This window comes from Nilaparvata lugens, chromosome 3 (assembly GCF_014356525.2).
Source record: "Nilaparvata lugens isolate BPH chromosome 3, ASM1435652v1, whole genome shotgun sequence".
NCBI lineage: Eukaryota > Metazoa > Arthropoda > Insecta > Hemiptera > Delphacidae > Nilaparvata > Nilaparvata lugens.
Window position 1 is genome coordinate 59800880 of NC_052506.1, and position 144179 is coordinate 59945058.

Consider the following 144179-nt stretch of genomic DNA (forward strand, 5'->3'; position numbering starts at 1 on the left):
AGGTTTATTAAGTTATAAACAATTATTAAGTTATCTTGCTATTAATTTATTATTCTAATCTAACGCCCGTAATCAATTAATTGCTTGTTATGGCTGTAATTTTTGGAGAGACCCTCTCGGGTGTTGCTTCTCGCCTTCTAACACAGGTTTCCCAATCATGAATCAATCACTCACTTGGTTGTACAGGCTTTACACTCACTTTTCAAAATGTTCATATTCTCATCTAAAACGGGGTTCTATCTTCTTTGGCTTTAAAGCATACCGGTACCTTCATTTGGCTTGAAAAATGGTGTTCTCCTCTCAATCGTCTTCATCTTTAATCAGGTACCGCGATACTTAGCAATTGGGTGAACTAGTATGATCTATTATTATTCATAAGATTGTTTAATAAAACCCTGTTAACGTCAATTAAAAAAAACATCTTATAGAATGAGGCATTGCACCAACTCTCAACTTGCGTAGCCTACAATAGAATATAAATATTTGATATAATATTTAATCTAAGACTTGATAAATATTCTTATTCTCAGGTGTTTATTGAACTGTGGTGCATTAGAGTTGGTTCAATTACGGTATTAACAATTTGACAAGAGCTTCCATTAAAAATTGAATCTTGAATTTATAACTCCATTCCTTTTGTCCAGTACACCTACGGTATTTCGTTGCATATTGATTCAGGATTCTATCATTCCATTAGTACTGTGTGATAAGTAAGACATATCTGTTATAAGTAAGATAATTATGTTAATTGTGATTAATCTAAAATGTTCATAGTATTCATGAAATACGAGTATTACTATCATTATAAGAGATCAAAATCAAGAACATCTGTATCAATGGAAATATTTATTCTGAAACGTTCAAAAAAGTTCATGTTTTCCATCTTACCGTTTTCTCGAAACCATAACGTAGTTTTAGGGCCGGTTTCCGAACTCGGGATTTGGCTAAGTTCTAGAATTTGAACAGCTAGAGTCAGAAAAATGGCTTTCCGAAATGGGGCGTAGGCGCAGTCATTGTCATAGTCAAATTTTTAATTAAATTTCAAAAAACTAGAAAATTAAACACAAGATAAAATAGTGTAAAGTCTCAGCTATTTTGAATTATTTAGGAATGTTTAATTTGGTTGAGGAAAAACGTTTCCAATTATAGAAATGAGAAAATAAAAACTGCGACTACTGTTATAAAAACAGCGACTACGCCGCGTTTTGGAAAGCTAATTTTCTGACTCCAGCTGTTTAAAGTCTAGAACTTAGCTAAATCCCGAGCTTGGAAACCGGCCCTTAGAGTTTCCCAATCACATAGGCCTACTGTAATTTAATTGCTGGTTGTAACGAACGTTTATGTTGAATTGATGATGGTTGATTAATGATACTTTCACGCTTTTCATTCTATTTCCTTTTAATTTCAACGTTCTCATGTTGAAATTCACTCGTCCCATCATCGATTTTTTTGTGGCGTCCTCATTTATTTATAGTACCGTACATTGTTCGATGCATATGTAATGCTCCTTTCCTCTATCCTCTCGTGCGTATTCCCTCTCTTATTATTGTTATTGTTCTTCTGCTTTCATGTATCTGTTCTTTGCTTATGTATTGTCCCTATTTTAATCTATGTTTCGTATTGTGAGCTTCATTCTTATTTTGAGATAGGCTACTATTTGAATTGAATTGAATTTTTGTTAAACCCTTTTGTCGTTTGTCTTCTCCAATTTGCAACTTGCAAAAGTTAATGCGTGTGATGAATTATTATCCTGCATCGTTTTTCTTTCTGTGAAAATCATCTTTATGCCTTGTGAATTTCGACAGTGAGATCGTTGGTCTTTCATTTTTACTGAACATTTTAGTTTTTGTAAATTTACAGAATTTATGAGATTCACAACATCAAATTTGAAAAAAACACATTATACATTCTTTTGGTCTGGTTAAATGTGTTGTGGTATTTTTTCATTGGATATTTCAAATCATTCTATTTAAATCTGTACCTATGCAATTACAGGTTGTAACTGTTGAAATTGAATAGTAGGCCTACCCTACATATTTCTATAGACCTAGTGGTACTTGATATAAGAGAGATTCTAGGTTGAGAAGTATTGGCCGGCTTTAATGGTAGTAGAGGAGGCATATATGCCTCTTGCCTTTGGAGTTCAATAAAATATGTCCTGAGTGCCTTGTAAACTTTCCCATAGAATTTAGTTTTAGTCCGATTTCGGATTTGTTGTAGTGGATGTGAAGTTGAATGTTGGTGTTTTGGTGTGATGTACTACTCTGACATTTGTGTGTTTGCAGGTGAGGAAAGAGCGCTGGTGGGGCCAGCCGCAGCCGCAGCCGATCCAATGTCGCAGACGTTCCTGAGCCGACTCGGCTACTGCAATGGCTGCGACTTGACACCCACCACCATTTACTTCTAGTTCGACCACAACAACCGGCAGACACCCTTCTATTCTATCCACAAAAATATCCTACTTTATATCTATTTCTCTAAATCTCATTAAGTGCCACATTTTTGAACAAAAAAAAACCAAGTTATAGAAATTTGTCAACAAAAAACTTGCAACGCAAAGGTTCCTCCTGTACAGCTAATTTTCTTTACTTTCGACACCGGCGGCAACATGATGTGCGCATGTGCAAAAGTGTGTGGGTCTTCTCAAACTGTTGTGAAAACTGTGCTCTTGTAAATACGAAGCAGAACATGACTACACATATATATATATATATATTGACTTACCAGGTTTGTTGTAAACATGAAAAAATGAATGTGATACAATTATCATCTCCTCTATTTTTTCTGCATAAAGTTTATTTTATATTTATTTTTTACTTGTTTTTTATTTTAAGATTGTATTGTACTATTGAAAAATCGTAGTAACAATTCCTTGTAGATGAAACACACGCATAATATTTTATTATTGTTATTTTCTATTATCATTAGTCATATTATCTGTTGAGTTGTATTTTTTGTTGTACGTCAGAGTAATGTTGGTAAAAAGATTTGGTGTGTTGTTATTGATGGAAAGAGGTAAACTAATAAGACAGAGAAACGCTGTTTCGAATTGTTATATTCAAAGACTAAGACTATAGTAATGATGTGATGCAATCTGCAGTCTGCGATGTGATGTGTCTATCACTAGCAGCAGAAGCAGCAGCAGCAGCAGCAGCAGCCAGCGCCAAGAGTGAGTCATTGCAATTGCAAATGCGATGCAACGCTTTGCCATTAGCTATTGCTTCTATAATCTCATGACATTATGTTACGTATTGTTCGTATAGATAAGGCCTAATCAGATAACTAGTTATTCTTATTACTACCCAGTAATGTAAAAACGTCTTGTAATCAGTGTTGTCTGAAATTTGTTTTCCATACCTTTCATGATAACATATAGTGGCACGATTTACTTGTAGGTAATATTATTAGTCTCCCAATGAATTATTAATTACTTACATAATAAATCCTCTTCACGATTGATTATCATCACTATATCATTATGATTATCGATACTAAATAATAATTATTATCTATTAATTTATTTGTATTTCCGTTTGATTTTCGACTTTGTTTGTGATTCTACTGATTTGCAAGCTTGATGTTAGCATTAGCCGAAACTGTGTATGTAGCCAGCCCTAGCCCTAGCCCTGCATTGATTTGCCTCCCCACCGGCCCGCCCAAAATTGGGTCCCGACTCCACTCTTGTTATGCTGGGACACGGAGTCTTCTACTGACACAGCGGCTCAGTATTTTATTATTGTAAAAAAAATTTTATTTTATCGATTTTTGTGATATTTTTAGTGAACAAGAAAATATGTATTATTGTTATTTAAGTCTCACTATTAATACTTATATTAAATATAACCATAATGTACTTGTACCTTGTTATATTGTTAGGATTGAGGTTAAAAATAAAAAAATGAATTGTACCAGATTCATCTACAAGGAGAATATTATCGAATAATAGATGTAATGAATATAATTATTGATGAATATATATTATTGTCGAACAAATTGGAATATTACTACACTATTACAATGGTAAAATGAAACTATTACTATTATTTTTGTATTTTAAGAATATTAGATATGACGGTGAGCCCGAGTGGAATATTACATTATGATGTTTTCTCCTTGTACATGAATATTTAATAACGGATGTAATGATAGAAACTTTAACTCTGGTTATGCCAGATGTGATCTGATCTGAAAGTAAAGTACTGTAGTTAATAAAAGAAATCATGTGAATTATTAATTTATTTGTGTATTTGATGTTTTTCCTATTTTCCTCTTGAACCATGCACAATCACTCTGGATTCTGAGACGCTCTTACAAGAGTAATAATATAATATCTTCTCACTCCTCACTGTTCAGTTGGCAGATAAATGTTGAAAAAATATTCTATAACTGTTCAGAACTTTTCAACTTTCTGAACTCATGAATTATGAAACAGTAATTCAATGATGGCAGAAAAAAATATGCTGAGATTTGATACTGACATCCTGAACATCAAGGAATTAACATACCAATTGTTTTTCTTATTAATTGATCTTCTTACAGAAACCAGCTTGAATCATATACTGAATCATCTTTTGATGATAGTTGAAAGACCGTCTGTGTGTAGACCTACGTAGGTCAGTCGCTTTTGTCTTTTATGTGACAATTCCAATCTGTACCGAGCAAAACCGACAGTTCGCTCTTTTGGATAGCCCACATATCATAAAATTATAAAAAAGGATCATCTCAGTTTCTATCTCATTGAAAAAGGTTGGTGTGACTCTGAATGGTAAGGTCATTCATAGAGACGTTCATTGGTGCTGATCAAAGACGAGAGTTTTGTACCCAACAATTTCAAATTTCCTATTTTGAAACTCCATTATTCCCAATAACAGAGCAACTATGTAACCATGTATTAAAAAAATTGTGATTATATTCAAAAAGGCATTCAAGTCATTCTCATTTTTTGTAAGATAATAATTATAGTTGGAAAAATCAAAATGAGGAGAGGTTGTGGAAAAATGTATCCTCTCAGATTCCCTCTAAACTATTACATTTATAAAATCGCTATTTGAAAGTTATACCCAATTGAAACATCCATTTTTCCCCCATAATAATTTAAGGTAATCAACAGCCTTTGAATAAAGATTGTTGCAAGATAAAAATATGTCTTAGAATTTAAATTTTGGACTATTTAATCTTAATTAAGCTTAGTTGTTGTATCTCATTCATCTTTCATCTTCAACTTTTTCCCAATTATGAATTCAACAGTATTCAATCAGATTAGTTTAGATTATTTTAGATTGATCAGATCAGTCAAGTATCTGCTACATCAAATTCATTTGTTCAACACTAATTGAACATTCAATAATCAGGCCTAATCAAATGATTCAGATTTCAAAAAATGAACCCTATAATGGGCTAGAACTCAGTTTGTCTCAAGCTGAGATAAATATATTCAAGCAATAGTTAAATAAATGTTATTTCTCATATCATGTGAATATCAATGTATCAGACAAAGTGTTGATAAAAACGGTAGAGGGAGGGTGGAGGTTATCTCGTCTAGAGCTTCCATCTAAATTCAAAAAAGGGTCATATTATCACAGCTCTATCCAGTAAAAGAAAAAGAAGAGCACGATGAACTACAATATTCACAGTTTGTGTCTATGGTGAGGTCCACGTTATAATGGCAGTAATGAAAGATACCCTAGGAGAACAATGTCTCTTAAATTGACTCAATTTTGCCACTGAGTGTACATAGATGTTACTTAATTGATCCCATTAAATTTGATCTAATATTGGTTTTAATTTTTTGATAAAATAATCAATTCCATGTCAAATTAATTAAATGCATCAATAAAATATATTTTTCATAATTTGATTCAAAACTTTGCGTTCATAAATGAGATTAAATTTTGGTTTTAATACAAACCTGAAATGGAGGCTAATTTAAAAAGCTGTGATACACCAATCTGAACCAGGGGCGTATACAGGCACGGATCCAGGACCCTGACCTGGGGGTGGGGCGATGGGGGTAGACCCCCCCATTCGTCTCTCCCCACCATCAAAATTGTTGAAATTTGTAATCGAAAACAGAATTTGAGAGCTTTATTTGTTACTATTAGTCTTTTTTATTTTCCTTGCCCCATTACCATAGGTAAGGAAAGTATTGCTTTCCGGAAAAAATTAAGGTACTCCAATTTCTCAATTTCTATACGTTTCAAGGTCCCCTGAGTCCAAAAAAGTGGTTTTTGGGTATTGGTCTGTGTGTGTGTGTATGAGTGTATGTGCGTCTGTGTACACGATGTCTCATCTTCCAATTAACGGAATGACTTGAAATTTGGAACTTAAGGTCCTTACACTACAATTTCGATCAAATGCGATTCAAGATGGCGGCGAAAATGTTGTCAAAAACAGGGGTTTTCGCGATTTTCTCGAAAACGGCTCCAACGATTTTGATTAAAGTTATATCTAGAATAGTCATCGATAAGCTCTATCAACTGCCATATCTGTAAAAATTTCAGGAGCTCCGCCCCATCTATGCAAAGTTTTATTTTAGATTCTCAATTATCAGGCTTCAGATACAATTTAAACAACAAATTTCGAGTGGAAAAGATTGAGGATGAGAATCTCTACAATTAATGTTCAGTAACATTTTCACCTAAAATTAAAAATAAGCTCGAAATTCGAGAAAATGTGATTATCCAATTATTGCAAACTGTTGGCAACTGTTGATTCTATTAATGATCCACTATGAAGAGATAGCAGACCTCGTGTGTCTCCAGCGTTATTGCCCTGTCACCAGCTGGCTCAAATCTTTGAATAGTAGACTTGAGATGCGCGGGAACACTCAGGTGATCAATTTTCATTACTTTCACTTTTTACGGCAAGGAAAGTTGTGTTAGTGCGTCACACCAGATTTTTTGAATTTGTTCATTAAAATGCCAAATTCATGATACTTGTTTCTGCAGTAGTAGTTCAGTCACTTTAAACATTGGTTCTTGAATCGTAATATTGTAGGTAGTTCTGATTTTTTAACATATTGATCGGGTACATAAGAGAAGTCCAGAATCAAGTTTTTCATGCAAAATTTCCTTTTGCTAGATACAGAATGGCCCAAAAACTTCGTATTTTCGGTTCATTTTCCAGTTTTCATTATTTCCGCCAAATCCTGTTATCGAAATTTTTGCTTCAATCATCAGCAACTCCATTGCGTCATCACATTGGATGAGATTTCGTACCATGATAAGTTCATAAGATCATGTTCTATGAGAATAATCCGTTACATCCACATAATTTAGTGGAGAGGCGCGCATATAAGGACCCCTCAAGGATCAAAATTTCAAACACTCATAACTTTTGACACAATGATCAGATCTGATTGTTTCACAGCTCATTCTTCACGGCTCGTCAAGACATCCTTACTAGATTTTGAAATTTTATCCCAAGTATTTTTTACAAAATACGCAGCTTTGAATATGGAAATTGAACATTTTTTTGTGAATTATTGAAATACTGGTTAAAGTACACTCAAGGGTGAATTTTCTATTTTTCGATGGAATTTCACTTATGATGCATGATTTTCAACCGCCTTGAGCCGAGAAGATTGAGCTGTGGAACAATGAGATCTGATCATTGTGTCAAAAGTTATGAGTGTTTGAAATTTTGATCCTTGAGGTATCCTTGTGCGCGCCTCTCCACTAAATTAAGTGAATAGGTGATTCTCATAGAACATGATCTTATGAACTTACATAATGGTGCGAAATCTCGATGAGATGGCAATTGACTTGCTAATGATGGTTGAAGCTGAAACTAGGGTGTTTTACAAAATACAAAAAGAAGCATTGTTGTGAGGTGTATCTGGAAATCTATAAAAGTTAGAGCGCTCTGCCTGGTCTCAAATTGTAGAACACAAAATTACGCCCAGTGGGATTTTGAATATTATACTTGAATGGTAACAATCGGAAGAAATTGTTGATCAAAAACTAAAATTCAACAAAATTTATTTTTCTTAAAATTTCACTTGTTTTTGAAAAAAATTATCTCTGTACTCATTGAAGATAGGAAGATCCGAATGATCTCATTTCATTAGGAATTTGATGATCTAAAAAAAAGGTGGAAACGAATTTTTCTGTCCCATTACAGGATTTGGCGGAAATAACTGGAAAATGAACCGACTTTTCTTATGTATCTAAATAATTTATTGAAAAATCAGAGCTACAGTATAAAATGTAAGCACACCCCCATTTTCGACCGAGCGAAGTGAGGTCTAAGGCCGGTTACAGAACTCGACCGACCGTCAGTGCGTATGTACCATCCTAACTATACGCATCCATACATCAGTTTTACACATTCAGAGCTCTCCTGAAGAACGAACTGATCTAACTCATAAAATGGACGCGATTACAAGTGAGTTGTTTAATTGCAACTTATTATGCTAGTAACTTAAACGGAGGAGCAAAAGAAGTAGATATCAAGTTCACCCAATGGTCGCCCAAAGAGCTTTTCAAAGGGAATTTAGCGTAGGGTCCCAATTGACAGAATCCCAAACGACCGAAACGCTGTATTTTCCCAAACGGCCGAAAACTAGTTTTTTCCCAATTAGCAGAACGCTTTCTGACATTTGCGTCAAACTAGAGAAACTTTCTGTCGTTTGGGAAACCTATCACTTTCGGTCGTTTGGGACTCTCAACACTTTCTGTCGTTTGGGACTGTCACCACTTTCGGCTCAATGCAACAAACAACGTTTTCTGTCGATTGGGAAAATTCGTAAAGTTTTCTATCATTTGGGATTCGGCTGGATGAGAAAGTTCCAGTTTCAATATTTCATTAATTCGATCGAATGAGAAAAAATAGAATACTTCTAAATCTGCAACTTAATGTACAAGCTTGTAGTGCGTGTTGCCTATCTCTAAATGAATAGGCGAACTTGATTTTGAGACCTCAACTACTCTGTGGTTTCTCGACCGATTTTGTTAGTTCAAGTCTCATTCTGAAAGAACTCATCGAGTCTTACATTTTGAAAAACATCATCGTGGACAAGATGGATGAACGAGGAAAGTTTCAATTTTTGACTGCTATGATAGAGGATATGATAAAGAGGAAGATTAGATTAGATTAGATTTCTTTATTTATGTATGTTACATTAAGACACTAATTTACATTAAATGATGGTAATGCTAATTATTCAACAAATTTTACAAAGTATAAACAATTAATCAATGAGAATAAAGATTGAATGCAATTAGAATAACTAATTATGTTCTTCTATATTTCAGAATAACTAAGAAAAAAACCTTCTCAGTTCTATGTATCAACTTCATCCGGGGGGGTGGTTGTGTATTGAAGGATGAAATTCATTGCCGTCCTGGTACATCCCACGGCTGGGACACACGGTGTTCGAACATCTCAAATATTTCACTCCATTTTTTGTTTTATTACATTTGTATAAATAATTTTCTTTGGTATACAATACTCCTGTTCCGCACGGGATTTCCTTCTTAAGGAAATTTCCTTCTTAACGCACGGGGTTTCTGGAAATCATTTCTTAGTGGATGTTCTGAGGCTACCATAAACAATTGTGCAAAATTTCTAGTTTTCAGGCTCAGTAGTTGGGGCTGTGGTGTGATTTCAGTCTGTCGGGGCTTATCTTGCTTATAGCCTTTATAGATAGCTTATCTTGCTTATAGCCTTTTATAGATATAGAGATAACTTTACAATTGAAAATAAAAATAAGAGAGAATAATATCGCACTTCATTAAATATTCACAACGATTCAGTATAACTAATAAGATTAGAAGAGAACGATATTTGAGTTAGATGCAGGAAAGTTAGTGAAGGGGTATAAAAAAGGGGTATGAAAAATCATGTATACGGTATACAAAGAAAGAAGAAACAATAATTGAAAACATAAAGAGTTAGTAAAGCTCAAAAATAATAATTTAATCATCAATTGATCAATTAATCAATTTGATCATCAATTAATCATCAAACGTGGTAATAGATTTTCATGAAATTCGACAGGTGTGTTCTTTTTTAAATTGCGCATCGAAGTATATACAAGGTTTTTGGAAATTTTGCTTTTCGAGGGTAATATAAAAGGAAAAGAAGCCTCCTTCATACGCCAATATTTAGTGCTTGGATGTGTTCTCGAAACCTAAATGGAAATTTCTACCCGTTTGTCCAATATAGAATTTATTGCAATCACTACATTTAAGTTTATAGATTCAAGATTTTTTTAAACTTATCTTGCTGTACATTTAAATTTGATTTATCTTTTACCAGTTCAAATGCATTATTTGTTGTCCTATAACCTAAAATGAATTTGTTTTTGTAAAGGTCTTTCTTATAGGGGAACAGACTTATGCAGTCTCTGGTGGTCAAAATATGAAATACACCTAGGATTCTCTATCCTTGTTTACAATGGCAGAGATAGAACAGTAGTGAATAGAACTAATTTTAATCACATAAAATGTGATTATTGAATGTGAGACTCTAATTTCAGAAAAATGAAAACCTTTTAGAATGTGGTAATGTATTCAATATTGTTGAGAGGAAGGAGGTGAAAGGTTATAGGATAGTGATTAGACAAACGTTGTCTGCGTCGTCTGCATAATTTACTGTAAGGTACAGATCAAAACAAAATCTATACTTATAAAATTCTTATCTCACTGACTCACTGATCACGATTTCTGGAAAACTACTGGATGGATTGCAAAAAAAAACTTATAATATAGCTTCCTCATACGTCCTAGGTGCTCACTAAGAAATCTTTTGGCGATATTTGAACTCTAAAGGTGGTTCTTAAGGGTTTAAAGTTCGTCTTTTAGCATGTATATTCTTCTTCTCCCAATCTCTTAATATAATTGAAATGTCAATATCATATGTTACTATAGAACTATAATCTAGAGAGAGTACCTATTCGAAACAGTTGATAACTGGCGACCAATTAAAAATTTTGTCAGGTTGGCATTAAGTTGAGATTATTTCATTAGGTTGGCACCAAGTTGAAGAATTAATTAAAATGCATTTATCGAGAACAAATTGATTGGGCACTGCTGCTTCAACCAGAGCTATTCCTGGGAGTATAGATAATTTCTATTTTTCATAAAACAAACTTTTATGACGGGAGTTGCTTCTATCAATATTGATCCTATTCTTTCAAGACTAATTTTGTTTGTATATCCGACAGATCGCGAACACTGCTTAAAGGGGTAATTGAAAACTTCAGGAGTGTCCATTGTGGAATCTGTTTGTAAGTAAAGAGGAAATTCGGCCAAAATTTAACTTGGGCGAAAGAAAGGGGTTATTTATTAAAACGGCCAAATAGCTGTTGTTGCTTTTCCTAATGTGAAAAAATATCTTGCATAGAAGTAAGGCGCTTTTCCCATGAATCAATTATTCCCAAACATTGATTGTTTTACCAAAGAAAATATAAGGTAGCTTTTGATAAAAATATTGGAGAATATGTATAACAGTTCGTTGACTGTCAGTATTCCTCATTAATAGCATCAATTCTCCCCTTTCAAACAATGCTGACACATTGATGTGAATCTTACCATAATCTGGTTACTTTAGATCAGATGAAGAAAATAATGTTGATGATCGCTACTGTTTCAATTTCAATCATATTTGACATTCCTGCTTTTGATGCCAGCTGTTATTATGTGAAATAAGCTCCCATTGTATGAAATCATAATCATTGAAGTCAATAATTATACTGAGAAAGCAATTTGTTTGAATATGTGTGTTTGTGGATATATGTATCTATGTCGGACGGATCTTGAAAACGGCTCTAACAATTTTGATTAAATCAGGAATATATTGTGCTTGCGACAAAATACATTATTTTGGAACAGGTCTTAACTCTGGTAAAATTTGTTGAACTACCAAGAGAAAGGATTATTGGTTCCTCAAGTAACAGCTGATCATTTTCATGTTTAAAAATCAGCTAAAAACTAAATAAAAAAAAACAACATAATATTCCATCAGCTGCTCCTATTTCCTTTCATGATGTTATTACGACACAAGACAAACCTATTGATAATGATAGATCATAAGTAAATTCTAAAGTTGTCAATTCAGATAGAAATTGAATTGAGTTACATGTTAGTTTACATTCAAATCTTCATCCCCAAGCTTTCGGTTTCAAGCTAAGATCAAAGAAAGAAATCATATAATGGTAGTCAATAATCAAAGTGATCGAATAAACTCTATTCAGATTTATGCAAATTCACATTAAAATTATCCCACTTTAATATTTATGATTGTAGTGTTTAGAATATGTGAAATCAGCCACAATAAATGTTATACTAGCTATTATGAATGGACTCTTATGTATGAATGGACTTCCATGGAGGAAAGAATCAGTGGATTGGCTGCTTTTACACTTTTGGATAAGTGAAACAAAAAGTAAGTGTCAGGCTATGCCAAAAATTCCAGAATAAGCGAGAGATCCATGGATACCAGTGTCATCAAATTCCGAATCAACTTATTTTAGAATTTATTCTTCAATTGCATCAAGCAAAATCAAAAATAACATGATCACTGCTAATTTGATAACTGTCAACGGGAAATATTATTTGCCAAAGAATAAAGTCTAGGTTGACTTTTAAGCCCCGCCCAATATTCTACAAAATCAGACAATCAGATCGCTGCAATCAGACTAATATTCTACAGAACACTTTCAACACATCAATCAATTATTTAAATGATTTGACTCAATAATTTTCATGCCAAGCTGTGGCCTAATCTCAAAAACTATTATAACAATTTTGATAGAATTTAGATTATGAATGTTTCACAAAAATAATCTTATCTTTAAATTCCCGTAGCGAAGCACGGGTGCCCTGCTAGTCTATATAATAAGAGAGAGTAGGGTTTTGTTTGTTCGTGTGTTCATTTGTTTGCATCAAAACATGTCAACTTGTGGATTGCATACCGGAAAAACGGGAATGATTTAGATCTCCAAATTTTGAACATAGATTCTAAAAATATCAATCTCGTGCACCTGGAAGCCCAAATTTCAATTTTCCTTCTAGATTTTTCAGAGTTAATGTTCAAATTCATCTATGCTACCGTACATGAAGTTCCATTAGGCTACATTGTTGCAGCCCAAAGTGTGTTTTTTATGAGGAGGTTCCTTATAATGCTGTTACAAGACTATCATTTTTGAACACCTGTGTAGCGCAACGGTAAAACGCTAGCTTAGATGGTTCCTCGGTTCGAATCCTGATGCTTCCCAATTTTTTTGTTCTTGATTTTTCCCCTCGAAACGTATTATTATCAATTATTTTTTGTAGGAATTTGTTTTCATTACAATTGAACTTGGATTTTATAAAACAATTATTTTTAATGTAAAATTTTGCCACCAGTACAAATGAATTGGACATAGTCTTCATGCTGTAGGCCTATCATTGAATTTCATAAGAAACACATGAATAGATAACAATAAAATAAGTAATAATTTATATTCTTCAGTTATAATGTACTATTAGACACGAATTCGCAGTGGAACGAGTATTTTAGGTATTTTGTTTGGAATTGGGAAAACAAAAGGCTGCCTGATTCAAATTGAGGAGGATCTAATCAATACTAAAATTTATTTATGTATTGGAAAAATCAATATGATTCTGTGAGGTTTTCAAGTATTATGTCTTCTTCAGTTTCCTATACTATAATAAAGGAAAGAACTGGCTTATACACGTAAGGAATAGGGAATTATGTTTGACGCATCATCACGTCTGAAATATACTCAACTGATTAATTTGAAATTTTGCATATAGATTCTTAATTAACCGAGGATGGTTATTTATGCCTATTTTCAGTTCTTCAAGATTTCATTACGGTACGTCAAGTTTTCAATTTGTCATGCTTCCAGTTGTTGTATAGAAGCAGCTGAATATTTCTTTTAAAAGGGACACTAGATGATAGGTATGATTGGGGATCCTATTCGAATAAAAATAACTGATTTTCTGTCGCATCAAAACCGCACCGATTTCTCAAACCGTTCAAAAGTTATTCTCAGTCAAAGATACTGATAAATCATCCATCTATCCATCATCTTTACTATAATAATGGAAAGAGCTGGCTCATACACGTACGTGATGTAGGAAAATTATGTTTGACACATCATCACGTTTGAACTACTGGACTGATTGATTTGAAATTTTGCAAAAAGATTCTTCATTAACCGAGGATGGTTATTGGCCTATTTTCAAATTTCGAATTTTTTATTATGTCAAGTTTTCATTTTTCAGTTTTAAAATAGACCCTTGCGAAGCACGGGTTACCTACTAGTAATAAATAATATTAATTTATGTCTCCTGGACATAATGCAAAAATGCAATGAGATTGCATTTTACAGCACAATATTTTCCCCAGTGCAAAGCACGGGTTGCCTGCTAGTTAATAATGATAAATAGACATGATCGTTCATGATGTTTTATAATAATGAAATACCTACTCTATACCCAATTTACATACTCTCTGATAGAATTAAAATAAGCTCCTCGTCTTGTTTTGTGGGGTAAGTAATTATTATAAGTTTTATGAATCAGGTTTGATTTCATGTGAGATAGCTCACTAATAAGTATTACGGTATTTCTCTATAGAATTCCAATTGCCTGTTAAATAGAAAGTGACAAGTCCATACATGTTTTATGATTATTCAAATGAAATATTATAAATAATTCAATCCTAACATACAAGGTGTAGTATATATAGCCTATCACAAAGACAATAATTCTATGAACTGATCTTGGACCTACTGCTATGAAATGTTGTGGCTAGTTCATTTTGCCTATAGTTTATATGATAAACTGCTTTAATATGGTATATCATCATTGCCTTATAATTCATTCTAAGCTACATGTGGATCAATAAATACGGTCCAACGAAAAACATTAAAACAGGATAACCTGTTTTAGGTTATGAATTTGTCTGAAACAATGTATGGTAATACATTATAAAACATCTTTCCAACATAGAAAAATATGTAATTCAATGTATAACACTCCATAAAAAATCTTGGCAATATTGCTATGTCAATCAACAAGTATCTAAGTAATAAAGATAACAGAGTTATTCACTCAATCCTTTCAACACTGAAGCCTAATAAAGAAGTCCACTTCATCCAGGAAATCAATGAATATTATGATTTATTAAATGCAGTATTAAAATATTCTTCATTGCAACTAGTATTATTACTTAATCTTCTTTGAAGTTCAAGGTATTTTTCATTTCCTTCCCAATCAAATAATGTTCAAAATAAGTGCATTGCAAGTGAGGTATTTTTACGTTCAAATAATAGCCGCTAAGCCTTTGTTTCCTATGACGATTACACATCATCACCACGAGTGCGCTGTCGGCGTTTCTCCTATTCCCCTATAGCTCATTAGATATTGTGTAATATGGAACACAAAAATATATTCTATATCTCCTACATTTTCTCAATTATTTTGAGTTCTATTCTGTATTACTTTTTATTTTTGTTCGTAAATCATTCTATCAATAATTTTGGTATTATATCCATTTGTTACTGCCATATATTTTATTACCTATTTTCTTCTATTCTCTGTAATTATATTTTGACATGGGAATATTTATTATCCTGTATATCATTGAATTGAAAGTTGAAAATCTTTGTTGCCAGGGATGATTTGAATATCTAGGAATTATGCAATCTGTGTGTGTAGTTTTTCTATAAATGCTAAAATTACGTTTTTGACCGAGCGAAGTGAGGTCTAAGATTCAAGTCGACGGTTTGGCATTTCTCTTAATGTTTAAATGTTTTGATGTTTGAATGTTTAAATGTTTAAATGTTTAAATGTTAAATGTTAAATGTTTAAATTTTAAATGTTAAATGTTAAATGTTTAAATGTTTGAATGTTTAAATGTTAAATGTTAAATGTTTAAATGTTTGAATGTTCAAATGTTAAATGTTTAAATGTTTAAATGTTTAAATGTTTAAATGTTTAAATGTTTAAATGTTTAAATGTTAATGTTTAAATGTTAAATGTTTAAATGTTTAAATGTTTAAATGTTTAAATGTTTAAATGTTTAAATGTTTAAATGTTTAAATGTTTAAATGTTTAAATGTTAAATGTTTAAATGTTAAATGTTTAAATGTTTAAATGTTTAAATGTTTAAATGTTTAAATGTTTAAATGTTTAAATGTTTAAATGTTTAAATGTTTAAATGTTTAAATGTTTAAATGTTTAAATGTTTAAATTTTAAATGTTTAAATGTTAATGTTTAAATGTTAAATGTTTAATGTTTAAATGTTTAAATGTTTAAATGTTTAAATGTTAAATGTTTAAATGTTTAAATGTTTAAATGTTTAAAGTTTAAATGTTTAAATGTTTAAATGTTTAAATGTTTAAATGTTTAAATGTTTAAATGTTTAAATGTTTATGTTTAAATGTTTAAATGTTTAAATGTTTAAATGTTTAAATGTTTAAATGTTTAAATGTTTAAATGTTTAAATGTTTAATGTTTAATGTTTAAATGTTTAAATGTTTAAATGTTTAAATGTTTAAATGTTTAAATGTTTAAATGTTTAAATGTTTAAATGTTTAATGTTAATGTTTAAATGTTTTTATGTTGCTCATTTACTGCTATATGCGGTAATAGATTTTCATTGACAGGTATGCTCCTTTTTAAATTGCGCATCGACGTATACAAAAGGATTTTGGAAATTTTGCATTTCAAGGATAATATAAAAGGAAGAATGAGCCTCCTTCATACGTCAATATTAGAGTAAAAATCAGACTATAGAATTATTCATCATAAATCAGCTGTCGAGTTGACTATAAATTGCATGCTATGACGCATGCAATTCAATATCTCAATGTAACTTGGTAAAAATTAACAGCTGTATAGACTATAAATTGCATGACTCATTGAATACAATTTTTATGCACTATTAAATGGGATGCAAAGAACTTTTAACAGCTCGTCTGGGCGCCAAGATGTCTTCTGGTTTTCTCGTGTTAAATTCCGGAAAGTGTTATATGATAATATTAATCTTGTGTAAGCATGATCTGATCAAATAAATAGTTAGTGTATCAGTGTGGATGTGCTTATGGTTTGGGACGTCGTTATAACTGTGCGAGGTCTACTGTTCACAGAACTACTAGTTATCATACTAATCGGTATGCCCGGTCTACACGATAACGATATTAACGCAAACCTGGCCGGTTTGCGCTAAGTTTGCATTGTGTAGATGGGAGATTGTTGAAAATTTCTGAGGTTTGAAGGTTTGTGCATTCTTCGATCAATCTCAGCCAGGTTTGCATCAATTTTTCTAGGAAACGATTATGTCTATCTATCCATCAAAACCTAAATCGCTTCAAAATGAAGATAGAGATTTCGAAATTTCAGATTCGGATTCAGCACCCTCAAATTAAATATGTGCGAGGTCAATTCTCAAAAATACTCAAAAACAAGGAAAATGGAGGAGGAGGCTTGAGTTACTATTCATCTCAAATTTATAAGCACTTCAAAGACTTTGTATAGAATTTATATATGGTTTAGTTTATAATACAGGTTTGTGTTAAAGTTGGTGTAATGTGAACAGAGGTTTGAGCAAACTTGGCTTAAAGCCAGATTTGCGTATACCTGGCTTTGAGCCAAGTTTGCGCAAATATCACTGTCATGTAGACCTGGCATTAAATCAAGAAAATTTATTTCATGTTCTTGAGCTTCCATCGTAAATTTTACAGAAGGTGATATTGAATTTAAATATAATTCAAAATCTTCATGTGTTTTATCTTCATTATTATACAGACATATTATATCATCAACATATTACCTGTGCCAATAAATAATATTTTTCTTTAGAGGATTATTATCATTCATTATTTTAGATTTTTCCAAATTGTTCATGTATATGTGAGATAACCTGACAAAGGAGAGCCCATTGCCAATCCTTCCTTTGGTTTGTAATTTTTCTCACTGAATTTGAAATAATTTTGATCTACACATACTGTTGTCAATGCTATTAGATCTTCTATTTCATCATTATTTATATTATTATCTTTCAAATTTTGTTTCAAAATTCTAATTGTTTCATCTGTTGGAATACTAGTGTACATGTTGGTTACATCAAAAGATAGGAAAATAGCATTGGAATTTTTATATCTTCAATTTTTTGAACTAAATGATAGGCCATGTATTTTTTATGCTATGGTTTTCTCCCATTAGTTTCTTTTGAGGTAGTATTTTATTCAAATATTTGCAAACTTCAAATGAGCTCAGTGCACCCCCACCACGGGATGATGAATATAAAGAAAAATCGGGTGGCTACCAACAGACCCAATTTATTTTTTACCTAATCTACAATTTCACCCAATATTTCAGGATTGTGAAAAAGACATTGATATAGAGAATAAGATTAAGAAGAGCGAAGTCCGCTATGATGCCACTGCACTAGTGTAGCTACCAGAAATTTTGGGCAAGAAGTCGGGTATTTGTATTCGCTGTGTAGAAAAAGAGCCTTTTTCAAATGATAATATTTTTTTATTGAAGCAATAAAAAATATTCAAAGTATGGTAGTTTCATGCAGTGCTTATAGATGTACGAATCGGTATGTGCCAAATAAAAATATTTCTTTTCATACGTAAGTATTTTTATATTTTCATCGGTCATGTTTCATGCAGGCTAAGCCTAGTGATCGTTTCAAGGAATATTGTGCTTAGGTTGATTCATTATCATTATTTGCCAAGTAATAAAATATAAGTTTCGGTAATATTATAATAAATATTTTATTTCCATAGATCCAATATGGGTATCCATATTCCATTCCATTAATTTGTCTTATATTGTAATATTTTGTGAACTATGAAAATATTGTATGCTAAATTTGTATTATAAAAAATATTATTTGCTAAAATTGTCTATAAATTCTTCATCATTGCTATTGTTTTATTTTTCCCGTTCTTATGATATGTAGTTATTTATTATCTTATATCAAATATAGGAGTATAGAGTATAGTTAGGTACCTATACTTAAGTTGCAAAACGAATGAGAAACGGTTTCACAAAATATTGTGATAACGGTTAATTTATTATTATTTGCCATCTAATAAAATATACGGTAATATTAGCGATCTATAATTTTTGTTTTATTTTTCCCGTTCTTATAATATGTAGTTACTTATTATCTTATATTAAATAGAGGAGTATAGAGTATAGTTAGGTACCTATACTTAAGTTGCAAAACGAATGGAAACAGTTTCACAAAATATTGTGATAACGGTTAATTTATTATTATTTGCCATCTAATAAAATATACGGTAATATTAGCAATCTATAATAAATGTTTTATTTTCCATATCCTAAATATGTGGTAATAGGAAAATATTTTAAAAATGAGATTCATTTGCTAATAGTAGGTAATAATCAAAATCTGTAGTGAGGTAGGTTCACTAAATTAGATGTTTGGTCGAGTTAAAAATAATGTTCAATGAACAAATCATTGTATCATATGGTAATGGAAATGACGAGAAGTTGAAAAAAATTGCATAGTTGCCTGTAAAGTTGGTATACGGGCGAAAGTTTTACGTGACGATGACTTTGAGTGGTAAAATAATTTTAATGTGAATATTCATTCCTATAGTAGGAAGAAGGATGAAATAATAGTAACAATTTAAAACATTTATTTATACAAAGAATTATATTTAAAACATTAATTTATACAAAGAATCTTGCACTGAATTTCATATTAACAAAATTTTATTTTTACCTTCACACATCCTCAACAAAATCACTCTGTCTCTCTCGCTCTTAGGCGGGCTAACTGTGCTCGATTCAATTTTTTACATAGCAAGTCACGCTCATTTTTTCAAGTTAAACAAATTATTATTGGCTGAGAAACGATTTATACTACTTTTGTGATTGAAAACTACCACAACATTGTGATTACTACAACATAACCTATTCACTTACACCTATTATACTTACACCTATTATACTTACACTTATACCTATTCACTTCTTATTCACATAACCTATTCACTAAGTAGTGGCACAGTCGCAGGAGATTGCTCCGTTTCACTCTCTCTCCAGGTGAATGCCTTCGGGTTGCTGGCTTGCTGCTGCGTTGCTCGCCACTGCTCCTACTCGTGCTCTTTCCAGACGACCGTGAACCGAAACGAACGCTCTCACTCGCTCTCATTGTGAGCGCATAACGTGGGAATGTAACACAGTTTCTTGAAGTGTCACCCGGCAAACCAATTTATAAGATGTTGTCACATCAAAAAATTATATTGAAATCCATCAAGTATGTCGAAAGATATAATGCAATGAAAGTTGATGTTTTCCCATATAAGTCTGTCTGGGCACCTGACTTCTTGCCCGATATTCAATGGCGACGAGAAATGAAGGAGGCATCATGCTTCCAAACGCTTGAAGGTATAGCTTATAGTCCAGGTGCTGGCTTACATTGAGCATACATGAGAGAGGCAGAGAATTCGACTTCGGATTATTGTTAGGGGGTCCTTAGTGTATATGAAACTCGATGTCGTCACGTCCCAGGGTGGTCGACAGCTTGGGGGGGAGGGGGGTAAGTTGTAAAAAACGCGCGTTTATAAAATCGCCTGTCCTGCAGTTACTATTCATAGTACAGCTTTTAATTTTTTCTCAATATTATGTTCACATTACTGGCTTTCAATGTGGTCTCATACATTTTTGCGATAAACCGCATAGTTTTTCCGTAAAAAAATAAAATATCTTGAAAATGTATTTTTTTATTATGGACTTTTTGTTATTTATCGAATATTCAAGTAATTAGCCGACTTAGAGGAAAAGGCTCTCAATAAACGTTGTAGGCCGTTTCTTGCTGAATCCAATGATATATATAGTTTGGGTGTTACGATCATAGATGCGGCGGTGGGAGGGGGATAAGTAGCACTGTTACGCTGCGGCATGGTCCTCCCCCATGATTAATGCGCGTAATGGCCTGTCTATCGCATCGCTCCTACTAGTCTATGCATTCAAATTATGTATTTCAGGAACGCTATCTTATGTATTTTCGGTCGCTGAACACGATTTTTCAACTCTCAAGCCTTAAAAATTGATAATTCTCATCATAATATACTAATTATGGTCAAAATTACAAACTTCATCTCATTCTGCAAGGAAACTAAGAAATGACTGTTTGAAATAAACGAAACTTGGGTTTCAAGAAATATATTAGGATAGAATAAAGATAATATTTATATATGTTTATGTTCTATTGTTTTTATCTCAAATCAATTTATTGTGATGCGCTGCAGGCTAAATTATATTATTAATCGCACACTGGCCACGCTTACTTGGTATAGTGGTCAGTTAATTTCCAAGAAATATTTGTGGAATTTCTTAGTTCTTCATGGTGGAAATGAATTCATCATTTATTCATTATCATAATGATTTTGTTTAGTATGAAAATGTTAATCTTTCATGAATCTTCAGTTTGTCGTGAACTTTTGAGAAATTATATCCAATATAATAATAGATATGTGTCAAATCAAAATGAAATGAAAATTTAAATATTCATTCATATTATTTCTAACAGTATTATTATGATGATATTTCACTAACTTTTGATTGATTCATCCATTATGGTATTCCCGTTCAGACTGTTTTGAAATGGTAATAAGTTATTCAGTATCAAAATTTGGGATTCGAATAGTTTTGGGTCATGCCTGTTATTCTTTCCCAAACATATTTATATGATTTTTAATTTTATTCACAAATGAATGAATGAATGTATGTATTCCTGCACGTAGCTAACGGATGGATTATTCCTTTATAGATTCTTGCATGTCACATTAATAAATCTCTGCCACAGATTTAGAAATCAAGTCTCAATGGTTTGGAGAGCATATTATTGGAGTGATTCTTTTACTCTGCTGCTTCTAATATGTTCACTACCTTTGTTTAATTTTAGACCATAGACATGAAAAGCTATGTCCACCTGTATCACTCCATCTTTATTGAGAATTTTCATAACTCTTCTCATCACAAAGTTTCCATAATCTTGCAGCGTATTGGAGTTTTGAAAAGTGAAGTAGGAGTTGAATTCAGGAGAGTCATGTCATCATTATGCGAATTTGTCAACGATATTTAGGGATTTAGTCAAATCCACAACTAGTTTCACTTACAATTCCATGGGCCGAGTGAGATTAAGAGTTTTTTTTTTTCAAATATCCATCAGATGTTGACAGAGATTGCGGTTATTGTAGAAATGCATGCTGCACTAAAACTTCAATGCTGAATTATCTTTAAACAGCTACCTAGTAAAAATACAGAGATCAGATCTTTTTGCTCTAGAATTAACTAAGACTAGGATTTTTGTTTGATTGCCTCGTGGAGAATGAAAGAACTCTGTTTCTTTTTATAGGTGAGAATACACTTTTACAATTTGCCACAACTATGTTCAGATAAAAATCGTTGGAGACCGAATAACCATTTCTTTCTATACGTTCAAAGGAGAATCACACACTTCTTCACTTGCTTCCAGACCATTGATAACATTATGCAGATTCTGTTGTCCATCAGAGTCATGAAGAAAAATGTTATGTTCTCTTGAGAAGATAATGCTTCTGAAAATCATTCTCATCTCTCATTATTCTTGTTTTACTTCATTAGATGACTTTCTTCACAATCTCCAGTGATTTCCATAATGATGTCAACATACTTGAACAGAATATCTTTCATGGAAGATTTATTTATATAGTAGCAGCCATTTTAGGAAAGCCTTTGGAGAACTAGCTATTCCAATCACTCAGTTTTGGATGATCGAATGAGGGTTTGCTCCAAAGCATGATCGGTTGTCACATTTATAAAATTTTCAAGGTTTCATTTGACAGAGAGTCAATGTATTGACTGTATAGATTTATGTTTCCCTATTAGAAATCATTTTCTACTTCTATGGTATTTTTTTATATTTTCTAGATATAACACAGACTTTATAACATAGTTTGTGTGATTGAATGAAAAAAGTATGGGATCTTTTCTCGTACAGTTTCTATGTGCAATACCAGAGTCCTTCCTTATGAGCATGAATACAATTTAAGATAATTTAAACTATGTTACAATAATCAGTCATAAATTTCAAGTAGTCATTGATTTTGATTCTAAAAAACTCCACAAATAGCTCCTGACTTCTTTCAAATATACTTTGACAATCTCTCATATTTGAACCGTTCATGAGTCCTTGTAGTTGTTTCATAGAATTGATTGCTTGCTCTCACACCTTAATTATACTGATCTCCTCTCAATAGATTTCCAACAGTATTCTCTCCAAATATTTCAAATTCAACAAAGATATCTCCCATTCCACTTTCACTCAAATACCACCCCAAGACAATCAGTCTATCACGTACACCCTGAGTAGCTTCAGAGGTGGGTGATTGATACCCAGGTGTTGCTCCTAAATGACTTCGCTCAGTCGTAATGTGGGCGGGGAAAGGAGGCAAGTCAAAGTTCCTCTTCCTTCTTCTTTGTGCCTCAGCTGGCGTGAACAGCACCTCCTGGTGCTTCTGACGGCGTGAAGGTCGCTCTCTTCTCTGATGACACCACTTTGATGTAATTTTGTATCGGCCTTACGGCCTCGGTTCCGCTCCAGTGAAGTAGGAAAAAGAAGGACAGACAGGATAGGGACGGCAGACAACGGTCCGCTGTGCCCTGAGGAGAAGGAAGAATAGGGACGGCAGACAACAGTCCGCTGTGCCCTGGGGAGACGGAAGAATAGGGACGGCAGACAACGGTCCGCCGTGCCCTGGGGAGAAGGAAGAATAGGGACGGCAGACAACGGTCCGCTGTGCCCTCGGGAAATGGGTGGACAGGGACGGCAGACAACGGTCCGCTGTTGCCCTAGGGAGATGGGAGGACAGGGACGGCAGACAACGGTCCGCTGTGCCCTAGGGAGATGGAAGGACAGGGACGGCAGACACCGGTCCGCTGTGCCCTGGGGAAAAGGAAGAATAGGGACGGCAGACAACGGTCCGCTGTGCCCTGGGGAGAAGGAAGAATAGGGACGGCAGACAACGGTCCGCTGTGCCCGCGGGAAAATGTTTAAATGTTCAAATGTTCAAATGTTCAAATGTTTATATGTTTTTATGTTGTGCATTTACTGCTATATGCGGTAATAGTTTTTCATTGACAGGTATGCTCCTTTTTAAATTGCGCATGGACGTATACAAAAGGATTTTGGAAATTTTGCATTTCAAGGATAATATAAAAGGAAGAATGAGCCTCCTTCATACGTCACTATTAGAGTAAAAATCAGACTATAGAATTATTCATCATAAATCAGCTGTCGAGTTGACTATAAATTGCATGCTATGACGCATGCAATTCAATATCTCAATGTAACTTGGTAAAAATTAACAGCTGTATATAAATTGCATGACTCATTGAATACAATTTTTATGCACTATTAAATAGGATGCAAAGAACTTTTAACAGCTCGTCTGGGCGCCAAGATGTCTTCTGGTTTTCTCGTGTTAAATTCCGGAAAGTGTTATATGATAATATTAATCTTGTGTAAGCATGATCTGATCAAATAAATAGTTAGTGTATCAGTGTGGATGTGCTTATGGTTGGGACGTCGTTATAACTGTGCGAGGTCTACTGTTCACAGAACTACTAGTTATCATACTAATCGGTATGCCCGGTCTACACGATAACGATATTAACGCAAACCTGGCCGGTTTGCGCTAAGTTTGCATTGTGTAGATGGGAGATTGTTGAAAATTTCTGAGGTTTGAAGGTTTGTGCATTCTTCGATCAATCTCAGCCAGGTTTGCATCAATTTTTCTAGGAAACGATTATGTCTATCTATCCATCAAAACCTAAATCGCTTCAAAATGAAGATAGAGATTTCGAAATTTCAGATTCGGATTCAGCACCCTCAAATTAAATATGTGCGAGGTCAATTCTCAAAATACTCAAAAACAAGGAAAATGTAGGAGGAGGCTTGAGTTACTATTCATCTCAAATTTATAAGCACTTCAAAGACTTTGTATAGAATTTATATATGGTTTAGTTTATAATACAGGCTTGTGTTAAAGTTGGTGTAATGTGAACAGAGGTTTGAGCAAACTTGGCTTAAAGCCAGATTTGCGTAAACCTGGCTTTGAGCCAAGTTTGCGCAAATATCACTGTCATGTAGACCTGGCATTAAATCAAGAAAATTATTTCATGTTCTTGAGCTTCCATCGTAAATTTTACAGAAGGTGATATTGAATTTAAATATAATTCAAAATCTTCATGTGTTTTATCTTCATTATTATACAGACATATTATATCATCAACATATTACCTGTGCCAATAAATAATATTTTTCTTTAGAGGATTATTATCATTCATTTTTAGATTTTTCCAAATTGTTCATGTATATGTGAGATAACCTGACAAAGGAGAGCCCATTGCCAATCCTTCCTTTGGTTTGTAATTTTTCTCACTGAATTTGAAATAATTTTGATCTACACATACTGTTGTCAATGCTATTAGATCTTCTATTTCATCATTATTTAATATTATCTTTCAAATTTTGTTTCAAAATTCTAATTGTTTCATCTGTTGGAATACTAGTGTACATGTTGGTTACATCAAAAGATAGGAAAATAGCATTGGAATTTTTATATCTTCAATTTTTTGAACTAAATGATAGGCCATGTATTTTTTATGCTATGGTTTTTCCCATTAGTTTCTTTTGAGGTAGTATTTTATTCAAATATTTGCAAACTTCAAATGAGCTCAGTGCACCCCCACCACGGGATGATGAATATAAAGAAAAATCGGGTGGCTACCAACAGACCCAATTTATTTTTTACCTAATCTACAATTTCACCCAATATTTCGGGATTGTGAAAAAGACATTGATATAGAGAATAAGATTAAGAAGAGCGAAGTCCAAGTCCGAAGTCCGCTATGATGCCACTGCACTAGTGTAGCTACCAGAAATTTCGGGCAAGAAGTCGGGTATTTGTATTCGCTGTGTAGAAAAAGAGCCTTTTTCAAATGATAATATTTTTTTATTGAAGCAATAAAAAATATTCAAAGTATGGTAGTTTCATGCAGTGCTTATAGATGTACGAATCGGTATGTGCCAAATAAAAATATTTCTTTTCATACGTAAGTATTTTTATATTTTCATCGGTCATGTTTCATGCAGGCTAAGCCTAGTGATCGTTTCAAGGAATATTGTGCTTAGGTTGATTCATTATCATTATTTGCCAAGTAATAAAATATAAGTTTCGGTAATATTATAATAAATATTTATTTCCATAGATCCAATATGGGTATCCATATTCCATTCCATTAATTTGTCTTATATTGTAATATTTTGTGAACTATGAAAATATTGTATGCTAAATTTGTATTATAAAAAATATTATTTGCTAAAATTGTCTATAAATTCTTCATCATTGCTATTGTTTTATTTTCCCGTTCTTATGATATGTAGTTATTTATTATCTTATATCAAATATAGGAGTATAGAGTATAGTTAGGTACCTATACTTAAGTTGCAAAACGAATGAGAAACGGTTTCACAAAATATTGTGATAACGGTTAATTTATTATTATTTGCCATCTAATAAAATATACGGTAATATTAGCGATCTATAATTTTTGTTTTATTTTCCCGTTCTTATAATATGTAGTTATTTATTATCTTATATTAAATAGAGGAGTATAGAGTATAGTTAGGTACCTATACTTAAGTTGCAAAACGAATGGAAACAGTTTCACAAAATATTGTGATAACGGTTAATTTATTATTATTTGCCATCTAATAAAATATACGGTAATATTAGCAATCTATAATAAATGTTTTATTTTCCATATCCTAAATATGTGGTAATAGGAAAATATTTTAAAAATGAGATTCATTTGCTAATAGTAATAATCAAAATCTGTAGTGAGGTAGGTTCACTAAATTAGATGTTTGGTCGAGTTAAAAATAATGTTCAATGAACAAATCATTGTATCATATGGTAATGGAAATGACGAGAAGTTGAAAAAAATTGCATAGTTGCCTGTAAAGTTGGTATACGGGCGAAAGTTTTACGTGACGATGACTTTGAGTGGTAAAATAATTTTAATGTGAATATTCATTCCTATAGTAGGAAGAAGGATGAAATAATAGTAGCAATTTAAAACATTTATTTATACAAAGAATTATATTCAAAACATTAATTTATACAAAGAATCTTGCACTGAATTTCATATTAACAAAATTTTATTGTTACCTTCACACATCCTCAACAAAATCACTCTGTCTCTCTCGCTCTTAGGCGGGCTAACTGTGCTCGATTCAATTTTTTACATTGCAAGTCACGCTCATTTTTTCAAGTTAAACAAATTATTATTGGCTGAGAAACGATTTATACTACTTTTGTGATTGAAAACTACCACAACATTGTGATTACTACAACATAACCTATTCACTTACACCTATTATACTTACACCTATTATACTTACACCTATTATACTTACACATTTTTCTCGATTTTTTTTCCAGGGTACGAAATAATTTTTATAGCGCAAAAACTTCCTTTTCTAATTATCTTTCGAATGAGACCAAATACAGGTGTCTAGCTCAAATCCTCGAATCAGAATTTCAGTTTAAATTCAATTTTTTAATTAAAAACGAGATTTATCTTGTTTGAGTGTGAATAATATTGTCTACAATTTGATAGCTTTGTGTCGAGTGATTGAGGGCATAAAAATACTTTTTCTATAGGAAATTTGGCTGAGAAATTCAATGAAACTGGTTAGAAGTTCGTATCTACAATTGTTATTGAGATACAAGTTGAAAAAAGTTCAAAGTCGAGTTAAAATCTAAACTTTTCAAACAGTTTTTTCTTGATTTTTTTTCACGGTAACAATATTTTTACAATAATGAAAAAACTTTGCCATTTTATAAACTATCGAATGAGTATAAATTTTCCAGAAAAATTTCAAAACTAGAGTGTTAAAAAATGAAAATTTTCAAGAAGAGCACCTCAGAAACAGCTTTCTTGGTGATTCCTAGGTAAAACATGTGTTAAGTCTGTGACAAAGTTCATCCTCTAATGAATATTTTCTATCCACTATAATGCATCAAATCAAATCCATTTATTTTTCCATAAAAAATACCTGAGTATAATAATTATCATGTCATGTAGTATTCTCTGTGGCCTAATGATAGGCCTACCTGTTTTGTGTTAATTGATTAACATCAATTGGAAGTATTGTGAATATAGTCCATATGAATAATCATTGTCCATTGATTAAATAAAATTGATATACTTTATTCAACGAAATTCAAAATATCCTCCATTATTCTCTCTGCACCTTCTACTACGTTGCAAGATACTCCCACTTGCCCGTCTGACTTCGTTGGGCCTCGTTCTGACGTCATCGAATGCTAATTGGGAAACTGGACTATTGACTGGAAAGACATCATTATCGACCGACTGTAAGCACGTTACTTTTCATACAATGACTGCGAGAATTGTCTCTATTGTTGGGTGAGCATTAGAAAAACGTTTTATTGTATCAGAGCAGCTGATTAATGATCAGATTGATTTTTTCTTCTCACTCAATTGAATCTCAATGGTATGAATTTAAAACAACGAAAAGATGTCTTTAGGGTGCTCTTCTTGAAAATTTTCATTTTTTAACACTCTAGTTTTGAAATTTTTCTGGAAAATTTATACTCATTCGATAGTTTATAAAATGGCAAAGTTTTTTCATTATTGTAAAAATATTGTTACAGTGAAAAAAAATCAAGAAAAAACTGTTTGAAAAGTTTAGATTTTAACTCGACTTTGAACTTTCTTCAACTTGTATCTCAATAACAATTGTAGATACGAACTTCTAACCAGTTTCATTGAATTTCTCAGCCAAATTTCCTATAGAAAAAGTATTTTTATGCCCTCAATCACTCGACACAAAGCTATCAAATTGTAGACAATATTAATCACACTCAAACAAGATAAATCTCGTTTTTAATCAAAAAATTGAATTTAAACTGAAATTCTGATTCGAGGATTTGAGCTAGACACCTGTATTTGGTCTCATTCGAAAGATAATTAGAAAAGGAAGTTTTTGCGCTATAAAAATTATTTCGTACTCTGGAAAAAAAATCGAGAAAAATGTGTCTGAAGTTTTCAAAAAAACTTCGAAAATCACTCTTTTTCAACTTTGACCGCTAAAAAATACTCCTCTATAATCGACTTTGGCATGTTTTATACATCAAATCAATGTGAAATTTTGTCTTCTTTTCAACGATGTCCTCAAAATTCACTTAAGACCAATGGTTCTTGAGATATTGACGATTTAATGACTAGAAGTACGCCTACTTGAAAAATATTGAAAAATCTATATATCTCGAAAACGAAGGTCGATAGGAGAAAATTTTACTGAACATTGTTTGTTGCAAATTGCATGTAGAATCTATGGTAGCCGGGGTTTACACCTTATCTGGGACACCTGTATATCAATGGAAAAAGACGTGAAACCACTTCACCCAACCGACACTTCATCTAATAGCCTTTATACCCAAACACCAACTCACCCTATACGACCAATTCATCCAGCAGCTTCTCTTTGTCTCAGAAACAGAGTAACGGCCAGCAACAGTCACAGTTATAGCATAGTTATTCAAAAGTATTCTTTGAGTATCTATAGTGAGGTCCACGTTATAATGGTAGTGTATGATTTGCAATGGTGTTGCTATCCTTGTCTATCGTTCAACAAATGTGAAAGAGGTAGGGGTTAGTTTTTATTTAGGTTATATTTAATAATGTTTTATTAGGATAGGTAAGGTGCTTTAAAATTGCAATATGCTAGAAGGGGCTAGGGTCTAGGTAGTGTTATGTTTTTTGATGTTTCAAAGGTAAAAGGATAGGTTGGGGGTTTAGGATTTTGCTTTGAACCACATGTTCATGAAATGAACCACATGTTTATGTTTTGTTCTGAAGATGACGAATAAATCTAAAGTATTAAATGTGAAAGGGTTGGAGGTTAGGTTTTATTTAGGTTATATAATATTTAATAATATGTTATTAGGATAGGTTAGGTTTTTGCTTTGAAATTGCAATATGCTAGAAGGGGCTAGGGTGCAGTTAGAGTTATGTTTTTTGATGTTTCAAATGTGAAAGGATAGGTTAGGGGGTTAGGATTTTGCTTTGAAATCTAAATTAATAAATGTGAAGGGGTTAGGGGTTAGTGGTTAGGTTTTTTTGGATTATATTTAATAATGTTCCATAAGCTTAGGTTAGGTTTTTGCTTCAAAATTGCAATATGCTAGAAAGGGCCAGGGTCCAGGTAGAATTATTATTTTGCTTTGAAATCTAAATTATTAAATATGAAGGGGTTAGGGGTTAGGTTTTTTTGGATTATATTTAATAATGTTTCATAAGGTTAGGTTAGGTTTTTGCTCTAAAATTGCAATATGCTGGAAAGGGCTAGGGTCCAGGTAGAATTATGCTTTTTGATATTTCAAAGGTGGAAAGATAGGTTAGGATTTTGCTTTGAAATTGCAATTTATGCTGGAAGGGATTAGAGGTTTTTCAAATAGTTATGTTTATTGATGTTTTATATGTAAAAGGGGAGGTTGAGGGTTCGGTTTTTGTTTTGAAATGACAATATGCTGACTTAGTTATAGTGTTATTTAACATCAGTTAAATAACAACTGTTATATTTTATTAATTATATTTTTCAAAAGTACTCTTCCTTTCATTAAATAGAATGATAATATATTGATTATTATATTGAATTTAATGATAAATCATCATTGGATAATAATATCTTCATCAAATTAGAATGACGATTGGCTCCAGTTACAGTGCTCGGTAACCATCATCACAAAGAACGTTACATTCAAAGATCTGACTGAATGGAACGGGAAAAACCCGTTGCTAACGCATGCGCGTTACGGTGCTGTCTGAGACAGAGAGTGGTTTGTATTCATCCAAGGTCTATAAATATACAGGTTATGACACTCGTGTTCCTTATGGAGCAGCCATTATGTGGGGTCTTCTTGGAGGTGCATTTGAAATATTCCAATCTGCTCATAACAAAATCATGCATTTTGCTTTCTAAAAACAATATTCTGGTTCAGATAATATGTAAATTCAGGTTTTCTTATTATTCAAATTTGTTCTTATTCTTGTAACTTGTTATGATTCATAAGGTATTGGGACAAAAGGCTAACCTCAAAAAGAGTTTGAAGTTCTCAATCTAAAAATCAACAATTCGGTTCCTAGTTGGAATCTGAATATTATTATTCTGTGGGAAGAATTTATTTTACAATTCAAAGTCAAGCAATATTCCTTGAACAATATAACAAAATAACACATCATGCTGTTCAATCTATAATAGCAGCTGATAAATTTGAAAATTGGTTAACTTGAACCCCATAAAATGGTGATTTTGCACGGGATAGTGTCATGACCTGTATATTTTATAGACTTTGATTCATCGACCAAACTGTGCTGCACTATAGTGGCTTAGTTCATGGAGTAACAGACTGAAATCAACCATTTTGAAAATGACATATTTTGGTGACGTCAGTGTTCCATAAAAGGATGTTTACAATCAGTCACACCTTAATTCAATTTCTTTGTTAACGTTTTGAGTTTCATAGTTATTCTCATTAACTCTGTAGATTTCCATACATAACTGATTGTATATTTCCTGTTGCTTCCACTGCAAACGTAATGATAATACTGCTGTTCGAATTGTAATGAATACTTTTACTTTCCTTGCCCTATTACCATAGGTAAGGAAAGTATTGCTTTCCGAAAAAATTAAGGTACCCCAATCTCCAAATTTCTATAAGTTTCAAGGTCCCCTGAGTCCAAAAAAGTGGGTTTTTTGGGTATTGGTGTGTGTGTGTGTGTGTGTGTGTGTGTGTGTGTGTGTGTGTGTGTGTGTGTGTGTGTGTGTGTGTGTGTGTGTGTGTGTGTGTGTGTGTGTGTGTGTGTGTGTGTGTGTGTGTGTGTGTGTGGGTGTGGGTGTGTGTGTAAAGGTGCATACAAATATACACGCTGCGAACATGAGCAATTCACTTTTAATCAGCTGACTATATCTGTATTTTTACATGAACGGTAAGATACAGATATAAAAAGCTTGGCATCAGCTGATTAAAAGTGAATTGCTCATGTTCATGGCGCGTATATCTATAAGATGCGTACAGACTTTCGCTCTGCTCAGCAACCAAACATCACTCCAGCAGAGCGATTGATGATCGACCAGGGAGCAAGAGTGGTTTGACCAGGGAACGCGAGAAGATCTAACATCTTTATAACGTTCATTATGGGTGCGTGGGCAGAGCAACTGTGGTTCGATGGAGGAACGAGGGCGGTACGAGGGCGGAGCATGCTCGGTGCGGGTTGGAAGCACGTATATGTGTACGCAGCTTATCTGTACGCACCTTATGAGTGTATGTGCATCTGTGTTCACGATATCTCATCTCATCTCCCAATTGACGGAATGACTTGAAATTTGGAAGTTAAGGTCCTTACACTATAAGTATCCGACACGAACAATTTCCATCAAATGCAACTCAAGATGGCGGCTGAAATGGTGTAAATGTTGTCAAAAATAGTTTTTTTTGTGATATTCTCGAGAACGGCTCCAACGATTTTGATAAAATTTATACCTAAAATAGTCATTGATAAGCTCTATTAACTACCACAAGTCCCATACCTGTAACAATTTCAGGAGCTTCGCCCCATCTATGCAAAGTTTGATTTTATCAGTCTTCTATCTATGCAAAGATTCCCAATTATCAGTCTTCAGATACAATTTAAACAAAAAATTTCAAGTGGAAAGGATTGAGCATGAAAATCTCTACAATTAATGTTCAATAACATTTTCACTTGAAAATGGAAATAATCTCAAAATTCGAGTAAATGTGATTATTCAATTACAAACTGTTGGCAACTGTTGATTCTATTAAATCATTCACTATGAAGAGATAGCAGACCTCGTGTGTCTCCAGCGTATTGTCCTGTCACCAGCTGGCTCAAATCTTAGAATAGTAGACTTGAGATGCGCGTGAACACTAGCGTCAGGTGATTAATTTTCATAACGGCAAGGAAAGTTGTGTGAGTGCGCCACACATGATTTTTTCTTTTCCGATCATTGTATTGTTTGTGGTAACCTAATAAATAAATATTTTTATGCTTTACTAATAACGATTTCATTCAATTGATCTTTGTGTTTTCGATTACATTTTATATTATTCGGAATTTTTAATATCAACAGTTTTGGAAGAAATTATGCTCTTCCATGAAAATGATTGTATTTATCAAGCTGACTTAATGAAAACAAATTAATACTGTTATTTTCATAATAATTATTCATATTTCATTCTCAAAAGTATATTGATGATATTTAATAAAACTAAAGCTGGGTTTACACCAAAGTTATTAACAAAATGTTAATAACTCAATCCTTATAGATTCTATTAGATTGAACATTACTTATCATACATTATGATGAACATAATGTGTTTGTCAAGTTCCGTTCAATCTTATAGAATCTATAAGGATTGAGTTATTAACATTTTCTTAATAACTTTGGTGTAAGCCCAGCTTTTAACTAAATTTATTCAATGCAATATCTGAAATGCATATGTTTACTACTGAAACTCAATTACTCATGAAATAATCTGAAATTTATGCGATGATGAAGTTGTTGATCAATAAGTAGAAAAATAAATTGTTTTACATTTGAAAACCTTAAAATAGAATACAAGGCCCAAATCTCGATCTAATCTTTACCAATATATCAGTGTTGACAATTACGATCAAGTAGTTCATTCCCTATCTAGATATTGTAGATACCGTAATGCATTCATAACTTTCCTCTGCTCAAATACTGTAATATCAATTTGTTTGTTAATATTCTCTCTCTATTTCTCGCACTCACTCTTACACTATAATCTGAGTCTCTCTTTTTGTTCTGTTTCAGGCATCCACGGTCATTGCGCTCTCTCCTCGTATAATGCATTGTTGACGACTACAGCAAGAACTAAGTGACAATGTATGTCGGCTGAATGGTATTCGATCTCTATTTACAAGTGAACATTGAACGATCATCGACGCAAATAAATGCAAGTCCAGAATTTGATTTTCATGTTTGCAGCAGCAGTCAAACAGACCGACAGACAGACCGACTCACGGAAATGAGGACTGACGATGCCAATGTATCGTTATGCTATTGACAATGATACCACTGAAATACATAGCGATGCGTCAAGGTAATACAGCACACACCGCACAGCACACATTCAACGTACACCTCACTCACACACATTATATACATTCAAAATCATCGACGAATGACTAATTCAAATTGCAAATTGAAACACACAGTCGAAATTAGGCTATTATCCACAGTCGGTAGCCAATTCTGTCTAACGGCCCATACAAAATTTTTCTCCGTTTTTCGATTCATACTTACAGACATTTCAATGCGTACCTGGCAAATCCGAAATGCACTACAATGTTCGTCAAAAGCAAATATGAGAAGAAAGCTTGTTGGTATCGTTTATTTGTTCCGTAGAACCTTCATCTCTTCAATTATAGCTATATATGAATCAAATATTCATCATCTAAGCTATTATCAGGGGTCGAAATATTTGTAACATTACATAGTTGTAAAACTGAAACGTCAAGTTTTTAGGAATGTTTCGAACAACAGTTATTTATTTGATTAATCCTAGACCTACTGCTTCTGAGTATATGTGAGTGCACAGTTTAGATGTACAATCTATTCAGAGCATGGATTCACTGTAATGGAGAAAGGTCCCTACTACATGGGATCAAATTTTCAATTTGGCCAATTCAAAAAAGCTTCAAGTCAACTATTCTCTTCTAGAAATTTGATGAAGTTTTTCAAAAATATTCTACTGTAATATAGTGACATCAACTTCCTTCCTGAGGGAAGCGTTTAATTGCTTCCACTGCAAACGTAATGATAATACTGCTGTTCGAATTGTAATGAACACTTTTACTTTCCTTGCCCTATTACCATAGGTAAGGAAAGTATTGCTTTCCGAAAAAATTAAGGTACCCAAATTTCCAAATTTCTATAAGTTTCAAGGTCCCCTGAGTCCAAAAAAGTGGTTTTTGGGTATTGGTCCGTATGTGTGTGTGTGTGTGTGTGTGTGGTGTGTGTGTGTGTGTGTGTGTGTGTGTGTGTGTGTGTGTATGAGTGTATGTGCATCTGTGTAAACGATATCTCATCTCCCAATCAACAGAATGACTTGAACTTTGGAACTTAAGGTCCTTACACTATAAGGATCCGACACGATTTTTGATCAAATGCAATTCAAGATGGCGTGTGTGTGTGTGTGTGTGTGCACACAAAGTAGAAGGAATCTTTCTTCTCTGTGGTTCTAGTGAATTATGAGTTGAATAAAAAATGAGTTTTCAATTATATTATTAATGAAGATGACCCTGAGAAGATTGTAAAAGTTATAAATATTAAATGAATAACCTGGGATAGTGAAGGATAATATGTTTTAAACATTTTGCTTGAGTAAAGCAAGCAAACAGCCAATTCAGTATTGGATCAAATAATGAGAATTGATAAAAAAATAAGATATTTTGAACAGGTACTCTATCTTCCAGCAGTAGACATGTTTTTAATAACACTCTGGGATATTTTTCTTCTAAAAGTTTTATAGGTCTAATAAACGTGGGAGACTAAAATAGTAGGTAGCCTAGCCTACAACATCACTTTTCTTAAATTCGAAAATATATTCTTTCATAGGCCATCAAGTTGTAGGCCTACTATTTCTTATTTATACTTTTTTATTAATCGCACAGTAACTGAATTTAAAAGTAATTGAATATCATCATTAAATTTGAGAAATTTCTCAATCGCTTTTTCTCTTCTGTTACTGGATAGGCCTACCTATCTCAATGTAGGCTACAGCTCTAATCACAAAAGACGAATGATTTATGAAATAATCAATGTACTGCTGGTTTATTGTAAACAAGAAAAAAATAATTCACTGAAGAATTCCGTTAGGAACCGATTCAAGTTTCAATTCTATTCACTAAACTCAATCAACTCAAACTATCTTAGTTTAGCTAGCTTATTTATGCCTACAATGCAAACGGCTCTTTATATAAAATACTGAAACAATAATGACTAGGAAACTCTTACTTTACTGTCAACAATTTTCATAAAATTATGTTATTGTTGATAATATGTTATCTTAAAACGGCATTATTAACATAGTCTCAAGTCCACTTTGTTCATTCTTTTAATTTGAATCAAATTATTGTAAAATAAAGTTCAGCATCATGAACAAAAATTTAAGATAAAAATTCAAATTACGAGGCACAAGTCAGTTTATACAACCGATTTTCTGCCTAGTCAAAGGCTATACGATATCAATAAAATACAATGTATCAATAACAGTATCTCGATATAATATATTGCCACATTCCTGAGCAGACCCAGTTTGTCGTGTCATGAGGGGACAAATGCGGTCGATTTCCATTTCTGCACCTCCCGACAAATGCGGTCAGCGACAGAGTGGATCACATTCCTGAGGTGACCGCATTTGTTCGCATTTGTCATATCATGAGGCGACAAATGCGGTCGAAAAATGACCCACTTTGTCGTCGACCCAGTTTTCACCTATACTGTTGAACCATTGATTTAAGCCTTGTACACACGTCCGTACAGATTCGCGCGAACAATCGTATGTACATATGCCTCAACATTCACTGTACGTCCTTGTGGACGCGATCCACGTATGCCTCAGCATTCAAAAAGCTATCTGATTTGCAGACGACACGAAGACATGGTAGATGTAGATTTTCCACAACATGACAACAATGGCGTCATTCCATCATTAAATATAGTTATCACAAATTGCAGCAATATCATTTTATTTCAATGACTTATATAATAAAACTTGACAAACGATGTTGGTGGGTTGAACGATTGTAGGTTGAAGTAAGGAAATAAATTGCTACATGACATAATATTGACAAATCAATCTTTCTTAGGATGTCAAAACATTATGTTGTTAATATACTGAATCTAATTCAACTAGTTATCTGAACAAAAAATGATATCATCATGAGGGAAGCAATAACTCCACAAGAACGATTGGCTCTAACTTTGAGATTCTTGGCATTAGGCGATTCATTTGTTGGTTTCCAATATCTATTCAGAATCTCAAAAAAAGAAAAATTCTACAATAATTCCAGAAGTCTTGATGACCTAATCAAAGCACTTAACACTGTCTTACAAAATTGACAGTCTTCTTTAAGGAAATTAGCCATAAATTGAATCGAATACTAAATTGCTGCCCATTTTAAACTAACTCTGCTCATACACATGACAAAACAAGATTCTCCAAAAGATTAGCTTCAAGATTTACCTTCAAGGAAATACTAGTTCAAAGTTTGAATAAATCTCTCTATAGATAGCCTAGCTATCTAAAACGTATAATATCATATTGAAGATTACAATTTTAATTAACAACTCTGATTGATAACATGAAACAAACACAACATGATTTGATAGCCACAGTAAAATAATATTTGAGCTATACTTTCTTGTAGGAACCCAGTAGAGAAGCTTTTTTCACTTAAATTATGCAGTTCTAAATTTGTTAATCATGATACAAATTATATACTCCATGCATGTTTCTATTTAAATATTTGACAATCCACATATCCTACAAAATTACAAAAATCATACAATTTACAATTAGTTATTGGATCACAATTTGATTTGTCATTCATTAACCTAATTCATTGGAATTAGGTTATGACGCCTTCAATGTTTACGTTTTGCCTCACCCGTATGGCAAAATCGCGTCCACACGTACATTCAATGCTCGCCCGAGGCGCCTTTGAGCACGCCAAAATACCGACAGGGTTCCGGTTCGCCCACATGCCTCAGCGAACAGTGTCCACACGTGCGAATGCAAGCCCATACACGTATGCTCACCCGAGGCAAACGTACGTGTGTACACCGTTATTTATTCCGCGCTGTGGTGCTGCTGCCACACTGCTGCAATCGAATGCATACAAAGTTTTGTACTACAGTGAGGTCCACGTTATAATGGAAGTGTGTGATTTGCAAAGGTGTTGCTATCCTTGTCTATCGTTCAACAAAGCAGATGGCGCTATCTCTTTCACGCATTGCAATGCTGCCACATCGTTTATCAACAATGTAGAAATTCAACTAATTGACAAAATATTTAATCTCAATCATGAAAATTTATTATCACAACTTTAAAAAATATATTTTCTTGACAAATAAAATATGATTTACTATTTTCAACAATAATGAACAGTTGAATTCATTAGATATACCAGTATCAGCTGTTTGGGTGGCAAAGCTAAGATCTGGCAACCCTTTTTTCCTATCTTCCTACACTGCCATTATAACGTGGACATCACTATAATAATTATATAATAATAGTAGTTCTGTGAACAGTAGACCTCGCGCTCAATAACTTACATTGACCTGTTGTTATGTTTTCTCAGAATTTAATAAATAATTCATCAATTAAAAATGTCTAGAAAAATCCTAATTAGACATAGCTTTTCTGTCCTATCGTACCGTGACGTGTCATCCCGGAATGTGAGAGTGAGCGCTGTTATCAGGTCTGGCTGCAACTGTCTTCAATGTTGATGGAAAGATACATTTTCGATGTTCGATCTTTTTGAATGGGTAGTATTATAGTGCACTAGACAGCTGAATTATGATGAATAATTCTAAATTTTGTTTTTAATAGTAATATTGGCGTTCAAAGAGTCTACTTTTTTGTATTATCTTTTAAATGCAAAATTTTAAAAAACCGTATGTATATGTCAATGCGAAATTCAAAAAGGAACATACCTGTCAAATTTCATGTTGGCTTATTGGATTTCTGCAAGTATAAAATTTTATGAATAATACAATAATAGGACTGCAAGAAATGTATAGGTTAGTTTCAAAGTATGTAGTAGAAACTTTAGTGTTTCTTTGAAGGAAATCCTACACAGGACGCGTAATATCTTGGATGAGTTTAGGCTTAGAGTTTAAATTAGAGCTTAGACATTAAAATTAGCCTTAGAGTTTTAGGGAAAATTTGAAATTTTGTTTTTAAATTTAATAGCATAGTCAGTTTGGGAAAAAGTTAGGTTTTTTGTTCAAATTGCAATGTTATAGAATGATTGGAAGAGGGGGGTATTATTTTTATATGAAATCCAATGAAAATAGCTCTTTTATTCATGCATTTCTTGTAAATACAATTGTTTTATTTCAGGAATTGCTATCTCTAGCAAAGAAAAAGAAAGCCAAGCAAGGCGATGATTCTCCTGAACAGCCAGCTAAAAAGCCATCGAATGTGAGTAAGGCATATTCAGATTCAGAAACCTCTTCTGGCTCGGACGATGACTGGGACGCACGGGGTAATAAGGCTTCTGTTAAAAAGAAGAAAAAGACAAAACCGGTTGTGAAAAGGACAGTTACAAAATCTTCTGAATCCGATAGTGATAAGGATGATGATAAAAATGATGACTCAGAACCAGAAGAAGGTAATAAATTATCTATCAACTCTCTAAATTCATGTGAGCCAATTATTCATTTTTCTCTGCAAAATGACTCAATCCACGAATGAATATTTTAAATTTGTCAGTGCTTAATGGACTGCTGAATTTGTGCCTAGGTACTAGGTACTGAGCCTGATGCCTAGATACTAGGTACCTGGAGTGCTCCTTATCCATCTAAATTAATTGTACTGCTATCTTAATATATTGTAAAATTGTGAATAAATAAACCCTAAATAAATTCATGTTAAATTCAATATCTGAGGTTTGTAAATTTTTAGAATGAAATTCACTTAAGTAACAGTAAAGTAAAATTAATTGAAATCCCATGCTTTTACTGTAAAATATAACATTCACATAATAATTTCGTAAACTTATAAGAATGATTAAATAGTGATTGCAATTGACAAATGTGTTATTATTTATGAATGAAATAATTAAATAAAATGTTGTCAACCGCAATCATGACACAACTTTATTGTTGGATAGTACTATTCTTGGTAATCAGGACTTTCTTAGTAAACCTAAAAACTGTAAAAAATCGTAGCCACTTGCTCTTCCTTATATAAAAAATAATATCTTGTCAATGTTCGCATTCCAGTTTTATGAATGAGTTAAATGAAACTCGATAGCTGTTTGATCACTTAATCCAAGAATTCTTATTAATACTAGTTCTCAGATTTTGATGTTGTTGAGAATTCTGATTGTAGTGACCAGTGGATTCTTGATAGATTATTGAAGAATTTTCTCCATAATGGGTGCCTGGATTACTCGCTGGTAAGATGTTATTCAGCTGAAAATTGTAAAAGTGACGTGACAATTTTATTGTTTGCTTTGCCACATCTACGATTTAATAGTAAGTTTTAAAGTAGGTTTTGTTTTTAGTTAGTAAGCTGCTAATGATAATGTTGATGGTGGCAGGTGAAGTGTCAGACTCTGATGACTCAGGCGACTCGGACTCGTCGTCGGACGTCAGCAGCCAGGAGGAGTTCAACGACGGCTACGACGAGAACCTCATGGGAGACGAGGACGATCAGAGGCGGCTGGCACAGATGACCGAAAAGGAACGCGAGCAGGAGATATTCAAGAGGATAGAACAACGAGAAGTCATGAAAACAAGGTTTGAATTGATGATCTAGTACCGGGCTATAGTCACCAAACACATAAGCTCTTAGCTTGTGCGAGGGTAATGAGTGTGAGGGATGATGATGAGAGATGACTACTTATTAGGTGGTCTGAACCGACGGCTTATCGTCTCCTCCGAAAGACGGGATCTATGTGATTGTGCTGTGGTCAAAAACTTTTTGTCCCGGTCGAGATTCGAACTCGGGTTATCTTGATTTCACAGTAGGCCTACCTGATTCAGTGTGAATGAAAGCATTGTGAGTCAATATGAGCTGTGACAGTTGTTATACTATGTTAGAGTGACGTTATCACTTACTCCAACGAGCCACCCATATCTATGACAAATATGTTTGGATTGTTACTGTGAATCGGTATTCCTGCTCCAAGATCCACTCTTACATGCACATAATTAGCACGTTCGCTGCAGCTCCAGTATATTGATCTGCAAATATACCTACAACCATAGAGAAACAATAGCATAAGTAGATATCCCATGGTATAGGGTGTTTATGTCGTAACTTTTTCTGTTATCTCAAGCCGATATTCCACGTAGTTCTTTCCCATAAAGCTATGTGACGCTGGCACTCTCTCATATTGTGCCGTTCATACAATCTCACCCGGCCAAAACAGCAAAAATCTACAATAATCGACTGTAATCGGTTTGAGATAACAGTAAAAGTTGCGACATAAACACTCTATACCATGAGATATCTACTTACGCTATTATTCCTCTATGCTACAACCTAAGAGCTAAACCTCCATTAATTTATTTATTTTCTCCACAATAAAATTAAATTTGGCTGTTATATGATGATCATAGAAGACAGTATGAGTTTCTACTCGAAAAATAATAGTGAAAACCCATTTTGTGGTCAGCAGCACAAAGGCTTGTTTTGTGAATGTGCTTCACTTTTCTATTTAATTAGGTATGAGACTGTTCACAGACTAATGCTAAGTCCACAATATGCTAAAAAATCGTGTTCTTATCCAATTATATAGTAGATGCTCATTTTGGCATTTACCTTAAACGAATAACTGATCATTCAAGACACATAATATAGCTTCAAGTTCATGTCGGTTGAGAAGTAAAAAATAAAAAGTAAATATATCTCATTTAATGATGGATATAATAATACTCTCATCTTCGGAAGTTTGAAGAGTTGAAAATTTTTCCCATCATATTTGGTAATTTATTTGTGTTCCTAGCACCTAGTCTCGGTCTAATAAGCTATTTTATTTAAACCTAAAATGCAAAAGAACTTGAATAAACGCCTTTTTGTGACGTCGAAAATATTAGAAAATTAAAAAAACAACTTTAAAGTCTCAATAAAAGCACAATTCTAATAGAATTGTATTGATTTGTATTCGATATGATATCGAAAACGATCGAACTATAATAATAATTTCTCTGAATATTTCAATGATTTGCATTCAGAGGAGTTCATTTACAAATTCATATGCATGAATAATACACAGATACTATGTAATTAAATTACATAGTTACATCCTATCGCTATGCATATTCTCGTGGACTTCAATAATTGACATAAATTCAGTTACATTTCTCTTGAGATACTCAAAACTCTTGAGACTTCAAAAGAAGTTCAACGATTTTTGATGGGTGATGCCTACACAAGGTTCCACACGTGCAAGGCAATGATGCTATGATGCTATGATGCAGTCTGAAAGCCAATGGTGGCAACTCACTCTAGACTGCAGACGTCATCATAGGGAGATATTGCCGTCATGTGCGATCAAGTGTCCTTTACGAGAAAAAACACAAACAAATGTTGGTATTGCGCTGCTGACAGTTTCTAGAAAATCAGCTCTCATTAAAGGATGTAAAGATCATATTTGAACATTATTTAAAAAGTTCTATTTATACCATGTTTACTGTAAATTAATTAGGTTAGTTATTTTTAACATTTTTGTTTTTAATATGCTGACGTTATGCTCATGCAGAAGTTATAATGTATGCATACAGTTCTTGAGACATTTTTCAACAGCTTGTAAGTTTTGAATATGTTGAGATAGAATATTTTTGATTAAAGATCAGATCGAATTTTTCATTTGCTTTAGCTGTGTAGTAAACACTTAATTTCTCGTATATTAAATCTAAACCTGTTGATCTAGACGTTTTGATTTCATTAGTAATTTTTCAATTTATATACTAGTAATTTTTAAAAATGAGCGAACAGATACTAACTTGGTCCAAATATTTATTGTTATTTTAATTAATTTTCAGGTTTGAAATTGAGAAAAAGCTAAGACTAGCCAAGAAGCAAGAAATGAAGAAAAAGAAAGGAACTGTTAAAAAGAGAGAAGAAAGGCTAGATCCCAAAGAACGAAGTAAAGAAAGAAAGAAAACCGTGGAAGAGAATAGAGGGAAGATGGACAAGAAAGCTCAAGCAATGAACCTTCTGAAAGCAAGGAGAGAGGAACGAAGGGAAAGAGGTAAGCTCATACAATTATCGTCGCCATTGGTTCTACCTATATTATTTATTTAATCCAAAAATTAATTGTTAGGCCTATATTTTATTGTTTAATTTAACTAAATTTTGTGAAGCCTCACACACTATTTGTAAATGATGATTCTAATGTCTATTATCAATTTCAAAATTAACACTTATTCGATGTTTTGTACATGTTATTCATGATGTTGATTGCCTTTTTAATCTGAAAATAATGAACTTTTTACTGGATAAGCGTTGTCATTCGAGGAAGTGAAGAAACGCCTCAAGACCCCTCTATAATGTCTTGTTAGTCTGGCGATTGTAAAATTATAAAACAAGGTCTAAAAATACAGGTAAAACTACTGATAGATTTTTTGTCCAAGCATACGGGTTTTAACGTGTAGAGCGTACAATAATAATAGGCTACAAATCAGGGAGGCCTTTGCAAATCAAAGCGCACTGCTATTTCCCCTCTTATAATATCACTTTTTACATTCCTTGCTCTATTAACATAGGTAAGGAAAGTATTGCCTCCCGAAAAAAAATCAAGGTACCCCAATTTCTAAATTTCTATACGTTTCAAGGTCCCCTGAGTCCAAAAAAGAGGTCTTTGGGTATTGGTCTGTTTGAGTGGATGTATGTCTGTGTACACGATATCTCATCTCCCAATTAAACGGAATGACTCGAAATTTGGAACTTGAGGTCCTTACACTATAAGGATCCGACACGAACAATTTCGATCAAATGCAATTCAAGATGGCGTCTAAAATGACGAAAATGGTGTCAAAAACAGGGGTTTTCTCGATTTTCTCAAAAATCGTACCAAATATCGTGTACCAACGATTTTGATTACATTTATACCTAAATCGGTCATTGATAAGCTCTATCAACTGCCACAAGTCCCATATCTGTAAAAATTTCAGGAGCTCCACCCCATCAGTGCATAGTTTGATTTTAGATTTCCTATTGTCAGGCTTCAAATACAATTTTAACGGAATTTTTCAAGTGGAATGGATTGAGCATGAAAATCTCTACTAGTCCAGGCAATCAATGCTCAAAAGAGGGTATAGAGGGAAAAATGGGAAGACAATTTTTGACCTCGCAGTTCTGTTTAGGGTAGTAGGGAGGTAAACATATCAAAAGTCCCCACCCCTACACCATGTGCTAAGGGGGTGGGGGTGGTTTGAAGGTACCATTTTTTGGTTTCTCGCATAAAACTCAAAAACTATGTATCCTAAGGACTTGACTGTCATATAACAAATCAAAGCTAACATAATTTCCTACAATATTCAATCTACAACTTTTTTTATATCCCTCTAGTTTTCGAGATATCCGCTCTTGAAGGTGGGACATTTAAAAAAAAAACACGTTTGCCACCAATTGTTTTCTATTTTTGCTCTATAACTTTCTAAAAATCGACGGGAAAAATCCATGTTGATAATGAGCTCATAGAGCATTGAATTCTCTTCAATTTCATGTATAATATCACACTTTTACGAATTTCCCTACACCTTTTGCAGCAGCTTTAGTGTTGAGTGTGAAATCTCCATTTTTGCAACAATAGACCAATTGACAAAGGAATTTGGAAGGAATGTTTTAAACAACATTCTTGACTTTGCAGCTTTGTTGAGACTAGTTAGGAGAAGAACATATCAAAAGTCCCCATTCCTAACTCATGTGATAAGGGGATGAGGGTGGATTAAAAGTTGCATTTTTCAGCGTTTTGCTTCCACGCTCATATCTTGAGAATAATGAGTTCAACCGACATAACTAACTAATGAAAAATGAAGCTTGATAAATTCTCTACACTTTTTGTTTAGTGGAATTTTGTGATATTTTCAACAGTTCCCGAGATAATCGCTCTTGAAGGTGTGTAATTGTTAAAATAACAGGTTTTTATCCAATGTTTTGATCTTTCAGGGCCTATAACTCTCCAACAATGCACTATAAAAACGGATGCTTATTGTGGGTTTGTAGAGCATCCTCTTTGAAATGATGTGTATATTCTCTATTCCAAGTTTTCCTTTCATTGTTATAGCAGCTGCAATGTAGGGGGTGAAATTTCCATTGCTGCAACAAGTGTCAAGTGAGCGGTGCCACACCTTCAACAGAGGGTATAAAGATGCGCACTTTTGATATGTTCTCCTACTAACTAGTCTAAATCAATCTGCAAAGTCAAAAATTGTACTACAGACACCCCCTTCAAATGTCATTGTCAAACGATCAATTGTTGCAGCAATGAAAATTCTACCCCCCACATTGACGCAGCTATAACAATGAAAAGAAAACATGGAATAGTGGAATAATACATTATTTCAAAGATAATTCAACGCTCTACAATCCTACGATGAGCATCAGTTTTTATAATTCTTTGTTGGAGAGTTATAAGCTCTGAAAAGGCAAAACATTGGATAAGAACCTGTTATTTTAGCAATTACACACCTTCAAGAGCGAATATCTCGGGAACTGTTGGAAATATCACAAAATTCCACTAAACAAAAAGTATAGAGAATTCATCAAGCTTCATTTTTTGTTAGTTACGTCGGTTGAACGCATTGTTCTCAAGATATGGGCATGGAAGCAAAACGCTGAGAGATGCAACTTTTAAACCACTCTCATTCCCTTAGCACATGAGTTGGAAATCGGTACGTTTGATATGTTCTCTTCCTAACTAGTCTCAACAAAGCTGCAAAGTCAAGAATGTTGTTTGAAACATTCTCTCCAAATTCCTTTGTCAATTGGTCTATTGTTGCAAAAATGGAGATTTCACACACAACACTAAAGCTGCTGCAAAAGGTGTAGGGAAATTAGTAAAAGTGTAAAATTATACATCAAATTGAAGAGAATTCAATGCTCTATAAGCTCATTATCAACATGGATTTTTCCTGTCGATTTTTAGGAAGTAATAAGAGCGAAAATAGAAAACAATTGGTGGCAAACGTGTTTTTTTTTTCAAAAATGTCACACCTTCAAGAGCGAATTTCTCAAAAACTAGAGGAGATATAAGAAAAGTTGTAGAATGAATATTGTAGGAAATTATGTTAGCTTTGATTTGTTATATGACAGTCAAGTCCTTAGGATACATAGTTTGTGAGTTTTATGGGAGAAACCAAAAAATGTTAGCCTACCTTTAAACCATCCCCCACCCCCTTAGCACATGGTGTAGGGGTGGGGACTTTTGATATGTTCTCCTCCTAACTAATTTAAATCAAGCAGCAAAGTCAAAAATTGTCTTCCAACTTTTCCCTCTATCTTTCTTTGACTCTGGACTATACAGTTAATGAACATTTCATCTAAACAGTAACATTTTCATCTAAAATCAAAAGTGAACTCGAAATTCGAGAAAATGTGATTATTCAAATGCAAACTTAATGAGAGAGACAACTGTTGATTCCAATCGCATCGTGTGTCTCCAGCGTTATTGTCCTGTCACATGATAAGCTGGCTCAGATTTTTGAATAGTAGAATACGCGTGATCAATTTTGGAATTAATACGGTACATCATGTGATAGATTACAACGAGTATCGCTCGTTCACCTACGAGTATAATGGAAATTTTCATAATGGCAAGGAAAGTTTGTGTAAGTGCGCCACGCCAGATTTTTAGTCACTGACTTGGCGAAGAAAGAGTTGATATTCAACTTTTATTTTGTTAGTTCAAGCTATGAGGAGGTAGAGCCCCGCCGTTAAACATATTGTTTTTCAAAATCAAGTATTACCATGAAACAGGGAGTGCTGCTAACTGTTCGTCCTCAAAACTTTTTATTTGACAAACTTCCTTTTCCTGTACGTTTCTATGTTTATATTCACTATATTTTGAGAAAAATTGAGTTTTTTTAGAGATAATAATTTATAATACAGTTGAACACCAATTATCCAAATCTCTTTTAGGCGGGGTATGATATTACTGGTATGATATTTCCAAGAGTATAAATTGCCGAGGAAATAACCACAAGATAAATCGCAGGGGGGGGGGCAATGAGTGATCATTTCTTAATTCTGAACAGGTTTGTGACTTCAGACAGCACAAGTATGAGCTCAAGTCAGCATTCGTTGAATGAAGAGCATGGATGTTATTTATAGATAATGCTGACAGTTTATGATGAGCCTCGAAAAAAATGCTAGCAATCACTAGGACCGACAGCAAGCAGCACTCGAGGTGATTTTTCCTGTTTTGAGACACTGAAAATCGCGCCGGTGTATCATTTTTATCGCCTTCCTTTACTTTACATGTGCGTATAGTGTGGGTGATATCGCCAGGTGGAAATTGCCTGGGAATAGTATGAGAATAGTACGCACAATTTCCGCGAATTTCAGATATTAGTAAAGGTATTATTCACTAATCTAATAAGATATTAGTAACGGCATTTAACACTCTTTTTCTTAATTGATTCATACAACAAGTACATCATCAAAAATGATAGAGACGGAAAAAATAAGGTAACCTTGTGTTACCTCTCCCAAATTTAGATAAGGTTACGCAGTCCGAAATAGGTCTTGTAAGCAAAGTTTAATTTTTTCGCCACACTGCACAGAAAGCAGCTGTTTTCCAGTCCCTACGTAGATCTGAAATACATTGTTTGCATACGACTCTCGTCTGACGTCAGGACAGGTTTCTTTCCGGCCTAGGCCTGAAAGAGTACCCTTTCCAGCCGGAACACTTTCCACATGGAACTAAGAATGGTGATCAAAAAACAGCTGATCAAAAAACTTTTCATTTTTTGTGTTCATTATTCAATAATTAAAACATAATAATTATCATCTTATTGTCATTTTAAAGAATAAAAAAGTATAAACTCAACCTCCCACATAATTGAACATCATCTTTTAGGTTATTTAGACAAATCAGAATAAAAAATAAAAATACTTGGACAATTTCCTGATATTCAGATTACCTCAGATTTGCTAGAGCTATCACCTTCCACTTCTGCTTTCGGAAGTGCTTAGTAAACAACTATTCTCATATATATATATATATATATATATATATATATATATATATATATATATATTGTTTATTTTTGTGTGTGGTGAAAAATAACGTTCGCACCACGGGCAAAAATGTTTTTCCGGCTCTCAATCTTTTCTAGTCCTCGGCCTACGGCCTCGGACTTGAAAACCGATTTCGAGCCGTAAAAATCTCATTTTCTGCTCTAGGTGCGAAAATATACTATTACAGAAAAGTGTTGAACGATATATATTTAACGGAGTTTTTTTTTATTTCTAAAGTTTCAATTAACCGAATATTTGATTAACCGAATGGAGTCTGATAGCTATTAATTCGGATGATTGGAGTTCTACTAAATCTTTATATTATTGTGTTTTACACGAATAGAGGAGAAAGAGAAACAGCAGAAGATAGAGCAGGAGAAGCGAAGAGAAGAGGAGAGTGCGAAGCAGGGCGACGCAGAGGGCGAAGACGAAGGAGAGGACGGAGACAGCGGTGGCGGGGGTGGAGGGGGCCGGGGCACTAAGCTGAAGGCGTCGGACATCTACAGCGATGACAGTGGCAGTGGTGACAGTGACAGCGAAGGCGGAAAGTCCACCAAGAGCAAGTCCAGGGCCAGGGCCCGTGCCCGGGCTAGGAGCACTTCCACCTCTTCCAGGAGTTCTTCCTCGTCTGACGACGATAGCAGGTACAAACTCTATTTTATAAGAGCTATTATAAACATGCGAAAATAATTGGAAAAATTATTTCTGTAACGTGCGTGGATGATTTGATTATTTTGATCAATAATAGATTCATGCTTTTGCTAATCAAAGATAGTTGCTTTCTTCTTTAGAAGATGTCAGTGGAACATAGATGTATTAGCTGCAGTAGTGGATCATCGAGACCAAGGTTAGAGGTTGTGAATGAAAGTCCTACATAATTTCGCTCCTGGGTTTTGGAAAATTTTGTGTTATAAATAGTCACGGATAAGTACAAATTTTGTGTTAATCTCATTATTAATTGTTTCTTGATCACGTTTTATCATTTTGTTTTAGATTTTGATTCTTAATTCTATTTTAATAAGCCAAACAACGTTTAGAGGTTAGTTTGAGGTTAGGTTTTCAAGAATTAAAAATAAACATAGATAGTTTACTTGACTAAAATTATAACCAAATTAAAATCCTATCATTTATAAATCAATTATTGTTATTGCAAGTAATATAATTTCTTAGATAGGAAGATGAGCTCAAGTAGAACACCGAAGGTTAGTAATAGAAATGTACACATAGCGGGAGTACTTACGCGATCCCAAAACCAAAATTCAAAAACGCCAAAACCAAAAACCCCAGTTCTTCAAACTACTTTAGCCGAAAAAGTTGTTCAACTACAAAGTAGCCACACTAATTTAAAAAACCAATTAGAAGTCTTCTTCTTCTTTTTCTTGACCCCCTCTGCCGTTACAGCGTAGGGGTACCAGCCTCGGTCCATCTCCTCCATGCAGTCCTAACCTCAGCCATTCTTCTCATATCTCTCATTGTCTTGCCTCTCTCCCTCCCCAATTCCTCCAGATAGCCTTCCCAGTTCATCCTAGGTCTACCTCTCCGTCTCTTTTCCTTCCCTCCTAGCCTCCACCACTTCCTTTACTGGGCGACATTCTTGCATTCTAGTGAGGTGTCCAAACCATTTGAGTTGCCTTTCTTTTATGTCTTCCATCAGTGCTCTTCTTCCCACTTCTCCTCTCACTCTCTCATTTCGCCATCTATCGTGTCTTGTCTTTCCTATTGTTCTTCTGTGGTACCTCATTTCTGCTGCAGTAACCTTACTCCAGTGTTTCTTGAGGGTTACCCAGCTTTCACTGCCATAAATGAGAGTTGGAGCAAACACACAATTAAATATTCTTTTCTTTGTCGTCATATTTAACTCTCTTTTGCCAACCACGGTGCTGTTCAGCTGGAAATATAGGCTACATTCATTGCTTTTTTCACTCTGTTTGCAATTTCTCTATCTAGTTTTCCATCTGCACAGATAATTGCTCCCAGATACTCGTACTGGTCTACCTCATCCAGGGCCTTTCCTTTGCATGTTATTCTACAGCTCTCTCTCTCTCCCACCGCTACCCTCATAATCTTGCTTTTGCTCGTATTCACCTCCATTGATCTTCTTGACAAAACCTTTTCCCATACGTCAACTGCCTTCTGGAGTTTCCTTGCACTGTCTTCCATCAGAACAATATCATCTGCGAATACCAAGGCCTGTAAGTATACTGGTCTAAGATTTTTCCAATTAGAAGTAACTCTAAAAGCGTCTGAGGAAGAAAGGTTAGGGATGGTAGAAGAAATTAAATCTTTGGAACTGATTATAAAATTACAAGATGAAGACCATAAAAAAGAAATAGTCTACTAAATCTAAAAAATCAATGTAGTCTAATGTCGGAGGAAATAAAGAAACTAAAATCTAAATTTGATAATACTAAATGTATGATAGAACCTCCGTCCAAATGCAAAAAATAGAATCTAACCTAAATGATGGGAAATGCTCTGAAAATGGTCGAAATAAAACGTATAGTGAGGTTTTGAAGACAGCAACCAAAAATATAGCTGAGGGAAATAAAGATAGGAAAGGGAGAGTTCTGCTACTGACGTACAGTCATGGACGTGATTGCAGTGATCTCCTTGATAAAAGATTAAAAAATAAATTTGATGTCCAATGTTTTTTCAAGCCAAGTGCATCAATTAATGCAGTTGTAGAGTCAGCTAGGGAACAAACTAAAGACTTTGATGAAAATGACTATCTAATTGTACTGGGTGGCTCAAATAATATAAATGAACCTAACTTGAATCATCTTCCTCAAGTAACAGAAAAAATCAAGGAAATTGTGCCACTCAGCAAAAAAACAAACTTAATAATAAGTACTATTCCTAATAGGTTTGATAGGCCAGAATTAAATGAAGCAATCAATTCGACAAACAAATCAATCCATAATACAATCAACAGCCTAAAAAATAAGAACTCTAAACAACTGGGGATTTGTTTTCTAAATGAAAGGCTGAAAAGACATAACTTCACTAATCATGGGTTGCTTCTAAATCGATCTGGCAAAGTAATCTTTTGTAATAGATTGGCAGAGCTGATTGAAAGCCGTTTGCAATCCTCTGGTTTAAAAACAGTCAAAAAAACAAATAACGATTTTTTAGTAAATTGGCTCAAAACAGGGAAAGGGAAATAGCTACAAATGCTAGAGATAGAGTAGCACAAAATGGTAAGGTTTTTAGTATTTATCATCAAAATATTCAGTATCTTCGCAACAAAATTGACAGATTAGAAGTATTTCTTAAACAGGAGGATCCTGACATTGTCATTTTCACAGAGCATGGCTTAAAAATAAAGGAAATAAATCAAGTTAGGATTCCAGGCTATTCACTGAGATCAGAATTTTGTAGAATAGCTCATAGAAGTGGTGGTGTATGTATATCACTAGCAATGCTGAACATACCCAAACTTATGAACTGGATTTTGTTAAGAGATTTTCTGTTGAGATGGATTTAGAGGTGACGGGACTAAGGTTAAAAATTGATGATCGATTTGAGGTAGCAGTGTTAGGTATCTATAGGTCACCAAATGGAGACTGGCAAAAATTTTGTGAGCTGCTCCATACACTTTTGGAAATTACAACCGCTCGTTTCACAAATGTTATAGTAGTAGGAGATTTCAATACCGATTTTGCCAGGCAGGATAAAATGACAGAGGATATTAGAGATATTATTAATATGAATAATTTAGAAATTAAGGTACACGAATATACAAGAGTAACTCGAACTTCACAGACAATTATTGATAATATCCTCACAAATATAGAAGGTTGTAATGTCAGGTTAGGGAGCTCAGATCTATGAGATCATAACTATCAAATTTTAGATGTTAAGTTGCAGGGCCAGAATCCAGGCAGAAAAAATCTTTTGTGAAAGAAATTCAGCAATATGAGCTAGGAAATATAAATTGTTTGAAGCAGGAACTGCTTCAAGAAAATTGGAGTAGTGTTTATAACAGTTGTAACCTAAATTACAAATATAAGCAATTCATTGATACTCTAAGATTTCACATTAGTGTATGCTGTCCGATAAAAAAAGTCAAAGTAAAAAGTAAATTAAACAAAGTAGATGAATGGATAACTGAAGATATTCTTACTCAAAGAAATATTGTTAGGGAAGCTTATGAGGAATTTAAATTAGTGAGGGATGTTCCGAGTGAAGTCAAATACAAATGTCTAAAGAAAAACTATGCAAAAGAAGTGAGGAAAGCTAAGTGTAAGAAAACAGCTGAAATATTAACAACTAGTACCAATTTTAACTCTGCTGTTTGGGAGGTAATTAATAGAAATAGGAGAGCAGCTCAAAAAGATACAGTTACTAGGATAATGTCCCTAGGATAATCGATGAACATGGAAATTATATGGATGATAGTATAGACATTTGTAACTTTTTCAATAAATATTATCAACAGGTTGCATATAATCTCCAAAAGTCACTGAACACTAATACTTATAATACAACTACATTAAATGCTGAGCCAATTGAAAAGGTATTTAAATTTCATCCATTATCAAGAGATGAGTTGTCAAGAATAATAAAAAATTAAACAATATTGGAAAGAAAAAGAACATAGGTAGCCCAAAACTTGTTATAAATAGATTAATATTAATCTATAAAAATTCTTAATTATAACTATGAAATTTATGTAAGTTATTTTTGTAAAAATTGTAATTGTAAAATTTGTAAAAAGTGATCTTAACCCTACTTTGGACAATTTAATGAACTAAATTCAGGAAGCGATGATGTTTTGGGCTAGCTCCTGTTTTTTTTCTTTCCAATATTGTAATGTTTTTTTTTACCTATTAAATCAATTGGAAAGAAAGTAATGGACTATCACAAATAAGGGATCACAGTATTTTATTTAGAGTACCAAGTAAACGAACGAAAAAAGACAATGGAAAATTCAGATTTGTATGAAGTAATTTTTTTCTGAAATATTATAAGTTTTATACATATTTGGCCACTTTTCCAGTTTATAAGGTGTTGAAAGTTATTATTAAAATTCAAGTAGCAAAACGATGGATGTTGATCAGTTTGTTGAGTCTTAGCTCAAGTTTATGAGCTAACAGCGAGCGAGTAAAAAGCTGGCTAGTCAGTGAGAAACCAAGAAACTGTTGTCCATTTCCTCCTATTGTGAGATTCTTTTCAAACTGGCAGCATTGTTTGCGTGATAAGCATTGAGGTTATTTGTAGGGAATGCTGACAGGTAATTCGCAGGGAATAACTGATTTTTTGTCAAAGTATTGTAAACACTGTATTTGCAAATAAAATTGGAAAAATTCAACATTATTTTTGAGACTCATGAAATGAATATTTTTGTTACAATAAAACTTTGTTTATCCAGCAGAGTCACTTTCAAGTACGGTTGTCAATCTCGGAAACCCGATCTCTTTCTGAAACATATGAATCCCGGGATAATTTGATGGCAGATTTGATAGAAGAGCTCACAAATAAACTGAACGTGAATAAAGTAAACTTTGAAAAATTGTAAAATTATTAAAGCGTCACCTACATAAGAGAAGAGTAGGTAAAACAACTTGATCTTCTTCTTGATGTCACAACTTAGTCTTTGGAATAGTCTTTTATCAATGCTGGAACGTTTTGTTGTTTTGAAAACTTTTATAAAAAAAGCTCTGTTCGATCTCAATAATCCTATTGAATTATTATACAGAATGTTTCAGAAGTAGTGTCGAACATTTTAGGGTATTGTTCCTGGATGATAAGAGACTACCAATGTTGTATTTTATGTTTTATTTTATAACCGTTCAGCGGTTATCCTTATAGCTGCCATTTTGTTTTTTCACTTAGGAATTTTTATCTCAAGAACGAAATCATGTATTGATCTGAAATTTGGCATGAATATTTATGCTGTAAAGACTCAACTTTAAGAAATAAAATAAAAAAAATTCTATGTAAATTTTCAAAATGGCGGCCATTTTAAATTTTTGATTACAAATTTCACGAAAACCGTTCACTTTACAGAAAATTTACAAGAGACAAAAAAGTTAGAAAATTTTATCAAGATTCCAAGGATACCTTATTTATTAAGATTGGTCAGATAGTAACAGAGAAATTAATTATTTTCGTACAATATGCATGATCATGAACAAACAAGATCATCTGAAAAAACATTATAAAATCATCTGGATGGCCATATGGAGCCATACCTAGTTTCAAAGCTTCATCTTAAATACAATTGGAATTAAAAAATGTAATTGATGTTTAAATTGTGAAAAGTGATCATGCATGCAAAACGAAAATAATTAATTTCTGTGTTATTCGCCGACCAATCTTAATAAATGAGGTATCCTTGGAATCTTGATAAAATTTGCTAACTTTTTTGTATCTTGTAAATTTTCTGTAAAGTGAACGGTTTTTGTGAAATTTGCAATCAAAAATTTAAATAGCCGTCATATAGAAAATGTTTTATTTTATTTCTTAAAGTTGAGTCTTTATAGTATAAATATTCATGCCAAATTTCATATCAATGATTTCGTTCTAGAGATAAAAATTCCTAAGTGAAAAAAACAAAATGGCAGCTATAAGGATAACCGCTGAGTTTTGTACACTTGAAATACAACATTTCTAGTCTCCAGGAACAATACCCTAAAATGTTCGACACTATCTCTGAAAGACTGTATAATGAGGATGAATCTACTCCCCTTGAAGTACTCACATCCATCAAACTGACTGTAGAAGCACTATGCATACGTGGTTTTATTATAATGCCGCAATTAAGTTTGTGTTCAACTATTTGTAAACAGATCGTTTATCAGCAAAGTTCTCAGAAAACTTGCTCTGACAGAAAACAGAAAATTGCTCTGTTGGAATGTACAGCTCAGAGGCGTAATGTTAATTTTTTTCTACTCAACTACCTGCAGAATCCACGGAGATATGAAGAGGAAGAAAGTTCAGAGGTCATGAATAATCTCTTTCCAGTTCCAAATCAAAAAACACTCTGCAATCAAATTAGGACATTAATTATTTTTAAGACCAAACCATGATGATAATCAGAAGAAGATGAATCAGTGATGAAGAAGAAGGACTTGCATTGTTTTAACAACGAGAAGATGGTTTGAGCACAGAATAAAACTGAAATTATCATCATCATTTATCCAATCGTTAAACAACTCTTCAATAACAATTTAAAAAATGTATGATAACTGAAAATCCCGAAATTCATATCAAGATTTGGAGGCCACAATTCGGAAATAGATGAGCCTCTACGAAAATGACGAATCGGAAGACATAATTTGGAACCCGTGTACAAAAATATCTATTGACAGTGATCCCTATAGTGAGGTAAATCCACGTTATAATGATAGTGGAGAAAGATAGGTGAACAACGTTGCCGAACTTCTGTCTTGTCAATGAACTATGGAGGGTAACTGATACCGGTATATTGATGTAATATTAACTGTTCATTCTCGTTTAAAATAATCAATTATATTCTATCAAGCAAGAAATTATATTTTTCAATGGTTTCATAATTAAGATAAAATATTTTGTAAATTAATTATATTTCCACATTGTTAAAAAAACAATCTGGCAACAGAGCTAAGCGAGAAAGAGATAGCGCTATCTGCTTTGTTGCACGATAGACAAGGATAGCAACACTATTGACAATCGTACACTTCCATCATAACGTGGATCTCACTATAGTAGTGTCGAGTCTCATAAAACAGTTGTTTTGTGAGGAGCGAGCGATAATCTATTTTTCCTCCACCTACTGTCTAAAGTACTTACTTTACTCCCAGAAACATAATACTAAAGTGTCACTTTTTCGCTCTCGGTAGTAAAAAATAGAAAAACTCCCTTAGGGAGGAAAAGTGACTCCATTTAAATAACATGGGAAGCATCTCTATTTTAAAAACTTACATTGTAATAGGTTAGAAGGTCTAAGCTCAGATGAGGAAGCATATAGAGTAGTCATCAAACCAACTAAATTCAATACCTCAACCAGACATTTGATCAATATATGAAATTTATGTTCGTATACTAAACTTATTACAAACTTCACTAACTTCCTCATTAACTAATCAAATTGAAAACGGGAACTTCATCATAGCTGTAGTTGTGGCGGCCATTGTTGTTACACCTTTTGCCGACAGATAGCGCTGTCGGCGGAGAACTGTGATTACAAGCCAGCTGTTTCTGTTTACTTTTTAGATTCTGTTTTGACTGGAGCTATGAAGTCACGATCTTAATACATAAATTACTATTTTCTGCTGCCGGGTACTTATATGCAACAAACTGAGGAAACGGCTCTGTGATGAAACTGTGGATTATTTGATTTTCCTATGCCGGCACTTGAAGAAAGAATAATGTTAAAATAGAATATATTATTTATTCTATTAGTACTTATTTTATTTATAGTATTCTTGTAATCCTGGGATTGAGAATCAGGTTCGGGATTGACATCTCTACTTTTATGGCATGAGTCTTACTGAATTGAATGTGTTGTCCTGTACAATTTATGAAAATCAAATACTGCAATCCAATGCGAATAAATATTTGTAATATGTATTAATAAGTACATTTTAAGAAAATTTATCAAATTTCTGAATCTTGAGCTTATTTTAGTAAAATATCTAGTAAAGCTGTTTGTGAATGTATTTGAAATAAGAAATCTTACTAAATCTTCATATCAAGTATTTTAGTAAAATAGAAAGTTATTCATGACCCATGTTGTATATTTTCCCATTTTTCAGGTCAATCGCTAGTTCTAAAGTAAAGAAAGTGCAGTTTATTAGTACAAAAGAAGATCTGAATAAAATACGATTATCTCGTCATAAAATGGAAAGGTAAGTGAACATTTATATTTGAAAGCATGTAGAGCAAGAATTGAATTGAAGAGAAAATGTTGTATTATTACCTTATATCGTAGAACTCACATATATCACGGTTTTAATGAATCAAACACACTGCTGTTCATGGTTGGTAATTAATATACTCAGTTTCATTAATCTCCTGATTTTTTTCAATTTATTCTCCCAATTGAATTCTATGCTATTTCAAGAAGTTCTTCAAATGAATAGTTGAAATAAAATTTTTATTAGTATTGATAAGTGGATGAATATTTACACATTTACTTATTTCTATCTATTTCTCTTATAGATTCGTCCACCTTCCTTTCTTTGATCGTGTTGTCCAGGGATGTTTTGTGAGAATAGGAATTGGTAATCACAACGGCAAGCCAGTTTACAGAGTAAGTTGTGTTCATTATAATAACTCTGCATGAAATATAATTGATTTCTTATTATACTCATATCACACAATTATGTCAGCTTGCCATCCTTGTTCAATTCCGTTCAGTTGCTTGTTCACTGAAAGAAGGCTTTTTTACTCTCCTTCCTTCTTCTTCTTCTTCTCTGCCTCTCCCCAGTGTGCCATTACAGCGATGGGGTAGCCTCAGTCCTTTTCTTCAATGATTCTCTTTCCATTGCCATTCTCTTAATCTCTGGAATAGTCTTTCCTCTTCTCCGTCCTATCTCCTCAATCCGATCCTCATATTCTCATATACCATGGACGTCCCACTGCTCTCTTTCCTTGCACTCTCACATTAACATACAGTTTTGCTTTGCAATCATCCCTCATTCGCTCTACATGTCCATACCATCCCAACTGTCTCATTTCTATACTATCTCAATTACATCTCTCATGCCCAATTCTTCCCTTACTCTAGTATTCCTTCTCTATCCCTTCTTGTCTTTCCAACAGTTTTTCTACACTTCATTTCTTCAGTCTTTATCTTATTTTCATGAGATGATTTTATTGGCCAGCTTCCACTTCCATACAGCAAGATAGGTTCAATGACTGTCCGATATACTTGGTTCTTTACCCTTTTATCAAGTTTTATTTTTCCAAATATACAATCTTTTGTTTCATAATAGGCAGCAGTTCCCCTTTTCACGCTGTTAAGCACCTTCCTATTTATTTGCCCATCCTCTGAAAACACTGTATCAAGGTATTCGTATTTCGCTACCTGTTCCATGTCCGGCTCATCCTCCATAACCTGCACATTATCTCTCATTCCCTTTGACACAATCATGACCTTACTTTTAGGATCTGAGCTTGTCACTTCCCTTCCATGGATCTTTTATTAGTAACTAGCTTACCCGGCGAACTTTGTACCGCCAAAAAGTCAATGTATCTCATGTCACACTTGACTTTATTTGGTGAATCATGAAATTTATCTGACAATCAATATTTTCATTTACATCTCAATACGGACTTCCTATGTGCTTAAAACTTCCGTTTTAATACCAGTAAACAATTTTATCACAGAGTGTCGTGTTTATTACAGCTGGTAAGTTTATATGCTAAATCATATTATCACAAAATGATCTTGAATCATGATGATCTTCCCGTTCTACGTTAGCCGCTCAGCCGACCATTTCGAAAACATAGGTCTGTAAAATGGATTAATATATAATTATTATTAGCCCCCCCCCCTATTAAAATTTCTGGTCAGAAACCATCCCCAATATTCACACAACATATTCCCAAAGTTTCATGCCGTTCTGTCAAGTAGTTTTCGTGTCTATAGAGTACAAACAAACATACTAACAAACAAACAGACATTAATTTATATATATATATATTATATATATATATATAGAGAGAGAGAGAGAGAGAAGATATATAGCTATATGTTCAATGTTAACAAATGTACGAAAAACGACTTTCGCCTCCAGTAAGTCAAAAGTGAGAACTCGTTAACGCTCATTCAATTATTACATTATTTTATGTTTTCTGGACATGAGGATATTGCATTTCACAACATAGAATTTATCCCAGTGCAAAGCACGGGTTACCTGCAAGTCTTCTATATTATATTTGTAAACTTGAATTTTAAAAACACTTATGGAGTGAAAATGCACTTACATTGGTAGTGACGATCGTGTCGACCTGTTGTACGGTCATCATCAGTCAGGATTTTTTTATATATTTGTATCAGAGAACCAGGTTATTTTCACCGTTTTATAGCCTTCTATTAAACTCGTGTGATGATGTTTAAAATTGACTTATTGCCAAGCCAAAAAGAATTATTTTGCTGAATATAACGTACTCCTTCTTTCTGTAGAAGACAATTTCATTTAATTTTTATCACAGAATATAAGTTACATTATTATTGGAGGAAATGTGTTAACTATTTTTTTTGTAATGTTTTATCTATTTGATGAATATAAACTGTAAGTGATGTAAACTATCAGTAAAGTGAGAATGAACTACAGCGAAAACAATATTTCAGGTAACGGAAATCAGTGGTGTGGTAGAAACGGGAAAAATCTATCAATTAGGAACAACTAGGACTAATAAAGGACTCAAATTAAGGTTTGTATCTTCTTGTGGAGAGTTACTGTACTTAACCCTCGATCGTTATACATCGTAAACTACTGTTGTGTATTAGGTCTTTTTTGTGAGAAACTAAGTTTAGCTTTATGAATATGTGAGATTCAATTGCACCATACGAGATTAAATCAGAGGATCAAATAATTGAGACTGAAAAATTTAAAGTGAAGAATGATTTGTGTAACAATTATATTCAACAGTTGAATGTTTCAATTCCTAGAATTTTCAGGTAGAATATTTCGTAGGTCCAACCGAACTACAGTAATCTGGAAAAACGAGTACGGTAACCTTTTAATTACTAAATGTTATTTATTCGAATATAATTTTTCATTCTTGAAGTAATGTTGACACAATCTCTGAAATGCATTATCCTTTACTACTTATTTGTGCTTATCATGATGAATGTGTTCTGTTGTTTCTATGTTTCAAATATATTGAACTATCTATGTGTATTCATTTATTTTTTATTTATTTACAATGCAAATGACACCAATGTAATAACATTGGTAGATAAAATAATAAGGTAGTCCTTGTGCTATTTTTATTCCAAATTTATAGGTGACTAAGTCCAAGATAAGGTATAATTATGTATAACGTATTCCTTATTTCTGTAGAACACAATTTTATTTCATTTTAATCACAGAATATAAGCTATATTATTATTGGTTATCTCTTCTCTGTATGTATCTCATACTGTATTGCAATCTTTTCTGTGATCCCTATTCTGACGGAAATAGAATAAATTGCAATTGGTTGACAGGCATGGTGCTCAGGTTGACAGGTGCGTGTTATGTATTATTTTCGTTATAAATTATTTATTCTTTTCATTATAATTATGAATATTTTATGTAATATTATGTAATAATATCGTCATCAACATAATATATAGAACATTTTCCAATGGAATTCTCCCTAAAAACGCCTCAAGACAACTTTTTCCTGAACTCTATGTGTTTTTTTTTTGTTTTTTTTTTCTGGAATGATTTTCTGATATAGGTAAACGTTAACAAAATATTGTATACAGGTTGAGGCTGTGAATAATTTGTCATGGGCTAAGAGGTTCTGAAAAATAATATTGAAATTAATGAAAACATTTAAAAATAATAAAATATTTAATAAGGAAAACTGCACAAGAAGTTCAATTTTTATCAACAGATTCAGTTAAGGACTTGATGGAGTGTATGATTAAGTGGGTTCGTCCTCGAATCGTACCCGATGGTTTCTGAGCGTTTTGTGGGCTTTCTTCTGGTTTTGAGGACAAAAGGTTGAAATGTGGTATAAAAGTTCAGTTATTTGGAAAGTGGGAATTTGCGAGTGTGGTGGAAGATGTCCAACATTATTAAAATTTGCGCTTTTACGAGAACTATGAAGGACTATGACGTTTTTCGTGCTTCAAAGAATGATATAGATGGAAAAGTATACAATGAATTATCAGGCGAGCGCAGCGAGTTAGTTATCTCTTCACTGTATTTATCGTACTGTATTGCAATCTTTTTTACTTTTCTTGCCCTATTACCATAGGTAAGGAAAGTATTGCTTTCCGAAAAAAATTAAGGTACCCCAATTTCTAAATTTCTATACGTTTCAAGGTCCCCTGAGTCCAAACAAGTGGTTTTTGGGTATTGGTCCATATATATATATATATATATATATATATATATATATATATATGTGTGTGTGTGTGTGTGTGTGTGTGTGTGTGTGTGTGAGTTTATGTGCGTCTGTGTACACGATATCTCATCTCCCAATCAACGGAATGACTTGAAATTTGGAACTCAAGGTCCTTACACTATCAGGATCCGACACGAACAATTTCGATCAAATGCGATTCAAGATGGCGGCTAAAATGGCGAAAATGTTGTCAAAAACAGGGTTTTTCGCGATTTTCTCGAAAACGGCTCCAACGATTTTGATTAAAGTTATACCTAGAATAGTCATCGATAAGCTCTATCAACTGCCACAACTCCCATATCTGTAAAAATTTCAGGAGCTCCGCCCCATCTATGCAAAGTTTGATTTTAGATTCTCAATTATCAATCTTCAGATACAATTTAAACAAAAAATTTCGAGTGGAAAAGATTAAGCATGAGAATCTCTACAATAATTAATGTTCAGTAACATTTTCACCTAAAATTAAAAATAAGCTCGAAATTCGAGAAAATTTGATTATCCAATTATTGCAAACTGTTGGCAACTGTTGATTCTATTAAAATATGATCCACTATGAGGAGATAGCAGACCTCGTGTGTCTCCAGCGTTATTGCCCTGTCACCAGCTGGCTCAAATCTTTGAATAGTAGACTTGAGATGCGCGGGAACACTAGCGTCAGGTGATCAATTTTCATAACGGCAAGGAAAGTTGTGTGAGTGCGCCACACCAGATTTTTGTGATAACTATTCTGACGGAAATTAAATAAATTGCAATTGGTTGACAGGCATGGTGCTCAGGAACGCGTGTTTCGTCTGGAATTTATTAGTAATCAAGAGTTCACGGACAGCGAGTTCTTCAAATGGAAGGAAACGTGTGCTCTACAAGGAATCTCAGTTCCAACGCAAGACGACTTGGAAAAGAAACTAAAGGATATCAAGGAAGCCATGACCTACGAATTTAAGGAAGAAGACATTGAGAAGGTAAATAAATATATATGTATAATTACGAAAAACTATTGATAATGACTAGCATTTTTTTCACAGTTGTGGTGAAAGTATTGGTAGTATTGGATAGTTTCCAAAAATGTACCAGACAATCACCGATTAGTACAAGCTTTTAAAAACAACTAAAAAATTTTTTGTACTTTTTCGTATGAATACATACATAAATTCCAACATAGGTTTGATAATTATTATGCACAGTGGTTTTATTGTTAGAAGAGAATATGGCAATGTTCTCGATGATTAAAGTTGATAATAAATATGTTTAGATCATGCAAAAGTTCAATAAATCGTAATTATTATAGTCCAGTCAATATAGACATAAAAAAGGGGTGTGCTTGCAATTTATATTGTAGTTCCAATTCTCTTATATATTATTTGGGTTCATAAGAGAAGTCCAGAACCAATTTCCTTGTACTAGATTCAGGGTGGCCCAAAAACCCCGTATTTTCGGCTCATTTTCCAGTTTTCAGCTATTTATGCCAAATCTCGTAATCGGACAGAAAAATTTGCTCTCGCCTTTTTTTTAGATTATAAAATTCTGAAAAAAATGAGATCATTCGGAACTCTCTATTTTCAATGAGTACTGAGTTATGATTTTTTCAAAAATGGGTGAAATTAGAAGAAAAAAATCAGTTTTGATGAGTTTTAGTTTTTGATCAACAATATCTTCCGATTGTTACCATTTAGATGTATAATTCAGATGTTACTAATTAGATGTATAATCCCTCTGGGCGTATTTTTGTGCTCTACAATCTGAGATCAGGTAGAGCGCTCTATCTCATATAGATTTCCAGGTACACCTGACAACAATGCTCCTTGCATTGTGAAAAACACCTAATTTTCAGCTACAACCATCATCACCAACTACATTGTCCTCACATTGATATTTAGCACGATGACATAAGCTCATGAGATTATGTTTTATGAAATCACCCCGTTAGATGCACTTAATTTCAGTATTTCCTAGTGGAGAGGCGCGCTTAAGGACACCTCAAGGATCAAAATTTCAAACACTTCTAACTTTTGACACAATGCTCAGATTCCATCGTACAACACTTCATTCTTCTCGGCTCGTCAAGGCGGTCCAAAATCATGCATCTCAAGTCGAATTCAGTCGAAAAATGGAAAATTTATTGTTGAGTGTTACTTAAGCCAATATTCCAATACACAAGAAATGGCCAATTTCTATATTCAAAGCTTCATGTCTTGTGAAATACTTCTGAAAACTAGCTAAATCTAGTGGAGATGTGAAAATTGTCCCCTTCTACCCACTCCAATAAATTATACTTAAGATTCCAATACAATTCGAAAGTTACAGAATATTTTGAAAATGGCGAGTTCAGTTTTTACATATTTTTCGTGATTTTACTGTTGTTCAAGAGTTTCTAAAAAGAGTCTGATACATCATAAGCTGCGTACACATATACGCGCATCCAACCCGCACCGAGCACGCTCCGCCCTCGTACCGTCCTCGTACCGCCTTCGTTCCTCCATCGAACTACAGTCGCTCCGCCCACGTACCCATCATGAACTTTACGGAAGATGTTAAATCTTCACGCGTTCCCCGGTCGAACCACTGTTGCTCCCCGGTCGATCATCAATCGCTCTGCTGGAGTGACGTTCGGTTGCGGAGCAGAGCGAAAGTCTGTACGCACCTATAGAAACTCAGGATTGATTCCAAATTGTACATAAATTCATCCTCTACGAGCTTAGTTGCCTAAACTCCATCTTGAATCACTTTCTCCTATCATAGAACTGCCAAGACCGTCAATATGAGAAAAATATCTACAATTCCCGGTTTTTTTTCAACAATCAAATCTCAGTTTACGAACATATTTTTTCGTGAATCGTTTACAGCAGATGAAAGAGAAAATTCTATTGCACATTTCAAGATCAAGTAATGATTTTAATAATAAGGGGTTACTGAGATACATAGCTTTGAATATAGAAATTGGCAATTTCTTGTGTATTGATTGGCTTAAGTAGCACTCAACTATAAATTGTGGTCTAGTGGATAGAGTGCTTGCGTAGCAGCATAGAGATCCCGGGTTCGAACCCTCTCACAACCAAAAGTTTTTTAACCAGATCACTCCCGTGTTATCGGATGGCACGTTAACGGTCGGTCCCGGCTGAAGTATGACAGTCGTAAGGCCCATTGACGGCTCAAATTATATATTCAGGCGGTGGGACCTTCCCGCAAGGGACTCCCCACCAACAAAAGCCATACGAATTTACTTTTTAACAATACATTTTCCATTTTTCGACTGAATTCGACTTGAAATGCATGATTTTGGACCGCCTTGACGAGCCGAGAAGAATGAAGTATTGTACGATGAAATCTGAGCATTGTGTCAAAAGTTATAAGTGTTTGAAATTTTGATCCTTGAGGTGTCCTTAAGCGCGTCTCTCCACTAGGAAATACTGAAATGAATACTGATTTCCCCACACCCAGACTTGTTGTAGCTTTGTGGGGAATATTCACTATTTATCTAATGTTTCTGCTGCTGTATTACCTTTTTTTGTGAATAAAGATCATTTGAATTTGAATTTGAACATTTGAAGTGCATCTAACGGGGTGATTTCATAAAACATAATCTCATGAACTTATGTCATCGTGCTAAATATCAATGTGAGGACAATGTAGTTGGTGATGATGGTTGAAGCTGAAAATTAGGTGTTTTTCACAATACAAGGAGCATTGTTGTCAGGTGTACCTGAAAATCTTTATGAGATAGAGCGCTCTATCTGATCTCAAATTGTAGAGCACAAAAATACCCCCAATGGTAACAATCGGAAGATATTATTGATCAAAAACTAAAATTCATCAAAATTGATTTTTTCTTCAAATTTCACTCATTTTTGAAAAAATCATAACTCAGTACTCATTGGAAATAGAGAGTTCCGAATGATCTCATTTTATTCAGAATTTTATAATCTAAAAAAAAGGCGATAGCAAATTTTTCTGTCCGATTACGAGATTTGGCAGAAATAGCTGAAAACTGGAAAATGAGCCGAAAATACGAGGTTTTTGGGCCACCCTGTATCTAGCACAAGGAAATTTTGCATGAAGGGAATTGGTTCTGGACTTCTCTTATGTACCCAAATAATATATAAAAAAATCAGAACTACAATATAAATTGCATGCACCAATGTATATAGTGACTAGACTATTATTATTATTTATAAAAATCTTGAAAAACAGATAACAGTCACAGTGTCTATAATATTATGTCAATTTACACCAAAAAAGTATAGCGGTCCCATTAGGTTTATTTAAATTTTGTGAACATTTTAATTGCGTTAACAAATATTTGAGATATAGAAAAATATTACATAGAATGTTACCAAAATTATTATCTAGTATCTCTCGACAGTAGAAAAAATGTCAAAACTCAATTTGACGAAAAATAAAGCTGCACTGTTATGGGTCAATATAGTGATTCAATTATAATATTATTGATACAGTTATTTGAAACTAACTGTAAGCAATGACTGTACAACAAATGAATACCGGAATGTTTTTGGAAACTACAAACAATGACTTTGACTATTACCTGAATATTATACCCTGAAGGTTGTTTTTTCATTGAAGTATCAATTTAATTGAAGCATTAATTCATTTTTCATCTTTCAAAAAATATATTCTTCTAATAACCATATTTAAATGGCGATTGATTTTTTTTCTTTCATTTCAGATTATTAAGGAGAAAGGCCGGTTCCGAACAAATCCATACAACTATGCCATGAAAAAGACTGAGTTAATGAAAGAAAGAGATATGGCTCATTCACTGTAAGTCAAGAGTAATATAATATGCACTTTTTTTTCGTCTAGTGTTTAGAGATACTTTTCAAGTTGCACAACTAAAATAATCTAATTTTCACTTTGCCTGATTGATTACAATTTTAATAGAAATTTTACATTTTCTTAGTAGCTCACCTTTTATTTGTGTTTTGTAAGATTAATCATGCTCTCATAGAACGAAACGTAATTCAGTAAACAGTAATAACAATTACTAGTTACTATTATGTGATTAGAGTAGTTGATTTCTAATTATTGTGTGATAAAGCTTATGAATGCTAATCTGTATCTAGAGTGCTTCTTCTTTGAATATTTCTTTCATTGCTGGTGGTAATCGATTGTGTTTTTCTTGTCGCAGAGGTAATCAAGAAGAAGCAGCCCAACTGAATAAGAAATTACAAGAATTGGAGGAAAGAGCAAACGAATTAGACAAAATGAGGACTTCGACAATCGCTTCAATTTCCTTCATCAATAATACGAATAGGAAGAAAAATGTTGAAGAAGCTGAAAAAGCAATAATGGTAATTATCCTCTACATAATAAGAGACATTGGGAGTGTGCTTGTGCATGCGTTTGATTGTTTATTCACGAAACATTTTTGCTCGAATTCCAAGAAATAATTAATCATTTGATTCACTTAAATACGCTGATAACTTTCCCAAATAAATCTATGCTCCTCAAAACTCGAACTCAAGTCCATACCTTACGTTTAAAATTCGGCATATTGTTTTCAAATACCAGGTGCAGCAGCAAAACTTCCTTTTTTTTAAGTGAACGCCATTCAGTCAACTGATGTCGTAGTAGAGGGCAATTATTGGTCTCGTTAGAGAGGTCAGACTATAAAGTTTTCTTCCTGACGTGTTCAGTCGCCATCATGTATTGGAACAATGAGAACCGTGCATTTGCCGTTGAGACTTATTTTTCGAGCGGATGTTCTGCGATGACAACCCAGCGCGCATTTCGAAATCGCTTTAATTTAGCCCCTTTGGCTACTGTCCCGGACCGGAAATCAATTGTTAAGTGGATTACTACTTTCAGACAAACTGCAAGTACGACAAGACGAAGAACTGGAGTCCCTCGGCCCATTAGGTCACCTGAGAACATTGAGGCAATGAGTGTTTCAATGTTTATTTATTTATTTATACGTGGATACAATAACAAATCATATACATATGATTGGGAAGGAACAACAGGCTTGGCCCAAAACTATTCCATTCCCAAATTTTGATTACATGTCCAAAAAATAGGTTATGTTTCTTCTGTAAGAAGTTCAAGCTCAACTTTCGTCCAACTGGACGAACATTTCATGTTGCGATCACCACAGCGTTCTGCGCACAAACATGCGTCTGCTCTTGGAATTTCCGATCGCTCTGTGAGACGAATTCTTCATGATGATCTCCATTTCCATCCATTCAAGATTAGATGGCTTTCAAGATTAGAACTTTCTGAACGTGACTTCAGTTCTCGTAAGAACGCATGGGGTGGGGCTTGAGGCTTGGAGTGGCCAGCAAGATCTCCCAATTTGAACCCTTGTGATTTTTTTGATGAGGGTTTTTGGTGGGATCCCTTCTCTATGTGAACCGTCCAAGGACCCAATAAGATTTGAAGACCACTATCAAGGAATTGCTAACATAACGCTTGCAATGCTGGCAGGAGTCATGACAAACGCCAGAAATCGGTTTACTCAGTGTATGGAGAATGGAGGACGTCACCTACCTGATTTGATATTCAAAACAAATTGAAACAAAACTTTATAAATATGTCTACATTACAAAAAATAAATACAAACTTTCTGATCCATATAAAGAATTTTATTTACTTTTAAAAAAGGAAGTTTTGCTGACGCACTCTGTATTATGAAACCTTTATAGTTCACACTCATTTAGCTAGTCTTCATAGCCCAGTGGCGGCAGCAACCTTGACTTGCTCAGTGGCTTGTCAGAGATCCCACTGCAGACGAAAACTGTTGAATGTCATTTCCAATATGTAATATTTTAGTAATTACCAACTTTATTGGAAAAATAATGTGTTGAATTATATGTATTATTATTATGAATTATGTATTTTTCATAAAGTGGGGAAACAGTCATTTTGAAAATTTTCGCACATCTTGGGTAAAATTAATAACAGTTTAGTATTCAGCTACTTCATATGCATTATTTTACAACTTATCTTGGAAGATTTGACAGTAACTTCAAATAATATATCCCAGAGTGTGATGATTGCAGAACATCAAAGTATAATAAATTACATATTATTATTTAAATTTCACTTTATCATTACACTCCATAAACGTTAATGTTCTCTTGAAGCGTAATAATTATTTATTTACGCTGCAAGGACAAAAATTTCTGTACTATTTCAAATTACAGATAGTCGGCATTTAATGTAGAAGTGCTTAAGTAAACCTTTTCATTCAATGTTGAGTCGAATCAATCGCTTTTATGCTGAGTTAGGGATTATTCATCAATATTGAATGAAATAAACGATTGAAATTGAAAAGTTGTTCAGTCTAATTTCAGTGTTTAGTTAGTAAGAGCATTAGCGATGATAAGAAACCCGTTATCACTCCCAGCTTTTTTTATACCAGAGTTTGAAGATGAAGATAAATCAATCCTACATCGGCATCCAAATCTGTTGAGGTTCATCGCAATGCAATTTAATTTAGTGTGCCTCTTGAAATTATTTACACAATCAATATTTTAGTTAGAGAAATTTCCAATTCTATTTTAATTAAAAATAATATAGTAGTTTTGAAATTTTCAAGTCATCGAAGAATATACTTAATATTGAATGTTGTAATAGAAAATTGAAAGTTATTCCAATTCACTTGGATGAGAAGCTCCAATGAAAAGATGTTATTTTTCAATCTATTCTTATCTCTACTTTATTGTTTGTGTTGAAGAGCAAACTAGCCTAAGTCAGGTTGAACCAGAGTATTAGAATTTGTTTTCCCATAAATAATCATCTTACTCAATGTCAATTATTTTCATAATCGTTTTAAATCGGAATTATTATTGAACGACATTTCCAATTCTTCACCTTTCTTCCGACATTTTTGACCGACAGGCGAACAGTGTTCTTTAACAGCTAACCTGCAAGAGCTCTTGATCTACTGCACACCTGCGTCGGAAGTGACTGCCGTTCAGGTTTTCGGCTGTACAGTTGTGTATCGTATATGTGAAACGTTACCTACGTTACTAGCTAGCCTAATATTTCAATTTGTTCATGCTGATATTTATATGATTAGTAACTTCCAATACTATACATTTAAGAAATTATACTCAGAATCTCAATTATTTTATAACTAAAAAAAATAGATAATTACCATGAAGATATCACAATACTCACAATCAAAAATCTCATTTTTATTTCATTTCAACATAGAAAATATAATTTTGAGAGACTAATCCGCTACCATCCAGTCTCTTATATATTTGTATGATTTTTGTTTGTATTAATTTCCATCTTTCAGTCTAATTTGTTTTAAATTCCAGGAAGAGTATCGAGCCAACAAAGGCAAGAAAATTGATGACCCGTTCACTCGCCGTAGTACAAAACCAAGAATGGTGTTCAAAGCTAGCGAAAGTCAAGATAGCACACCTATGCCTTCCAACGCCGATTCACCCATCTCCGCTGTAAGTCACTCTAATACACAAACTACCATCCCAATGATTTTTTGTCGTTTTTCTTTGATTCTAGTGTAACCATTAATTTGCATTTCACTATAAATCTAAACACTATGAAAAACTATAAAACTTCACTTCTTCCTTTGATGATTTAAGTATATTTGAGATTATGAGAACAGTTAAATGATAGTTCAAAAAGCTTCTTTCTCTTTGGACTCCCAATGATATCGAATCAACGTATATTCTTTTGCTAATCATTCATATTATTGGAAATTTATAAATTTCAATCGAGTCTGCTTAGTTTATAAAATTTTATTTGAGATTTTAGACCTATGAATAAAATTGAGCATTTGCTTATACTTCTAAAATATGGAGCATTTGCTTTATTTTCTATGAATAGACGTGAGCAAAACCTTTTGCTCCTGCTCATCAAAAAAATAATTTGAGCATTTGCTCAAAAGTAAAAGCTTATTCTCAAAATTGTATGAATAAACTAGATCATCTGCTCAACTTTTGAAGCGAATGCTTCAAAAAAGGTGAGTCTACTCTGGAGCAGCTTTTCACCTTTTGCTCATAGTAAAATGGGTCAACTAATCCGTATGAGGAAGAGGAAACTATACCAGATACGATCACAACCAATAATTGAGAACTATAAAACTCTTTTTAGATTCAACCATGATATATATCACTATTATTCCTACAAAGATATAAATACAAAAGATAGCTATCTGATATAAAGATAGCCATCACAAAATAGGAAATAGGCATTTAAGAAGATGAGAGTGTAGACGATTATAAGAAGGCTATTGATATTATAAGATTTTGCTGAATATTATTATAGAGATGACGCTATTATTTCAAAATTCTAAACTCAACTAACCTAAAACTCAATTCATAAATAGAAAACAGAGCTGAAGACTCAAACACAAGCGGTGTCTCCCTACTTGCATATTTAGTGCTTACGTGAGCTATAAAAACAAAGTAAGGCGAATCAGCTGATGAAAAACCTTTAAAATACGTGAGCATTTGCTCCAGAGTTCAGGAGCATAAGGTAAAGGTTTTATTCATATAAAAATTAGCAAATGCTTATGCTTCTACCTTATGCTCATGAGCAAAACCTTATGCTCCATGCTCTTGCTCATGAGCATTTGCTCTGGTTTTTTCATAAGGGCCAATGTGTTGAATACCATAGTACCTCATGGACGGAACAGAGATCGTTGATTACTGCCAGCAGTAACCAGTAACCAACTACGCTATGGTTGTTGTATAAATTAATGAAGATTTAACTGAAATTCTACTGAGTTTTGACTGTTACTGAATGCAACTTGAGATCAAGACTTTGAATGAGTATAATAGAAAGTAAATTCTATGAATATGATTATGTTGTAATATTGAGTCAATCTGCTGAAGATAGTTTATTAATTAAGTATTTCACACTTCGTTTTTCTTTAGTGGAGTTGAATTTGTAATGTTTTATGGTAACATGTCTTACAAATTTCAATTTTTATTACAGTTTAGTAACGGCAAAGATACAAATAAGAGCAAATCCGAACAATCGCATCCAGACAAGGATAACAGGAAGAATGATCAGATCACAAGCCTGGGCAAAACCGATGACTTGTTCTCAGCTCATGACTTCGATATCAAAATCGATTTGGGAGTCCCACTACCAAGTAAGTTGTATTCAATAGCAGTATTTTTCGTTTGAAAATCTTATCAATTTTTAAGTTTTATTTTACAGCTATTTTCCATATTTTTAATGGTAATTTAAATTGAAACTAGGGTATTTATAGGGGTGCCAATCATATTGTCTGGTGTTTCAAATGTGCAAGTATTTCGACTTTTCGTTATTTGTGAGTATTATTTGAAATGATCAAAACATTTTTAATAATATCTACATATTTCCTTTTAAAATCAAAACCCCAACCTTCCTAACATTTCATTTCACCTTCAAAACATAAAATTAAGCAAAACCTTTTAGGTTATGTTCATCTAATTGTATACACTATTATATAGACTATTTGAGAACTCACAGGTCTGAGGAACAACCATTTATAGATAGACAACTATAGACAGACCAGAGTTGATAAAAGTTGTTCATTTTCATGCCATTCTTTATTTATCTTGAACATTTTTGTCAGGATTGATCAAACATTCAAAAGTAAAGAATGAAGAAAAATAATTTTGAAATGATATTTTGCTGTATTTTTTGCGATTCTATGATTGACAATGCTGAATTATTGGTTTCAAGCTTAGTACTTGTGCGTAGGTGTATTGACATTCTTGGAAATATCTTAGCAGCTAAAAAAATGGCTTATTTAAATTCTGGATTTCACGGCTTGACTCTTTTTTAGTTTCAATTCCATGCTTGACATTGTGTTTGTATTAGATTGGAGCTATCGCGAGGGCGACCTGATCTGAAAGCTAAACAATGGGCCATATTATTATTATTATTATTGTCATTTGTTACGTGAAGCCACAAATCTGAGCAGAGCTCAAGTGGCATGTAACATGTCATGAACATTTTTCTATGCAAAGTGTATGCATCTGTATAAACTAAAAGTATGAAGGCACCACAACATTCCTCCATTGTATAGGGACACGCTTCCACAAGTACATTAGTAATTGAAGACAGGAAAAGCCTATGACTACCACATGACCGTATTCTTTCAGGTAGACAATTGAAGAGCTTCAGTCCCGAATAATGTGGTCCTTTTTCCAAAAGTGTCAGTCTGTGAGCGGGGTACTGATATACAGCTGAACTCTTTGCTCTTGTGCTATAGCCATGGCAAACTACATTTCCTTCAAATCTCTCTGAATTTCTGAAGACAAAATTTACAGTCTCAAGGAAGTGCAATGCTGGGACCGTGAGAAACCTGTATTTTCTAAAAATGGGCCTACATGAATTGGATGGCCGCAAGCCCTCCAAAACACGAACAGCTTTCTTTTGCATCTTAAATATTTTATATAAATTATTTTTACTATTCCCCCACAAGAAGATGCTGTAGCGTATTAGGGCTAAAAAATATCCATGATACACCTTCTGAGCTGTCTTTATAGTGGATGCAGTCCTCACAGTTCTCAGTGCAAAAAGTGCATGATAGAGCTGTTTTATAAGTTTTTCCAAGTGTTTATCCCATTTCATATTTTTTTGCAATTCCACTCCAAGAAAACTAGTCACTTCAACAGACAAGCACTCCCTCCCATTTGAAGCATTCAGGTTTGAGGGTTCAGCATGATGTCCCGTCACGGCAAACCTGATATAGTTGGATTTAGTCATATTCAAAATGCATTATGACCAAACCAATTGTTGAGTTGATGCATAGCCGTTTCAGCCCTAATCATAACTTCGCTATCATCCTTACCAGTAACCAGAACCGTTGTATCGTCAGCATATAAAATGAGCTTGCCATCTACATTATTTGGCAGGTCGTTTATAAATAAATTGAAAAGAGTCGGTCCAAGCACAGAGCCCTGTGGCACACCTTGCTTTACTCTTTCCCATGCTGAGAATACCAGTGAACTCCCATTACTCAATTTAACTGACTGATATCTATTTTCCAAATAGGACACGAAAAATTTCCCTGCACTACCAACAAATCCATAGAATCCAAGCTTATTCAACAACAGCTCATGGTCTACCATATCAAACGCCCTGGATAAATCGCAGAAAAGCCCTAAAGCCTTCCGCGATCCATCCAGAGCATCCAACACATCTGATTCAACTTCAAATATAGCAGACTTAGTTGACAATCCCCTCCTGAATCCAAATTGTTTGTTATGAAAAATGTTATTCTCATCTAAGTGAACCATCATCTGCTCAAACACAATCTTCTCAAATATCTTGGAGAATACAGTTAAGAGGGCAATTGGTCGATAATTTTTAAGATCCTTCCTATCTCCCTTCTTGTGAATTGGTTTGATCAGAGCATACTTTAATTTTTGGGGAAAGATTCCTTCCTGCAAACACCTATTAATAATAAATGTTAGAGGCTCCAAGATAATGGGACTAACCTTCTTTATCACTCGTGATGAAATCTCGTCCAACCCAGTTGAGCCAGAATTTTTCATATTCCATATTCCATATGAATAAAGTTGAGCATTTGCTTATACTTCTAAAATATGGAGCATATGCTTCATTTTCTATGAATAAACGTGAGTAGAACCTTTTGCTTATGCTAATCAAAAAAATAGTTTGAGCATTTGCTCGTAAGTAAAAGCTTTTGCTCAAAATTGTATGAATAAAGGGGTGCTCAACTTTTGAAGCAAATGCTTCAAAAAAAGTGAGTCTACTCTGGAGCAGCTTTTCACCTTTTGCTCATAGTAAAATGGCTCAACTAATTCGTTTGAGTAGGAGGAAACTATACCAGATACGTTCACAACCAATAGTTGAAAACTATAAAACTATTTTTAGATTCAACCATGATATATATATATATATATATCACCATTATTCCTAAAAAAGGATAAATACAAAAGATACCTGATATAAAGATAGCCATCACAAAATAGGAAATAGGCATTTAAGAAGATGAGAGTGTAGACGGTTATAAGAAGGCTAATGAGATTATAAGATTATGCTGAAAATTATTATAGAGATTCATAACTCAACTAACCTAAAACTCAATTCATGGATAGAGCAGAGCAGACGACGCAAACACAAGCGGTGTCTATACTTGCATATTTAGCACTTACATGAGCTATAAAAACAAAGTAAGGCCACAAAGGTGAATCAGCTGATGAAAAATCTTTAAAATGCGTGAGCATTTTCTCCAGAGTTCAGGAGCATGAGTTAAGAGTATAAGGTAAAGCTTATTCATATAAAAATGAGCAAATGCTAACACTTCTACCTAATGTCATGAGCAAAACCTTATGCTCCATGCTCATGCTCATGAGCAAAACCAGAGCTTTGGTTTTATTCATATGGCCCATTGACTTGATCGTTCTGTTTGTACCCTTACAAAGTTTTAATTTCAAGTTACTATGATTTTATTTCAACATGACCAATTCACTGAGATTTGTCTTTTTTATACGCATTATACTTGAATTCACTTCTGTCCGTCAGTCAGCATTGATTGCATGAGAAACATTGATGTCATATATAAGGAATTCTGACGCGAACATGTGAAGTAAATCGCATTAGAGAAACATTGCTTTTACAGGAATAGACTGTTTTAAAAGCTAGTCTTGAAACTTGTAAAGACGGGGCCACACTTATGCACGATTAGGATCCCACTCCGTTGCGATCATGGACGGTGAAGGCCTACAATGGTGCATGTCACACACGTCTGTCATAGGATCTCGTCTACAATCCTGTATTAGGGTGCCGTTGTATAATATAGTAGTTGGAAAGAAGAACGGCGTGGCGTGCCGCTCATCATGCTGGTTCATCATCCACGAAATTGTGACTAAGTTGAGTTGAGTGACTGAGGCCTGATGCACGGCTAACGATTAGAATTCTATCGAGTTTCGTCGCTCCACAAAAATCACCATTTACGTTGTTCCAATGGGGCGGGCGCTATACCCTGACATGCCTCCATTTGATTGATCCCTTAGCAAATCTTTCTTGTGTTGAAACTCAGCTTATTCAGCTAATAGAGTACTGTATTGGAGTGCATTGATTTGTTATGATATTACTAAAGATAAAAATTGTGTATTCTGTTTGCAGATAACCCCTCCAGTATAACACCAAAACCAATGGCTGCAATGAAAGACAGTGGGCCCCGGAGATCTCTTAATTTAGAAGACTACAAGAAAAAGCGTGGTTTAATATAATTTGTAATAAATTTGATGACTGAATCAATTGATTAGAACACTATTAACCGATGGCCGTATTCAAGGACAATTGGCCACTAAGATCACTGAACTTGAAGTATTACATGATGTAAAAGCATCTTTTAAAAAACATTCTCTCAAATCACTGAATCAATCTCCATTGGGGTTAAGTTAATGAATTATACGTTCAAGTTTTGCTTTAAGTAAGAGTATTATAGAAATGCAAATATGAAATCAGGGAAGTGTGTCTCAGTTTAGTTGGATTGCTTATTTTTTAGAATCATAGTATGTATTGGATATTATTTATACCCATTGTCATTTGATTCTAATCAAAAGAGGTTGATCGGTGATGCCTTGAAACGTCTGTAAATACTTATTCTTTATTTTTTTGTTTCAAACTATGTAAAAGTTTCATATTGTGACAGAAACAATTAAAAGACACTTAAAATGGATTTCATGTGTATTTTTTACTGAAAATGTAACATTAAATTAAAAGGAGATAATAAAAGAATTCTCGTCAACGCTTAGAGTACAAAATAGCCTGTAGAGTGTAGAGTATGAGATGAGCCTGATGTTAATACTAACCGGTTTCTTCAACGAAAATCAATTTCAAGTGCACTGTTCTGCACCGCAGACATTTTCAATTAAACCTTGAGATGCTCAGTGATGTTAGATTGATATTCATTTCGATTTAATATACATATCTATATATGGTGGTGATTTCTCCTCAGCGCTATTGAAGGCCTTACAAAAACAAGCAAAACATTAAAAAATTCAACCTTCAAACCACCCTCATCCCCTTAGCAATGAGTTAGGAATGGGGACCTTTGATATGTTCTCCTCCTAACTAATCTCAACAAGCTGCAAAGTCAAACATTTTGTTTAAAACATTCCCTTCAAATTCCTTTGACAATTTATTGGTCTATTGTTGCAAAAATGGAGTTTTCACACTCAACACTAAATCTGCTGCAAAAGGAGTAGGGAAATTCGTAAGTGTGACATTATACATTAAATTGAAGATAATTCAATGCTCTATGAGCTCATTATCAGCATGGATTTTTCCCATCGATTTTTAAAAAAATATAAGAGCAAAAATAGAAAAAATTGGTAGCAAACGTGTTTTTTTTCAAAAATGTCATTCCTTCAAGAGCGGATATCTCGAAAACTAAAAGAGATACAAAAAAAGTTGTAGGATAAATATTGTAGGAAATTATGTAAGCTTAAATGTGTTATATGACAGTAAAGTCCTTAAGATACAGAGTTTTTTAGTTTTATGCGAGAAACCAAAAAATTATACCTTTAAACCACCCCCACCCCCTAATCACCGTGGGTAGGGGTGGGGACTTTTGAAATGTTTACCTCCTTACTGTCCTCAACAGAACTGTGGGGTCAAAAATTGTCTTCCCAACTTTTCCCTCTATACCCTCTTTTGAGCATTCATTGTCTGGACTATTATGGCAGATAGCTGATATTTATGGTAGCTATATTTAGCGTATGGCAGATAGATACACAACGCATATAAATCTCAAAATTCATTATTGTTAACCTCATCTATGGAGCTATAGGAACCCATACACTACCAAGTATGGAGCATGATCAGTGATGAGCACTCCTGCCAACTTGCAAAGTAGGCGATTCGGGCTCGGAAACTTCGTGTTTGATGATTACATGATTATTATTGACTATTTGAGTCAGACCCTGGCTCTGAGGTACCTTTAATGAGTTTACCTGTTCAATAAACAATTGTATTGCTTGTTTAAGTTTTTTTGCATTAATGTGATCAATACCAGTATATTGTAAGAAGTACATAATAGAAAAAAAAACAATTTTCCATTGTAATAATTACTACCTACTTTTAAGTTTAGCAGATATTACCAAAATGTAATTACTAATTCCAGAACATCCCTTCAAGATCAGAGAAAGCTTTGGATTTTTAAAGACAGGTCACGGTATATATGCATTGTTGGAAAGCTACCTAATACAACAGAACTCGTTTATCCAGCCTCTCTCGTTAAACCGTCTCTACCAATTTTTTGAAGTGTTAAATTGAACGTCTTCAGTTTTTCAATATAGTGTGTTCGCAATACGGGACCGCATTATTGTGGTTGCATTGATAGAGATTGATTGCCTTTATATAAGGGCGGAGTTAGGACTCCAGGTCCTCTTTGCCACACAAACCACCGTTGAGTTGAAGACGTTGAGGCCTCAACGTCAAATTTACAGTAAAGAATATTGTTCTCTTCAAAGCATTGTAAACACCTCTGCAAATAACATGAAGGCGACGATTTCAACCCAAATTTTAATCAAGACTTCCGCACCCGTCATGCGATTCTCCTCTGGTGTGCACAAAAGTCTACCAGTAGTATAGGTTTTGTTGTACTTTTTTGTGGATCGAGAGTTAATTTCAATAATCGTTGTACCCGGCTTTCAACTGTCCCGCACCTGGGTATGCATAAGGCTTAATATTTTCTCTCAAATATTGCAAATAGGCTATTCTATAATGAAGGTGCTGATGTAGCATTGGGATTGAGTATCTATATGGTAGGCTACACCTTACCGGTACTTTTTCTATTTAAATAGTTTTCCTGTATTATGATTGCTCAAGCTTATTACTTTTAATAAAAATATGCTAAGCCTAACTTCCTTTAGAAATGAAATTTGGTTGTTGAACGAACAACTATTATAGATAAGAGGCCTTTTGTGTGAACGATCTATGAATTCAAAATTCAATGAATTGGTAGTTCTTCCCTCTTTACCATATAAGGCAATATCCCTCCACACTGTTTTTGATTGGCTGACAAGGTTTACCGTCCAGCAATAGTGACTAATTTGTTGTAGGAGGGGGATCTGAATCATCTGATCTGAATTGAAATAATTATGAAGTAAAAAAATTACTGAAGGGCTGATTCTCATTTCAAAATATTATGATTTCCTTTTCGGTTCTACTGGTTGTAAAAAATAATAGGGTATCCAATTATTAATCATCATTGGTTGGAGCCTTTACCTGGGCCCGATTTAGTATACTGTCTGAATTCTTTTCATTGATTTAATTATAAATAATATAGAATATCCATTCAGAAATTTATTCCGCCAAATGTAAATTGCTTTTTCAACCTCATAACTTTATTTCAAGATCAAAAACCTAAATTTCCTGTAGAGAGAAAAGAGCTTTCTACCCACTATAATACTAGAAACAGGAATGGTCGAAATGTTGGATAATGGTGGGGAGCTAACAGGCTCGGCCAATCGTAGACAGTGTTTCAAAGCCTGTCTCGCGCATGAATACCATTTCTCCAAGCTCCCAGTCTACTGATTCAGTTGGCAGTGATTAGAGTGGAACACCTTCTTTCACTTCTATGTGTTGACGTTACGTTAGTGAAAATTGAACGAAAACTTTCTGTGTTACGGATTATATTCATAAATTATGGTAAGTTTTTAATTATTTTATTAAAATTCCTTTTATTTTCCAAATAGCCATTAAAATTTATCTTCAGATGAAGACAAGCCAACCGTTTACATTCTACATGCCGGCACCGCCATTTTAATTGAAATATTTTGTTAGGTCACTTTTTTGTTTTAAATAACTTTATTCGTAATATTTATTTTCATTGTAGATCTAAGATATTTCTTACTTGTTCTTATTTATGTATATGTTGAAAGGCTATTCAAGTTGTAGCGCAGCTTCTATAGCTTAGGCTACCCATTCTACTAGTTAGCATTCTATCGGTAGGCAGGCAATGTGTTTAGGGTGTTTCCTTGTAATAAAGATATTATAAGATTGATTTTGGCTAGCTATTAGATGTGAATCTTGATTTATTATTCTAATGATACTTATTTTGAAAAATCTTCAATTTTTGTTATCCATTTGTTAGGATAGTCGCTTACTTCCTGAAAATGGGTTAGTCATAATCACGTTTCCGGTATTCTAATCAAGATCAAATTGATTGGCAAATGTCTGATAGATTAACTAGAATCATTGTTGAAAAGTATAGAGTAAGATGGTTATTGGGCGTTTTTTGTATATTATGAACTTGAATGTTTAATAATTTGTTTAACCGATGGATGGAGGTTAATGAACCATAAAAGATTAAATGAGTAGGTCCAAGTTGAAAAGCGTTTAGACGTAAAAATTTTTCTTGGTGGTGTTTTTTATCCATCTTTAAATAAAAATGTATTTAAAGTAATTAAACTAATTTAAAAATGTATCAAGTAATAATTAGCAAAATTCTCATTCAGCATATTTTTGTTTTGCAATCAACCTACTAACTTAACACTTGTACAGAAATAATACAATGTTCAAGAAAACTTACTTTTATCTAAATTATTACATTTCACAATTCTATTTTGATTTGCATAAAACCATGATTCATAATAATCAAGCTATTTATATTTATAATGATGAGCTGATTATCATGAATTCAAGGTATTTCTATTTATAATAATATAGCTTAAAAGGTAGGACTGGTCTCAAGCATTTCTAATTTCAATGTAAAGTAAAAGTTATCAATTAGGCTAGGCCTATTATGTTATTGAATATTGAAGTATCAAGTATTGAGCATAAACTTTAGGTCCTACTCACTTTTATGACTAAGTAAATTCGTATGGCTTTTGTTGGTGGGGAGTCCCTTGCAGGAAGGTCCCACGGCCACGGCCTGAATATTATAATTTAAGCCGTCAATGGGCCTTACGACTGTCATACTTCAGACAGTTTAACGTGCCCATCCGATAACTTTTATGACTTCTGTTGTTAGACATATACAGAAGGTTTTCAACATTGTCTGACCAAATAGCCTATACTTTTTTGTGTAAAACTGTGTTTTATAATAATGATCATACATCAGATTAATCATCAAATCTATGTGATATATTATGATCACAAATTATTGCTGTGTAGAGGGACTCTTATAGAAGTAAGTGCGGTAGCTTACTATTGTAGCCTACAGCTTGACTTGTCTTCGGTAAAAAAAAACAAAGGGTGTTGAATCATTCAGAATTAATTACGAAACCCAACTTTCAGAAAAGTACTACCGGCTCAAGCTTTAAACAGTTCAAATTCTACGTTTAGCAACAGTCCAAATGTAGGTTGGTTTAACAATGTTCTAAGTTCAATGTTATACAACCCACATCATCGTCTTAGTTATTAAAATTTATGTCAAAAATGTTGATCTAGAGATTTTTTACTTTCCTGGTAGTTATCCTGGCCTATTAATAATAAAACATAAATAAATGCATTTAATATATCCTGATTATCTATAGTGTGTATGAATCAAAATTCGGTGAAGGAACAGTTTTTGGCTGTGCCTGTTGGTCCGTCTCCAATCTTAATAAATGGTGATCTGTGTATCAATAAATAAATATTCATAACAATGAAAACCACGTTTTATTGAAACCCATTTTTATAAAACGTGATTGACAATTTCTACTCGTGTTTTTCATTATGATACAACTTCACCACGTACAACACAACTGTAATCTTTATTTTTATAACATTTGGCTGTTGTGTCTAAAATCGCATAAATGTAGGTAGCAGATAGCCTATCGTACCGTTTATTGTCAGTTTTACATTTTTATAGGTTAATTCTTATACCTATCAGATTCTCAAGTAAATAATTTGAATCAGCTGAATTATCAAAGAGTTCTTGAATTCTATAAACTAGATTAATAAATTATAAAAATATTAAATGTGCAGGACGGTTGGTTCATAAGTTATTCTGTTTCTAATGATTTTTGACCAAACGAAGTAGTTACAGTAAAATGCATTTAATAAACTCAAAGTATTTTCCCTGCTTTCAACTCGAGCGGACTAGCTACCAGTGTGTCCTGTTGGAAATTAGCTTTTTATGGTAGGTAGTAGTTGTTTACAACTGATGATTAGCATTGTCGATACACCAACACAAACAGCCAAATCAGTCATTAACTGTTTTTACAACGATATCTCACTGACATGACAGGACAGAATTTACTCTGATGGACAGTATTAAGCCGCGTTTACACCAAAGTTATTAACAAAATGTTAATAACTTGATCCATATAGATTCTATTAGATTGAACGAAACTTGACAAACACATATAATCATCATGTGTATGATAAGTTCAATCTAATAGAATCTTTAAGGATTAAGTTATTAACATTTTGTTAATAGCTTTGGTGTAAACGCAGCTTTAGATGAGGCAGTGGTTTACTACTTCTACGGTATATTATGACTATTTGGTAGTCGATCATGTTCAAAATCTTACTTGATATACTTTTCAAAGGATACATTAATCATCTTTTGCATGTAGATATTTTTTACATAATCATTCACTTGTAGGAAATGAAAACCGTACTATATTAAGATCCACTTTATAATATTGCAGTGTTTGTTGCTGATATCCTTGTCTTATCATTAGACAAAGCATATAGCTCTATCCTTTTCAACGTTCATCTATCCTATACAACGTTGCCAAATCGTTGTTTCAACAATGTAGAAATAATTATGATAAATCAATATTTTATCTCAATTATGAACATTTATTATTAAATTAGGCCTATTTAAAAATATATTTCCTTGACGAATAAAATATAGGCCCAAGTTAGATCATTTCTAACAAGAATAAACCATTAGAGCCGGTTGCACAAAAGCCGGTTAAATTTTAATCGAGGTTAATTACACGAGAACCAACCAGAGAAACCGTCTTTTCAAAAACGCCTTCTCTGATTGGTTGTGAATTTAAACACAAATAAAATGCAACCGGGTCATAATGTTCTATTAGATATACCGGTATCAGTAATATTCTTTAAAAGGTAGAGATTCGGCATTACTGCTCTCTTATCTTTCTTTACTGCTATTATATCATGGACCTCACTGTGCTAAATTTGTCATTACTTAGTAAATCAAGTAGCCTACTGCATAAGGAATATATTATTTTAGTGTAATTGATTTATGGATAGCCTACTATTGAAAACTTGAAATTGAAACGTTAGTTTATTTTGTTGTTGCGTTCTCAATTATTCATGTCATGCTATAGAATAAAACAATTGCAAGTTTTCTCTGGTCATGATATGTTGATAAAGACAATGATAAATCTATGAACAGCGATCAACATAATAACCTAAAAACAACAATGATGCCAACCTCTGCTGCAGTTCAAAGTACAATACTAAAGAACCATTCAACTATAATAATTGATTAATTCTCTGTATTGAAAGGTATAGTTATAAAGCATTAATTCCAAGTTGTCAATAAGCTGATAGCACTGCCCTTTTAATGCAGTAAGTAGCTGACTAGTCTCTAGTGTTGAACTTTGGTGAATTTAGTTATGGGCTCAGTGGAGCAAATCGCTTTGAGTCATTAAACTATGATTTGTAATGTGTCCATTGATAGAGGATTGTGTGAATTGCATTCGTTGCGCATTCTATCTTCAGTCTCCTCCGTCCCTCCCTTGCTGCGTCTCATCCTCGTGTACCTGATGGCAAGTTCATTAACAATGTTTGGAAGTGCGTTAGTTGTAGTGGAATGACATGGGAATGTCTATTTATAAATCGGTTTTGCATTTCGTATCGCTTTATTTAGTAGAACAAGTGCTGTTTTTCGTCGATAGAGTGGTGTGAGTGGAGTGGAGAGTAGTGAGTGGTGAGAAGTGAGAATGAGACGGCACTCTTTGGATTGTTGCCCCGGCGCGGCCATTCAACCCAGCTTCCCAATCCAACGCAAAGCTACACAAATTATGATGTCACACTCTTTCCCAATACATTCTATTTCCGGTACCATCAATGTCAATCAAATAATAACTCCTCAATGGAGTTAGTATACCCTCTGAATTTATTTATTCTGTCTTGTAATTTAGTTCCCAATGCTCAAAGTTTCTCCAAGTTGAATAAGTTTTATAATATTTTGTAAAATACACTTCGTTTAATAGTAAGTAGGTAATTGTTGTCGATCATACAATAGTGTATGAATACATTTGTGCATGTGTACAATAGTGTATAAATACACACTGAATACATTTCAGTGTCAGTAGAAAGTGATTTCTCATTGTGATGACTGATGGAACCACTCATTGTTAGGTATAAAAATTACTGAATTTTATCAGCAGTTGATAACAAACTATCAATTTTAGTTTCTATTTTTAAGAATGAATCTTTTGTGAAACTTTTTGACTTCTTCTTAACCCCTCATAGCCTGTCATCCTTTGTACCAACCCCTCCCTTTAACAACATATTGTGTAAGTCTATTCTATCCTTCATTGTATTAAGAGGGTGGCGGTTGCCCTCTTGCTGCCTATGTTAATGCATAATTTCAATTTTATTATCTGAGTCCAGTTTGAGTTGAATGTATGAAATAACACATAACTATAATGTAGTTACTATAATAGTTGATTTTTCAGTTTCTGAGAACTCTTAAAATCTTATGTTGTTTCGTTTTGTATTTAGATTTTTGTCATATTGACGGTAATTGTAAGCACTTGAATAGAAGAGCTGATTGAAAATGTCATGTCAAGCTAAATGAGAACTTTTCCTCATTCTCAGTGGCCGCTGACTTTGGCTCTTGAAATAGATCGGCTTTTGGACCCACACGTTGTGTAAGTGCTACAAGGGGAACCTCTTCCCTTCTTGTAGCCTATTTATTGCTCTTTCTCATTTTCACTCCATAAATACTGTGATCAGTGAGATCACTATTCAAGTTTAAAAAAATTTTGTTTATCACAGTTGATACGTTATACTATTTTTGTTGGAACCGATGAATTATGATATTATCTGAGCATGGGATAAACTATTTTCTATTACAGCTTAGAACTTAGGTTAGTTCATCAGCCTTTGTTTTCGATTCCCAGGTTTCGGCCATTCCTAGAATATAAAATATCAAGAAAATTAATTAAAATTGAAAATGTTTGTGAGTGAAGAAGAGTAGAAGAGTGCTGGGCCGGTCGGTGTGATAGGGCGGGCACTTCCTCCTGTTTCCGGTCACGTCTTGTACACTTCAGTCAGCAAGCCAAGAGGTAGGCCTACAGCCGTACACCGTACAGCTCACAACAGAAGATTGCTGTCGAATTCATTTTCCCATCCGAGTGATTCACACAAGACCACTTCTGCAGTTGCGGTTGCTTACTGCTTCCAATATACTTTGATAGAATAACGGGTTTTTAGTAGTGATATTCTTTTGGTATCTAATTTTTGGAACCTTGAGTAATTGTCAATGAAAGTAGGTTGTTTTGTGGGTAGCGTTTTCAGAATATTGCTGGTCTCCTTTCTTTTTTCGGATTCATCTACTGCCTAAATGTTAATTTATTCTATTTTAATTGGAAAGCTAGCCATAGATATGTGCTTTGCATATCAGGAGCTGACACATTAACTCATTATTGAAATACAGTATGCAAGTCTAATGGGGACCTAAGACCTCTTGAAAGAGCTAGGTATTTATAAATTAGTCACTAGAAGTTGTAACTACGCTATTTTCAATAGTAGACTTGTAAAAGTAAAATTCATTAATATAATTTGAAGAAAAAAAAACACCAAAAGTACATTATTATTTGAATTAGAGAATGTTTTGATGACTCGTCCCTGTGCGCGGTGGAGTCACAGAAAACCAATAAATACTTTCATAATAAATAATATGACCAATATAAAGAAAAAACAAATATTTAAAATTATATAAAGATAATTATGATGAAAAAAATGGTAATTCACAACTTTCTTTTAAGATAGATTACCTATTAATAAGTTGGCTAATAGATGTTGAAATGGATGAATGCTTGGTGGTTTGTTGTGTGAATTATGACAGAATGACAGTGAAGTAATATGATTGGAATTGTATTTATGGATCAATGAAAAAATGTATTAGAGAATGACAAGGCTTGACCTTGGATTCTTTTACGGGCTATGTTTATCAGGATTACAATGCGGTGCCGTTATCTTGTAAAGGCCAACATTATGCAGTGATTGTATCCGAATTTGTATACTAACCGTCGAATCGATTAAGGAAAGTGGAACCGTTCTCAGAATCCTTTATCTGTGTTAGATAGAATAATAGTGAATATAGAGGTAATTCCATTTAATCCAGAATCCACCAATGTACCAGTACACTACAATCATTTTTCAACTTCCACTCTTATTGTTATCTATCTATACTTGTTATATTATCTATACTAGTAGTTCTGTGAATAGTAGACCTCACAGAGTTTTCTCATCCACAAGAGTATCTGATGTAACCTGTTTGAAATGTTAACAAAGTCAATTCACGTTTGAATTTGTATTCCATATGATATAATTCATCCAGTTCCGTGATAATGTTTCCATCTGATGAATAATTATTTGTATATCTAGAGTGAAAAGTACTGTTTTTCTCCCTGAGGGAGAATTTTCCTGAGGGAGAAAAACATTTTTCACTCATTTTTGATGTACACAACATTTTTCCTCCACATACATTTTTATAAAAACTGCAAATAAAATAATTTTTAAAAACTTACGTGACCAGTAAAATGTGTTACAACATAACCTAAAAATTGAACAGCTGGCTTGTAATCACACAGTTCACCGCCTACAGCGCTATGCGCTATCTGTCGGCAAAAGTTGTAACAACAATGGCCGACCAGTAAATCAACAACCCATAAAATAAAACTAAATATAAAATGAAAATGACAAACAACTATTCTTAGCATTTGATCCTCTGGGCTCACAGCCAGCCTCCAGTTGGTGTCCCTCTTCGTTTTTTTGTGCACCAACCAATGCCACCAAACGATCAAAAAGTGGCTTAGACATTCGGAAAAATCCTTGAATTTGATAGGAACACTTATGAGCAAGTTCGCAACAACGAGGGAACTATGGTCTCCATCCCTGATCAGTGGGTGTACCCAGTATATTTTAGTCTTTTCTTTTTATTCCACCATGACAAAACGACCAAATCGTCATCGGAATCCATCGTGAAACTGACAGGAAAACCGTTTCTATTGTATGCATGCGCGAGTGAAACTGATTGCATGAAACAAGTTTCATGAAACAAGTTTCAGGTAACATGTTTCATGCAATCCGTTTCACTCACGCATGCATACAAAAGAAACTGTTTTTCCGACAGTTTCACGATGGATTCCGATGACGATGTGGTCGTTTTGTCATGGTGGCTGAGGAATAAAAAAAAGACGAAAATACTGGGTCCACCCAGTGATCAGGTGCAGCTTTTATGATACACCTTTTACGATGTAGCATTTTCATGAAATTTGACAGGTATGTTCCTTTTTTAATTGCGCGTCGACGTATATACAAGGCTTTTGGAAATTTTGCATTTCAAGGATAATATGAAAGGAAAAAGGAGCCAATATTAGAGTAAAAATCAGACTATAGAATTATTCATCATAAAAAAGCTGACAAGTGATTACACAGATGTGTGGAGAAGCCAGTCTATTGCTGTATTTCCATAAGGTCTATAGTTTCAATCAGGTACTTATGGATGAGAATACTGCGTGAGGTCTACTGTTCACAGAACCACTAGTAGAAATATACACGGCTTCTCCAGAACATCTGTGTAATCCACTTGTCAGCTGACTGATTATGAATAATTCTATAGTCTGATTAATCCTAGACTAGTAAGTTCTGTGAACAGTAGACCTGTCAACACCGACGTGCAGTTGAAAAGGAATATTCCTGCCAAATCTCATCGAATTGTATCAAGGCGTTTGGCCGTAATCGCGTTACATAGAGACAGACAAAAGAAAATCCGAGTTAAAACGTAGACCTCACTATGTTCGGTCAACTATACTATATATCTCTACTCCATAGAGATTGCTCGGTTTGTGTGTTCGATCATCAAGTCTCAACTAGACCACTGATGAATTTGAAATGTTGTACCAAGTTTTTGAATGTACTGGAGATGGTTTCCATCTATTAATTTATTCCGCTTACAAACATAACCTTCATTAGGACGAAATAACTATAAAATCTTATATTCTCCAAAACTTCGTACCTATTACAATTTCATTCACCCTGGAGCGGAGGTTGTATGTTCAATCTCACTCTGAACTTTATAAGAAGCTTAACATTAATGAGAATTGTCTATCTAATACATTATGTAAAATAATATATATATATATATATATATATATATATATATATATATATATATATATATATAGATTATACATCAGAAAAGGAAGACCAGTACGATGATTCATTAATCACTTTCTTATATATTCTAGTAAAACATGTATATTGTTGATTTGATCTGCTAGACGTAGACATCATCACTCTGGTTATTGTTGAGATCAGTGGATATATGTTGCAGTTTGCAACAGTCATGATGTGTGTGAGTGTGTCTGGGTGCGTGCGTGCATTACAAGAGGAAGCGTTTTTGTTTCTCCTTATATGGAGAATAAGTCGATGCTATTTGCAGATAGCGTTGGCCTTCACCGCGTTTCCCCTCCCTTGTTGCACCTTTCCCCCTCATCATTCCAAGCCAAAGGCAATTGACTGATGGCGGTTGGTTCATTCGGGCCTCTTCTCCAATAAGGAGTCTGTCTAATTGATTCCCTCTAGTGAAACTAGGAATTTGTGGAACCGATTTGATGCGGACATACGCTTTTGGGAATCTTGGATGTTTGAAACCTATCACTGATTTTATTTGTCCTTGTACAACCATTCAGCTTTGCTGACTGATCTTTTATGAAGTTCTGATGCTGCTTTCACTCGAAATGAGTGTTTTCATTTAACTTGATTATTTATCCAATTTCTATTGTAATAGAGTTTGTGATCAATAATCGTATAACAACAACCAAACTATAGTACCTCATAATTCAATCTTTAATTTTGGTGATGAATTATCAAAGGAATACTCCTGTGCTTCCATGCTCCATGTGAGGAAAGTCTTCCTCGGTCCCTGATTCCCCAGCATCACCAATGAATGTAGCAAATCAAACATGTTTGGTGCACCTTGATATCAGTAGTGTAGGTGTAGATGTTGTGTAAGATAAGTTAATAAATAGTGTGTCATATCAATATGACAAGACTCCATGATAACTGACCACCATAATATCGTTACCTATAGTGAGGTCCACGTTATAATATCAATGGAATAGATGGATCAACAGCGTTGTCAATTCTCTGCCTTGCCACTGCATTCTATGGAAGATAGCTGATAACGGTATATCTGATATAATATTGATCGTCCATTCTTTTTAAATTAATATTTCATTCGCCAAAAAATATTCAATGAATTCATAATACATTTCAAAAATTAGGGTTTGAATTTCAAAAAATGTATTGTATTTATACTATTTCAACATTGTAGAAAACGATCTGGCAACGTTGCTGAGCTAGAAAAAAAAGCGTTATCTGATTTGTCGAAAGATAGACAAGCATAGCAACACCAATGTTAATCAAATGCTGCCATTATTACGTTGACCTCACTATTAGTGCAGGTGTAGATGTTTGCAATATAAGTTGATAGTATTGTCATATCGATATTTCATATACAATTATGATCTAACTTCAGAGTTGAAGTATTTTTTAGAATTCTGTTTTGTGTGCGTATCTCAGTGCAGATTTGATTATCAGGCAAAGTATAAATCCCATCGAGGTCATAAATTGAAAATATATCTACTGAAATACTCAGTTTTCTTCAAGCTGAATTATTCAAGAGAATAATTAATTCGATATAAATTATAATGATTTGTTTAAAACAGCAGCTCTGTAGTTGGAATATAGTTAATGGAGAAAGCATATACAGTACTGTACTGTTTCAGATTGAATGTTTTTGGAATAGTCTTTAATCATAATTATTTTTAATAATCTCTCTGATGGCCAATGAGTTTATTGACAAAAAATATTCATATTTATTATAATATACATACAAAAGTTGCTAATAATAAACTAGTCCTCATTATGATACCCCACTATATAATAATATGTGTCTGGGTGATCATAATATTCTTTTCATGTTAAATAGTCTGAGGAAAGCATAATACTAATTCACTGAGGTAGAGATTGGCGTAGATAGAAATGTTTTTATCCGTATGATCAACTCTATGTACAGCATTTGATGATATTTATTCAACTAAATTTTTATACATAACTAATTACATTCATAAACACTTTCCTTATCTAGAGTCATTATTCGTACTTCCATTAAACATTTATCATTTGGAGATGAATTTATATAAGGCGCCACAAACTGTATCGTTAGTTTCATATATTGCACTACTCCTCTATTAACAGGTATACTTTATAATAGATTTATTATCAATTGGATCAACAAATTTCAATGCAAATAACTTGGAAATGTTGAATTCCGTGTATGATTCGTCTTGTATGGAGAAAATAAGGAAGAGAAGGTGGTAGCTGCAATTTGATTCTGTTTCATGATGAACGATTACAATTATTAATACCTTGTCATTTGGTATGTTGTTTTGGGACTATGTGTGGAAGATACGACAGGCATGATTGGACGATGTTGAATAGTACTATTAACACACGTCATCCATCCATCCATACCTGTCGCGTGGCGATATCCACCTTAATAAGGCAAATGAAATGTGCCCCTCTCCAACGGGGCCAAGGTCTCTCATTTCCCCAGCGATGACATTTCCTTGGTTTGCACGTTGCCTTTTTAAGCCAGCCGCTTGAATGGCCTTTCTATTCGATGCTGCTCATGATACAACTTTCAGTTGTAGACATTCATTTGCCAAAATTTCGCCCATAATTTCCTATGTATTTTTTATCAGGTATTCTGTACAAATTTTGCGAGACTTTGCATATTAAGATTTTTAATACATTAGAATTAGATTCGTTGACAAGTCGTTCTATTTTTCAACCCATTCATAAACAAAGTTTTCTAAACAGCTTCATTTATCTGTACTATTGATCTAGATTAGATTTATAATTAAAAATGATTGAGAAAACTTACCCTTCTCAATGAAATGTATTTACTATGTATTAACTCTCCTAGACTACCTCTTTGGTTGCACTCTTCAAACAAAGTTTGAAAATCATGATAATGATTTTGTTAAAGTTGGAATTTAGCAATTTAATTTTTAGTTGTACGCCTACTAAAGTTGAAGCAGTATTATTGGCCCATATGAATAAAACCAGAGCAAATGCTCATGAGCAAGAGCATGGAGCATAAGGTTTTGCTCATAAGCAAAAGGTAGAAGCAAAAGCATTTGCTCATTTTCATATGAATAAGCTTTACCTTATATTCTTACCTTATGCTCCTGAACTCTGGAGCAAATAAATGCTCACGTATTTTAAAGATTGTTCATCAGCTGATTCGCTTTTGTAGTCTCACTTTGTTTTTATAGTTTACGGAAGCGCTAAATATGCAAGTAGGGGGCATCGCTTGTGTTTGCGTCGTCTGCTATGTTTTCTATTTATGAATAGTTTTAGGTTAGTTGAGTTTAGAATTTTGAAATAATAGCGTGAAAAAATGTCATCTCTATAATAATCTCCAGCATATTCTTATAATATCAATAGCTTCTTATAATCGTCTACACTCTCATCTTCTTAAATGCTTATTTCCTATTTTGTGATGGCTATCTTTATATCAGGTATCTTTTGTATTTATCCTTTTGTATGAATAATGGTGATATATATATTATCATGGTTGAATCTAAAAAGAGTTTTAGAGTTCTCAACTATTGGTTGTGATCGTATCTGATATAGTTTCCTCTTCCTCATAAGAATTAGTTGAGCCATTTTACTATGAGCAAAAGGTGATAAGCTGCTCTAGACTACTCACCTTTTTTTGAAGCATTTGCTTCAAAAGTTGAGCAAATGTTTAATTTGCTCAAGTTTAATTTGCTAGTTTATTCATACAATTTTGAGTATAAGCTTTTACTTTTGAGCAAATGCACAAACTATTTTTTTTATGAGCCTGAGAAAAAGGTTTTGCTCACGTTTATTCATAGAAATTGAAGCAAATGCTCCATATTTTAGAAGTATAAGCAAATACTCAACTTTATTCATATGGCCCAATGTAGTTGAAGTATTGAGTGAATAGTTCATATTTTGTTATCTCTCAACATTGCATCTAGGGACCAAAAATAATGGTCAAAGCTCGTCTATTCAATCCTGATGGAAAAGTGTACAATACCCATTTAAACTAGGAGCAATGTCATTGTCACAATATAAATCATTTAGATTCAACAGTTAACGTTACTAACACTCTTTTGACGCGTTTCTATAAAAAAACTTGGATTAAATCACTTTCTCGTGACTAAGTGATCAAATCATTTCGTGCGTAAAATCATGACTAAAAATGTTATACCATCTGTATAATTCAACCAATGTTGATCTATTTTATGAAATTAGTGAATTTCAAAGTTAATATAAATTCAAGTCAAATTAGTGAAATTCAGTCTGGTCCGGTTGTGAATAGAAGACGATTCCGAAGGGTTTGTGCTTGCTGGGGGCCGGCCATATGCATCATCTACGTTTACTGCTAAGCATTGATTACATGAAGATATGGTCGCATTTATCTGAATTGAATGTTATTTTTTTTTTTATTCATTTCATTCATTCATTCTCTATTCATTTATACAATAAGTACATTATCAAAATAATAGGGAGAGGAAAAATAAGGTAACCTTGTGCTATTCCTCTCCCACATTTAGATAACACTTAGGGCCGGTTTCCGAGCTCGGGATTTAGCTAAGTTCTAGACTTTAACTGGCTTTAAACTCTGGAGTCAAACTCTGGAAAATTGGCTTTCCGAGAGAGAGAGCGTTAACGTAGTTAAGGACTTGAATAGACTCTGGACTTTAGAGATCATGTTAGACCCTGGAGTTTATAATTTCGCTTTCTGAGTGAAGGTCTTATAAGTCCAGGACTTGAATTAGATTCTCGCCTCTTTCCGAGTCAAGGATTTATCAAAAATCGTCAAGTCCAGGACTTGAAACAGCGTGATTTCAAACCCTCGACTGGGGTAGGGTCAGAAAATTTCTAGGGGCTAGATGGAATAGGGGCGTAAACCAAGTTCTGCCCTTTTTCCGTTAAATGCTTTTTTGGAATCTACGTAGTTTAGTTGGTATACCTGCAAAGTTTCACTCTTCTTTCTCGAGATCATGACGTTGATTTTTAGGAGGCTATGTTTGTCAGCAGTTCTAGTTTCCACAGTCTGTGATCAGAGCTTTCAGCTTAGGCTTTTGGATTGGTTGTAAACAGAAATGCTTCATGATTATTATGCTCTAATACGTTATACTTTGCTTTTGAAATCTTAGAATTAACTTTGAGTAATAGAAAGTATTGGAACTTGATTTTTTTATTCTATTAAACCTACGTCTTTACCGATACCTGAGTGATAACCAAAAGGCATATTTTTTGACAATATATTAGCAAAGTCTCAGGCAGCTACCACTTGGGTTATTGATATTAAGATGTATATAACTTTTTTTCTTATCTCATAAAGGCCTGTTTCGAACAAATTTTCAAAGTCCAGCAGACTAATACCATTTAGGTTGTTATAACTTTTCTGTTTGTTATCATTTATTATTTATTTTTGAAAAATAAATTCAATAAATATCATTATTATTAGGCTTTTATCTATTAATCATCATCCATTCAATTTTTTTATTATTTTACAGCTGAAATATAATGCAGTCTCAAATGACTGAAACTGCCCTTCTTCCATTCAATGTGACTTGAATGGAAAAAGGTCAGTATTGAGCTGTTGAATGGAATAAGGGCAGTTACAAGCATATTTTAAGCATTCAATATAGATTAACTGTAGCTTTATAAGATATCAAACTACCATATGATACTAGTTCCAAGTATTTAGAAAAAAACCTCTCTATTTTGAAACTAGTTGAAAACTTCAAGGCCCATTTTCTCGAAATCCCAATTTCTGGGTTACGCCCCTATTCCATTCAACTCCTCTTAAATTCAACTGAGCAAACACAATTCAGTTATTGTTTTGGAGTAGATAAAAAGCCAAATAGATATCATGGAATACCTAAATTATTTGGATTAGTCCATCTAAATTCATAATTTATATTCTGCAAGTTCATTTTGGAATAAAATTGTATCAGAAATATGCTTAAAAAACTTACCTCATTTTACGACTGTGACATAACCTAAAAATGTTCAAGCAAAATAATACAAGGATTGCCTTGGAATTTGTATTCCAATCTGAATGTTATTATTCAATGTCATATTCAACATATTATTAATAATAATAATAATAACAATAATAAATTATTACTCCAGTTTTTCAAAACAAATACATTTTTAAACTCAATAGCCTAATTAAAATGTTATTCCAAAATTACTGGTTAGGATCAATGATCAATAATAGCATAACGTAAAATGAAATGTTTATTCATTCACCTTTCAAAGGTTTTGCTTTGAATAGGCCTACAAAGAAATTGAAACGTATTTTTTCGCCCAACTTGGATGTAATGAGCTGGTTTTCGTGCGTCATATGGAGGCCGAAAATGATTGTTTTTTGACCAGGCCGGTAAAAGTTTTACGGCCCTAAAATAACCTTGAAGTCAGCTGATTCTGATTTGATGTGAATGTGTTTACAAAATGGTTTATGAAACTGAATCAGTTTATGCTTCTAGAAATTGAATAAAGTATTTTTTCTACAACTGTGCGTATAGAAAGAAATTACACACTCAATTCTCCTCGTAAAACAGCTTATTTCTGAGGAGAATCTATTTTTTCCCTCGCTAACCATCCGCGCATGCGCAGTAGATACACTTTACGCTCGCAAATCATTCGCGCATGCGCAGAAGAGTTTCTTTACACTCCCCAATCAGCTGATTGTAAGCAGCTCGCCAAAAAGTCAGATCTTGACCTAAAAAGTCGGTAATTGTATGTAACTCCACCGATATAAGTAATTTAACAGGTTTGGGCAGTTGTAGAAAAAATTTTGTATGTAATTCGCGCGTAATGCTTCTTTATTGCTCTCCGCTTCGCGTCGCGTGATAACTGTTTTGCGCGAGCGATAAAGTCGCGCATTACGCTCTTAATACATAAATAGCTATTTTCGCCCCACTTGGATGTAATGAGCTGGTTTTCGTGCGTCATATGAAGGCCGAAAATGATTGTTTTCTGACCAGGCCGGTAAAAGTTTTACGGCCCTAGGGCTGTAAAATAACCTTGAAGTCAGCTGATTCTGATTTGATGTGAACGTGTTTACAAAATGGTTTATGAAACGGAATCTGTTTATGCTTCTAGAAATTGAATAAAGTATTTTGCAATAAGATACTATCATTTTTTATTTGGATGTATGAAATACAAATAAGATATTATATAAACTATTCAAATTCAATTTTCAGAGTAGGATAGAACTTCTAACCTAAACTGCCGAAGTCGACGACAACAAGCATTGTTGACATTGACATTCACATTGGGCAAATTTCAAGTGTGCTAAAACAGCTGATCAAATAACTTTTCATTATTTGTGTTTATTATTCAATAATATTAAAACATGTATAATAATATCATCTTATTGTCATTTGAAAGAATAAAAAAGTATAAACTCAACCTCCCACATAATTGAACATAATTTTTTAGGTTATTTAGACAAATCAGAATAAAAAATAAAAATACTTGGACAATTTCCTGATATTCAGATTACCTCAGATTTGCTAGAGCTATGAACTTCCACTTCTGCTTTCGGAAGTGCTTAATAAACAATTATTCTCATATATATATATATATATATAATATATATATATATATAATATATATATATATATTGTTTATTTTTCTGTGTGGCGGAAAATAGTGTTCGCACCATGGGCAAAAATGTTTTTCTGGCTCTCAATCTTTTCTAGTCCTCGGCCTACAGCTTCGGAAACACAGTTGTGTGTGTGTTTAAGTTGCATTACCACGAGCTTAAGATTTGAAATATCACTAAATGTGAATAATAATGGGCTATGTGTTTTCTTTTTCAATTGCTTACATGTTTATTAAAATCATTAAGTAGAACTATTGGCTTTTCCACAGTTTATATCCAATGCTGTATCTCGATTGTGCCAATATATTATTGGATTTATTAATATGTGCCATATTCTGCACTTAAGGGACCACAACTATATCTGTATTTTAAGTGGCGTACCCTGTGCTTAGGTGACCACAAAACTATATCTGTATATGTGACATCTTCTGAATGAATTGAATAATAATATATATTATGTGTAAATATAATATTATTCTTTGTTAATATTATCTTGATAATAATATAATTTATTGAATAAATTTAAAAATCAGCGATTCCGTTAACTCCAAATAGTAATCTTGCATTTAATGATTAGGTAATGTAAATTAATTAAAGAAAAAGGAATCAGGTAATTTAAATATTATAATTATATGTCCATATGACTGGAAATATTACGAAAGAATTCATGAGTTTGGATGAATCTTTTTTTAATTCTACCGAAAATAACAATATTGAGTTTGCGTGCCTTTAAGATATATAAAAACCTATTAATTAGAATGTTTCACATTCCTTTCAGCCCTAGGTGCGAAATATACTATTGCAATGAGATACTATAAATTTATTTGGATGATTGAAATACAAATAAGATAGTATAAACTATTGCAATTCAATTTTCAGAGTATAATAGAATCCAACCTCTAACCTCATTTGGTACTGCGTTTGCCACGAATCCTGGTGGATAATTTTGGAACTACTTGGGCAATTCCATTGGTGCTGAACGTTTTTACAAATAGTTTATTATGAAACGGAATTAGTTTATGCTTCTAGAATTGAATAAAATATTCTGAAATAAGATACCATCATTTTATTTGGATGAATGAAATACAAATAGGATATTATAAACTATTCAGATTCGATTTTCAGAGTAGGATAGGACTTCTAACCTCAACTTCTGCAGTCGACGGTAACAAGCATTGTTGACATCCAGATTGTCCAAATTTCAAGTGTGCTAAAACAGCTGATCAAAAAACTTTTCATTTTGTGTTCGTTATTCAAGAATCAAAACATTCATAAAAATATCATCGTATTGCCATTTGAAAGAATAAAAAAAGTATAAACTAAACCTCCCACATTAAAACATAATTGAACATAATATAATCTTTTAGGTTATTTAGACAAATTGAAATCGACCCAAACCCAGCTTAAGTACTGCGTTTACCACTAAACCTGGTGGATAATTTTGGAACTACTGTACTTGAAACCATTAAAAACAACCTATGCTTTCGGACATGTTATTCATTATCTAAATTTGGTAACAGAATAGTTTTGGGGTATGCATGCCTGTTGTTCTTTCCCCATCTTATTTATAATATGATTTGTAATTGTATCCACTGAAAATGAAAAAAATAAAGATACTTGGACAATTTCCTGATATTCAGATTACGGTACCTCAGATTTGCTAGAGCTATGACCTTTCAGTTTTGTGCCTAATAAACAATGGTTGCTTCGCAACAATTTTTATTCAATTATTTATTGTTGATTAGCGCATTCCGAATTTTCAAAAATGCTTGAAGATGACGACGCCCGTGATTTTCCAAGTGAAATTTTAAAAGAATCTGAAATCCTGACTGCAAATCTTCTACCACTAAAATCAAGAGATAGGTACGATAACGAGTATTCTTTATTTTGTATTCTTTATTTATTTTGTCAGCAATACCTGTAGTGTGGCAAAAAATATCGTTCGCACCACGGGCAAAAATGTTTTTCCGGCTCTCAATCTTTTCTAGTCCCCGGCCTACGGCCGCAGACTTGAAAACCGATTTCGAGCTGGAAAAATCTCATTTTCTGCTGTAGGTGTGAAATATACAATTCCGGCTCTCAATTTTTTCTAGTCCTCGGCCTACGGCCGCAGACTTGAAAACCGATCTCGAGCTGGAAAAGTCTCATTTTCGGCCCTAGGTGCGAAATATACTATCACAATAAATAGTTTGAAGAGCATGCTCATTTGAATTGTCCCGCTGTAATCAGCTATTTTCGTTTTGCTATAATGCCAACAATACAACAGCAAAATATTGTGAATTTCCCTCTCCTTTACTGCGTTAAAGTCCTGGACTCAAATAAGTCGAGAACTTGATAGACTCCGGAGTTTAGAAGATAAAATCGTGACTCAGAAAGTCAATTTAGACCCGAGAGCTTATTTTAGTCCTAGATTCTGTAAGTCCAGAACTTATAGATCCCGAGCTCGGAAACCGGCCCCAAGTGCGAAATAGGTTAAGTCTTGTAGCTCTTGTATTTCAATTTTATTATTTTGAATTTGAATCTTATATTCCGAATTAAAACGAACAGTTGTCATACATATGTGCGAGTATTTGAACTTTTTATTTGTGTCTATTATCCAAAAGTATCGAAATATTTCAAATAACATTGATATATTGTAATTTAAAAGCCAAAATCCATCCTCCCTAACCTTCCCTTTCACCTTTAAAACCTAATTAAAAAGTACATTTTAGGTTATGTTCATACACTTGACAATTTAAAATATCGCAGATCTGTGGCACTTTTGTTCATATACTAGACAATTAAAATATCGCAGATCTGAGGCAATCCCAAACGAACAGCTTATTTATATATTTTCAACTGAGATTGGTGCATATTATGGGTCTCAATTATTTTAACGTCCTGTCCGTTTACTACAGATTCACATACAATATAAGAATGAAATATTGGTTATTCATTTATGACGTGAATGTTCATCTTTTAAGTGAACCCATTAAAGTGGGGTTTGGTCGGTTGGTTTGCCACTTGCCTGTTGGCGCTGGCAAAGCTCCAGACAGAGCAGAGCAGAGCAGACAACAGGCTCTCAACTCTCAACCATCGATTTCACCCGGCATTTAGAGCGCTCGTCTCCCCTAATGAGCTACATCGCTTCCTATTCCCAACACAAAAATACACTTTTTCTCTAAATTTTTAACTTTGAAGCCCTCTGTTCTCTGCTGACGTAAAGCATTCATTTCAGGAAGTTTATATAAAAACTAGAAACTCTGAAATAGTAAGTAATACGACAAGAATGGATGGATTTGGTTCTTCAAATACAACGTTTTATAAGTTGTCATTCCAAACTATTATAAGTTGAAAAAATACTCCTATCTGTATATCTTTGTTCAGTATTTCTATATTCACTGAAAAGGGTTCCTATCCTAATCTCTTCAATTGATGTTTACACATTTACCTTTAATTACCTTATATGCATTTCAATAATTATCCTGATCACATCGTCAAATCAGCTTCAATGTAAAAAATTTATAATTGCAATTATTATTGTTGGAATCACAATCATTCCAAGTAGTAGCTGCACTGTGGATTTGATAAGTCGTTTTAATGTCAGTACTTTATCTAAATTCTAAAATATCCTCAAAGAGCAGGTGTTACTAGATTAAATTTAGTTTCATGATTCCATGCTGATGTTAAAAGTATTAACTACTGTGATAATTTACAAAACTATTTGATCGGGCTATTATCTCACGTAAACTTTATCTCAATTTGAATATTGGACCATCCAGAAATAGGAATAGAAATAACTGCTTCCTTCTGTCAAAAAGTCAAAAGAGACTTCAAGTCTCGCTTTATCACTAGTTTTATTTAAATTATGTTGTGCAGGGTTGCAATTTTTTATTTTTAACAGAATAAAATTCAGTTATTTCTTAATTTTGAAATAAAATCTTGGAAGACGGGTAAATTCAATTAGTATCGGGACAAAGAATCTCAGTGCTCTGATGATTTCATGGAACACTCACTCCACGTAAGACGTATGAGAATTGTTGCATTTTCTATATAATTGGATAATCTTTGTTTCGTCATTGACAAGTCACAAAGTAATTTGATAGATTCTCAGTTCATGTTGTGACTATAAGTCGTTCTAAACGTGTATAACTCACAAAAATACACCGCAATAAAAAACCGATTACAGGCTACATGTTTGCCAAAAATTGGAGCTTACGGAATTAGAACCACCTCCACAGTTTGCAAGTTGTTGAGGATTTTTCGCTGTCTTCTTTTTGAACACTATCTTGAAGTTCTAATTTCCTTGGTAGTCTTGAATATTGAGTTTAGGTACAGTAGTAATTTTTCATGTTATTTTCTGTTAATATAATATACCAAGAATGAAGTGGAGGATATGGAAAATAATTTGCTCCTGAGTTCTGATTTTGGGTGAGATTTGTAATGAATCAAATTGCACAAGAAGACCTCTATTGATTTCACCAAGATCATCACCAGCAGAGGGAGTCCCTCTCATCTGCTGTAGTCAGTTGTAGCGATCATGCTCTCTACGGTCAAGTTATGTCTGTATTCGTTCCTTCATGCAATACTATTTTTGCGTTCTTGCTAATGCAACTGGCAAAGAAACGTTTCCATTATGGCTTCAAATGCTGCATACTGATTCTTCTAGTTTGGTTGGCCACAGCAAATTTCTATTGCTACAAACTATTCAATTCTCGTAAATATTATCAGCTTGTTTGTGAATTAATAAACTCTTTTAATGTATATAATTAAAGACAATTTTAATTGTTCTTGTACTGTTTATTATGAGTATTACCATAGAGAAAAGATAGTGTAACTTGTATCAGTTGTCTCTGGTATTACTACACTGTACCAGTGCTGTTTGAGTGTGCTCACAGTTGACTAAAAGCACGCAACATTGCTCAGCTTGCTGACTCACCCAGCATTCAACGGCTGAAGTAAAATTCTCTGTCATTACCTGTATTGTTAGTTGAAATTCCAAGAATTATTTGCGTCTGGGTGAGAAAGAATTGGATGACTAACATGGACTGATTCAATTTCCTTGTTTCGATTACCGGCTTGCTGTCATAATTTTTCTTGCAACTCTTGAAGGTTGGGAGTTTTTACATGGGAACCAAAGGTAATTTACATAACTTTGGTATAACGCCATCTTGATTACTTCGTAATGAATTTAATCTCTTCCACTCTTCAACCTTAATATATTGGATGATTCACTCCAGGATGACTTTCTAGTAAATTTATTTTCAACTTGTAATTAAAATTTCTAATTAATTGAATCTAGATACACTTTTGTCTTGAGTTCATCACAAATAATGTTATATTGGCTCTATTCGTAGAATACACTTCAAATACATATTTCATCAGTCATCCTGCCTATTCATGTACATTTACTACAAAAAGTAACTTCTCTGAAGTAATTGATTTGCAGTGAATTAGAGTGACTTGTAAATTATTGGCAATAACCAATTTGAGTGATGTATAAAATGTATACATCATATTATTTAATAATAGCCTAAATAAAAATTTATCTAGATTGAATCAGACAATATTACTCATGAATCACGTAGCGTTGAATTAAATTTATTTCGTTTCGTCTTTCATTTTTATTTTATTTATTTAATTTGTTGTCGATAATATGCCTTGCGGTATTTTATCATTAATCCGCCATTAGAGAAAAACCATATGCTATCAAATGAGCAATAGCTCGGTTACTCCGAATGGGGTTATTTAAAAAGGAATCATTTATTGATCTTTAATGTGATGAGTAATGATTTAGGTTGACTGGTTTAGGTGGGTAACTGTTTAGCGTTTGTTGTAATTGTTAGGCTCAGGCTCAGTTTGTTAGTTCGGGTTATTCCACTTCTTTGTGACACAGTGATTTACACTCTAGCAATTGAACACCAATTCAACACATGGCCAACGTAGGATTATTTGGATGAATTTTGGGGAAAATATATGGAACTATCTACATTAACGAATGGATAGGATAGTCTGTGTTTAATAGGAATTGAGCCATTTGCTGCAAACACTGTATTTGATACCATCAAGTAAGCTTATGCTACTCAATGGAGTTGGTTGAAATATGTGCGCAATGTGAGGAGTTTTCAGTGGGATAACAAGTTTGAATGTCTGGTGTTGTGGAGTATAGCATAGCACTGCATTCGGCAGTGTCTAGTCTGGTCGGTTGTGCGTTGATAGTAGGTGAATGACTCACAGCTCACAGCTGTCGCTCAGGACCCGGCTTTGATTTTAGGTTAGGCCAGCCGCTGGTGGAAGTGGTAGGGGGACGACCGGCTCAAATTGATCTCGGTTGAGGGGCCGGCTGCCATCATCATCATCATCACCATCGACCCTTGCGTCATCTCACTTTATATGTATAAAAATAGTAGTAGTACACTACTATTTGCTGTCTTTCTGTCAATGGCTTATATTCGTTATTAGAAGATTACAACTTCAGAGTTGAAGGGTTTTTTCCTTGAATAAAAATGATACATTATTTCTTTCATATAGACTCATACTGCGGGTATTATTATTATTCTCTTGTTTTGCACCAAACCTCCAGATTGATCCTTTCGATGTATAATTTAGTAGGCTTGTCTCACAAGGATCTTGTGTGTAAATAAATAAATGTTCCCTCCATACTGGTATGTCGTCTCCTGCCGATTAAAGCTTGATTCTCACATAATATTAGTGCCACTGAATGTGACTGGTGTATTATTCCAAATAACTTCTAATGGAACTTTTTATACTCGGTTGACCGTGCTGAGTGTGGGAATAGTCTAAATCAGAACTCATGCATGTTAATATTTTTACTATGCCGTACACTGATACTGATTTGTGGGAAACCAGCTTCAATGTTCTTGGTTCGGCGTGTATGATTTATTGGTTGGAAATAATTTGATTGTAAGAGAGCTTTCATTCACAAAATTATTACAGTTGGTTTCTCTCTTCTAATTCAGTACTCGTTTAGTCTGATGCTTTGAGTGATACCATAGAACTAAGCAAAGAGCCCTTACACCCAAATTAATGTTATTCAAATGCTTAATGTGGCTCTTCTTCATTGTACAGGACTTGATGGCACTATTACTAACCTACAACTGTCTCTCCACCAATTAATACATTAAATACATACATTGTCATTAATAAATTGATGCTGTGTTTGCTACATGGTGTTGCCTACTGTATTGTTATGTATATTATATTATACAACTTTCATTCACAAGGGTATTGATATTATGTAAGTAATAATATATTTGTTTGATTTCAGGCTTCTGGTGTGACAGTATCAGATGTTTGTAAAACAACATACGAAGAAATTAAGAAAGATAAGAAGCACAGATACGTAGTCTTTCACATCAAAGATGAGAAACAAATCGATGTGGAATACATAGGTGAGATTTTCGTAAACAATGGAAAATGTTTAGATCAATGTTATACGTATTTTGTTGTAGGATCTGGACAGAGGTCCAGACAATCTACGGAATCTAATCGTTGGTAACCTTTGTCTCAGTGGACGAGTCGTTTGATCTGCACTGTTCTGCATCAGTAAAATTAGTTCTTTCAACTATTGAAATTTGTAGATTTGGTAGTTCTAAATAAGGAGTAGATCTGAAATCAATTGAAATTAGGAGGTTTATTGAATCAAATTTATAAAATCACATAGACATCTATTATTGGTTGAATCAATAACCAGTGATTCACAAAATTAAAGACAATTCACATTAGCATTGCATGTTGGATTATGGATGATGAGAAATTTTGATAATTAAATTTCAAAATATATTCATTATTCAAATTTATTGTATAATTTACAATGTGAGTATGGTCACCTATTGTTGAAAGATCATTGGTTGCCGAGACAAGATATCACAGTGTTCAACAAACAATGCATTTGCAAGAAAATTATAACATTATTCGCATATATAAAATAATCCGAGTGAAATCGGAATTATAGAGTTAAACATCCTATACAAATGAAAAAGCATTATGGTAAATTTGTAGCAAAATTTGTTTTGAAACATTCTTAGAAGTTAGTAATTGAAAAACATTGATTCTTTGTAATTTATTCCACTTTATTTCATTTCTAGCAGGTGACCCGTGGTCTGCAAGAGTCTATTTAAAGCCCAAAACTATTAAATTTAGTTTTATAGTTCCATGCTGATATTGAAAGTATTAACAACTGTAATAATCTATACTATAATAATGTAAAGAACTGGTTTGTTTGTACACGTACGGCACAGGGAAATTATGTTTGACGCATCATCACGTCTGCACTACTGGACTGATTTACTTGAAATTTTGCATATAGATTCTTAATTAACCGACGATGGTTATGTAGGCCTATTTTCAAGTCTTCAAAATTTCATTACGTCAAGTTTTAAAATAGACCCTTGCGGGTGCTCCGCTTTTATCTTGAGTAAACTTTGTATCACAGAAACAATTTTTTATTTTCAAAATTATAATTAACTTAATTGATTAATATGTGAAAATAGGCCTATAATCTATTAATTTGATCGGTGAATCAAGAATCTTCATGTAAAATTTCAAGTTAATCAGTTCAGTAGTTCAGACGCGATGATGCGTCAAACATGTATTTCATATCCCGTAAATGTATAAGCTACTTTCTCCCTTTGAATACACTATTTTATCTATGATCACTCAAGCTTCGTTTTCATTACCACAGATTCAGTGCTGCAACATGACTAGAGATCGAATGATGGGCACTTGTAATAATGGAAACGGTACACAACATTTCAACTAGGGAGTTCCTTGTGCCCGCTCAATGTTCCGCGGCGCAAATGTTGTTGCGGATTCGTATTTCGCAATTGATTACTCACCTATTTTTCTCTCAAATTCAAACTTACTTATAAATAAAGGTAGAACGATTCTGTTTTTTATTTGGATCCAGCGCCCCCAAAAACTGCATGCGTAAGTCAGATTTCCAAAAATACCCAAAAATAGGTGATTTTTGGTCATTTTAATATATTTTTAAAGTGCTCAAAGTCTCTAGAGAAAGGCCTCACGTTAATGCTAAGTTAGCGTCTACGTTTTTATTGCACCCACTCTCATGCAGTTTGCGCCAAAATGAAAACAATACAGGAAAAGTTGTAAAAATTGCTCAACAAGCTTGCACAGCTAGTTATTGCAAATTACCAGAATGGAAACTAGGCTTCACAAGCTAATTATAACAAACTGGAAGAAGCTTGACGAACTGAAAACCTGTTGACGAATTGTCAACTTGACAAACTGAAAACTTGACGTACTAAAATATTGTAGATCTGATAATAGGCCTCTAACCATTCTCGGTAAATTAAGAATCTATTTGCAAAATTTCAATTTATTCAGATCTGTAGCTGCGTCATTCGTGTATTCCTATCCCGTACATGTAAAAGCCAATCAATCATTATTTTCTTTATTATATTACAGAATTTATGACTGCAGTTTGATTTTAAAACCAATACATCTTTAGCTGTTTACCAATGTGTTGTATTCACCTGTAAAGCAGTGTTCCGATCCTACTCATTATATACACTTATATTTCTGTGGCGTGGGGGGAGGGGGAGGGTTGGTGTTGATCATATGGCGGACATGTTTGGCATGCACCGTTCTAGGCCGTTGTCATCCGTAATCGGATTGGAGTGCAAACAGAACGATGCATGATAAGTGTGGCCCTGGCTTGAGAGGAAGACTTGTTGGTTCCAACATAACTATGGTCCTGTAGATTAATGAAAGTGGAATTGACTAGAAAACAGTGTTTTTCATTAACTATTCCCTGTTTACTAGTCACATTAATTTTCATGTAGCTGCAACGCCCAAGTAATTTACACTTTCTACCAAAGTTATATATTCTCCAATTTACTTATGTCACAGCCTTTCTTTAGTTCTGTTAATACCGTTATAAGAAAACTCACTAATATAATTTAGTAAAAAATTAATATAAGTACTATTTTGATGAAGAAAGGTGCATTTTCACTATGCCAAAAATATCATGTGGTAGGCGATACGATATCAAAGTCTGTTTATTCGTATTTATTGCTTGCAAATCTAAATTACTACAGATTACAATGCTTATTTATAGCAATAGACTACATACAATTTTCTACCCAGTGTCAATTATTCCATCACACTTGACAATCAGTCAGTGTGTAAAGTAGAAGCAACTCGTAAATGTTGGGATTCTCTCAAGGTTCAATATATGTTCTAAACAAAGGTGAAATTGCAGGCGACCGCAATGCTGCCTACGATGCTTTCCTAGAGGATCTGCAGAAGGCGGGAACTGGCGAATGCCGCTACGGACTGTTTGATTTCGAATACACGCATCAATGCCAAGGCACATCTGAGGTATTATTATACATCCGTACAATTATTTTACACTTATTTGGCTTATGCCAAAAACTGTACCTTTTCAATTTTATACTACAGTCCAAATCAAAATTAATTTAGCCTACTAATAATTAATAGAAATCTGCTTTATGACAATAATTGACCGAGCGAAGAGAGGTCTAAGATTCAAGTCGACGGTTTGGCATTTCTCTTAATGTTTAGATTTTTATATGTTGTTCATTTACGGCGAAACGCGGTAATAGATTTTCATGAAATTTGACAGGTATGTTCTTTTCAAATTGCACGTCGACGTATATACAAGGTTTTTGGAAATTTTGCTTTTCAAGGATAGTATAAAAGGAAAAAGGAGCCTCCTTCATACGCCAATATTACCGTAAAAATCAGATTATATAATTATTCATCATAAATCAGCTGTCTAGTGGACTATAATACTACCCGTTCAAAAACATTGAACATCTTTAAAATGTATATTTCCATCAACGTTAGTAGACAGTTGTCTACTAACTGTGTCTTTACATAAGCTGAGGTCATGATCAGGCACGGCCCTAGGGACTTTGCCGCCCTGGGCGAGATCAGCAACTGCCCCCCCCCCCGTAAGTATCCCGTCTTGAATTGTTAATCCCGGGTTCCTTGAGCGATCGCCTAACGCCGATTACACGTTGGGCGGTTTCTGCCGGGGCGGTAATTTCGCCGTCGCCGCCGTTCGAGCAGTAGTCTATGGACTTGAATGGAAGCTTATACAATGAGCGGCAGAAACGCCGCGCGGCGATATTGCCGTTGGCGGCAGCTGTGCAGCCGTCCACTGCCACTGTGGCTGGCGGTGTTTTTGCCGCTCTTTAGTCTACGCAGTGGCGTACGTGACCAAATGGGCGTTAACACATTTGGGGGTTGTCTACCGTCGCCGCTGATCAGTCGTCTTACCCATTTGCTCCAAGACAGAGGTCTTCGAAAATCAGCCTTTTAATTTGTGTCTTGTTGTAAAGTTTGTAAGTTGTTTATAACATTTATTTATTGTTTCAAGTGTTTGTGGTTGACGAATGTGAGAAAATGAGTAAGTTAATAGACAATGAGTTAATATCATTTATAGAACAGAGGCCAGTTTTGTCAGACAAAACACTCAACATATTTAAGGATCGAGATGCAACAAGGAATGCGTGGAAGGAAGTGTGTCTGGAGATTAGGGGGGATTTTGAAACTCTGGATGACAAAGAAAAAACTGTAATATGTTGTATATCGCTGTCGATTTAATAAAAACGTTCATTTCAATTAATTCAAACAAGGCGATTTCTCTGCTGTCTTCTTTTCCTTCGACGGTACAACAAAAGTTGTAAAAGTTGTTGCCTTTCCATTTTGAGTTGAACACTTAATAATATATACTTTTAAAAAATGTGCAAAATACAATTAACTGAACACTCATGAAACAGAGAAGTCACAACACATTTGCGATGAAGAGCTACAAGAATTATTTTGGCTACTGATCATACGTGGCGGTACTTTTGCCGCTCGATGTTTGGCGGTATTTTTTCCGCTGAATGTGTAAGCTCGACTTTTTTCGAGGCGGCGACGGCGGTTTCGCCGCCGCGGCAGAAACCGCCCAGTGTGTAACCAGCGTTACTATTGTGTCTCTGCTGTGATGCGACACCACAGTCTCAGAAAATTCTAAAAAATTATGTTTAACAATATTTATTGACATTTAAACAAATATTTGACAAATATAAATATTGGGGAACAGTAAAGTCCAGTTAATATAGACATAAAAAAAGGGGGTTGCTTGCAATTTATATCGTAGTTCTGATTTTTACTTTCCTTGCCCTATTACCATAGGTAAGGAAAGTATTGCTTTCCGAAAAAAATAAGGTACCCCAATTTCTTAATTTCTATACATTTCAAGGTCCCCTGAGAGTCCAAAAAAGTGGTTTTTGGGTATTGGTCTGTATGTATGTGTGTGTGTGTGTGTGTGTGTGTATGCGTCTGTGTACACTGTACACGATATCTCATCTCCCAATCAACGGAATGACTTGAAATTTGAAACTCAAGGTCCTTACAATATAAGGATCCGACACGAACAATTTCGATCAAATGCAATTCAAGATGGCGGCTAAAACGGCGAAAATGTAGTCAAAAACAGGGGTTTTCTCGATTTTCTCGAAAACGGCTCCAACGATTTCGATTAAATTTATACCTAGAATAGTCATTGATAAGCTCTATCAACTGCCACAAGTCCTATATCTGTAAAAATTCCAGGAGCTCCGCCCCATCAATGCAAAGTTTGATTTCAGATTCCCAATTATCAGGCTTCAGATATAATTTAAACAAAAAATTTCTAGTTTTAAAGATTGAGCATGAAAATCTCTACAATTAATGTTCAGTAGCATTTCCACCTGAAATTGAAAAAAGCACGAAATTCGAGAAAATGTGATTATCCAATAATTGCAAACTGTTGGCAACTGTTGATTCTATTAAATGATTCACTATGAAGAGATAGCAGACCTCGTATGTCTCGAGCGTTATTTTCCTGTCAACAGCTGGCTCAGAACTTTGTTTATAATTAGACTTGAGATGCGCGGGAACACTAGCGTCAGTTGATCAATTTTCATAACGGCAAGGAAAGTTGTGTGAGTGCGACACAGCAGATTTTTCAATATTTTATTTGGAGTCTGGAGAGAGGTTCAGAACCAAATTCTTCATGTAAAATTCCCTTGTGCTATATACTGAGTGGCCCAAAAACCTCGTATTTTAGGTTCATTTTCCAGTTTTCAGCTATTTCTGGCAAAATCAGTGACCCGACAAAAATTTTCTCTTGCCTTTTTTTAAGATCATAAAATTCTGAATGAAATGAGATCATTCGGAACTCTCTATCTCCAATAAGTACTGAGTTATGATTTTTCAAATATGAGTGATATTTTAAGAAAAAAATCAATTTTGATCATATTTAGTATTTGATCAACAATATATCCCGATTACAATCTAGATGTAAAATTCAAAATCCCTCTGGGTGTAATTTTGTGCTCTACAATCTGAGACTAGGTAGAGCGCTCTATCTCATATAGATTTCCAGGTACACTTGACAACAATGCTCATTGTATTGTGAAAAACACATCATTTTTAGCTTCAACCATCATCACCATCTATATTGTCCTCACAGTGATATTTCGCACAATGATATAAGCTCATGAGATTATGTTCTATGAGAATCACCCGTTAGTTGCACTTCATTTCAGTATTTCCTAGTGGAGAGGCGCGGTTAAGGACACGATCAAGGATCGCTTAAGGATCAAGCTATCAAAATGAAAAAGTTTTCTTAGGAAAACATTTTTTTTCAATCATTACTTTTTGAGACATGAGCTCCCAAAGTTTAAATTTTTGGGACAGAACATTTCAAATTCAGTACGAGATAAATCTATAAATTTCAAAGGATAAATTCTTCATGGTATTTTTGATTTAATAAAACAAAAATTTTCTGAAAATATCAATTTTTGAGAAAGTTATTCAATTTACTAAAAATGACCAAAAATAGAGTTTAGTTGAGTTTTTTTTTGTAAATTGAATAACTTTCTCAAAAATTGATATTTTCAGAAAATGTTTCAAAATATTCTTGTTTTATTCAATCAACAATACCATGAAGAATTTATCTCGTACCAAATTTGAAATGTTCTGTCCCAAAAATTAAAACTAGGCGTTCATATCTCAAAAAGTAATGATTGGAAAAAAATGTTTTCCTAAGAAAACTTTTTAATTTTGATATATACCGGTACAAATCGAAAAACTTTGAAAAATATCACCAGTTCAAGAAAGTTTATTTTTAGCCTTTGCACAGCCTTAAGACGTAGACTGCAACTTAGTATTAGGCCTACTTAACTTGCTAAGTAATTAGAACTACAATTTCTACAAGTTTGTTTAACACACCTGTTTAATTAATTAGAACTCGTCGTCTGACCTTTGCATGGGGAAAATTCCTTCACCAATTCTTCAATATTTGGGGACTGAACTATTTTATGTTCGCTAGACCACTCAGACGTTCCTGGCACATTGTTGATCTTAGAAAAGTCTCCATTAGCTCAAGGTTAAAAAGCTCAAAATTATATAATTTTTTACCATTCACATTTGACATTATGAATTTATTTTTTATTTGTATTTTAAAATTTTCCGTTCCTTTAAATTTGCCGCCCCCAAAACCTGCCGCCCTGGGCGGCCGCCCGGTCCGCCCACCCCTGGTACTGGCCCTGGTCATGATTCTAGTTTAGAGTTTGGAGTTATTGATAGAAAACATTTTTTTTTACATTTTTCTTTTTTAATCTGATGATCAAAATTGCAACAAATGCTATTGAAAAGAAATTGATTTCTAAAATCATGAAAAGTGAGGAGTGAAGTTTGTAGGAAATCGTCATTATGGTAGTTTATTTTGTTAATTTGAACACAGCAATTTTTAGCCAACACGACAACACAGAATGTTCTCTGATGGGTTGATTGTATTGGCGTATCGACGGCAGCCAGACCTGATAACAGCGCTCACACTCACTTTCCGGGACGACACGTCACGGTACGATAGGACAGAAAGCTCTATGTTTATTTAGGATTTTTTCTAGACATTTTAAATTGATAAATTATTTATTAATTTTTGAGAAAACAAAATAACAGGTCAGTGTAACTTACTGAGCGCGAGGTCTTCTGTTCACAGAACTACTAGTAGCGTTATCCTTTTTTGTGAGTAAAAGACACTAGTTCAGCATTAGATTTATGAAGAATTATTCAAGTATACACGGGAAACTTATGAGGAGAGATGATATTATGCGTGATTGGTGTCGGAAAATTAAAGACGTCAGTTGAAATGACTTCCTGAATTGTTGGGATTCATGACAATTGAAGCCTCACTATGCAACCAAACGGCATCTCCAGCAAATCAAATGGGATAATTTGCTGTCTTGGCCACTATCCACTAGTAACTTATAGGCTACCTTTTCCTCAAACTCGAGACATGATTTTGAGGGCAGAACTCCGAACTAACAAGGAAATTCAAAACAACGTCATAACCCACTTGAACCCATTTGGCGGCAGCATTTTATGACGAGGGTTTTGGTAGGCTGGTCCACTGGCATTACAAATCCCTTTTCACGGCAATTATATTGAAGAATAATCATAATTAAGTAACTTTTAGTTACAAAATTATTCTTTTATTTATACATTCGTCTTTTATTAATGCCCAATCAGAGGTTGAAATGAAAATTACCCTAGTATTTGGCCCGTATTTGGATTGGCGTAGAAGGCAACTATTCCATTAATAGGACTACAAGTTTTACTCAAAGTTTAAAGAAATAAGCGATTGGTACCCTCCGAGAAAAAGCGTTTTAGTTTGTAGGTTTCAGAATTTTAACTTGAAATTCAGTTTTTCTCATGCTTTTTTAGCATTAAAACATTTTTATTTGCTCTTTTGCAATAAGTGGTAATATAATAATTATTATAATGTTTTATTGATTTCAGGCTTCAAAGAAACAAAAATTGTTCCTCATGTCTTGGTGCCCTGACACTGCCAAAGTCAAACAGAAGATGTTGTACTCTTCTAGCTTCGATGCCCTCAAGAAGTCCTTGGTGGGAGTTCAGAAATATATTCAGGTGAGGAATATATTCATTATTAAACATTTTCAAGGTTTGGTCTTCAGTATTGAATCACACCTTTATGGTACCATATCATTCTCTTCCGTTTGATCACATATTGTTGGAGTAAATTCACTAACGTTTCATTATTTCTTTAAGGCCCGGTTGTACAAAAGCCGGTCAATTTTTAATAGTGATTAATTTCACGAGTACCAATCAGAATGCTTTTTTGAAAAGAAGGCTTCTCTGATTGGTTCTCGTTAAAATAATCACGATTAAAATTTAACCGGATTTCGTGCAACTAGGCCTTGATATTTCATTATTCTTATAAATATATAATGTTTTCCATTTCAATATCAATCTTCATTCGCCTACATTTTTCTGGTACTATATATTTTTTCATCTATAATGTCAATCTATTTTCAATATCGTACCAATAGAATTTAATTTTATTATTTGTTATATGGTACCACATCTTTCTCTCTTTTTCGTTTGATCACAGGTTGTCTGAGTAATTCCACTAAGGTCTCTTTATCTCTGCTATTAGGCTATTTCCTTATTGTTATAAATATGGTTTTATTATGGCAGGCAACGGACCTGTCTGAAGCATCGCAAGAGGCAGTGGAAGAGAAGCTGCGATCAACCGACCGACAGTAGAGCATCCCCTCCCCTCATCCATTCGGCCTCCCTTCTTGAGTCTTGATGACGATAAACAACCATCAACTCCGCTCTGCGTTCGACCATCTAGTCTCATGATGCAGGCCCTAAATGCTTAGCGGATCATCGCCAACTCACTCTCGACAATTATTCTGCAAATTTAATATTAATATTTTGTATCAATTTTTATTTAAAAAAATTAAATGGTTGATTGCGAGCAGGGGTCTGAATTTTTACAGTCCATACATAATATAAATATATATGAATATTTCTCCATTCATGATGACGTTGATAAATATGCGTTTTTGCGAATTTTGAGCGAGTCAAACTATTGTAAGAATATCCTGATTGAGTAATGTTGTAAGCTTCATTTCTTTGTAATTGAATGTGTATATGTCGTAGTTCATTGCTCATCATCCTATACATTAAAATAATTTTTTAGAGTTGATAGACAAATTTCATAATACTATTTGAAAAAGTAGTCACTTTTGAAATAGTCTATTCAATCCTCATTGTGACAGTTAGTTTCATTCGATATATTAAACTTTGTGTATACTATTTATATAAAAATAAATCAGAACAGCTTTTGTAACTTGAATCTTGAATTTTACACGTCATTTGGAATACTATTTTGTATACATAATTTATTTCCGTTTTTCATTTAAAGGTGTAATACGTTTTTTATAATTATTTATTCATTAATAAATATTTTCTTAGGAAATTCCAAAGGTTATAAAATTGATGGAAAAGTATTATTATCATAATATTTAGAACCAAGATGGTTCTGTCTACTACATTGCATCGCAATATAGACATAAATCATAATGCTTAGTAAAATATAACCAATAAAATTGAACAAAGAAATGTTTTAATGAATTTTAAAAATTTCTTGGATTTGTAACTGCAGTAATTATATCATGGATTTGAATATAAAAAATAAAGAAATTTGGGTCACAACTTGTTGTTTTTTAATTGCACACTATAACCTATCTAGATAATAACTAAATAATGTTTAATTATTATTTTGATAGATGTTGAGTCTTCTCAGACTTTCATCAGTTTCTCTGTCGCTACTAAACACAAATTCAGGTAGATTTTACTTGAAATGCATGAAGTAGGAAATAATATCAATAATAATAATAACAAACATCCTTAAAAAATTTACCGTTTTAATGATACGCGTTAGTACCCGGTAAGCTACGTAATTGAAACATTTCGCCAAGTTTGTTCTTAACACTCAATTACGGTCTTAAATAAACTCTAGTCAGTTGAAAATTATATATACTGTATAGCAAGCTTTTTATTTCATTGAACGAGCGTTAGCGAAGTTCTCACTTTTGACTTACTGAAGACCAAAGTCGTTTTCTGTATGTTTGTCAAGAACTTGAGGCTCGGCAGGATAGCCGGGCAAATTCAGAATCCATTAGCCGTTCCTATAAAAAATAGGTTTGGCTAGAAGAAGTACAAAATCTCTGAAGAAGGCATGTGTGAAGATTGATTGAGTACTTTATTTATGTAGATTACAATATATACTGGCTTATACACTTATATACAATAGCTTACAATACAGCACAATTATAGATGAATTTACATAATATAGACTAAGAAAATAATTATTGAACTGTATATGATATGAAAAAGCAATTTGTAATATAACTATAGATAATAATTATATTATGCATCTACATAAATTGGCGGAGCTTTGGACATATTAATGTCCATTCTTCGGAAAGAATATTAAAAATATCCTCCCCACTAACTCTCTACCAAGAGTGAGAGTGCTAGAGGGAGTGGAAGAGCGAAATAGTCTTTCTAAAAGAGCTCTCCCCTAATGAAAAATCTATCCACAGTTACAGGCTTCCATAACTAATTAATTGTTGTAGGTTTAGGGACTGGCCTAAAAATGTTCATAGTCCTGCTGAAAAGTTTTGAGTAGGGATGGGTATCGATACATCGATGTTTCAACATCAAACATCGATGTATACTGTTCGATGTTTTTCACTTATCGATGGTTTTACCTAGACATCGGTCATCCGACGTTTTTCCCAACTAAAAAGTAAAAATAATTCTAATTTTTTAATTTGATACAAGTTTTTTTTCTATTTTTTTGTATGAAGACGATTATCTTGAGAGCAATAAGCAATAGTAACAGAATTACAATCATTATCTCTATCATATTTAGTGTTTTATTCTGTTTAGTGTTTTTTGTGAATATAGATCACTCTTGTGAAAGATCGCGCATAAGTTTTGATTTCCTGCAGATTGCTATTTTTATTTTTCAATCAGGCTCTCTGTATTTTTATGTGAGACTGTTGGATACTCTTGAAGATTTACATTACTTCTGTGGCCCGTGTCAAGGTTAGATAGTTAGTTATTCAGAATTGAATAAGAGGTCGGATTCTTCGTTTCTTAGGAAGAAAGAGTTTTTTCTTACTACAATTATTTCCTCAACATGTGTTTAACACTAATTAATCTAGCTCTGGAAAAGAGGTCCTCGTATTGTAAGGAGTGCAGAGATCCATATAAAGAAACTTAATCCATTTTCATTTCATAAAAAATCCATCAGGTATTGAATGAATACGAATGAGTATCAATGATTGCTAAAATTAGCTTAGGGTGAAATTTCAAAACCGAATCCTCAAGGATATCCCGAGAGGTTTCAGACTAAACCATGAAGATGACAAATCTTGTGAACCAGAGATGATGTATCTATCTAGTCACAACCTGACTTCAATTATTCGAAAGACTGTTACTTGAATACCACAAGTCCAAAATTGCTGTGATTCCAGTTAGTAACTGTTGAAATATTGGAACAATAGCTCCAGATAAAATTGTAGTCACTTTAGAAGCTCTTTTTGTGCTCTACAATCTGAGATCAGGTATAGCGATCTATCTCATATTCCAGGTACACCTGACAACAATGCTCCTTGTATTGTGAAAAACACCTCATTTTCAGCTTCAAGCATCATCACCAACTACATTGTCCTCACATTGATATTTCGCACAACGACATAAGTTCTTGAGATTATGTTCTATGAGAATCACCCGTAAGATACACTTCATTTCAGTATTTCCTAGTGGATAGGCGCGCTCAAGGACACCTCGAGGATCAAAATTTCAAACACATAACTTTTGACACAATGCTCAGATTTCATCGTACTACACTTCATCCTTCTCGGTTCGTCACGGCGGTTCAAAATCATGCATAATAAGTCAAATTCGGTCGAAAAATGGAAAATTTATTGTTGAGTGTACTTAAGCCCATATTCCAATACAAAGAAAATGACCAATTTCTATATTCAAAGTTGCATGTCTTGTGAAATACTTCTGATAAAATTTCCAAATCTAGTGAGAATGTGAAAATTGTCCCCCTCTACCCACTCCAATAAATAATACTTTCGATTCCAAAACAATTTGGAAGTTAAGATTTTAAAAATGGCGATTTCAGTTTTTACATTTTTTTCGTAATTTTACTGTTGATCAAGAGTTTCTAAAACGAGTCTGATACATCATAGAAACTTACGATTGTATACAAATAGTAGATAAATTCATCCTGTACGATCTCATTTTTTTCAGAATTATACATAATCTGGGAGAGATTTGGCAGAAATAGCTGAAAACTGGAAAATGAGCCGAAAATACTAGGTTTTTGGGCTATCTTATATCTAGCACAAGGAAATCTTGCATGAAGAAATTGGTTCTGGACTTCTCTTATGTACCCAAATAATATATTAACAAATCAGAACTACAATATAAATTGCAAGCACACCCCCTTTTTTATGTCTATATTGACTGGACTAATAGTATCATCCATAAAAACGTAGGGCGATAAACGATGTTTATTAAAAACATCGATGTTCAAAAACACCGATGTTTACTGTTCGATGTTTTTCACTTATCGATGTTAGGATGAAAATAACATCGATGTTCTGTCTTTCGATACCCATCCCTAGTTTTGAGAGCTAGACACTTAGGCCTCTTTCACACGGCAGAATCCTGGCTCCTGAAGATCATATTTCGCTGCTCTCCTGTGCTTTTAGATGGGGATCTTACAAATAAGCCGACGGATCTAACAATTACGCCGATGTGTCCTCAAAGTATGACTCATCACTTTTTCTCCAAGTCTAACTTCCTTAAAAAAATAGATAGAAGATTTCGGATTTGGATTCAGCGACTCCAATTTCTTTAAAGCGTAAGTCCCATTTTCAAAAATACCCGAGAACAAGAGAGTTATAGCTGTTTTTAATATAGCTTTCCATTATCATATTATGATTATATAGTAAACGTACAAAGATAACAATACTCCTGCCTCACGAAGTGACAGGCAAAGGTATTAAGTAGGGATGGGTATCGAAAGACAAAACATCGATGTTTTGAACATCGATGTTTTTTCACCTTAACATCGATAAGTGAAAAACATCGAACAGTAAACATCGACGCATCGCCGTACATTTACGGATGATACTAGGAAGACTATTCAGTATACAGAGTATTTCAGAAGTAGACTAGTGTCGAACATTCTAGGGTATTGTTCCTGGATAATACGAGACTACAAATGTCGTATTTGAATTAATCAAAACTCAGCGGTTATCCTTGTAGCTATCATTTTCTTTTTTCACTTAGGAATTTTTATCTCAAAATTAAACAATTTTGAATAAATAAATACTCAAAAGCATCAGAAACGATGAATGAATAGATTTTTATTAGTATTAATAAAGTGAATATGATACAATGTACAGTATATGATACTTTACACTTATTCTTGATAATGATAAAATGGGGCGAAATCAATTTGATTGAACCCACAACACTTCTGTTGATAAGCTTACAGAGTACCTATTAGTTTATTATTTTGTATAGATATAACTCAATTATTTTGGAAGTTGATTGATTCATTGTTATATTTTTTCATAATCTCGAAATACTTGATAGTACAAAAAAACTTCTAAAGTGATTAGAATTTTATCTGGAGCTATTGTTTCAATATTTTAACAGTTACTAACTGGAATTACAGCAATTTTGGACTTGTGGTATTCAAGTACCAGTCTTTCAAATAATTGAAGTCAGGTTGTGATTAGAAAGATACATCAACTCTATTATAGGTAGTTTACAAGATTTGTCATCTTCATAGTTAAGTCAGAAACCTCTCAGGATATCCTTGAAGATTCTGTCTGGAATTTCATCCTAAGCTAATTTTAGCAATCATTGATACTCATATCGTATTCATTCAATACCTGATAGTTTCATTTAGGTAATGGAAATTATAAAAGTTTTTTTATATGACCTACACTCCTTACAATACGAGGACCTCTATTCCAGAGCTAGATTAATTGGTGTTGAACGTATGTTGAGGAAAGCACTTGTAATAAGAAAAAACTGTTTCTTCCTAAGAAACGAAGAATCCGACCTCTTATTTAATTCTAAATAAGAATCTAACCTTGACAAGAGCTACAGAAGCTACGTAAATCTTCAAGAGTATCTAACAGTCTCACATAAAAATACAGAGAGCCTGAATGAAAAATTCATTTTAGTTGGGAAAAACATCGGATGACTGATGTCTAGGTAAAACCATCGATAAGTGAAAAACATTGAACAGTAAACATTGATTTTTGATGTTGAAACATCGATGTTTTCAAACATCGATGTATCAATACCCATCCCTAGTTTAAAAGAGTTTTCAAACACCTAAAAAGTTGCCGTGCTACCATTTTCTCCTAAATAGGTTGGATAGCATTTTTCACCCATTAACCTAAAGAAAGTTATCGGCTCCAAAATGGTAAATTCTTGATAAATTATGAATGAATCTATTGCTTATGAATAAGAAATCCAGTTATCAGAGCAAACCAACTTATAATTTCCATAAGAATTTTGGCAATATACAACACAAATCCACAGAACAACACCTTACAACACTTAAACATATAGCATCATTATAAGCTAAAATACTTATCCATTTATATAGTTGAAAACAATGGCTATTGGCTTGTAAACACTCAAATAGAATTATACAAAATTAGAACACCATAAAACTGTTCAAATCTTAAATTAAAACATTATAAATTCCAATTAAACAGAAAAATATTCAGAGAACACAAAACACCTTCAACAGCCAGCCACCATTTTTTTATAGAAGAGTAACAAAGACCTGTCTTTTAGATGAAGCCAAGAACAGTGATGTTATGAACACGTCATCGATATTAATTTCCAAAAAATTATAAATTACAAGTTTAGAATTTACATTTTACATTTGTTCTCAATAAAACTTTGTTTCAGAACTGTTATTTTAAATTTATTTATCCTCTATGCTGTTTATAATGATCTGTCAATTCTGAAATAGAACTCTGTTTCAGTGATACCATGGAATGTGCAACACAATTATTTATGATAAATTCTCAGTTAAAAGTTGTCCGCATATCGATTACTCTGATATTTACTATCAAGTTTTATAGATCTCGAATTGAAGATTCGATTTTAATCGAGAAAAAATGTAATATTACAAAGTGAACATGAACATTTTTAAGGAGTTTTCAAACACCTGAAAAGTGCACATAAACATTTTTAATTTTTAAAAGTTCAAAAAAAAAAATTAAACTTTGAAAAGATGAATTCAAATATGAACTCATAAATCATCTCCACTCATCACCCAATAAAATACGAGAAAAAGGACAAGTAAACTTCACTGAATTTCAATTGTCATTCAACAATCTAATTGATCAGGTTCAAATAGTTGAATATGACTCCAAAATACCAGTAAATATTTCTTTATTTACTTTCTGATATTTCAGAAAAATCCATTATAAACATACACTATAAACATTGTGGTGATCTGAATCGATCTGTGGTAATAATAGGAACTGAAAGAATAAAAAATGTCATTCCATTCCAACTAAAACGAAACTAATGTCTGTGTTTGAATTATTAGAACTGCTGAGTGGATAATGCATACTGAGAAAGTCATGAATAGGCCAGACTAGCCTGGCGACTTTGATGCTTTTGACACCAGAATCTTGTTTCATTTTTATTAAAGAGTGAAAACCATGTAGTCCAGGCGCTGGCTTACATTGAGCATACATGAGAGAGGCAGAGAATTTGACTTCGGATTATTGTTAAGGGGTCTTTAGTGTATATGAAACTCGATGTCGTCACGTCCCAGGGTGGTCGACAGATTGGTGGGAGGGGGGTAAGTTGTAAAAAACACGCGCTTATAAAATCGCCTGTCCTGCAGTTACTATTCATGGTACAGCTTTGAATTTGTACACATAATTGGCTTTCAATGTGGTCCTCTACATTTTTGCAATAAACCGCATAGTTTTTCCGTAAAAAAATAAAATATCTCAAAAAATGTATTTTTTTATTATGAACTTTTTGTTATTTCTCGAATATTCAAGTCGTTAGCCGATTTAGAAGAAAAGGTTCCCAATAAACGTTGTAGGCTGTTTCTTCCTGAATCCAATGATATATATAGTTTGGGGGTTACGATCATAGATGCGGCGGTGGGAGGGGGATAAGTAGCACAGTTACGCTGCAGCACGGTCCTCCCCCATGATTAATGCGTGTATTGGCCTGTCTATCACATCGCTCCTACTAGTCTATGCATTCAAATTATGTATTTCAGGAAGACTATCCTATGTATTTTCGGTCGCTGAACACGATTTTTTAACTCTCAAGCCTCAATAATTGATCATTCTCATCATAATATACAAATTATGGTCAAAATTACAAACTTCATCTCATTTGCAAGGAAACTAAGAAATGACTGTTTGAAATAAACGAAACTTGGGTTTCAAGAGAATTATATTAATATAAAATAATAATAATATTTATATGTGTTTATGTTTTTTGTTTTTCTTTCAAATTATGGTCAAAATTACAATCTTCTTCTTATTATCATTATTTATGATTACATTGTAATGATAAACCATCTTGTTAGGAATCCTATATGTGTTTCTCAGTCGATAAAAAATTTATATTTCATAAAGAGAGAATAATTATTTGATTTAGTTCAATGATCACTTTGGAATTGCAAAAGTCAAGTAATGGAGTAAGTTAAACAAATGAGTGGGACGTATTATACATATGGAGAAATGCATCCATTTAGTGTAAAATGGATGATGGTAAGTTGAATAATTAATATTAATGTATTCAATCCATTTTACAAATGGAATAGGTCACCTACTTCATGTTCACATTTTTTTAGGGAAAGATAAATCTCATGAAACTTCTGACCTTCAAAAAATACCCATTGAGTATGGAATGTAATTACATCCTATACTCACTTGAAATACCAAACAATTCTTATGCAAACACAATACGGTATAGTAAGTTTACAAAAATACCAGTAAATGAGTGTATTGAAAATACATCCATCAAAAGATAAAAAATTAAATCAAATACTTTGTTTAGAAAATACTGTAACATGATTTTTCCACTATCATTTAGATTCAATTTTAAAATAACAATAAATTGATTCTAATCACATTTGATATAGAAAGATTATATTTTGTCCACACTCAGGTCAAGATGCATTTACTTGTGAATATTTCTGCGAATAACTTTGAAAAGGAAGTGAAAGTATAGGACTATTTTTTACAGGGGAACAGAGCCCATGAAACGGCACCCCTCCAGACAGCAACTGATGGCGGTCACGCACCGCTTGTGCATGCGTGTAAGGGTCTGTCAACATACTCTGTTTAACAACTCCATATTTCAGTAGCTTGCAAACGAAAATTTCCTTCACTAGATTCCATTTAAAAACCGTACGGATGTATAGATTTTTATGAAAACATTAATTTCAACAGAACTCATCAAAACGAATCCATGTTGTGAGATTAATTTCCAAAATATTCATAAAGAATGCCAGGAAAAAATCATAAAAGTTTTTCACTTAATAGATAAATATGAACTTTCTCTTAAGAGATATTAATTTTCCACTTCGCAACTTTGTGTTGTGAGTGATGTTGTGGTACTTTTCCATAATGAAAACACAAATTTGAAATTGTCAACTACTTTTTATTATAAATTATTATAATATATACAGAACCAGGTTTCATGACTTTACCAGCCACATCTTCAGGTGTTGTAGTAGCTTAAGGAATATAATTAATTAATGCAGAGAATCGGCATCACTATTCTTCTATCTTCAACCACTGTCATTATAACGTGGACCTCACTATATAAAAATGTATAAATATTTTCTTTTATTTCTCATGTTATTCAAAATACCAGCCAACGAATATTCCTCATTAACTAATCAAATTTGAAACGGGAACTTCATCATAGTTGTAGTCAGCCATTAAAGTTGTTGTTACAACTTTAGCTGACCAAGGTCTATAAATACAGGTCATGACACTAGCAAATACCTTAAAGAGATATGCATCTTTAAGGTCTTTGGACACTTGTGTTCCTTATGGAGCGGCCATTATGTGGGGTCTTTAGGGCGGTACATTTGAAATACTCCAATCAGCTCATAACAAAATCATGCATTATGCTTTTTAAAAACAATATTCTGGTTCAGAAAATATGTAAATTTGGCTTTTTGATTTTTAATAATGGAATTTCAATAGAAAATGGTTAAATAATTAATTTTTTATTATTAAAATAATTCTTATTCTTCAAGATATAAGTTTAAATTCTTGTAACTTGTTATGATTCATAAGGCATTGGGACAAAAGGCAAACCTCAAAAAGAGTTTGAAGTTCCCAATCTAAAAATCAACAATCCACTTCCAAGTTGAAATCTAAGGGCCGTTTTCCGAGCTCGGGATTTAGCTAAGTTCTAGACTTTAACTGGCTTTAAACTCTGGAGTCAGAAAATTGGCTTTCCGAGTCAGAGAGTTAACGTAGTTGAGGACTTGAATAGACTCTGGAGTTTAGAGATCATGTTAGACCCTGGAGTTTATAATTTCGCTTTCTGAGTGAAGGGCTTATAAGTCCAGGACTTGAATTAGATTCTCGCCTCTTTCCGAGTCAAGGATTTATCAAAAATTGTAAAATCCAGGACTTGAAACGGCGTGATTTTAAACCCTTAACTGTGGTAGGGTTTAAGTTCAAGTTTTAGACTTAACTGAGCAAACACAATTCAGTTATTGTTTTGGAATAGATAAAAAGCCAAATAAATGTCATGGAATACCTAAATTATTCGCATTAGTTTATCTAAGATCATAATTTATAGTTTGCAAGTTCATTTTGGAATATAATTGTATTATTATGACGTGTAAAAAACTAACCTCATTTTACGACATAACCTAAAAATTTCCAAGCGAAATAATACAAGGATTGCCTTGGAATTTATATTCAAATCTGAATGTTATTAATCAATGTCATATTCAACATATTAATAATAATAAATTATTTCTCCAGTTTTTTTCAAAACAAATACATTCTCAAACTCAATAACCTAATGAAATTTTTATTCCAAAATCACTGGTTAGGATCAATGATCAATAATAACTTAATGTAAAATGAAATTTTTAAATTATTCATTCACCTTTCAAAGGTTTTGCTTTGAATAGGCCTACAAAGAAATCGAAGCATATTTTTACTTTCCTTGCCCTACTACCATAGGTAAGGAAAGTATTGCTTTCCAAAAAATTGCATAGTTGCCTGTAAAGTTGGTATACGGGCGAAAGTTTTACGTGACAACAACTTTGAGTGGTAAAATAATTTTAATGTGAATATTCATTCCTATAGTAGGAAGAAGGATGAAATAATAGTAACAATTTAAAACATTTATTTATACAAAGAATTATATTTAAAACATTAATTTATACAAAGAATCTCGCACTGAATTTCATATTAACAAAATTTTATTTTGACCTTCACACATCCTCAACAAAATCACTCTGTCTCTCTCACTCTTAGGCGGGCTAACTGTGCTCGATTCAATTTTTTACATAGCAAGTCGCGCTCATTTTTTCAAGTTAAACAAATTATTATTGGCTGAGAAACGATTTATACTACTTTTGTGATTGAAAACTACCACAACATTGTGATTACTACAACATAACCTATTCACTTATACCTATTATACTTACACTTATACCTATTCACTTATACTTATTTACATAACCTATTCACTAAGTAGTGGCACAGTCGCAGGAGATTGCCTTCGGGTTGCTGGTTGCTGCTGCGTTGCTCGCCACTGCTCCTATTCGTGCTCTTTCCAGACGACCGTGAACCGAAACGAACACTCTCACTCGCTCTCATTGTGAGTGCATAACGTGGGAACGTAACACAGTTTCTTGAAGTGTCACCCGGCACGTTGTCACGTCAAAAAATTAAGGTACCCCAATTTCAAGTTTTCTATACGTTTCAAGGTCCCCTGAGTCCAAAAACATGATTTTTGGGTGTTGGTCTGTGTGTGTGTGTGTGTGTATGTGTGTGTGTGTATGTGTGTGTGTATGTGTGTATGTCTGTGAACACGATAACTCCATTCCTAATTAACTGATTGACTTGAAATTTTAAACTTAAGGTCCTTATACCATGAGGACCCGACAATAAGAAATTCAATAAAATTCAATTCAAGATGGCGGAAAAAAGGGCGGATAATTACTAAAAAACCATGTTTTTCACGATTTTCTCAAAAACGGCTCTAACGATTTTCTTTAAATTTATACCATGGATAGCTATTTATAAGCCCTATCAACTGACATGAGTCTCATTTCTGGGAAAATTGCAGGAGCTGCGTAATATTCTCGAGAAAAATGGCGGATAATTACTGAAAAACCATGTTTTTCATGATTTTCTCAAAAATTACTTGACTGATTTATTTCAAATTCATACTCCGTATAGTTATTTATCAGCCCCATCAACTGGCATGAGTCTCCTCTCTGGGAAACTAATGGGGGGTTCACCCCATCCTTGAGAAATGTACATTGTAACCTCCTTCTCGTGCATGAGGTAGGTAGGTAGAGCAGTTCATAAAAATAACACATAGTCGAGATATTTCATCTGTAGAACAGCTGTTTTGACGACTTTTAAAAAATCATCGGATTTCACAATTTACACAAAGGAAAAAGTACTCTGAAACAATAATTATATACACACATATACAGTAGTCCGATCTTAGTTTCAAATAATTATGTTGCCGCCAATCGTCATTATGTTATTTCTCTAAATTATTATTGTATGAGGCTCCCAGTTCAATGAGCAAGGAAAGTTGTGTGAGTGTACCACACCAGATTTTTACAAAATAGTTTGGAGAGCATGCTCATTTGAATTGTCCCGCTGTAATCAGCTGTTTCTGTTTTGCTATAATGCCAACAATACAACAGTAAAATATTGTGAATTTCCCTCATGTTTACTGCGTTAAAGTCCTGGTCTCAAATAAGTCGAGAACTTATAGATCCCGAGCTCGGAAACCGGCCCTAAATATTATTATTCTGTCAGAAGAATTTATTGTACAATTCCTTGAACAATATAACAAAATAACACATCATGTTGTTCAATCTATAATGATAGCAGCTGATAAATTTGAAAATTGGTGAACTAAAACCCCACAAAATGGCGATTTTGCAATGCATCACGGAATTGTGTCATGACCTGTATTATTTTATAGACCTTGTTGCTGACAGATAGCACATAGCGCTAGGGTTGCCACCTTTTTCAAAGAAAAATAAAGTACATTGGTAAACACAGGCCTAGAAAATATAGTACATTATGTTTAAATAGAGTACATGTCATTTTTGACCTGTATATTCAAAAAAGTCAGCATAGTTTTTTGTGGCATTCTTATATATTCACAAAAATACACATTATTGACATGAGTAAATAAAAAATGAATAAATATCACTGATTACTATTAGAATCCATTATAATTATTCTATTAATAATGACTAATGATAGAATAATTCGATTTAACTAAATAAGAATATGATACCTTGGAAAGTTATTGATTACTGGTATGACGAAAATAATCATAAATCATTTAAAAGATAAATTAAATTAATTTGTTACAAAGCACACGCTCATGAAGAATAATTGTATAATATAGTATCATGAGAAAACATATAATTTATTTTATTTAATCCAAAAAGTTCTAGAGAGTTGGTCTTCTAAATTCAAAATGTAAGTTATACGCCTTGAAAAAATGCACAATATTGTTACTCTTCAACAATTCAATCAAATCTAGGCTATTGCAAAATAATTTGATGTACCGTACACAAGATTAAGAAATTTAATGCAAAAAAATTGCACCCCTCTGGCCAAAGATATGTGTACTTCTCAAAATACAATTTTAAATGATTTATTAAAAACATAAAACACCCTTTATTTAGCCTATATGAGATATTTAAAATATTTTAAAAGAACGACCAGTTTCAGCTTATTTTAGCCATTTTCAAGTTCAAATGAAAAAATAAGTAAATAAGTATTGACTAATTTATGTACATATAAGACTATCCTCCATATTATGTTCTATTTATTGGTTTGCATAATTTTATCAAAAATGAGATCACCTAAATCGAATTGAATGATATTTATTAGTTTATTACTATTTAATTTTGCTGTAGTGTAGAAATGAAATCTTCTTTTACATTAATTTAATTTACTGCTTTTGCTTCGAACGTTTAAAATCTTCATATTAGCATTCGTATCAATATATCTATGGTTTTCTTCTATCAAGTGCTCAACAAGGCTGATTATTGAGTAGTATTTCTTTTTATTTTAGAGCTCGAATGTGCTCCTGGAAAAAATAAATAAAGGAAGCTTTATGTTTTCAATAACTCTTATAAGTAGCCCCTGCAAATGAAGTAATTTTGAATGGATATTCAAAATACAATACAATACATGGATATAATGGAATACAAAATATTTTCAATAATGATTTTTAAATTTAATAAAAAATCAATTAGTTATTCTTGACAATATATTTCTTATTGCTTTTGGCCATCATCAATAAATAGTTGCTACTGGTGAAGAGTTGCAAAGCATCTTTGCAATCAACATTCAAATTGAAATAAGTAAATCATTAGTTCATTATTTCTTATGAGATTCAAAGATGCTTTGCTCCTCTCATCTCTTCACTTATTATTCATCACAGAAAAAACCCATTCCACAAATGCTGAAGTGGCAGAGATAGAGAGTAAAATAATATGAAACCACTTTATACAAATTCTTGAACTCATCAGCATCACATGCACTGAAAAAATTGTTATAAAATGTTGTTAAACACGAATAAAATACTTTTATGCTTACATATTAGTTTAATCATTCATAAAGAAAACTGCAATACAAGACACTTTCGTTTAGGTTGCATATCGAGCGAGAGCGTGAAATGAAGAAAAGCTCGAGAATCGATCCTTTACACATACTCGATATATCGATAGTCACACACATCGATAGTCAATAATTCAATCTGTAACACTCCCCCTCGATTGATAGTTTATCAACACAAACAAAAACAGACATAACCAAAATCAATTCATCAGTCATCAGTATTATAGTAGGCTATTACATCGAAAATCAAATTTATAATAAACTAGCAATCGAAAACACTAGAAAATAGCAAAAAGCTAGAAATCAATATACCCTATTACAATCATGATTACTAAAAAAAAAATACTTCATTATGCACAACAGTCATGATTCAAAGTCCATTCAATACGATATTCCTGAGCTTGACAAATCTATCCTTGCACAAAGGTTTCGTTAGAATATCTGCTGCATTATTATTTGAGTCCACGTATTCAACATCAATTACTTCTTTCTCATATAATTCTTTTATGAAATGCATCTTAATGTCTATATGTTTTGCGCGCTTAGAGTTTTCAAAAGTTTTTATCAAAGAAATAGCGCTACAGTTGTCAACCTTAATTATACATTTTTTATCGTAAGACTTATTGAATTCAGATAACACTCCCTTTACATTGATTAGCTCTTGTGCTGCAGCTGAGGCTGCACAATACTCAGCCTCCATAGTGGACAAGGCTACGCTAGTCTGTTTCTTAGAAAACCATGCAATAGGATTTAAATCGTCAAAAGCTACAAATCCACTAACACTTTTTCTCGAAATATTGTCACCTGCCCAATCTGCGTCTGAATAACAAGTTATTTTCATGTCTCCCTTCTTAAATTCTAATCCCATGTTTTTTGTACAAATTAAATATTTTAATACTCTTTTGGCTGCTTGCCATGTTTGAGTTGTTGGTTTGTCCAACACCCTACTCAATAAACCCACAGAATATGATAAATCAGGTCTTGTCATTACCGAGATATACATTAGGCTACATACCAGTCGCCTGTATGGTACATCAATGATATCTAGAGACTCATCAATTTTAAAACCTACCTCCATTGGTGTAGTTACACTTCGGCAATTTTGCATATTAAATTCATTCATCAACTTTTCAATTATCTTGTTTTGTTCTAGAATTAAACTATCATTTGTCCTACAAAAATTCATACCCAAGAAATTGTTAGCTTCCCCCAATTCTTTAATCTTAAAATTATCATACAAGACAGAAATCAACTTCTCTACCCTTTCTGATTTTCCCGTAATTAAAGCATCATCTACAAATAGTAATAAATAGACTTCATTGGAATAATACAAACAATAATCATGTTGTGATCTCTTGAACCCATTTTTCAACATTACCTCATTAAATGTCTCGTTCCAACACCTTGGAGCACTTTTCAAACCATATAATGCACGATTCAGTTTTAATATTTCACTAGAACAGTCAAGTCCCTTTGGTTTTTTAATGTACACTTCCTCATTTAGATTACCGTTTAGAAAAGCAGTTGGAACGTCTACTTGCCTTAGTGTCCAGTCGTTTTTAACAGCTTGAGACAGGAGCACTCTCAAAGTTGTCATTCTACACACTGGAGCATACAGGTACCTGGTAGATTCTTCTTCCTTCTGCTGAAAACCCCTGGCAACCAGTCGTGCCTTCTTGGTGCCGTCTTCCTTCAATCTGAATACCCACTTGGTATCAATGGCGACTTTTCCTTCAGGTAGTTGGGCTGCAGACCACGTACCGAATGATTTATGAGAGTCCAGTTCACTGTTGATAGCTTTGTTCCAATCAGGACATTTTACTGCTTCTTCATAAGTACTGGGTTCAGTTGTCTGTGTCAGGAAACAGAATGCAGAATATAACTCATAGTCGTGAAGATAATTTGGTTTTTTGATTATTCTGCCAGATCTTGTAGAGATTTCTTCTTCTTCTTGATTCTGTACGTTGTCATCTTCTTGATTTTGTACGTTGTCATCTTCTTGATTTTGTATAGTTTCGTTTTGTTTTTCTTCATCTTTGACTAATTCATGTTCATGTTGGTTGTCACTAGTTTCATCAATTTTTCTCAAACCACATTTTTCTTTATACTCAAATTTACTCTCATCAAATCTTACATCTCTTGATCTGATTACTTTGCTCTCTTGTGGCAGCCAAAGTCTGTATCCACCTCCACAATACCCTATCATGACTGCAGGTTTCGCTCTTGAATCTAATTTGTTTGATTTAGGCAATACTGTGTACCAGGCTCTACATCCAAAAATTCTCAATTTTGAAATATCTTGTCTTCCATTATAGAGAAGTGAAGGCGTTTCACCCCTTTTCAATGATGAAGATGGACTTCTATTCAGTTCATAAGCACTACATCTTATTGCTTCACCCCACAAAAATTTCGGCACACCTGATTCAATCAATTTTGTTCTAGTCATGTTCATCAATGTCCGGTTCATTCGTTCAGATTTACCATTACTTTGAGAACTATAACTCATTGTATATTCCAATTTTATTCCTTTAGATGTTGCATAACGTTTGAATACAGTTGAAGTAAATTCGCCACCATTATCCATTCTTATTCTTTTCACAAAAACTCCATGTTGTCGTTCCAATTCAGTTACATATTCAATCAAATTATTTTCTGCCTCATTTTTAGTTTTCAAAAGGCGAACTACTACGAAACTTGAATGATCATCTATAATTACCTGAAAGTATTTCTCACCATTTTGTGTTGCAGGATTTATCGGTCCAGAAATATCGGAATGAATCAATTCACCAATTCCTTTTGTTGATTTATTTTTCTCATAAAACGGTTGTCGAGTAGATTTTGCTTCAATACACACCTCACACATTTCAATTTTGAATGGGAGTCCTAGCTGACGCAAACTTTCATTGTTCAAATGTCCTAACGACGATGCCACAGATTTTCCACTTTAACTTTTTCCACACCAGTAGATTGAATAGTCATGCATTTTGATTCATTATTCTTCACAATACTAGCCTTCAACACATACAACCCTTTCACATAGTCACAATAAATTTTGTAGTTAAGTCCGGTAATTGTCATGCATTCTTTATTGAAAGTTACATTTGAGCCTTTAGAAACTATTTTATTTAATGCTAATAAGTTATGTTGCAGTCCAGGAACAATTAACGCTTCTATCTCAATAACTCTTTCTTGACACTCAATTTTTAACTTGCCTTTTTCGGTTGCTCTCATAATCTCACCATTTGCAACGTATATATTCACAGGTTTGTCAATTTTGTTCACTTCAAACATATCATTTTTCAAACTTTCTTTCAGCATATTATCGCTTGCACCAGAATCGATAATAAACTCTTCATTACAATAAATGCTTTTGTCTTTACAGGCTACAAAAGAAATTCCAGTTTCATCAGTTTCTTGTGCATAATTTGAGATCGTTTTTCCTCCTCTGTTGTTGAAATTTCTTCTACCGCGACCACGAAATTTACTACTAAAATTACCTCTTCTTCCACGAAACATCTTGTTGGGACACTGAGCAATAAAGTGATTTTTATCACCACAGCCAAAGCAACAGTTATTATTTCCATTTCCGCTATTAGACGCACTGAAGCTTACTTCATTTCCACTTTTAAAAGTCTGTTTTGATTTCAATTTAATCTCTTCGTCCAAAAGTCTGGCTTTTACAAAATCAAATTTTACATCTGGTTGAGTCTCTAGCGCTGTAATCACCGTTTCATATTCCTTGCCTAGTGTAAGTAAAAGATGACATACTTTATCTGATTCGTCCATCTTCGATCCCAAATCCTCCAATTCACGTGTGATGGTATCAAACTTTAGAAAGTGATCTTCCAAAGAGTCTTTATTACTGCATTTCAGATTGATCAATTTTCTCCATAATGAGAGTTTTCCAAACGCACTTGTTCTTACAAAAATCGACTGTAGAGCATCTAACATTTCCTTCGCAGTTTTCGAATCCTTTATGATATCCAGGTGTTTATCACTTACTCCTTGAATAAGAATTGCTTTTGCTTTCGCATCTTTCACTAGAAAGTCCTTCTTCTTGTCGTCATCTGGTGTTTCACAGTCCAATACACTAACCAATTGCTCTTTCTCTAGAAGTGACCGAATTCTAAACTTCCAATTATTAAAGTTTGTTCCGGTTAATAACGGCACAGTAATATTCACACCCGACATTTTTAAAATACGATATTACACAGTTTACTGATGTAACAAACACGATAAAACCGATTCGCGATTTAGGTTAAACACGTTTCGCTTTTTTACTTTCAACTTCATAACTTTACTAAATTCACTCGTAGCTTCGATTACTAATTTACTGGGCCCATAACCTGTTATAAAATGTTGTTGAACACGAATAAAATACTTTTATGCTTACATATTAGTTTAATCATTCATAAAGAAAACTGCAATACAAGACACTTTCGTTTAGGTTGCATATCGAGCGAGAGCGTGAAATGAAGAAAAGCTCGAGAATCGATCCTTTACACATACTCGATATATCGATAGTCACACACATCGATAGTCAATAATTCAATCTGTAACAAAAATGTAGCCAATATTTAGTTTAAATCTGACAGTCTCCGCCAATCTACTAATCTATAGTGAGGTCCACGTTATAATGACAGTGGATAGAGATAGAAGAATAACGTTGCCTATTCTCTGCCTCAATTAATTATATATCTACATAGTCAAAACATAATTGGCATCGCTGTGGAGCTAGAAAAGGATAGTAGGTACTACTACCTGCTTTGTCGAATGATAGACGAGGGTAGCAACACCAAAGTTAATCAAATACTGTCATTATAACGTGGACCACACTATAAAATGTTTTGATTTCCACTTACTTTATTATATAGTACTTTGTTGAGCAAAATAAAGTATTTTTGCGTACTTTATCTTGCTTACAAAGTATAAAGTACAAGACCTCCAAATAAAGTACAATACTTTGTAATATAGTACGGGTGGCAACCCTACATAGCGCTGTCGGTGGTGAACTGTGTGATTACAAGCCAGCTGTTCAATTTTTAGGTTATGTTGTAACACATTTTACTGGTCACGTGAATTTTTAAAAATTAATTTATTTGCAGTGTTTATAAAAATGTAGGTGGAGGGAAAATGTGTGCATCATGAGTGAAAAATGTTTTTTCCCCTCAGGAAAATTGTTGCCCTCGGCTTCGCCTCGGGCTTCACACTTTTCCCTCAGGGAGAAAAAACAGTTTACTTTTCACTCTAGATATACAAATATCTATTATTTATTCATTCTCATTATGATGAATGTAACCATACTGCAAGTAAACGTGGTTCAGCATTAAAAATAGAGTTAGCATATGGCCCTACTACTTTTTCTCTTTCTTTACTCATATTATAAAAAATTGTTGGGGTTTGAATAAAAATAACTTTAATGGATAAATTAGTTTTATTTTCCAGATTAAGTTACTGTGATTTTTTGTGTTTCTTTACATAATATCTGTACGGTTGAACTTGGAAGATTCATTAAGTTGAATCAGAATTATGAAATATGTTATAATTGTCTCAAAAATCTGAAAATGATCAATACTAATATTAAAAAATAAAAGACACATTTTACCATCGATATTGTGAACAATATGAAGTTCAACGTTTTATTTCTTAATACAAGTGGCACAGCACAATCACAGCATACAAGTGATGTTCACCTTCTAACTAGTCCCAACAAAGCAAAGTAAGAAATTATACTCTTGTGTTCCAAACATTCCATCCAAATTCCTTTCTCAATTGATCTATAGTTGCCAAAGTGAAGATTTCGCGCTCAGCAATAAAGCTGCGGCAACGGTCGTTGGGAAATGCGTAAAATAGTGAAATTGCGTAAAACATCAAATTCAAGAGAATTCAATGCTTTATACCTCTATATGCTCATTATCAGCATTTTTTTCATAATAGTTGAAAAGGTATAATGTAAACAATTTGAGGCAAACGTGGTTTTCCATAAATATCACCTTGGCTAGAATAGATTGGAAACTATGACAAAATGGAAAACATTTTTAGATGGATTTTGTAGGGAATTTTGTGAGTTTTAATTTTGTACGAGTTATGTCAATAAGACGCATAGTTTTACTGTAAATGTGAAAAGGCAAAAAATGGTTCTTTTGAACTACCCCCACCCCCTCAGCAAAGGGTGTAGGGGTGTGGACTTTTGATATATTTATTGTTTGTACCTACATATGTAGGTATTTACATACCTACATTACGTATTTACGTACCTAGAATATATTCACAGCAATAAATAAATAATTTTTTTGTACGGTACAAATATCCCAAGATTTAATTGATTCCACAATATCTACTCTTTAGCTTATCATAAAGTTGATGCTGTGTCAAGGAAAATAATTATACCTACGGTAATTTTTGTTTCCAATATAATTGGTATAATTAAAAAACACTCACACTAAGAAGCATTGTCATATTCAATGGTAAAACACCTCCAATATAAAGCTGAGCTTTTCTGTTTAGAAGTTGTATCAAAAATGATTTCAGCTGGAAAAATACCATAATACAAGGATTTAAGTTAGATAACTTTTTTGTGATAACCCAAGGTTTTGGTACTTATTTACACTATTCTCGATTATTGACTTAGAACAACAATATGTTATTGTAACATTGCAATAACTCTCTTCAATAAGTAATTATCAAAGCTTATTCTGACGAATTGCGCCTTACTTGTTCCAGTTAAAGGCTGCTATTTGAAGGGTTCTGTTACTCGGCCAGCTACTTTTGGCTACTTTAATTATATCAAATAAAAATATAGAAACACTTTTAGGCCTATATGCTCATTTTTGTTGATGACAGATATTGATTTTGAAGGAAATTATTCAATGCTTATTTTTCATTCTAAACGTGAACATGAATAAACATGCTTATTTGAAAGTAATGGAATGTTGAAAAGATGTCGGAAAATACAAGAGGTTTCAACTGAAAAATAATACACCTTGCGGCGAACGCACAAGCAACAAACAGACAGACGTATGTACACAGAAGGAGGAAAAATGAAACTGCTGCATGCAGACTTTTGAGAAGACATACGGTACCGTACGGTACGCTGACACACAAACGTCTGCGTTCGTTGCAACAAACATTCGATAACCTGGGGAAGGAATTTTTCCTCCACCTTTTGTGTGCATTCGCCTTTATAAGCAAGTGATATAATTTATATGGAATTATTAAAAATAATGATTGTAAGCCTAAAAAGATTGGAACTATACCGGTATATTCTCCTTTACCTGTTTTCTTTTCGTTGAAGTATTTTTCTTGTTTAATAATTTGCAAACAATCAAAGCAGTTTTCTCACCCTGGAAAAAAAGGTTAGGCCTATTTAGAAAATTTTCCTGCAGTTACCTTGAAAAGTGAGAATTACTACGTTGACAGAGCAAAAATACTATTTATTTTTATTTTTTTTCTCTAGAGTGGGACTTGAGAACAAAGTTCTCTAGTGTAGACGAACAAACTTGGTGTGGATCATAATATAATTTATGAAAATTGAAAATACAGTCTAATCTTTCAGAAGTTCTAATAAAATGTTGAACAATAATGTCAACCAAACGTACCTATGTCAAAAATTAGACATGAAAATTACAAATTACTTTTCTCAATTGATCAAGAAATTCACAGATTTGAATAGTTATTTGTGCAACTAGTGCGCAAAGTGAAAGTTTGCTGCACCGAAAGAAACGTTTATGCCCGAGCCGTAGGCGAGGGCGGAATGGTTTCTTGAGTGCAGCAGCGAAACTTTGCGCACGTATTTCACATCAAATTTTTCCTACAGTTACCATTGATTATTCGAAAAGTAGTTGATTATGGGTAAAATGATGGCTGAAATCCATCAAATGTTTGTCTGTATAATTTTGTTATCAATAACAACTTTAATTTATTTTAAACTTGATAATCCAATTAAAAATTAATAATCGATAATTTGTATAATTTTCAGTAAATCTCAATTTCTAAATAAATTTTCAACCAATCAATTTATGAATGAAAAAAATATTATTTGAAATAATGAATAATTAATAATATTCAAAATGTATAATTTAATGAGTTCTCATTTTTATTTATTTGAAAATCAGAAAAAATATAGATAGAAAAAATGTAATTCACATTCAAAATACACGCCAACAATGTCAACAGCTGATTGGGATGGCTGCAAGATAATACGCAAAGTATGAAGAGTACGCAAAGCAATACTTTGCGCACTAGAGCGGAAAAGTGATTCTTTGCGGCCTGCAATCAGTGCAGGAATGGTCACTTTTCAAGGTACCTGTAGGAAAAGTATATTATAAGCTATTTGAGAATATAATATTAGCCTACATATTAATAGGCCTGCTTTCAATGTAAAGTGAATTTTATAAGATTCGTTATTAGTAACATATCTCTATTACCCATAATGGCCAAGATCTTCGGAAAAGTTTTGCTCTTCATATTGAAACATGTGAAAGAGAGTGGACAACTCATTCCTGATCATCAGTTTGGATTTAGAGGAAAACATTCAACAGTTCAGCAAGTCCATAGAATTACTCATGTAATTGAGAAGACTCTAGAAGAGAAAAAATATTGTGCTGCTATCTTTTTAGACGTCGCTCAGGCATTTGATAAAGTGTGGCATGTAGGTCTAATTAAAAAACTACAAAAAGTTTTACCTCAGCAATATACCTCATTGCTAAAATCTTACCTGTCAGACAGATTCTTCCGAGTGAAACAAGGTGATAGCTACTCAGGAATAACAACAATTAAAGCTGGAGTACCTCAAGGAAGAAGTGCCCTATTGGGCCCTACTCTGTACCTGCTCTACACCAGCGATCTTCCTGTGCCAGAAAATGACACTATTGCAACCTTTGCAGATGACATAGCTGTCTTAGCAGTTGGAGAAACTAATAAGGAAGCTACAAGTAAAGCGCAAGAAGCCATCAAGAAAATTGAGAAATGGACTAGAACCTGGCGGATTAAGTTGAATGAAAGCAAGTCCACACATGTTGTCTTCACAAATAGGCATTATGTGTACATCCCAATAAGATTAAACAACAAAGAAGTTCCATTTGCAAATGAAGCTAAGTATCTTGGAATGACACTAGATGCAAAACTGCGATGGAAGTCACACGTCAAAAAAAAAGAAGAACTGGATTTCAAATACTCGAAAATGTACTGTTTATTGGGGAGAAATTCAAGCCTTTCAACCTACAATAAACTACTATTGTATAGACAAATTCTTCGGCCTGTGTGGTTGTATGGCATCCAGCTGTGGGGCTGTGCAAGAAAAAGTAACATCAACACCATCCAGAAATTCCAGAACAAGGTTTTGAGGAATGCTGTCAATGCTCCATACTTTGTCAGAAACACGGATCTCCACAGGGACCTGCAGATGGAAGAAGTCGATGTCATGATCACAAAGGCTGCCAGAAACCATGAAGAGACACTACATAATCATCAGAACATCCAAGCTCTACACCTTATTGACAACTCTAATACAGTGAGAAGACTGAAAAGGAAGAAGCCTACAGATCTCGTTTAAATGTAGTAAGAGTGATTCTGAAAGAAACAGTGCATGGGCATTGCTCACTTAGACTGTGAAGGAGTGAATTCCCCTTAAACGTGTCAAACTTAAACGTATTAATTTAAGCTAGAATTGAACTGTTCATTAACCAAAGTGTTAGATTGCAGTCAAATTACAATAAACAAAAAAAAATTATTATTAACAAACCAAGCTATTCATAAAATTCAGGTGTACCTGAGATTTGACCATTGTGCATGGTATAACTATGAGCAATATCATTACGCAATTTATTGAAATGAATATTCTGTTTAGAGATGAATCACTTTTAAAAACGGCAGCAATGAATATAATGTATAAATTGAAAATTAATCGACTTAGAGTGACTAGGAAAATCAAAATGAGGTGTAATGGCATCACTCCATTAGTCATCACAATCGCATCACACAGCTTCTCATGTAGGTCAAAAATATTCTGAATTTCCATTTGTTTTGGCGATTCTGAAAATCGTAAATAGATCATTAATTTATAGGAAAATTGGAATATTTATTGATTTCAATTATTATTATTTAGCGTATTGCTGATACACAACATATATAAAGTCTCAAATGCCGGCATATAGGCCTACACTGTAGATTTCCAATTTCGTTGAAATGTTTGTGTTTTGGTCAGGAGGACATAAGTTTGTCTGACCGCCACTTATAGTCCATTCAACGTTAACCAATGTGCACCATTTAATTGGAGGTGAACTAGCGATACACATATTTGAGTTATGTAAACTGATTGCTAGAACAATTTTGAGATTGAGTTTGAAGAAGGTTGAAATTGTACTTTCAATTTTTACTAAAAATCAAAATCATCTTCACCATTACAAATGTGTAAAAGTGCCATATTGTAATTTATCATAAAACCAATCCAAAATTTATTTGAATGAAGAATCTTATTAATAAGCAATTAACTTTTATTGAGTTGATAAGGCTGGATAAACTTTACAAGAAAAAAGAGGCAGGTGGAACATAACACTAATGGGAGAATATTAATTCAATTTAACCCAGACTTGGTAGTCCAGATAACATGGTTCAATATTAATAATATTGGAGGAGAAAAAATGAAATAGAAAACAAGCACTATTATTACTGTAAAGTGGGCTAATGTTTGATGAATGTAATGTGTGAATATATTGTGTTATTTCAAGTGAGAATACATTTTTTATATAATTATTTTATTATTTATATTTCAATTTCACCCATTCTCCGGTTAATCAAAATTTTCTTCAACCCAACGTCACCAGAGACTGGGTTGACAGACTGTCACATAGAGTGTAATTAACCTACATTATCTAATGTCAGATTAGAAACTCTTTTATATAGGCTACATTACTTTTTCGCAGAAAGGAGAGATGCAAAAAATATTTTTGCATATATATTTTGCCTTTCATTCCTTGTGCGTTCTTTTACCGGAGCATAGTCTGTTGAATAATGTCACACACCAGGCTGACACGAACAGGCATAATGACCACTCCGACCAAATAGTAATGATTTAGCATTGGAGTACCTATAGGTGAGACCAATGAAGGTACCTATTCTAAATTCCTTGGGTAATACCATTATCTCAGACGCATCTAGACATTGTGTACGTAGCCTATATGCGCATGCATTTTTTGTCCAATTATGTTGTATCCGGCCTGGTGACATCTCCCGTTCAGTGAACTCATTAGTTTTTGCTGAGAGTGTCTTAAAAATATATTAAAAACGACTTAGGCTGCTTGAAGGCAAAGTACGGCATTCAATGAAAATGATTGAAACAAAGGGAAACTGAATTATACAAACAGTTCAATCAAGAAATACAATAGGCTATAGAAATACAACAAACAGGATCAACCAATGTGCACGTTTGTGCAGTGCCTTATTACATCAAGTTCAACATTTAAAAACTCAAACTAAATAATCCTATGGCAGTCAGACTTTTCTTTACTAAACAGATCCTTCTATACCGTGCATTAGCAAGTGTAGCGAATGGGTATTCCATTGAAACAAGCCCAAGTGACACCTGTCATGCAATATCCTCATTTGTGAGGTGGCGGTAGGACGGACATGTCATTCATGATCGGATCAGGGTCATTCATATCGGAACACTGCATGACAGGTATGTCCCCGGCAGCATATAAGAATAAAGCAAGAGAGAAATCGGGCAGCTTTATTCCAAAAAATCTGAACATAATATTTTCCCTTTCAATTATTTATATTTAGTCGATGACAATTATTTTTTTATTCAATAATGTTCAGAGAAAAGTTCAATTATTATTTTCAATTTGTGTTTTTTTTTATTCAGGAGATCGGGAGTGTCAATCTCAGAATGTGTTCAAAGCATCGTCTGATAAAGTTCCTTATAAAAACTGAATAAAAGAACTAAATACATGTTTTTTGGATTATTCGAATCACCAAAATACCATTTCTTAAGTGAGCCAATTTTCAAAAATGTTCATGAATATTCAGATTTAGAAAAGGCATTGACAATAAAGATATACGCTTCAGCCGGGCGGGCTCTATTTTAATAAATAGGAACTCCTACTTCTGCCATTACAGTATATATGACACCTGGTACAATCGAATTACTGGGCTAATCGAAACATTCTGTCTCGTTTAGCCCACGTCTCGATTATACCAGGTCCTGTGTCTCGATTATACCAGGTGCTGTGTCTCGATTAGACCAGGTATCGTTTAGATGACCTGGTATAATCGAACTACTGGGTTAATCAAGACAGAATGATTCGATTAACCCAGTAGTTCGATTATACCAGGTCCTGGTCTGATCGGGAAAGTCCGACCTGGGGTAATCGAACACCTGGACTAATCGAGCACCTGGGATAATCATCGAAATACACCCACGAGGTCTGATGTATGGTAAGTGCTCATGCATCTGTAAAATTCTAAAAAAAAATATTTTTCCTTTTTTTGTTGCATGTGGTGCGAGCCCGAGGTCAGCTATTTACTCTGTCTGTTCCCTTAATAACGGCCCTGCACAAGCTAAGAGTTTTATAAGGGCGACATTCTCGATAAGAAAAAGGCACAATGCATGGTTTATGTAATAAAGATTCATACAGTAAATTTTTTACAGGAATTTGAGTGATACTTATTAACCTGCCGCGTATTTTTTTGTAAAGACCTCAGATTAGAACATACCTCTAGTCAATGATGTACAGATGAAATTCTTATCTGTTGAAAAACTATTAAGAATGTTTTTAACAGCTTTATTTACGGTCTGATAAAGTTTCCAAATGTACTGAACAACCTCATAGAAGGCAATTTGTAGAACCATGTAAGATATACATTCTATAGAGAAAACAATATTGTGGATAAATTCCAAATTTCCAAAATAAGTATTAGAGAATAAAGGTGAAGTCAAGGCAAAACTATACACGATCAATAAGGAAGATGGCCAAGTCGCTGTTTTCTTTTTGCTTATATTCAAATTAGCAGCAATATCGTTCAATTTGGCGATGAGTTTGGTATATCGATTCTGTAATTTTGAAGACAGTAAATTAGTCATAGTGCTCAAAACAATAATAAAGAATGTTCGCACGATTATTGACACCACTGGCAATTTTATTTTACTCTGATAGAGAAGGTAGAAGTACCGTTGAAATCGGATACTCAACAAAATTATGCGAATGCCCAAAGCAAAAAAACAGTAAGAATTGTAAACTCCGGAAATGTTACTATTAAGCTTCAAATTCAAGCATTCGAAGTTCTCATCAGTCATAAGAATACTGAAACCTAGCATAGAAAAAAAGTAGAATATCGTACATTGAAAGACAGTCACAAAAGACATTTTACAAAAGAACAGGAAATTAGAACATTTCAAACCAGCAAACGTTTCACTTTAGAACGGGACTGGAGGGACTGAAGCAGTGAACAACAACAACAACGATAACAAATGTTATGATTTGTACTCTATACGAAACGATTGGCAATCGATTCTGCTTGATGACTCGATGGCCAATGCAAATAAAGATGTCGTCATATCGATTGTTGTTACAAGTTGAGATGTATGACAAGGTTTACACACAATTTTGCCCTCATCAATGAAATATAGTTCTATGATGGTGACAATAAAAATAATCCCGTTCTATTAAAAATTCAAGAGAAAGTTCACCGTTTCACCTCAACTTTGAAAAAAAGAAAACATCACCATTACTTTAATTACTTTGTCTCTATAAGTTTTTTTTTCCAAATCAAATCAAATTTTATTCACAATATTTCAAAAAAAACAATTTAGGGTCCTGCCAAACCTGTAGGTTTACATTAAAAAAGAATTCAGAACCAAATATTGATATCAAATCAATCAGAATACGGTATCTACTAATTAGGATTACTAAGATCAATAGATTTTCAACCAGTAACCGAATTAATCTTTTCCATATCTTGAGAAACTTGACAATCAAGTAAGCCATAAATTGAATTTGGGAATATCTTTGTGAAACGGATATGAGGATTACATCAGGTATTCTATACTCCTCTTCTTGGACAGCTTATAGGCTCACGAGTAGACGGGCAATGTAGAAACGGGAAATCACTGGCGGCCAGTTTTTCTACCAATTCCCATTTACCAAACATTTCTCTTTAATGGAAGTTTATGGAAAGTGACTTAATAAAAGGCAATGGCCGCCAGTAACTTTCCGCCTCGCCTATGAGCCTCTTAATTGGACAGTGACTTCAAATTGATAAATTTGGTTAAAACAGGAACTAATATTTCAACTTTATACCAGATAGGAGGAAATCGGAGATTTTATTGCATGCAAATACGGCTTGTTCTTCAAAACTACTTTGATATCTGCAAAACAGTTTTCAATAGTTTTGTGAATAATTATGAGTCATGCGAATGCTACCGGCTGATAGCATTAGTATCTAAGGGCCGATTTCCGAGCTCGGGATTTAGCCAAGTTCTAGACTTTAAACAGCTGGAGTCGGATAATTGGCTTTCCGAAACGGGGCGTAGTTTAAATTAAATTTCGAAAAACTAGAAAATTGAACAAAAAATTAAATAAAGGGAAAATAGAGTAAAGTTTTTGCTATTCTGAATTATTTAGGAATGTTTCATTTCGTCAAGGAAAACCGTTTTCAATTATAGAAATGATAAAATAAAGATTATCATAAAAACTACGCCCCGTTTCCAGCTGTTTAAAGTCTAGAACTTAGCTAAATCCCGAGCTCGGAATCCGGCTCTTGAGTGACGTATGATGTCCAAACAATACTGTTAGGCGGGATGCACACCGGAGAAACGAATTTCGTGAAGCCCTCTTTCATGAAACTTGTTGCATGCAATCCGTTTCACTCGCGCATGCATACAAAAGAAACGTTCCCTGCTTAATCTTATCAGTCGATTGCGAGCAACTTTCGTTTCACGTTTCCTGAAACTTTTTTCACGAAACGCGTTTCTCCGGTGTGCATCCCGCCTTACTTGAAAGCGCGACCGATTCACTTTGCTTTCTGTGAAATCTGGTAGCACCTAGCATCCAATGAGTGCAATGCTGAAAACTAAACTAGTATGAAAAAAAACATACTATACAGAGTGAGAAATAAATACCGGGCGGGCACGAATTTCAAGAACGCAAAAAATACATGTATTTAGGTACCGGAATAATATTATTCAATAAACTGCCTGAGAGTACTCGAAATAAAGATTAAAAATCGATCAAGTACAGGATTACAAAATTATTTAAAGACAGGGCTTTTTATTCGGTTGAGAAGATGTTGGCAGGTGAATCTTCATTTTAATATTGTACAATGCTAGACATTATTATTATCAATCAAAACATGACATGATTAAATTGACGGTACCGTATATTTACTGACTGTGAGGAAAATTACCATGTAAATAATAAACATAACTTGTTAACCTATTATGTGTTTGTTATTTTATTTATTCTTTATCGATTCATACAATAAGTACATCATATTAAATTGTTAGTAGTTGTATAAGAATATTCATGACTTATTGTAAACAACTTGTATGACTACAATTTTCTGACTTGTCTTGTTTTATAATTTTTAGTGTTGGCTGTGAATGAATTGATTTCAGTATCTTTAGATGTGAATATCTTTGAAATGGTTCAAGATATCGATGTGTAGTTTTCGCCATTCATTATATCTTAAAATTCTGAATTGAAGTCATGTATCACATGAACACCTTCCCATTTGAAAAATGGAGTTGGATTCCAAATGGCGAACCAACATTTTGAAGCCACAGACAAGTATTTTTTCAATTCAAATTGGATACCCACCTATTTAAACAGGGTGTCCACTGAATCAGGCTCAGAAAATTCCCGTACATTTCCCGTATATTTCAAGTTTTTCCCGGTTTATGGGGTTACTCAGAAGGGGGGTCAAGTTGGAAAAATATAATATTCGTAAATAACAATTTCAAAAGTGCACAAGTATGTTTTTCATCAAAATGTAGCACCAACATACGATTATAACTATTATTTTTTATGATATAAAAAAGGCAATTTAGAAGAAAAAACTAAACTCCCTAACCCAACTCGTAAACTCTTTATCCTTTAAAACATTATAGTCCAATCACTACCGGTATATACATTGGTGTTTGCAATATACCATATATGGTAATATATTGTAAATAAATAAAGGATTGGGTTGTCTAAGTTGTTTTTCTGTTTAAGGTGATGGAGTTAAAGAAAATTGGAGGAAATGGATTAAAAAATGTCGTTTACAATCTGCTCAAGGTTCTTAACCAATGAGATCACTGAAAAGTACAGTTGGTTTGGAGCTAAGGGCAAAAGAGCCTCAACCTGCTCTGACTCAAGTGGCCTAATCAAAGGTAAGCACACCTATTTATGAAAATCCGCCCAATGATTTCCTTTATTTCGTGAATTGGTAATAATAATATCGAGTGGCCTGGCTGACTCAGGTCTGGTGTCAGAGTTTTCTGGTTGCACCTGATCAACTTCAGGGTTTCTGGCATGCCCTAACGACTGTTTTTAGGCAGCCGGGATCGACGTTTTAATGAGTCGATCCAAATCATGGGAGTGGCCCGAGAAACATATGTTGTCTGGCCTGGGATTCGAACCTGGCCCTCTGAATTACAAAGCCAGTATCCAATCCACCTGAATACGGTCACTCCATTCCATGTATTAAATATGCAGGATAGAAAAATATACATAATAGAAGAATGGTGCATATTTTATTTTGCATATATTTTATTTTCCTGTATTTTTATCTTAGTTACCATGAATATCATAAGCATATCATGGAGTTGGTCTGTATAATTTCAATTTAAATTATAAAAATATGGAATGTAATTCACGTACCACTCACTGGTAGTGAATCCATTCTATATATCATAATTTGAAGTGTCCTTCATTATCTTTATTTTGCAGATATTGTATGCTGTCATTTCAATGATTCCACGGACGTGAACATAGAAGTTCTGGTAAAGAAATTACTGTCAAAAGCCAAGGAAAGGCTGCAGAGAGATGCCACGTAAGTTTAGAACTTGAAATTAAACATACATCCTTGTTTTTTCATTTCAATTTGTTTTAGTAGCACTTGAAATTACACTTCACATCTTAATTTCAATTCACACTTGAACTACAACGTTTGGCTTATATTCCTAAATACTTGTAATTTTGCAAAGAGAAAATATATGTCAATCAAGTTACTTAAGCATAAAAATTCCTGTTTTCTTCTTGTACGTTACAAGAACCACCCGTTTGCACTGGATAATACTCAAGCAAGGGATAGTGGTATATGGGAGATACTAGCTGTGAGCAATTGAGCATGATTGTTGAGGAAGTGAAAAAGTTCGTGCAGTTGTTGGGGCCGTCAACTGCATGGACAACTTTCAACTTCATCAAGAATGACGCTCAATCGCTCACGGCTGGTATCTCTCATATATTACAGTGCAATCCATTGCAAGCAATCAAGGGCTAATACAGCTCTTAGGCTTGGAGCAATTACACATGAGCGGAGGCAACAAACGGCAGCGATTTGGGAGTGAGCACGAGAGACAAGATTATCGACAAGCGAAGTGAGGTCTAAGATTCAAGTCGACAGTTCTCTTTATATTAATACGTTTAATTTTATTTTCCGCATTTACGGCAAAACGCGGCAATAGATTTTCATGAATTTAACAGGTATGCTCCTCTTTAAATTGCGCGTCGACGAATATACAAGGTTTTTTGAAATTTTCATTTTAAGGATAATGCAAAAGGAAAAGGAATCTCTTTCGAACGCCAATATTACCGTAATAACCAGACTATTCATCATAAATCAGCTGTCGAGAGGATTATTAATTGCATGAAATGACGCATGCAATTAATATCCCAAATTTAATTTGATAAAATATCAACTGTCGTGTGGACTATTAATTGCAAGCGATGAGGCATGCAATATTGATAACTCAAAGTAGCTTTTCATTTTCTCCCGACTTTTCTCTGCTTTCAACTCTGTAAGCTTTCAATGATAGCATAGTTGTTTACAACAAACTATTAGCATTCCAATGATAATAATTTATAATCAATATTAATAATTACTGTCGATACAACATTTGAAACAGCCATTAGTTGTATACACATCGATATCTTGCCGACACGTCAGGACAGGACATAATTCACTCTGATGGAGGCCGTGGTTTTAACTGCGCGAGGTCCACTGTTTACAGAACTACTAGTAATAAATATCATCTGATTATAAGCGGCCGAAAGCAGTCCCATTTCCGTTAGTGTGTAGCCGCTCTTATTTCACACTAATGTGAGCTAGGAATGAAAATATTCTATAGGGATGCTCAACAGAATTGATCACCTGATTAAAATTTATTGAACTCTCTTTTTT

At 33.6% G+C, this 144179-nt stretch overlaps 3 protein-coding genes across 4 annotated transcripts in view; all 3 read left to right on the forward strand.

Moving 5' to 3' along the window:
- LOC111044278 (muscleblind-like protein 1) overlaps positions 1-4238 on the forward strand; it is a 586938-nt gene extending 582700 nt beyond the window's left edge. For both annotated transcript variants that reach the window (XM_039424204.1, XM_039424198.1), the window contains one exon: positions 2286-4238. Coding sequence is in view for 1 of the 2 variants with exons in the window: in XM_039424198.1 (XP_039280132.1) it covers positions 2286-2407 (122 nt within the window). In the remaining variant the exon portion in view is untranslated. The remainder of the gene's footprint in view (positions 1-2285) is intronic.
- A 34935-nt stretch (positions 4239-39173) lies between these two features.
- LOC111053722 (RNA polymerase-associated protein RTF1 homolog) lies at positions 39174-75798 on the forward strand. The gene is made up of 13 exons (XM_039424218.1): positions 39174-39525; positions 40459-40657; positions 42908-43116; positions 48451-48751; positions 56846-56938; positions 57252-57342; positions 59389-59471; positions 61924-62119; positions 65839-65933; positions 66301-66463; positions 69440-69580; positions 71085-71244; positions 75240-75798. The coding sequence occupies exons 1-13, from the start codon at positions 39189-39191 to the stop codon at positions 75344-75346; spliced, it is 2175 nt and encodes a 724-aa protein (XP_039280152.1). The 5' UTR covers positions 39174-39188; the 3' UTR covers positions 75347-75798.
- Positions 75799-78163: 2365 nt separating this feature from the next.
- Positions 78164-112542, forward strand: LOC111053721 (cofilin/actin-depolymerizing factor homolog). Its single transcript, XM_022340641.2, has 5 exons — positions 78164-78773; positions 102260-102383; positions 105215-105333; positions 110815-110946; positions 111517-112542. The coding sequence occupies exons 1-5, from the start codon at positions 78771-78773 to the stop codon at positions 111583-111585; spliced, it is 447 nt and encodes a 148-aa protein (XP_022196333.1). The 5' UTR covers positions 78164-78770; the 3' UTR covers positions 111586-112542.
- The last annotated feature ends 31637 nt before the right edge of the window (positions 112543-144179 follow it).

What these genes read in the sequence shown, in the direction of transcription:
- LOC111053722 (XM_039424218.1), top strand. Translation starts at nt 39,189, where the DNA reads ATGAAATCCAATGAAAATAGCTCTTTTATTCATGCATTTCTTGTAAAT. An exon ending in TGACTCAGAACCAGAAGAAG is followed by an intron (nt 39,526 to 40,458) that starts GTAATAAATTAT and finishes TGATGGTGGCAG; the next exon opens with GTGAAGTGTCAGACTCTGAT. An exon ending in AGAGATATGGCTCATTCACT is followed by an intron (nt 65,934 to 66,300) that starts GTAAGTCAAGAG and finishes TTCTTGTCGCAG; the next exon opens with AGGTAATCAAGAAGAAGCAG.
- LOC111053721 (XM_022340641.2), top strand. An exon ending in AATCGATGTGGAATACATAG is followed by an intron (nt 102,384 to 105,214) that starts GTGAGATTTTCG and finishes GTGAAATTGCAG; the next exon opens with GCGACCGCAATGCTGCCTAC. An exon ending in GAGTTCAGAAATATATTCAG is followed by an intron (nt 110,947 to 111,516) that starts GTGAGGAATATA and finishes TTATTATGGCAG; the next exon opens with GCAACGGACCTGTCTGAAGC.